This window comes from Ostrea edulis, chromosome 5, assembly GCF_947568905.1.
Source record: "Ostrea edulis chromosome 5, xbOstEdul1.1, whole genome shotgun sequence".
Lineage (NCBI taxonomy): Eukaryota > Metazoa > Mollusca > Bivalvia > Ostreida > Ostreidae > Ostrea > Ostrea edulis.
The window spans coordinates 89,585,373-89,700,372 of NC_079168.1; the positions used below are offsets into that span (position 1 = coordinate 89,585,373).

Below are 115,000 nucleotides of genomic sequence, written 5' to 3' on the forward strand. Positions count from 1 at the left end.
AGTGTAATTTAATTACAATCTTGATAGTTTTCTTATCAATGTAAGATACAATACTAATTTTTCTCAAAGCGCTGTATAATGTGCATTATATATAAACACTTCTAAACAAACTTCTCCGTGCATTCTACTCATTGATTCACATGAAACTCACCTAATATATTAATTACTGGAGCACACACTTCAACAGTTGCATTTAAGAATTCGTTGATCAAACAGTGATATCTAAACTTTTGTCTTTCGGTACAGGGTTGATTAATGTCTGCACATTTTTTCTGTTTTGACCGCTCATGCCACTCAGTCGATGTTTTAGGACATCCTTCTACATACTTTACTGTTCCGTGTGACGCTGGGCAGGGGTCAGATGCTTGTAGCACTTCCACCTAGAATAATGTTCGTCGGTGTTCTTCAACAAGTTAGAAATGTATAACAATATTACTCTTTTCTCTATTCTACTCCTCTCTATTTCATAATCATAACGTGTACCACATCAAATGAAAATTTCGTTGAGATATGTGTTGTTTATTTCTTATATCTACTTTCATTTCTGTGGAAATCTCTAATCATTCAAATAGACGTACTGTATTTCAACTGTAGTCCAGCTGGATGTGTCATTACTGGTGGTGTCGATATAGATCAAAATGATGACCTAAAGTCATTTATTCTAAAATGTCTGAAATTCAGGGCTAATTGTTTGTTATCTTCACTTTTTCATTAAACCATCGCGATTGTGTTGTATAACAAATCGTAAAATTTTAGCATCGTGGAATTAGAATAACTTGCAATATTCCATTATCACCAGCACGAAAAGGTGAAGATAACGAACAGTGATCGATCTGAAAACTCCTATATAGAATACAAAAGTAAGAATAGGCGACCACGGACCCCGGGGCATGCCAGAGGTGGGACGAGGTGTCTAAGAGGAGTAAGCATTCCCTGTCGACCGGCCACATCCGTCGTGAGCCCTATATATTCAACAGGTAAACAGAGTAATACGTTGTTAAAATCAGTGTGTACATACGGTCTAACAATTGGTATAAAACACGGCAGACAGCATTTGACTTAATGACAGGTTGTATTGATAAATTAGATCGTTATAAGGACCATAGAATTGGAAAACCTGGCTTTAAACAAGATGTTAAAACTCCTGTAACATTAACTCATTTGTCAGTAGCCTGCCTCGATTTAAAAACTGGTCATACGCAGAACAAGCTCTTGCATATAAGATACAAACACCATATGCAGGTGATAATGGAATATTGCTACATAAATATGGAAAGTTGACGATGGAGAACATGAAGTCATCCCGATTGTGATAAAGCTGAGTTGTTGATTTGCCGCTATATCTAGATCGGTCGTTGTAGCTCAATGGTAGCGTGTTCGTTTCGAAACCGGGAGATCGTGAGTTCGATCCCCACTCGTGCCATGGCCGCATCAAATCGAAGCTGTAAACATGAACAGTGATTGCTCCTTCGCCAAACGCTCCATATTTAGAAGTGAGATTTGAGGGTCTTTCTAATATGACCTTAAAGACCCAACTTTAAGTTAACACCCCCCAATTGTTAGCTGTCTGTCAATCAAACATTTAACAATAGATCTCAGGTGGAGTGACATCTGCAGAAACTGTGGTCTAGAGCTACCCAAGAGGTGTTTTGATAACAATTATAACACCCTGTATTCTAGAGTTTTGATAGCATTGACCTGTCCACAACTGCTATTTTCTCATAATTCAATAATTGTTTTTAAAAAGACGCCTGAACAACGCAATTGTAATATAATTGTAATTTCCCCCCTCTATATACATGTATTATAAATTACATAATCAAAAATCAAACAATAATTTGCCCATTAATTTCTAAAACTTGTAACTTATTGAAATAATTTATATTCTCAATTTATTAGATCTCTATATTTATAAAAGAAATTATTCATTGAGCCAATGACTGGGAGTAAAAGAGAGAAAGAGGGGGTGGTGTAGACTGTGTCATCTAGCCATAGGGATACCACCATTATACAAACACTATGACCACAGAAACACTGCAGACGGCCCTGAGAGTTGACCCTTCCTGTGTACATCAAAAGTATACACAGCACCCTGATCTCTTGGCCAGGTAAATAACAATGACCATTAATGAGCTCCGCCCACATCTAGTGATCCGTGAAGAAACTGTACGGTATTTTATGTGGGTCTTTAAAAACGGAGGTCACGTGTCGTGACAGGTGTTTGCAGTTAAATAACCCTCACTACCAATCGGAACTCCTCGAATGTCTCGCGCACTCGACATATCCGATTGCCCTCACTGCTACAACCGTAAGCGCTAAACGTACCGGTAGGTCTCAACCCACTTAACTGGTACTTCACCTACAACTATAGTGACGTTCCAATCGGAGTAAACAAAAATTCGACGGAAATTAAAACAAACAGTTAACAACAACCGTCAACATCTATGCTCAATAATTATCTTCGTGTAAAGCAGATGTGAAAGACTCTATGGTGTCTTTTATTTCGAGTTCACTGGGATATATCGAATCGTCAAATGAATGAAAATGATTATTGTTAATAGATAAAACGTCATCGATAAATGTAATTGTCGAGTTAAAATGGAGCGCCAAATTAATATAAATTCAAATAATTGATATATTTATTCATTTAAAGATATCATGAATTCAATTATCGCGCGCAATAAGTGAATTAATGCACGCCTCAAATCAAATATTACTCTCGTCATTGAATTTTAAATGCATGCATTGACTCATTTGGTAAGAGCAATAATTGATTTAATGTGCGTATTGATTCAATTGATGAGTGCAATAACAAATTTGATGCTTACATCACTTCAATTATTCATTTGATAAAGGCATCAATGTGGTGGACTTGTTGCTCGCAAAATTGTATTTGGAGCTCGATATAAATGGTTGAATTGAAGATATATTGAATTACTGTGTATAGTTGTTCTCTCTAAAATAATTATTGCGCGCCTGAATTTAATTGATACGCACTACAATTCATTTGAAGTGACCAATAATTCAATTATTGCGTGCTTCAATTGAATTTATAATATAATTAATTCAATTGAAGAAAGCAATAATTAAATCATTGCGCCTGCATTAATTGAATTGGTGCGCGTTATAATTCATTGGAAGAGAGAAAATTTAATTATAGCAAGCATCAATTCATCAACATAATTAATGAAATTATCGATCCAATTAATGCGCACAAAAATTTTCAGAATTGGAGATATCATTAATTCATTGAAGAGATCTTTAAGTGAATTATTGCGCGCATAAAATGAATAGATGATATATCGAAATAATCAATGAAAGATATCTTCAATCCTTTGAGTTTATGTTGATTTGGCGCTCCACAGTTAAAGGCCCCCATACATGTACGTTGGTTATTTAAACCTCAAACAAAGAAGATGGGTAAACTTGGCGAACAATAAGCCTATTCATGAATGGACACCAGTTGCGAATCGGGAGTTTAAAATCTGCATTGATGGTACCCGTATTCAAAATAGATACAGTACCGTACTAAAACGCTGTCCAAAATATTCAGAATTAAAAACAATTATCTAAGACTGCATTAAATCATAAGTTCAGCTTTCCCAAAACATAAGCTTATATTGGGAATTGTTTATACGATATACTTCCTCATGAATTCTTGAGATGAAACGCAATATATAAGCGTTTAACAATTTATTGTTTGGAAGATAATGGCCATAGTGGTCAGAAACAACATTTACAACCAACAACGGTGGGGCCGCCGAACAACAGGGCTCCCCACAACAACATGTGTGTGTCGTCCGAATGGCAAGTAGCCTGCCGGGTAATTACCATCAAGCTACCGACACAATCAACATACATTGTATTCAATACTGTATTTAACTTGTATTGAACCTTATTGAAATTGTCAACATCAAATAATTCATAAATGAACATCCACATATCAACATCCACATATCAACATCCACATATCAACTGTCAACATCACAATATAACATCCAATTTGAAGGTGACGATTTCGACATTTGGGCAACCTAATGAATTTTATGCACATGCAGAAAATCCAATGAGGTTGTCCACCGCCACATGGTCGGGTAGGAACCTTCAAATAATAATTGACCACTGTGCCACTGCCTATAATCCACCCCACCCCCTGTGATAAATCATATCCAAGGGAAATCTTGGCCTTTACTCTCACCTGCAAAATACTCAATTTCCCCTATTTGTTAAGAGAAAATAAATAAATAAGTCGGGTAAACAAGCCCCACCGAATAAAAACGTAGTATAGCTTACCTATGGATTGAGGATGAGTGATAATATTCCCCCGCCAACAAATACCTGTTTATCCGCCCCCCCCCTCCCCTATTCAGTCTATTCCTGCCTGCTCCATAGGGCTAACATTATGGGAGTGCCTCCAGAAAATACGGGGAAGTAGAGAGAACCAACCAGCGTAGTATCAAGGATGCTCAAAAGTAATTAATTCAAGAATTTCAAAAGTTAAATTTGGACCAAATCATTGACCCCACAAAGAATAAGCAAGCATTGAGGTTTATTTTTAAGGGTAGCTAGGTACCCAACTTTTCGAAATAAGTCGATGAATTCCCCCCCCCCCTAAACAATATTCAATCAATCAATCAAATGCACTTTGATATGAACTTTACCCTACTTTGTACCGAGACCCAGTGAGACTCTTCAACCGACTATGATCTGCGCCGGAACTGCTCATCGAAAGTTTTCACCCAGAGGAACTATCCCCAGTCCGTAACATCTCCACATGTATTTTAATCTTTCATTAGTACCATCCACAGGTCTAGATTTGTTTTTGATGGCCTAATTATCATCATGATCTATTCCAATGCAAATTGCATGGTATCATCTGGTATGGGTGTAACCCCCTCCCGTGCGCCCACAAATCTGCAGAACCTGTCTGTACATTTAAATGAACAGAGTTTGCTGTCGAAATATAGACTGTCGTCAACCGGTTCCTGTTCGGGAGCAGGCGGTTCTATCCGTCTATTAATTCATAAGGAAAAAAATAGCTAGGAAAAATTGGTATTCGAACCACAGATAGGTTTTTTTTTTCATAGAGTTGGTCAAGTGTCCATACTTTTATTTACAAAACATTTTACACCTCAACATGTACATGTACTAACATATTTTACTCAGTGCACAATGGAGACTTGGCCCACTCCATTTGAAAATCTGCTTGGAAAAGTCAAATTTACTATTATTTTGTGCGTATTTTGCGTATACGTGATTTTAAATAGGATTTTTTCAATGTTCCTTTGAAATGGGCACATCGAAAAAGCATTTTTGGAAACTATGGAGTGATCGTTGTAACTAGAATGCAAATTTTTCTTTTTCTCTTGAGTTTCAATTTTAACTGATAGTTGTCCTTCTTTGGGTACTCGGATCGATAAAGTCACCCATCTTCTTTTCCAGTACACTTTTACATTTAGAGATTGTTAATCTAAATCTGGTCTGGTTGTATATCGGTTTGGTTAACAATGTAGATGATTACTGTTTGTCGCTTTTTCGTAGTGCGTAATATGTGATATTCTTTTATAAATGCAATATATGACGCGGATTGCGTTGGAAATTTTAGGTTTGAATAACCAACAGTTTTGTGGCCTTTTCAGGGCTTCTACATATATATATATATATATATATATATATATATATATATATATATAAACGGATCGAAAAGCAATACGTCAAAGAATGACGTTAAATATCACTGTCTGTCTTCGATGCCTATCTATCAGACGCTAAAGTATAACTACGTTTCCAATCATTTTGCCTTTGATATTGATAGTCTTTTCTTCATGAATGTCACGCATTTGTGAACAATGCGCGTATGAATCTTGAGGAAAATAGTACGCCTTTTTCATGTACATGTATTTTCCAAAGAGAAATTCTTCTTGATTGTGAAACAATTCTGAACAAGAGGTACTGTGAGCAATGCTCACTAAGAATACCCCCGCTTACCCCAATTTTTCAAAGGGTGTTGTTAATAGGTATAAATTACCTCTTTCCTGAGTATAAAAATATGGTATGCCTTTGTAGAAGAAAATGGAAGATATAGTCCGAACACAAATCCATGATATAAACCTATAATTTTGACCTTGAGATCAAAGGTCAAGGTCATAAAAAGGTCATGAATGTACATGACACATAGTCTCATGGTGATACACCTATGTCTTATGGTATGACTATGTCAAAACTCTATAATCAATTTTGACATTGAGGTCAAAGTTCAAGGTCATATAGAGATCATGCAGGTACCCGACACATTGTCTCATGGTGATACACTAATGTGTCGAATATGGTATACCTATGTCAAAGAACAAAGAAGTTACGGCCCGGACACGAATCCATTGTAAAAAAAAAACAACAAAAAAAAAAACCTTTAATTTTGACCTTGAGGTCAAGGGTCAAGGTCATATAGAGGTCATAAAGGTACCCGACACATCGTCTCATGGCGATCCACCTATGTGCCAAATATGGTATGCCTATGTCAAAGAACAAAGAAGTTATGGCCCAGACACGAATCCATTGTTTAAAAAAACCTTTAATTTTGACCTTGAAGTCAAGGGTCAAGGTCATATAGAGGTCATGAAGGTACTCAACGCATCGTCTCATGGTGATCCACCTGTGTGTCAAATACGGTATGCCTATGTCAAAGAACAAAGAAGTTATGGCCCGGACACGAATCTGCACAAACAGACAGACGGACAGACGAACAGACAGAGTGATTCCTATTTCTCACATTATCACCAGTGTGAGATCGACTTTACCCATGTGAGACAGCCATGTGAGATTTTTCTGTCTCACACTGCTGCGACGTCATTTGATTGTGACGTCATATATTTTCTATGATTTACGTTACACGGTGAAGATTTACGTTACACAGTGAAGTAAAAATATTTTGCATTGTTATCTTTAAATTTTAATGTAGTATAGCTTTCTGGTGGACAACCTTGGGGTTTTTAGTTTACACTTATAGTGTAAACCATTTTCGGGTATGCTCTTTCTGCCTATCTAATTAGTTTTTGCATCGAAGTTCAAATGAGGATTTTGATAATCTAAAATTTTTTGAAAGCTCCTAATTTTATGCACTAAACTGTAGTTAAAATGTGAGAAAAATAATCCTTCATTATTTACTCGTGTGGGATAGGGAAATTCCACCTCTGGAACAAGATTCGCTGTCTAGGACTCGACAAAGCCTCGTCCAAGACTGCGAATCTTGTCCCCTCGGTGGAATTTCCCTATCTCACACTCGTACTAATGAAGGATTCTATTAATATCCCCCAGAACTTCGTTCGGAGGGTATAATAAATAAATCAATTGACTTACCAGTAACGAAAGTAGAAGAAGGAAAATCACACTCATATTAGTGAAAATAATTGAGTATCCTGAAAGACAAAAATCGGAATTTCTAAATTGTAATCGTGAATGTTTAGATATAAGAAAGCACATCCTAAAGAGTTGAACATTACAAGCTTTGAGACGACTTACCTTGAACATTAGCAATGTTGTTTCACAGTCCAATCTTCATTCTGTGAAGTCTTTTGCATTAATCGTCATGCAGAATTGTGAACTGTTATTTCAAAATAATGATTTGCTGTCTACCTGCTACCTGGTCCGTTGAATGCATTTTAAAGCACGTAGATAAAAATGCATTGACCTATTTATTTAACATTCTTTTTAAATTGTCATGCATACATACATGCATATATATAGTATGTGTTTTCCAAGCCTCGTGTATCCAATAAACGAGTACAATTAATGCATATCATAGAAATGAAAGAAGATAATGTCATGAAGTGGTTAATCTCGCATAAAGATTAATATATCTATGGACTGTTCAATTTTTTTACAAACTTGTCTGCTACCCGAGTTGAATGCATTTTAAATCACAAAGGTATACAGAGAAACTGTTCACTAGTATATACAATGTACCTGTATATATCTATCTCGGGTATCGTCATATTCTTGTTGATGTGGATCAGATTTCAATTGATTTAGTGAAGAGGTTTTGTAGAATGGGCAATGTGGAATTACGTGCAACTATCAATTTAGGAAACCGAAGTATCCAACTAGATTAGGTTGTTTTTATTTGGAATAATTTGGCATCTATGTGTTACGCATGTTCACATAAGATGCTGTTATCGAAGGCTGCAAACCATTTGAGTTGTCTTTCATTGCTCTACAATTACTTCCCTTGGGCATATATAAATTAAGTGCCCTGGATTAAATCAACCTTTTCCATTTATAACTGCTACACACAGGTTGGTGTTCCCCTATTTCATAAGAATTTGTATTTAATATCTGAATTTTCAAATACACTAAACCTCAAATTTGGTTTAGCACAATTGTTTATTGCGTTTAATTGATATATTTGTCATTTTTAGTACATAAGATGTAACGATGGCATAGGATTGTTTGTCTAATTTACTTGTGTCTCTGATCACCGGCCATGCTGGTTTCCTCATTACATTTTTTAATTTTTTTTTTAATTGATCAAACATTGATTGTTAAATTTTCTAGACATTTTGATACAGTGAAAAGTACGTACAATGGAAAACGAATCGAATTAATTATTTTTATGATTCATTACCAATTTTAATGGGGGGGGGGGGGGGGGGGGGGATTATCGTACAAATCAAAAGGAATTTATTAATTCCTTTTGTTCGCATGCAAACTATTACAGATATATTAATTATAAAATTATCCCTACAAGAAGCGAATTAGTAGCGACTGGCGTTAGTCAGACTGAAATTTCTGTACAATGTAATGGTTATATATCGTGGTCATTATATATTTACGCGCGAGCTACACTCGCAGGACTTGGCGACTGACGTCATAAATTCAAATCGGGATCGAGATGCGAAATTTTTAGCTACTGGGGTTTTCATGGATAACACGTTGAGTATTTTTTACCTTTGCATGCCTAGTCAATACCCTGGTGCAGTTACCTGGACTAGAAATTATCTTATATCTGTTAAGTTGATTTACAAAATAATACATAGCCTCTAGCAGTTACGGGATTTCGGTCAATTCTTTCCTATAAGCAATATGCATTACCCCGGACCGAAAAGCTAGAGATCTGTATTATTCGATCTTCATTTACCGATATATGTAGGTACATGTATATGATTTAAATGAGTTGAATTTTCATTGAGGGAATCATTGCACAAGGCGGTCAACTGTCATGCCACGCAAACGACAGACATCCGACCAACCACCCAAAAGGGCCAAAAGGGGGAGACGGCAAGACGGCCAAGCTATGCCACCGCCTGATCCACAACCTGACAAGGATAAAAGTCGTCAATCGATGGAGACCCCACAGTACCCTTCTCATTCCCAGTTAAGTTTACCGGCCCCGCTGCAGGGTACAGAGGACCAACACAATCTGCAGATTCCACAGCAGCATATACAGACAATCTCACTTCCCCCACAGCAGAGCCCACCAGGGGTACAGCAGCCAGCAGAAGGTAATGATGTTGTACCTATGCAATCAGTGCATAATTTAGGCATGCATGTTAGTGAGTCAGTTAGGCACAATATAGTGCAAGGGAAATTTATTGAACTTCAATCCCTCATCCCATCTGCTGGGGGTCATGGGGCTAATACAAGTCAAAGAAACTTGGTACTCACTAGTGCAGGGGAGATAATCACCAAAGAGGCGACAAAAAAGATTGACTCCATTGATAAATGGACCGATGCAATGCTAATATTTGCATCAATATATCTGGCCTCACACCTAAGGCTAGGGGCAGCAAGAGGGGCAGTAAGTTGGTTTGATTATGACACCCAATACCGACTTCGCAAGGCTATCAATCCAGTCAGCTCCTGGGGGGAAGTTGATACAGAATTATGGCTACTTTATATGTCACCTAAGCCCTACATTCCATCACAAACAACACAAAAGTGCTTCGACTACAACTTTAAGGGCATTTGCACAAAAATGCAATGCCATTATTCTCATTCGTGCACTCGTTGTAGTGGCCTGCACCCACAAGTTAATTGCAATCCAAATAAGCCCCAGTTCTACACACCTTATGGACAAAAATCGGGTCAATCATCTTTTCGTCGCCCAAGCCCCTCGTACACCTCGTCCAATCACCATGCAGGGTTTCAAAACCAACATCAATATTGGAGACAACAGTCACCACAACCACACAAATTCAGTAATGCTGGCAACCAAAAACATATGGGAACTAGGAAAAACCCCAATCAATAAATCGGTGCTAAAAAAGTACCTGGTAAACTATCCCAATAGATCTGTAGCAAACAAATTATTGTCAGGATTTTCTTTTGGATTCCATTTACATTATTCAGGCCCAAGAACCCATTTAGAAAATAGTAATTTAGTTTCAGCATGTCAACATCCCCACGAAATTATGGAAAAAATAAACAATGAGGTTAAATTAGGAAGGATTGGAGGACCATTTAAGAAACTGCCTATATCTAATCTGTGCATATCTCCTATTGGAATTGTTCCGAAAGGTGATAATTCAGGGTGGCGCCTTATTACTCATTTGTCATTTCCTCCAGATAATAGCGTGAACCTGTATATTGACCCTTTAGAATCCACAGTGCATTATACATCTTTTGATGCTGTTGTCCAAATGTTAGCTAAAGTAGGTAGGGGGGCTTATATTGGGAAGATGGATATTAAATCAGCATTTAGACTGCTACCTATTAATCCAGGTGACTTTGACCTACTGGGAATCAAGGTAGATGGAAATTATTACATAGACAAGTGCCTTCCAATGGGTTGTTCTTTATCATGCAAAGTTTTCGAGGAGTTTGCTACTTTTTTACAATGGGTTGTGGAACAAAAGAGTGGCTTGACTACCATTGATCATTACCTAGATGATTTTATTTTCGCTGGCAAGGATTTTTTAAATTGTTCAAAGTTAATGGTTACATTTAAACAAACAAGTCAGGAATTAGGGGTTCCATTGGCAGAGGACAAATCTTTAGGTCCCACACATAGTCTAGTGTTTTTAGGGCTAGAAATTGATACCGTTGACATGATGGTACGGGTTCCAACTGCAAAGTGCATAGAACTTAATCTATTGCTAAAGCAACTTGTAGGCAGAAAGCGGGTAACACTACGTCAATTACAGTCAATGTTAGGGAAGCTCAATTTCTTTACTAAAGCTATTGCACCAGGCAGGGCTTTTGTTAGGCGAATGCATGATGCAACCATTGGTGTGCGGCAGCCACACCACTCAGTGAAATTGAATCAAGAAATGAAGGAAGATATGCACTTATGGTTAACATTTTTACAAGACTTTAACGGGAAAGTGTACTTTTGTGAGTCGGAGTGGTCTTCCAACTTAGGGCTAGATTTGTTTACAGACAGCTCAGGTGCTAAGGATCTGGGCTGTGGGGCATACTTTCAAGGGGAATGGTGCTACTTTCCTTGGCCTTCGGGTTGGGATAGAACAGACATCCTTTCAGACATGACAACACTTGAGTTGATCCCAGTGCTATTAGCCATAAGTCTATGGGGGAGAAATCTTGAAAATAGGAAGGTACTGTTTCACATTGATAACCAGGCACTGGTCACTATCCTCAACAAGCAAACATCCAAATCAAAAAGAGTGATGAGTTTGCTCCGTCCTTTCATAATAAAATGTATGTTGAACAACTTGTTGTTCAGGGCAGTATACATAAATACAAAATGTAACGAAATTGCTGATTCAATATCTCGTAAACAGTGGCAACGCTTCCACCAGGTCGCACCTCATGCACAGACCTCACCGCTGAGCGTTCCAGCCAGCTTCCAGTCTCTCATCTCCAAGCTGAAGTAAACAAACTTCTTCATGCAGCCCTCTCTGAAAATACGCACAAGGCATACCAAACTGGTCTCCAGGCTTATAATAGTTTTTGTAGTGAACAGGGTCATAATTCCCCATGGCCACCCTCTCTCGATTCAGTAGTTCAGTTTGTAGCATACTTGTCACTCAAGGGTCTTACCTATGCAACAGTGCGTTCCTACCTAGCAGGTTTATCCCACTTTGTAAAATTGCAAGGCTACCAAGATCCGACCAACCAATTCTTGGTAACTAAGTTATTGCAAGGTCTGAAATGTATTGCCCATACGCAGGATTGCAGATTGCCAATTACAAAGCAACTTTTGCAAGATATAATAGCAATACTGCCCAGTGTATGCACAAACAACTATGAAACACTATTGTTTTCTGCTGCCTTCACTACTGCCTTTCATGGGTTCTTGAGAGTTAGTGAAGTAGTGGTATCACACAAAAACAATCAAAGGGTCTTACTGAGGGAAAATCTACAGATTGATCACATCAATTCATGCCTGCAGCTGGAAGTAAAATTTTCCAAAACTGACCAAGCTGGCAGGGGAACAACTTTACAAATCCAAAGCACGGGTGATATTGCTTGCCCTTACAAAATACTCACAAAGTTCTTGATGATGAGGCCAAAGCATAAAGGTCCACTTTTTTGTCATTTTTGTGGTTCCCCTGTTACTAGGTATCAATTTACATCCGTCTTGGAAAAGGCAATATCAGCTCTCAAATTGGATACAAAAGCCTATAAATCTCATTCCTTTAGAATAGGGGCCAGCACGGAATTGGCAGTAAGAGGGTTTCCACCCAGTGTTATACAATCCTCAGGAAGATGGGCATCAAATTGTTATAAAACTTATATACGCATACCAAAATTTTAAAGTCAGTATCGTGTAATTTCAGATGAACAGTTCATTTGGATGTTTGGGTCATCTATCATAAAACGTGCACATGTAGAGTCATTACATAGGCCTGTAGGGACCAATCTCAATTTAGAAAGGATAAAAGTTTCATTGTGGTGGCAGGGTTATGGAGGACTCGAATTGATCAAAGCCGTTAACAAGATAAAGACCCTACGGCAAGTAGGCCCTTCCCCTACCGCCTTGTTAATCCACTGTGGCGGTAACGACTTGGGTAAAACTTCTGTGAGAAAAATAAGATTGGCAATAAATCAATTGGTTCATTATTTAAGACAAGAATTTTGTAGTGCACACATCATATGGTCTCTTATTTTGCCCAGAATTGCCTGGCGATACACACAAAACACAAAAGCTATGGAGAAAGCTAGAAAACGAATTAATTCCTTTATTCAGAGTAGAGTGTGCGAGGTTGGGGGTTCCATCATTCACTACCCTGACATATCCGACCATCCTCAATTTTTTCAATCCGATGGGGTACATTTATCACAATTGGGCAATCAAATATTCTTGAATACCTTGCAAGGCGGGCTGGAATCTATCATGAAATTCAAGGCCCAAGTTTACCCTCCACTATAAGTTTTCCCACACGTAACCTGACAGGGCACGGCTGCCGCTCTTACCCCCACCCAATCGGTGGCGGAGACCCAACTGAAAGGGCTTTGATGCAAAGCTCTTGCAGTTGAGTCTTTTGGCCCAACGAGCGGCTTATTATGGACATGTGAAATATATGACATTTGATTTGAAAATTCGGCCTTGATTTCTGCTCCTCCCAGGCTTAAGGCCATGTTTGTTTGATGTGTTTTAATCTCGACCTTGACCTCTGCATATCCCAGGGTCAAGGTCATATGTTGAATTTGTTTTTGGATTTGACCTTGACCTCTGCATCTCCCAGGGTCAAGGTCATCCCTAATTGATGTTGACATTGATATGATGCTTTTGAGGCTTGCCATTTGTGTGAGGCAGCCCACAATTTGAACTTGATTTGTTTGCTTTTGATACTTTAATCAGCCGTGCCCTTTATCGCCAAATAAAATTATAAACACGTATTGCTTGTGTCTGTTTGCACTTTCTGAGATAATTTGGCATCTATGTGTTACGCATGTTCACATAAGATGCTGTTATCGAAGGCTGCAAACCATTTGAGTTGTCTTTCATTGCTCTACAATTACTTCCCTTGGGCATATATAAATTAAGTGCCCTGGATTAAATCAACCTTTTCCATTTATAACTGCTACACACAGGTTGGTGTTCCCCTATTTCATAAGAATTTGTATTTAATATCTGAATTTTCAAAAACCCAAACCCACCCACCCGGAACTGTTTTGTGTCTTTGCTTTTTCTTCTGAAACCAGGATACTGCTTGTGCTTGCTTTATCTTTCAGGTTACACTCCCAAATAAATGTCGGTGCGGCTGATACAGAAACAATGACTTTGGTGTGACTTATGAGCTCATTGCCCAACGAGCGGCTTATTATGGACATGTGAAATATGACATTTGATTTGAAAATTCGGCCTTGATTTCTGCTCCTCCCAGGCTTAAGGCCATGTGTGTTTGATGTGTTTGAATCTCGACCTTGACCTCTGTATATCCCAGGGTCAAGGTCATATGTTGAATTTGTTTTTGAATTTGACCTTGACCTCTGCATCTCCCAGGGTCAAGGTAATCCCTAATTGATGTTGACATTGATATGATGCTTTTGAGGCTTGCCATTTGTGTGAGGCAGCCCACAATTTGAACTTGATTTGTTTGCTTTTGATACTTTAATCAGCCGTGCCCTTTATCGCCAAATAAAATTATAAACACGTATTGCTTGTGTCTGTTTGCACTTTCTGAGATAACAACGGGATATCTACTTTAACCATGAATATAAATGGACCAATTATAATTTTGAAATAATTAAAGTAGGAAGGAAATAGCAATAAAAAGCCGTATATATTCAGTGCAACTCTCTCCATCAAATCAGTGGATAATGCAACGGACAGTGCTTTGAGTTGACGATATGACATCACTGCAGTTCCTCGTTCTCTATTCTCTTTTTGCGTTTTCCGCAGCAACATGTGGAGGGTAAGGCTGGTTGGGTTTTTTTTAATTTTTCCATAAAATGTTCAAACTCATACGAGTATATATTTGTTCAATGAAGTGGAATATGAAAAATTGATGATAACGAACAGTGATCAATCTCATAAGTCCTAGAAAGAATACAAAATTAAAAGAATCTTCTAACCACAGATCCATCTTTAAAGTTTGATTTTGACGTTTGTAAGGCGTCCTGGACCGATGAGAGGTAAGGATTCTTTATACTATGAACGCCTACCCTGACACGGACCCTTAAGTTTCAAGGAACCGCTATATGTACGTTTGTCTTTTTAATTGCATCGCATTTTTACCGTTTTACGTCTGTCACAGACGGGGCTTAACCTCACAATCATTGGGCGCTCTACTGACCGAACTATCATTTCCGAGGTAGGATTATTTGTTATAAGGTGGATATATATGTCGAGAATAAAGACACAAGCAATCCATTTTTTCTACACGTAGACATCTGATCTCACCTGGTATGTGTTTTCGATTTTGTATTCTTTATGGTATTTATGAGATTGATCACTGTTCATTATTTTCACTTTTTCATTCTGTTTGAATTCAGTAGAAAGGGAGGACTGGTATGTTGCTCAGGATATAGCTGGAATCATCAGCTTCACATTTGTATAAGTGAGTATCATTTACCTCGTTATTAATAATGATGTGTCAATTGACGATTTTTCTCTTTACAGCTAATGTGTTTTTATGCATTGCGTTTTGTGAAATTTGAAAGAAACAGTAATATATGATATTAAACGATATATAATTGACTAAATTTTAAAATAAGTTTATTCCACGTCGGACTTTTTTTAAAATAAGTGCATTGCATGTAGTATTTAGTCTCAGTCATTATCACCCAAAGGGGCATCAGCTGCATTGTGTACACACAGGTCACGTGCTACCCACATCGCCCTCTAATTATAGAATGCATCAGCTGTGAAAGTAATGACAACCATTTTTTCTCTAAATCTCTCAATGGCATAGGAATATACATGTACGATTGTGACTAATGAAAACATTCATATAGTACAACTTTCACTTCCACGCCGGTATACTATACAACTTTCACGCCGGTATACTATACAACTTTCACGCCGGTATACTATACAACTTTCACTTCTACGCCGGTATGCTATACAACTTTCACTTCCACGCCGGTATGCTATACAACTTTCACTTCTACGCCGGTATGCTATACAACTTTCACTTCCACGCCGGTATGCTATACAACATTCACTTCCACGCCGGTATGCTATACAACATTCACTTCCACGTCGGTATGCTATACAACTTTCACTTCTACGCCGGTATGCTATTAAATATCAAACGCAAACCTTCAATTTACAGAATGTCCACCCGGTCACTTTGGGGTGAATTGTACCGGAATTTGTGTCTACCCGACTTACGGAGAACGCTGTCGGAATATTTGCTCTTGTAAAAGAGAGAGATGCGATAAAGCAAATGGATGTTTAGATACAAAAGGTATTAATATCAATATTTCATATCACTGCGTAAAAGTCATCAACAAAAGGTGGTCTATTTTATCTCTTGTAATAATTCGCAAGAGTTCCGCAATGTTGTTGATATCATCATAGAACCGTTCCATTAAATTGTATTTCTATGAAAAACTTTTTATTTGGTTTCTTTATCATATATTTTCTTTTAGATCAACACACCATCATTGACGCCAGGCCTGCAGTACTGCACCACAACGACATACGAAATGGAACTCAAACAACTGGAGCTCAACATCGTCAATACAACAAAACAGACTACTCTGAGCAACAGACATGTCTTGAGTGTAACGCCAGTTATACTAAAGAAATCCACCACCACCATGGCCACAACGCTGTACAGCTTGCAATGATTGGTACCACCGCATGTTTGTCGTTGGTTTTGGTTATAGGCTTGCTATCAAAAGTTCACAATTGTTGCAAGAGATCCACAGAATCCAAGAAAGGTTCAAGCATGACAACAGCTGATGAAAATTATGACGAATTAGATGAACGTGTTCAGGCCTCAGAATTAAAGGGAAACTTCCATTTTGACGAGGTAGTGGATGCGAAAATAGCATTTGATAAATCTCAAAAGAGGTATTATATAGAGTTCTCAGCACTGTCCCCCTGTTCTTCCGATGAAAGAGAAATTTTCCGCTGTCAAAGTTGTGCGGTCAAAGAAGAATGTGCCATGGCAGCACAACCAAGACAAGAGAAAAAGACGACAAACAGTTACATCCTGCCAATTCTTTGTAATGCTGAAGAACCTACCTGGAATTCTTCAGATGAAGACACTCAGTCATTGAACCCCGGATGTAGAGGTACACAAATCCAGTTTGCTGAAGAAGACACGTATCTCGTCGCCACTGGTGCGCAAAGATGACTCTATTTGCTGTGGGTATATTTATTAGAGATACCGTGAATATCCAGGTTCTGGGAATATTTATTAAAGGTACACTGTAGCGTGATATCTCTGTTTTGTGTACACTTCTCAAAGTTAGCGTGGTATCTGTTTTGTGTACACTTATCAAAGGTAGCGCGATATCTTTGTTCTGTGTACGTTTATTAACGACAGTGCGTTGATACCTTGCTCATGGTACATTTTTGAAGTATCGTCCATGCTTCTTCCATACTTATTGCGATTGTGTTTGAATTTCTTCTATCAGTGATATTGAACACAGTGCGACTGTTTCTCCAAATTGGCCGTGCACTTTACATAGAAATATAAAGAAGACATCAATCGAATGAGAAAGTATTAAACCTTGGTATCATATTATCAGTTCACCTCTTATGGGGTGAGCAGCACAATGATATAGATATATACCCTATGTCAATACCTATTTTCTAATAAAAGCTTGAAGCAAGTTTTTTTTTCGTTTGTTATGTAATAGGTTGCAAATTAATAATTTATTCTACCCAGAGTTGTCATTCATACTCCACATACAACTCTATCGGCGTGCAGAATCAAGGTCACGGCTCAGTTCCTTCGTAGATGTTACTTTCCAGGCTACTGTAAAATTTCAGTGTTTGCAAATGTATTTTGCCATTGTCTTTGACCATTGTAAATGAGACAATACATTAGATTTGTAAGCTAACAAGCCTTCTGGGAGTGTTGCATGAACAATACATGTCCCCTACTTGCGCACAGCAAATAAGGACATCAGCAAATTAGGTTTCCGTCAAACAAAATCTGTCAAGAATTGATACTACCAGCAGAAACAAACAACAGTTTTAAAATATTTGTTGAAGCAAATTAGAGTAGATCTTTACATCTACTGAAAAGGGTGATTTTCAAGTTAATATAATAAAAAATAATGAGAGAAACAGCCTTCCTTTGAATTTTTCGTCAAAAAGTGTGACATTAGCAAAAAGGTTTGACATTAAAATCAATCATTTAATTAAAAGCTCTATAAATTTAAGTTTTACATACTGATTCGATATCATACTCAAGAGCTTGTTCTGCGTATGATCAGATTTTAAATCGAGGCAGGCTACTGACAAACAAGTTAATGTTACAAGGGTTTCAACAGTCTTGTTTAAAGTCAGCATTTCGCAAATTCTATGGTCGATATAACGATTTAGTTCGTCAATACAACCTATCATTGGGTCAAATGCTGTCAGACGAGTTCCATATCGATTGTTAGGCCATTCTTGGCACACTGATTTTGACTACGGATTACTACGTTTACCTGATCAAAATATAGGGCCCATGGAATGCTTACTCCTCCTAGGCACCTGATCCCACCTCTGGTGTGTCCAGGAGTCCGTGCCGTGTTTGCCCAACTTATAAGGTTTATGAGGTTGGTGACTGTTCGTTATCTTCACTTTTCATACTTTATACTGGGTTATTTTTGTCTTTCTATCCCCCTCCCCGTTTTAAGTTCGCCCAGACACAGTTGTGTAAAAAGAGAGATAAGAGAAAAAAAAAACAGTTTGACCCAGTCTGAAATTCGCCGACTGAAAACCAGGGTGAAAGTAAAACGGGGACGAATATTTCTCTGTGTACAGTAAATTTTCTCCTTCGATGTTGAAATGATCACTTTCAAAGCAAAAATCAACCAAATACACAATTTAAAAAAACCACTTTGTGGGAGCCATTCTGTGCCTTTTATGTCATAGGACCTCTCTTACAGCTGGAGACGTCTCTATACAAGTGAAGCAATCTCGAATAGCAGGTAAAGCGACATACAACAGAAAACGAAAACGAAGAAGCAATCGCAGCGAAAAATTACATGTGTAGCTATAATTTTTATCTGTATGTCAAACATTTCCCACCTTGTATTAATGATAGATGAGATAAGTTTATTTTGATCGGATTATTCTGGGTTTGTACCGTTTATATCACAGAACGGAAATATAGATGTAATATTATATCTGGATTCAATAGAATATAAGGAAGATAGGGGACATATTTTATAATCAGTATCTAATTACAGTGAATTAATGTCAGTTTATCATGAAAAGCTATTTTAAAAAAATTGATTCGATCACCGTTTTGACATTTGTGTTTATCGGTTACATACGAAAACCTATTAATATGTAAAGAAAAATAAAATTCATATTTCACCATTTCGTAATTATTAGAAAAATATGTAAATCAAAACTGTTAAGAATAAGGGTGGGTGTCCAAATATTCCTTGACCCACCATTACGGAAAGAAGAGATTTTATTGAGAGAAATGTCACGTGACCAATATATATACATGTATATATATATATATATATATATATATATATATATATATATATATATATATATCACAGAAATAGCAATGAACTCTTAAATGAACATAACTGCCCTAAGTGAAGAAATATTTAATATAAAGCACAGAAGATTTCACTTTATTTGGATACCTTCAATTATTTGAAGATATCATCAATATTCAATTATTGCTCTCTCTTTAATTGAATTAATGCGCGCAATAAATCAATTATTGCTCTCATCAAATGAATTCATGCGCGCATCAATTGAATTAATGAGGACAATAATTGATTTAATACGCGCATTAATTCAATTATTGTTCTCTTCAATTCATTTGATGTGCGCATCAATTGAATTCATGAGAGCAATAATTGATTTAATGCGGGCATTAATTCAATTATTGTTCTCTTCAATTCATTTGATGAGAGCATCAATTTAGTACAAATATTGCTCGCAATAATTGATTTAAAGCTCGGTATAAATAATTTGATGATCTCTTTAATTCAGTTGAAGATATCTTTAAATCATTTACAATGCTTTTGTATAAGGAATTAATGCGCGCATCAATGCTTTTAAAGAGAGCAACAATTCAATTAAAGCTATCATTAATTCAATTGTGGATATGTTGAATTGAATATATCTTTTTAAATCATATAGTTGCTCTCTCTAAAAGAATTATTGCTCTCTTCAAATGAATTAAAGATATCATTAATTCAATTAAAGAGAGCAATAATTGAATTAATGCGCGCATTAAATCAATTATTGCTCTCATCAAATGAATTAATGCGCGCGCCAATTCAATTATTGCTCTCATCAATTGATTTAATGCGAGCATTATACCAATTATTGCTCTCATCAATTTAATTGTAGCGCGCATCAATTCAAATGTTGATATCATTAATTCATTTGAAGAGATCATTAATTCAATTAAAGCGCGCATCAATTCAACTAAAGAATTAATGCTATCATCAATTGAACTAATGCGCGCAATAATTCAGAATTGAAGATATCATTAATTATTTGAAGATATCTTTAATTCAATTGCTGAGCGCATCAAATGAATTGATGATATCTTCAAATAATTGAAGATATCTTCAATTATTTGAGATTATGTTAATTTGGCGCTCCATACATATTCTAACCCGGATACCTTTGGGACCACAACATAATTGAAAATGAATTCATATAACACAGAAATACCACAACACCAATGATCTTGCTGTTCTGGATAAAACTAAGGTTACAATGGCGTAGATCATGGTATGATACGAAAGACCTTGCCATAAGAAATGTAAATACAAAATCTGAAATATCTATATTAAATAGTTGAAAAGATATTGAATAGGTCAGAACTATTCCTGTTTTCGAGTTCCTGACATTCTGGTGAAGCCAATGCGTCGATGCTAACCGAGGACCGAGAACTGTTACGTTACCCGCCTTTGTGATGAACTTTTCATGATATTGACTTTTCTTTGAAATGAACTTTTGCATATTACGCATACTGGACATTCATATATTTTGTACAATGTACGCCATTGTTTTTCATGGGGGTGGGGTGTATTTTCCCTTTATTTATACTAGCTTTTAGTAAAATGTAAAACATTTGTCTTTAAAGGGGAGGAATGTGGTAGTTTCGGTTTAACTTCAACTTTTATTTCTGAATTTTGATTCCGATGTAAATAATTCACCCGTTGTATTTGACCACGCCTATTTTATCTTTCATCCAATAACTTTAATGGCATTTTCTATTGTCCCAGCCCGTGTGGATCCGGGTTAGAATAGGTCCTTAGTACCCCTTGCTTATGGTAAGAGGCGATTAAATGGGGCGGTCCTTCGGATGAGACTGCAAAAACCGCGGTCCCGTGTCACAGTAGGTGTGGCACGATAAAGATCCCTCCCTGCTGAGGAAAAAGTCACGTGACTCGGGCTAGGCTCAATGCGTTTATGTCTGCTCCGTGTCTTTGACAAATTTCAAGGAATTTAGGAAACTTTTCAAAAATTCCTTTGGACATATCAGTGTATATATGTTTACGTTTGATTGTGTGAATTTTTTGTGTGTTTTCATACACTTTTGGATTTTTCGCCTTTTTCTTTCTTTGTATTGTGAGCGAAATTCACGTCGGTAACTCATCCGATCGAATTTATAACCACTACTCCAAGACAATGGAATTGCTTAAACCAGTCTATCTAAAGGACGGAGAAATTCAGTTTGGATCTACACGCTTTTCAGACTTTGACCTGTCGATCTCCGTTGGAAACAAAATAAATGACTTAAAATGCGTTCAAAAAGACAGAGATCTTTGGAGAATATATGTCGGCTCCATGGAAAGTAGATCAAAACTTCTTACAGAGGGAATAGACCTTAGAAGTAAAAATGTGAGAGTATACGACACGAATCCTTATTCAGCGGGGATATCCAATCCTACTGAAAATGTTCTGAAAATAACAATCAAAGGCGTGCCTCTATCGGTTGATGACAACGAAGTAATCAAAATGCTTCAAGAATTCAATCTTACTCTCACCAGTGATCTGAAGTACGAAAAAATTCGTCATCCGGTTACTAGAAAAATGACCGGCATCCTTAACGGTAATAGATTCATTTATACCAAAGCGCTAGACGAAGGTATATTCCTTCCACGTACAGCTATTTGTGCCGGTTTAAGATGTACTATTTACCACTAAGGTCAACCGTCCACCAAACACACTCCACGGTGTATGAATTGCTGGGAGGAAAACCACTACACTAAGGAATGCCCAAACAATAAGCGTTGCAAAATTTGCAAATCCGAAGGTCACGAACCTGGAAACCATGAATGTGAATACTATACTGAATCAGCACCCAACGTCATTCCTTTTGCTGGCCAAGACAACTGTTTGTCTAACTTTTTCCCATGTGATTTGCAGTTTTTTGGTGTAAACCATAAGTCTGCAGAACACGCCTTTCAATACGTGAAAGCGATGCGTAGCGGTGATCTACAGAGAGCTTCAGCAATACAAATAGCTAAATCTGCCCTAGATGCGAAAAAAATTGGGAAACACGTCTTGCCGTCACCCAGTTTTTCGTTAAACCAAATCCAGATTATGACAGAAATTATAGAGGCCAAAGCTGAACAAGTTCCGGTTTTCGCCGATTCTCTCAAAACCCAAAAAAGGAATCATGTGTTTGTTGAGTCCACATATGATGATTTCTGGGCTTCTGGGCTGGACAAGGATGCTACCATTCACACGTGTGCTGAAGCTTGGCCAGGCACCAACAAACTTGGCTGCATTCTCTCAGAAATTGCCTCGCGTCTCCGCCAACCTCCAAATCGTCCTCAGTCTCTCCAAACTACCCCAATAGAGAAAACCAGATCTCAACAAATAAATCTCGAACAGAATACCCCTAAAGATAGAACCAGATCTAAACAAGCGACTCTCACACAGACACAGACTACCCCAAGAGAGAGAACCAGATCTCAACAAGCGACTCTCACACAGATGAAGAGTGTCGTCTCGGGAACCAAAACGGCATCTCCTAAAGGAAATGCATTTGACTCTAAAAATCGCGGCGGAAAGGGCTAATTTCACCTTACATTTTGTGCTCGCATAATATCCAAACCCTTAACTCGGACTTCAAAAGGACAATGTCTTTGTTTCTGTTTAAGGTAAATAGAAATGTTTTTCTTTAGTATGAATTTTTTGTTTGAAGCATGGACAACCTTAAATTTGTGTCTGTTAATGCAAGAGGTTTAAATACCAAAGAAAAGCGTTTAAAATATTATAATTGGTTAAAACATTCAAAAATAGATATTGCCTTTTTACAGGAAACGCATTTCATTGAAGAAAACGAATCGTTGTATAATTTTTCATGGTATGGAAAAGCTATACACTGCTTTTCTGATTCAACATTTACCAGAGGTGTTTCAATACTGACTAAAAATGGATTAGACATTAATATTCTTAATACTCACAGATCAAAAGACGGACGAAAATTATTAATCAACGTGAAATTACATGACATAGAATTGACTTTAGTTAATATATATGCACCAAATAATGAATCATGTAGAATCCAATTTTTCAAAAGATTAAGAACTTTCATTAATAATTACTCGAACATTTCATCCAATATTATTATATGTGGGGACTTCAACTGTAAAATAGATAATTGTTCAGATAAAAGCTCTAAAGTGTTAAATGACATAATAATTCAGTTAAATCTTGTCGATTTATGGACAAGTAAACATGATAAAACAGATGGTTTCACGTGGTGTGATGCTTCTGACATACCCAAAAGTAGAATCGATTTTGTATTCATTAGTAAAACTTTTCTAAATAAATGCAAATCTCCCATGCTACAGAAAATTCCAGGAACTCATTCTAATAGAACCAGAATGTCTGACCACAAAGCAATTAGATTTAATCTTAATATACACGATAACAAGAGAGGAACAGGTTACTGGAAATTAAATACTTCCTACTTAAAAAGTAGCGAATATAAAAACCAAATTGTAAATATTATACAAAATATAAAAAACTCACAAGGAACAAACACGCAAAAATGGGAAATTTTAAAACATAAAATTAAGTTACTTTCTATACATTTTTCAATCAAATCGCAGAAAAATCTTAAGAATACAATTTCAAACATTGAAAAAGAAATAAATGAAATAGAATCTCTCCCACATCTCCAAATTGATATGAATAAAAAGAGAGACTTGGAGTCGCAATTAAATGACTTGTATGATAAAAAAGCAAAAGGAGCTCAAATTAGGTCACGCGCTAAGTGGATCGACAAAGGAGAAAAAAACACCAAGTATTTATTAAGTCTAGAAAAAAAGCATCAATCACAGAATGTTATTAATGAACTACAGAACGAACGAAAAGAAACTTTAACTACTGATGAAGATATTTTGAGTGAAATGTGTAATTTTTATGAAAATCTGTATGATACTAAAAATATGAATTCTTCTGACATTCAGAATTATTTAAATAATAGCAATATTAAATGTTTATCTGAGAGTGCGAGAAATAATTGTGACCAATTTCCAACTTTAGATGAATGTCGAGAAGCTGTTATGAGTATGAAACACAATAAATCGCCAGGTCTAGACGGTTTACCAACTGAATTTTATCAATGCTTTTGGGATCAGTTATCGGAACTTTTTTTTGGAATGCTTAAAGAAATTTTTTTATCAAATGAAATGTCTTTTTCCCAACGACTTGCTGTCATATCATTAATTCACAAAAAAGGAGAGAAATCCCTATTAAAAAATTACAGACCTATTAGCCTTACAAATACAGACTACAAAATAATTGCATTCATATTTGCTCGTCGTTTACAAAAAGTTGTCGATGATTACATAAGTAACGAACAGACAGCATATATAAAAGGAAGATTTATAGGAAGCAACGCACGATTAATATTAGATATTTTTGATTACTGGGAAAACAATAATCAAGAGGGCTTATTATTATTTCTCGACTTTGAGAAAGCATTCGATTCAGTTGAGTGGAATTTTCTGTTCAAAACTCTAGAAACATTTAATTTTGGAATTAATTTTATTAAATGGATTAAAATACTTTATAAAAATCCATCTTCCGTTTAAAAAATAATGGCTGGATCTCTAGAACATGCCAGATGCACAGGGGAATTAGGCAAGGCTGTCCAATTTCTGCGATTTTATACCTATTTGTTGCAGAAATTCTATCAGATAAAATCAAATCAAATAATTCGATTCACGGTTTTAAAAATAAAAACTTAGAAAATGAAATTAAAAATATTCAACATGCAGACGACATGACACTGGCTTTAAGTGATACCGATTCTCTAAAACATGCAATAAACACCATTAAAAGTTTCTGTGAATTAGCAGGGTCAAAAATAAATTTCACAAAAACAGAATGTATTTTACTCGGAAACCTGAGAAACCAGCTTGAAACAGTAGAGGGAATAAAGGTAACTAAGAAAGCCGTAAAATGTTTAGGTATTCATATAGGTCAAGATAAGATTGAATGTTACAATAAAAACTGGATGAAAATATATCACGAAATTGAAATGTTATTTGAATCATGGAAGAGAAGAAAACTATCATTATTTGGAAAATGTACAATCATTAACTCATTGGCTTTATCAAAATTGACTTATGTTGCAAGCATTTTAGAATTACCCGATCCTAAGTTTATAAAAGATATCAATAGGTTGATATTTAATTTTTTATGGAATAAAAAAAATAGAATCAAAAGGAACACATTGATAGGGGATATTAAAGATGGAGGGATAGGTGTAGTCGATATAGAGTCTAAACTTAAAGTCCTAAAGGCCATGTGGATTCCACGCCTTATTACAAGTAATCATATCATTAAAAAATATGCAGAAAGTTTCAGCAAAACTTTAAATCTTGACATTGATTATTTAGTTAAGACTTCTGAAACATCAACTAACAATTATGGCATTCTTAAAAATTTTCCAGTGTTTTATAAACAAGTGTTTTCTTGCTTCAACCTTTGTCAAGACAACACAAACCAAACTCTTAACTCCACTGAAAAATTCCTTCTTCAGCCAATATGGTCAAATGCAAATTTTCTCTTCAAAGGTAAATCAATATGTTTTGATGATTGGATAAAAAGTGGAATTTTATATGTTAAAGACATTTTTAATGAGGATGGGCTATTAAAATCAGGTAAACAAATTTATGATTGTCTTACTAAGAAAACGAACTGGCTATGCGAGTATAAGATGATAAGACATATTTTCAAAAAATTTGAACTCGGATATGATTTTTCTAAAATTCCCTACATTAAAACCAAAAATATTGATAAAAATTTATGTTTACAACATAAAACTAAAATTTTCTATTCTACTTTGATAAAGCATAAATTCCAAAAACCCTCGCTTACAAGGTTAAGTAGAGAGTTCCAAATAACAGATAAAAAGGAATGGGAATCAATATTTTTATTGAAAGTTAAATACATTGAAGACAAATCTTTAGCAGAGTTTAATTATAAACTAATACACAACTTATTGAGTAATAATCTCCTTATTAGCAAATGGAACAACACTGTAACAAATAAGTGTAAACTGTGTAGAAATGAAATCGAAAACACAAAACACCTTATTTTTGATTGTATTAATGTACGACATATATGGAAGGTCGCAAGTACCTGTATTAATTTCACAATTACTTGGAAACATATTGCTGTTGGGTTTTATTTGGATAATACTGAGTTGATAAAGATATATAACTATTTTCTTTCTTTTATTGCATTTAGAATTTATAAATGTAAGATGTATTGTAGAGTTGTGCAGGTTGATGAGACGAGTGATTTTGTTATTCGTTCCATCAAGGAATACTTGAGATCGCACTGTCAAGTTCTCAGGTTTTTATATAAAACAAAAGAACAGAAGTTTTTTCAAAATTTTGTATCCAATCTATAGATATTCTTTATATCAAAATTTTTAACATAAAATTTAAACATTTTTACTACTGCTATTATATCTATGCACGCACATGTATGTATACATGTGTATATCTGTGTATTATATATACTTGTGTTCTATCTGAAGCCACTATTCAGAGGGTCAGTCCTCTAATAGAGCTGCCCAATGAGTCGGATATGAACTGTCGTGATATGTGTGGACTCATTGTGGCAGCGGGGCGTTTTTGAAAAACAACAACCAAAAACTTATCTTTATTATATACACACTGCCAAATATGTTTCTTACGCAGTATTATTCCGTCACTTGAAATTATGTTGATGTAAATTAATAACTACAATTGTTTGACATATACTGTATCTATTTTGATTCCATGGTAAAATAATAACCATATCTTATACACATTGTATCTTATACATGTATTTCATTTGTTTTGTATATTTGTATATGTTTTTGTCTTGTTTCATAAATAAAAATCTTGAAACTTGGAAAAAAAAAAAAAAAAAAAGATCCCTCCCTGCTCAATGGCCATAAGCGCTGTGCATAGGCCTAAATTTTTCAGCCCTTCACCGGCAGTGGTGACGTCTCCATATGAGTGAAATATTCTCGAGAGGGACGTCAAACAATATCCAATCCAATCCAATCTATTGTCCCAATTACTATATAAATTAAGCCATGCAGCAAACAATTCGTCGAAGTGAGACAGCTGGCCTTGCTACATGTAGCTACACTTCTCCTTCCACTCTTCCTATACTGGGATCACATCTTGTTTGTCTACTTTGCCCATTTTAACTTACGAAATCATGTCATTATCTTAGTGTTGGGTGCTTTTCTTTATCGTTTATTGGCCAAGTTCTAGGCTTTAAGAATGTGTATTTGTCATATTCATACTGGTAATAAATTCATAAAGTGTTGTTAATCTTATTTTCATTTCTATCAAGTTTATTTTCTAGTTTCCAATCTTCCCGTAGGGATCCGGGTTAGAATAGGTCCTCAGTACCCCTTGCTTATCGTAAGAGGCGACTAAATGGGGCGGTCCTTCGGATGAGATCACAAAAACCGAGGTCCCGTGTCACAGCAGGTGTGGCACGATAAAGATCCCTCCCTGCTCAATGGCCATAAGCGCCGAACATAGGCCTAAATTTTGCAGCCCTTCACCGGCAGTGGTGACATTTCCATATGAGTGAAATATTCTCGAGAGGGACGATAAACAATATTCAATCAATCAATCAAGTTTCCAATCATAGTGTAGTTGGGTTGTTCGAATTCGCTACTATCAAATTAAATAAAACAAACACAACGCGAAGTATAGACTATACGAACGCCAGACCTATCATAGTGGAGCGCCAAATTAACATAAACTCAAATAATTGAAGATATCTTCAATTATTTGAAGATATCATCAATTCTATTATTGCTCTCTTTAATTGAATTGATGCACGCATTAAATCAATTATTGCTCTCATCAAATGAATTAATGCGCGCTTCAATTCAATTATTGCTCTCATCAATTGAATTAATGCGCGCATCAATTGAATTAATGAGGGCAATAATTGATTTAATGCGCGCATTGATTCAATTATTGCTCTCTTCAAATCAATTGATGCGCGCATTAATTCAATTAATGAGAGCAATAATAGATTTGATGCGCGCATTAATTCAATTATTGCTCTCTTCAATTCATTTGATGAGAGCATCAATTTAGGAGAAATATTGCTCGCAATAATTAATTTAGAGCTCGGTATAAATAATTTGATGATCTCTTTAATTCAATTGAAGATATCTTTAATTTATTTACAGTGCTTTTGTATAAGGAGTTAATGCGCGCATCACTTCTTTTAAAGAGAGCAACAATTTAATTAAAGATATCATTAATTCAATTGTGGATATGTTGAATTGAAGATATCTTTAATTATATAGTTGCTCTCTCTAAAAGAATTATTGCTCTCTTCAAATGAATTAAAGATATCATTAATTCAATTGAATTAATGCGCGCATCAATTCAATTATTGCTCTCATCAATTGATTTATTGCGTGCATTATATCAATTATTGCTCTCTTCAATTGAATTGTAGCGCGCATTAATTCAATTGTTGATATCATTAATTCATTTGAAGAGATCATTAATTCAATTAAAGCGCGCATCAATTCAGCTGAAGAATTAATGCTATCATCAATTCAATTTAAAATGCGCGCAATAATTCAGAATTGAAGATATCATTAATTATTTGAAGAGATCTTTAATTCAATTGTTGCGCGCATCAAATGAATTGATGATATCTTCAAATAATTGAAGATATCTTCAATTATTTGAGTTTATGTTAATTTGGCACTCCATACAGACCTGCTACATATTAATGTACTACAAGAATCCTCCGACATTCGACACCATGCAATGAACAGCGCTTACTGATATTGCCACTGGACTATCCATGGGATTGAACATTAAATTAGTGAGCATAATTATAATGCTGGAATCAAGTAATAAAGATAAGTAAGTTTCGCAGTATATCATTCATAAAAGAGTAACATGTTTCATTGCATAGAAACAGAATTTAGAATGGAACACGGGTTGACCGTTCCTGTGTACACATTCACGAAATCCACCGATGGTTGTATACAAAGTTTATAAACATTCGTTCTTCGGCACACATAAATTCAGTAATATGAATTCGAAGAAAGAATATTTCTAGCTTCAGAAATGCATGAATGAGTTTCATATTCTTTCAAGTTATTACAAGACACATTTCATCGAACATTTGACCGTTTCTTGTGTAAAATGCAGTTTTATATCATGATTACTGCAACCAAGCGGTAGGGCTGGAAAATATGACTGTGTCCCATTATTTCTCCGACTACTGCATACATAATAATCTTAAATTTGAATAAAAGTAATGTCAGCCTTCATATTCATTTAAGGTCATACGTGATGCTTCTTCAATTTTTTCATCTCCTCAATATGAAGAGTTCTTGTACGATTTCCAACATAGATATAAATTTCATATTGCAGTAATATTAATACTTCACATCACCTGACCAGTGCTGCAAGGGTCTCCAGTTCGATCTCCGATTGACCCAAACATTTTTCTCTTCTTTGCTGTGCACAATAACCTCATTAGTAAACTAGAGAAACAAATGTCTCCCCCAGCTCCCAAAATTGGAAGTGCTCCAAATGAAACCTCCTCTTAAGGATGTATGCTACACCAGAGAAATATTATGGATGAAAAGTGGAAGATATGTACACCAATATTTTGAAATTGAAAACTTTCAAATTTACTTTATATTGTCAAAAAATGCAGTTTTAGTAAAAACCAATATGAAAAAATTTAAAACCCCTGCTGGACTTGAACCTTCGATCCACAGATCAGCAGTCAACATGCTAACCTACTCAGCTAGCCAATAATTTTTCAAATGAATAAACAAATATTGCTGATATTAAAATTTTAATCCATGTTTTAAAAGGAAGTCAGCCATTATGACGATGTAGAGTACCTCCTTAATGTACTGCATGGTATGGAGGAGAAAGCATGAGCAGGAACATAGACATTATGAACTCCGACAAGCCACATAGGAGAAGTGTTCACAATCTATTTTACATCCTCCACCCCTCAGATCCACAATACATGCAACTTTAAGGACAATAATTGGATCCTCCTGTCCCTTCAATATGCACACCTGCAAATGGCATTGAAGTATTGTACAAAAATTCACAATGTTTTGTAATCTGAATGTGCATGAGAAAAACACATTTGAGAGATCAGGTTTGATTTGTACTGCTCAATGCTTTGATTTGAGTAAGACATGATTGCATTATACATGCACTTCGCTGGTTCCTATGATTTAATAACAGAATGTAGTCATGTTGATTGATTTAAAATTATCCAAGATATGTCACGTGTGTACAGGATATGTTTATGTATCACGCTTGCAAGTCTAATCTAAAAAAAATTCTAAATCGTTTTCAAATAAACTCATCCTGGCAATTAAAATGGCCAAATAATGAATTTACAACAAAAGCCATCAAAAGGATTGACATTTTTTAATTGTTCAGAGTGAACACATGAAAATATGGTCCCAGAAATGAGATTCATCCTGTTGAATATTAGATAAAAATAAAAACGTCAGTAACATGTCAACATTAGCAAGAATCAGGGCACAGCACCAGATTTTTAAACTTTATAAAACATCAACATGGAATAACAACATAATGCTTTTTCAAGGGAGATAACCAACATAATCCTATTAATATCACACAACAAACAGAATCACAACTAGAACAATATCAAACAGTACCCAGCATACCGATACCACGTGTACACATCACAGTTTTTACAATCTTTAAAATATTTGATTTTTAACATATCACATAGAAAATACTTCAACAAAATATATTATATATAAAATTCTAATTTTCAATTTTCAAAAGTTTCTCTAAAATGAATTAGATCTAATGCACTACAAACAACGTACTGGGTCAGTGTTTAGAAACACAATATAAAATGCATACTTTTCAATTGCAACTTAATTCATACAAAACACCAGAAAATAGGGGCGAAAGTTCTCATACAAAACACCAGTAATATAGGAGCAAAAGTTCTCATACAAAATAATGTTATTTTGCTTCCTATTAAATGGGCACTTGTAAAATAAACGAACAAGATAGAAACACAAGGTATATTAAAGGCATAGGGTCTAAGATATTGGTGAAATTTTGCATGTTCCAAAACAGTGCCATGGCAAAATTTAAGATCATAACTAAAAAATCACAAAAAGTTTACAAACACATTGGATACAATAGTAATTACAAAATAATTCCCTGTTCTCCTTTGCCTAAACTGGTACCCTGTTGACTTCGCATCTCTTATGTTTGTGTGTAGCCACCAATCAGCGGGGTACCAGTTTAATATATTGTCCTCCAGACAAAAATTTTATAAAGGGCTAAAACGTCAAAATGACTTCAATTTCAAAGCGCTGCAGCTATAGATAACTCATAATTAATGCTACAAATTTGTTTTTTGGAGTTCTTCTTGCAAAATATTGTGATGTCATTTTTTAGATAAAAGATAGACCCTATGCCTTTAATGCATACTAAGTATGTTATTTTGAGATTCAAGATTTGCTTCTAATGAAGAAATGCATTTTGGTTACAGTTTGTTTCTCTGTGTAAATTTCACTGTAATCTGTCTTAACCTGTTTCAGGATAGTCTGGCTAAACATGAAAAACAAAAATTACCCTGTGTTGATTTACAATTTCATCAAAATAAAAAAACAGTAATGCTTTGATGAAATTTGTCTATGGTAATAATCATTAAACATTCATTAAGTATAAAAATTCATGAAAAATTGTCATGTGCATCTCTTAGAATATACAGGTACACACAGGTATACCGATAAATATATATTAAAAATAATTAACCTTTGGTTTCAACTAATCATTTCAAGGATTACCGGTACATGTATAATTGTATAATCATTGTGACAGCTCAAGGTTTATAATTCCAGGGTTCTTCTACTTCATGTTTTAAAAAAATTGTCAAATGATGGGGAAAAAAACCCATTATAAATGCCCAATCATCACAAAAATGGTCTGCTGACAAAAAAGACCATACAAGGAATACACATGTGAAATATGAAAACCCTAATACTAACCATTCAAAAGTTAGGACCCAGAATACAGTTTTTTTTAAAAATTAGGTCAAACCCCCAGGTCAAGTTTTGTTATCTAAAGAAGGAATAGAGATGTAAAATACAAAAGTCCTATCACCTTAAACAGAATCCATAAAAATTCATTAGTTAATTACTTAACAAATTTCAGCTTCCTAAATCAAATCATGATGAAAAAATAAACGAAGTTGCAATAGGTGGACAGAATGAAGAATTGCAAACTATTAGTCCCCTTCAGCTTTGTTGGTAGGGAACCAATAAAAAATAGCCAAAATGATAGCTACAAGTCTACATCATTCAAAAATGTCCTATAAATCTATAGTCACATATCAAAAAATGTATGCCTCATATTAACTTCAACGATTAATGATGATTTTTAACATGATAATGTCCTTAAAAATACATAAAGGATTGATTTTCACCCTAAAAATGAAATCTTTGGTAAGACTGTTTCTCATGTAAGCACTGAAAAATATACATTTTAGGCTAACCATAAAAAATGATTTGTTTGATGTACTTCGACCGTCCCATCAAAATCACCAAGACCTGATCATTTTATTCAATACTTTGAAGTTTCTATTTTTGGTTTCCAGGAAAATACAGATAATCCATACAAGTTTTAAACTTTAAATTCCTAAACTTTATTTCCCAGAGATGCTTTAGAGATCAAAAATGTCCATGCAATTTACAAACACCTATATTACATCACTGACGTTCACCAGTATGTGGCGGGAATTACGTCATTAGATTACCATGTCTATGGCAGACGGGCGTTAATAAACAATCCTCTGAAACATGTATACAAGTGAAGAATACACTATGATGCATTAACAGTTTTGATGTCTTCATCTGTGACAAATACAAAATGTCCTGTAAAATTTTCAGAAAACAGTGCAAGATTTACGCACGTTACAATTAAAATGAATGCTTTAAACTCTTTATTAATATAAAAATATGTCTTGCTATTAGGTGTTTAATGAAAACAGAAAATTAGTAAATCTGGTTTTCATAACTTGAATCAATGTGATACATCATTCAAAAAATAAATACTGACCTACCTACCCACCTTTATAAATGTGGGTTGGAGTACATCAAACAAAAATTTTTAATGATGGCCTTATAAAGATATCCATTAATTGCATTTTTGATATAAAAAGTATATGTTTGCATCATCCCCCTCTATACACAAAAAAAACCTCACACCAACAACTGAAATCACTCTCATCCATCTGATCATACACATGTACTTCGACACATCATCCTGTTTTCCCCCCAAATTAGTCACCTCAACCCTAAAACCTGATAGCTTGTACAAGGTATCATGAAACATTACAGCACGTGAATTTCTTCTCCCTGTCTGTCGTAATCAGCTGTGTCGTATCTTTCGTGGTCCCCTCCTCACTCTGAACTGTTACAATGCCATTATTGTTTTTTGTTTCAGACAATGATTTTTCTTTTTCCTTAATGATAACATCTTCACACAGACTGTAAAATGCCTGGAATAAATACAGATAAAGAAATTATATCAAAAGCCCAGATGTATGGAGCATCTGGATTGACTCTTAAAATATAATTTGTTTTTGTTAAAAACAAATGTCTCTCCAACTCCTCAAACTGAAAGTGCTCCAAATTACACTCTCACCCCCTTAATGTTCTAAACCCAGGTAACTTAACTTCATCTAACAGATAACTTGTCATCAACTCCTACATGTACATTTATATAATAATAATTAGACGTTAACTGTCAGTTAAACTTAACTAACTTTGGTGCAACTATGTCCTGCATGGTATGGGGGAGAAAGCATAAGCAAGAACATAGACATGAATTGCACAGTATATTAGATCCCTGGGGTAGAACAATGTGAACATAATTCAATGATATTGGAAAACTGGACAAAATTTCAAGGCTATCTGATAAGCCATATAAGAGAAGTGTTTACAAGCTATTTTACATCCTCCACCCCTCTTAGATCAGGGTTGGAAATTATAGCCCGCCCGACCGCCCGAGACGGTCTGTTTCTCAGGCGGACGGGAACAAAACTTTAGATGACAGTTCGGTGGTCGGGCTAATTTAAATAGCCAGTTCCTATTTTTAAACCGATAATTTCTATTTTAAAGTGTTTTTTTACCTCATTCACAAAAATGTACAGACGCTATCCATTGTTAGATTAGGTATCGTTGTGAATAAGGTACATGTAAGACGTAGGAATTGTAATCTATTCGTTCATTGGTCTGTCTGAATGTTATAGCCAATCAGCGTTCGCAGTACAAATTACGTTCGGCATTATTACAAACGTGCGAGTACGAGATGATGACATTGTTGGCAGGCTTATAAAAGAGGATTTATACAGATGAATAGTTTAATTTTTAAGCATGCAAAACTTAAAAATTGCATCCTTTGCAGTTTGGGTAATGGCATTATGCTTAGATATTGTTTCAAATACTTTGTCAAAGGTGAAAATTTCCAGGGGCCTGTGTTAGAAATATTAATATTAAGCTTTATTCATAGTACATTCATAATAATGAATATTTTTTATCAGGACTGGCAGATTTTGAGCAGGGCTGGTAACTTTTAAAAGTAGCCAGCCCTGTGACTGACTGCTTTTTTCAGTGAATTTCCAACCCTGCTTAGATCCAATATAACTTTTAGGAAAATAACTGGATCCTCACGTCCCAACAATATGCACATCTACAAATGGCAATGAAGTAATCTAAACAGTTTTAAGTCCATCGGATAAGTCATATAGGAGAAGTAATTGCAAGCTATTTTACATCCTCCTCCCTTCTTAGATCCACTATAACTTTTAGGAAAATAATTGGATCCTCACATCTTGACAATATGCACATCTACGAAGCAATGTCGATCTGATAAGCCATATAGGAGAAGCATTCACAAGATTTTGTGACAGACAGACGACGGCCAACAGGTGATCAGAAAAGCTCACTGGAGATTTCAGCTCAGGTAAGCTAACAATAAAAATGTTACGTGTGTGTTCTGTAATTAAAGCTCACTGGAGATTTCAGCTCAGGTAAGCTAACAATAAAAATGTTACATGTAGCACCAGCACAACACATGTGTGACTACTGGTGTTACCACAATAATTTACCTTTTCCAAATTGACACTGTCTTTTGCACTGGTTTCATAAAATAGTAGATTATTTTCTGTGGCAAACTGAAAATGGATACAAAGAAGGTACATATTAATACTCATCAACACTGCCTGATGACTTTATCATGGGGACATTTATGTCATTATTCATCATGCTGCAGACTGCGTATCTAACCTCATGGCCCTCCCGGTAATAATGAGGTCAACATACCTTTTATTGCATTTTCCCACACAAAATCTATTTTTCTTCATTAAGAAAGATATTTTCTCCATTAATCTATGCTATAGTCTGGAGGCCAATGTTTTATTCACTCAATACGATCTCCCCGTCTCCGCATAAATGTACTATAAACACCCTGTATTTTGTTCACCAGAACAGATATATTACATATATATTTGATCATGCATTTTAATATACTGTATTATAAATTTCAGCAATACACATTATATTCTAGGGATATAAAACTGTGACTGATTATACATGTAACTGAAAATGAATCAACTTCTGATTTGATGACAGTTTTTCAAAATTGATTACCAATATCCAACAGAATATACTTTAATCATCTAAATGTACAATATATCAATGTTGATGTCTTCAAATGCAGAAAATATTACAGATAATAAATCCATCTGAATTAGAGACCTTTCTTTGTAACTTCACTTACAGTTTAAGCAAACATTAACTATTGTAAAATCTGAATAACTGGGAACTATCTATTTCAATCAATCATTAATCAGTCCTTACACTGTAGCTTCCAATTATAACCAATCATCAATCAGGCAATTATAACCAATCATCAATCATGATTTTGTTTTCTCGGCTGTTCATCACTTGTCGCACTCAATCCTTCCTATCATACTTTTTTTCGCTCTCTGATTTCTGACTATAGAAGAGCAATTGCTTACTGTGTAGTTGTGTACATCAAATTCATACACTGAAAGAAGATTTTCTTTTGCCTCTGCAAAAATCCATGACCTTCCACAAATGATCCAAGGTTATACACTACAGTCATGACACATTCACAAATCTCTTATGGAAGTAAAATACATGTACAAAGTTATTGATCATACAAGGTCTTTCTCCCTATCCAAATGACCTTGACCATATCATAATCATTTGGAAAAGGTCAAAGGTCACTGGTGCACAGATGGTCATAGTTTATGATGATGACATACCCTCTGGTCATAAGCAACAACTTATTGAAGTTAACTGTGCCAGGTATATATGACATGAACAAGATTCTGATAATTAGACAAAAAGATGGACAGATGAACATAAGGTAATCCATACTTACTGCGGAAGCATTAGAATTCGTGGTGGCTCAATTTTCGTGGAATTTGTGGGTACCCCTCACCCACGAATTTACATCCTCAACGAATAACTCGTTTCAAACAAAAGCAAACATTCCAGAGTTATCTTTCTTAGTAATATATAAATCCACGAAATTATGTCCCCAGGAACTCGTAAAAATTCAGTAATCCACAAAAATTGGCCCCCACGAATTTAAATGATTCTACAGTAACTACCACAGTAATAACATGTGTAGACTGGCAAATAAAGATGGACATATGATAAAAGATGCACCACCACAAGTTTAGTAATAAAAAAAAATTTTGTGACAATTTAAGAAATGTTTGTGTACCACCATCTGTTTGATGTTCAATGGTCTTCTTTTATTAACTTCAATTAAATTTGGTAGTTTCACATGAACAACAAGAGGTACTGTGAGCAATGCTCACTAAGAATAACCCCCGCTTACCCCAATCTCCCAAAGGTGTTGGTAATAGGTAAAACTTCAGTATTATGATCCAAAAGGCAGGGCTCGAAATTAACATATGTCCGTCAGTCTGTGACTGGTTAAAAGTATGGCGGACTGACTGACATTTGTTTTAGTCAGTCCAATGGGACTGGTTAATTTTCTCAAGGATCATTTTGGAAAATATACTTATGAAATTGTATACACACATTTGAAATACTTCGATCTGTAGATATCAGACGAATCTGATTCGTAAATATAAATCCCACATTTAAGTGTTACAATATTGTCTGAGGCATATTGAGTTCAATTTCATTTTAATAACATTAACAACATATGTTTAAATTTATTTCTGGAAAACTCTGTTGGACTGGTAAAATTTTCTGCGGACAGGTTGAAATTATACCCCATCAGTCCGACTGGACTGGTGACATAAAAAGTTAGCTTCAAGCCCTGAAAGGTATCTAGGAACACAGCATCTCCATGCGATGAAAAAAGCCATTAAAGAATTTAAATGGAAACCATATTGCTACTTCGATGTCCAGTGCGCATGACCTTTGACCTTTTGACCCCAAAATCGATAGGGAACATCTTCATCCCATGGGTAGTCCATATGTATGATATGGTGACTGTAGGTGGAAAGGATAACGCTTTAGAGCCCGGAAACCATATTGCTACTTCAATGTCCAGTGCACTTGACCTTTGACCTTTTGACCCCAAAATCGATAGGGAACATCTTCATCCCATGGGTAGTCCATATGTATGATATGGTGACTGTAGGTGGAAAGGATAACGCTTTAGAGCCCGGAAACCATATTGCTACTTCAATGTCCAGTGCACTTGACCTTTGACCCCAAAATCGATAGGGAACATCTTCATCTCATGGGTAGTCCATATGTATGATATGGTGACTGTATGTGGAAAGGATAATGCTTTAGAGCCCGGAAACCATATTGCTACTTCGATGTCCAGTGCGCTTGACCTTTGGACCCCAAAATCGATAGGGAACATCTTCATCCCATGGGCAGTCCATATGTATGATATGGTGACGGTAGGTGGAAAGGATAATGCTTTAGAGCCTGGAAACCATTGCGTCTACAGACGGACGGACGGACGGACAGACAGACAGACGGACAACCCGATTCCAGTATACTCCCCCCCACAACTTGTTGCGGGGAGTATAATAAGATATCATTTAAAGTAAATTAACCATGTCTTTTGCTCTCCTTCCTGGCCTTCAACTTTCAATATGCATGCTGACTCCCTTCCTCATTAACCTTGACCCTTTTTGTACTGACCTTCTTGCCCTCACTCTCAAGCACCTGTCGTTTTTCATCTTTATCTTTCTTGTTTCCCATCAACAGTATGGAAACATCCTCCCGTCCAAACTTCATTCATAGATAAAATTGAAACAACACTGGTCAGTTTAATTATTTTAAATTCAATCAAATGAAGTACTTGTCTATCTAAAATTTGAATGCATGAAGTATCAACTATAGACATGCTAATATGGTGTAATTACCCCTAAACACAATTTTTCAAAGTTTGACAGCCTATAATGGAGATAAAAGAGTGATGAGATTTGTAGGTTTTGAATGTTCTGAGAATTAAATACATTGACTGATTACCTGTCTTACAAAATCTAACCATTTTGGTACAGCTTCAAACGACGTCCTGCTGGTGATATCATACACCAAAATCACACCCTGTAAATACAATGTCATTAATCTACCTACAGCACAATCAAATACATTCCACCCGCAACAAAATACCCACCTTATCTCAGAAAGAATTTCTGCTTAAAGCAAACTGTTTTCTTACATTTGTGATAAGACCCCTGCAAGGTCAATGCCTACCGATGTCAATGTTGACATGGAATTTTAGACACTTGCACTGTACAATATTTGTCTCTTTCAAGACTTTAATGTTTTGCCTATAATCTTGAATCAAGTTACATCTCCCCTTTCAAAAAATATATCTAACACAGATAAAGTACTTAATATACATATATGACAAAACTTGTTATTGGAGAATTAATGGTGTCTGTAAATACTGTTTCACTTTTATTCAATTTATAAGATATGACAATTTTTACAGTTCATTTCATTTATATTCCATGGCTCACAACAACTGTATTTGTGTACGGTCAAACTGCATGCATCAAATTCTGCCATTTGTTTCCAATCAGTGACGGAGATCGATTCCACTATAAACCTATTTCATAAGTCTAATCAAGAAGAAAAAAACACTAGCACAACTAAATCAAAGTCCGACTGTCGATTGTGTATCACTTTAAAGATCACTACAGAATAAAAATCGGTTTACTTCTGTCAAGTACAACAGTTCATATGTCAAGAAGGTGTCAGAAAAAAAGTGTACAGGAAATGTTTAACCACAGCATAGCTCACCGAGGCATGCCCACTTACACACTCCTAAAGTATCTCCAGTCAAGCCCCAGCAAAATTCTATACTGGTCCATTAAAATTTATAATCCTCTATATCATGTCAGTGTGTCAGAAACATGCAGTAGGTGCTTGGTAGCCGTAATGATTGTCATATATAGCAGGTGTATAGTGATTGTAATGGTGGTGGTGGGTAATCAATTCATTCTGACATCAGATTACAAAATCTAAAACATTACAAATAAATCATTGCTGAATACAGTCTCTCAGTATGAGTTTATTAATGAATCCATCTATCTCTTGCTTGGGGACTTGCCTATATAATATTTAAGTGTAAATCAAACTAGTACTATCCTCTGAAATAGAGCTTGAACAATATATAGGAAGAAATGGATCTGAAGTATTTTTGATAGTTCTATCACTTCTTAATTGAACTACCTGCTATCCAAAAACATTAACTGTAAACAAGAGGCCCATGGGCTATAATGCTTACCTGGGTCAAATTAATTCAATAGATGATAAAAATTCTTAACTTTAATCTCAGAAAGGTAACATGACATAAAATCTACATCAAAACCAGTGGATCAATATAAATATGTTTATCGTAGAACAATAATTTAAACAGGCTTTCACAGATATTAAAAATTGCAGATAAGTTAAAAGTTTATATATCACAATAATGACTCCCTGGGGACATCATTGAATACAATCAAGAAGTTGGGTTAAAATTCAAATATTTTGAAAGTGGCCCAACAGTTTCTGAGAATAAGTTAATTACCGTAAAGTATCGAGTATTGTGCGCAGTTTTTTCCAGAATTTCTTACCCAGAAAGTGGGGGGTGCGCACAATCCATGGGACTAAATATAAAATCCTTTTTTTACAGGTTTTAGTTCATGTCACCAGTGACGATTTTCGCTGTCATAGCTCTTGTCAGTTTGCTCTATGCAAAATACTGCCGGGTTTTAATCGCGTTATTTGTATGCTAATGCACGTATAGCAATTACAAGCACCTAGACTGAACATTTACATACTAAATTATTTTGAAAACAAGTGTTTGAAAACAAACTTCGTATTTTCTTGGTTGCCGCCGCCATATTTGTTTACCGGGTAAACTTGTGGTCGGCCCGGCTAATATAAACTAGTACCTATATGACAGTACGGCAGTGAATGGCCGCTAAGTAGGACTGAAAGAAAAGAAATAAATTCATTTTTCTTCGTAATTTGTTGTTTATTTAATATACGCTCCTGTTGAAGCTGTATTATTTTGGATTAATTTATGAAGAAAGGCAACTTGGAAAAATCGGTAGGTACAGTGTATATGCGTATACTCAGAAGTATCGGTAGTTACGGACACAAATAATGCGTGAATACAAATTTTTGAATTCATCCTGCGGAATTTAACCTTAATTTCTGAAATTTGCACACTCATTCTATCAATTTTTTTAATGCGCACAATACATAGGACTAAGGTTTTTCCAGACATTTTTTTTTCAAAGTGGGGGGTGCGCATTGTACACAAGTGCGCACAATACTCGATACTTTACGGTATGAAAAAGTTAACAAAAATTATGACAATTTACGGAAAAATTTTGATCAGAAAATCTCAATTGAGCCATTGGTTCATATTTGTGGCTGTTGTCTACTACAAGTATTGATGTGATTTTAACGCTTATTTTCACAGCACTACATTGTACTCTGAAACCCACATCTTCTCAGTCCTACTCTGAAACCCACATCTTCTTAGTCCTACTTTGAAACCCACATCTTCTCAGTCCTACTCTGAAACCCACATCTTCTCAGTCCTACTCTGAAACCCACATCTTCTCAGTCCTACTCTGAAACTCACATCTTCTCAGTCCTACTCTGAAACCCACATCTTCTCAGTCCTACACTGAAACCCACATCTTCTCAGTCCTACTCTGAAACCCACATCTTCTCAGTCCTACACTGAAACCCACATCTTCTCAGTCCTACTCTGAAACCCACATCTTCTCAGTCCTACATTGAAACCCACATCTTCTCAGTCCTACACTGAAACCCACATCTTCTCAGTCCTACTCTGAAACCCACACCTTCTCAGTCCTACTCTGAAACCCACATCTTCTCAGTCCTACACTGAAACTCACATCTTCTCAGTCCTACTCTGAAACTTACTACTGTTTGAATTCACTTTGAGTTTATGCTTTATATGTAGTAGCCATTGTGGCTATACCATTTTATCATACTATCCAATGGCAGGCAGAGCAATTAACTTCATTCAGTCAGCAAATGGCCTGAATTTATTTTACTATCAGAGAATGAACCTTACTAACCTGAGCACGTCTATAAAACTGCTTTGTGATCGATTCAAATCTCTCTTGTCCTGCAGTGTCCCTTCAACAAAATACAAGGACTTCTATAATTTTACAAAGTTTAGGGTATATATATATATTGGTAGCATCAAATACATTATCTAAATACCACACGCCCCCCAAGTGCTTGCTTCATGCAGTTTTGGAAACTATTCTTTCAAAGCACTAGCTCAGAAGAAATATTCATCCAACAAATATATAACCCAATGGAACAACCTGCAACAGATTGAGAGTTCAAATTTGATGCCTGTCACTATAAACACAATAGTGCCCTTCACAGCCTCTGATGTACATGTTTATACCAATACTTTGATAATATACTACTATACTATACCAGAGGCTCGTGGGCCTTCTTAACGGTCACCTGAATGATTTGCAACAGCTCTTCTATGGACAGCTTAATAAAACATTGCTGTTTATTATATTTTAAGAAATGAACAGAAACTGTCCTTAGAATAGCTTTTCAAATTCAGCTTATCCAATGTCCAAGAGTAAAACGACATTTTAATAAATTCATATGCTGCATTGCTGCTCCCTGAAGCCCCAGAAACAAGTCCAGGGGTCATGAATTCTTTACCGGTACATTCATTTAAAACCACAGGGGTAGTGAATTTCACAATATTGGTAGAGGGCTACATGCTCTTCATTTAAACAATAAAATGTTTTTCGTTGTTTTATTGGGTGATGAAGGTAGCAAACATTGCAGAAAAAATTCATAAACCACGTTAGCAGGTTATGCAAATTTTTTCTGCAATGCCTGCTACCTTCATCACCCACTTAAACAACAAAGAATGACATTTCATTGTTTATATATGTGTATTTTACTGATTTCAGTACTAAAATATCATATTGTTGACCCACAGGGTTTGACATTAACTTTTTTGAGCACTAGACCAATCGGGCTACTTCAAATGGTTTTTGCTAGACCTGACCTTACATCCACTAGCCCTGACCAACTTCCAGAAAAAATCTGATAGATTCTCCATATCTAAATACTTTTAAAATTCAAATGACAAAAGTTAAGTTTGAACTAAAATGCATTTAATTGTCTCAATTTTTTTTTTAGTCTTGTCATTCAATTTGATGCTTTTATTTTCAAACATATTTTCAGTTTCTTTAAATTCTTACTGGCACGGAAATTCTTAAATCCATTTAGAATAAAATGACCTCAATATTTTTGAAAAATTTCTATTTCATAAGCCCTGCTTTGTTTCTTTCCAACGTTTTCCTTTTTTCTCTTTCTTGGGACATCTTTTGCTTTCCTTGAGGACGAGAATTCATATTTGAATATAGACATTCCCGCTCAAATGTGAACACCGAAAAATTGCTGTTTACGACGTAATTCATTTTTGATAAACATTTTCTTATATTCAATTCAAATGAACTGGGTTTTTTTTTTTAATGAAAATGAATTCAATAATTCTATATTTATCCAAAACATAACTTTACACACATTAACATTGTGTAGATGTTGTAGAACATCACTTCCGACCACGACTTATTAGAACTAAAAATAGAGATTATGTCATCATGCGATTCAAAATTGCTCGCAAACTCTTTACAGTTATTCTTTTTTATAAGAATAAAATATCATATCATTTAACGAAAGTTTCTTAAATTTGTTTATTTTTAAAACACGACCAGTCGGACTAGTAAATCGACAGTTTACCCGACTGGACCTATCATTTAGTAGACTTAGTCGGTCGGACGTGCCTTAGTGTCAAACCCTAACCCATTCGTTACTTTAAATGGAACAGCCATTTACACCGTTCTTGGCACACTCATTTCGACTACGGATAACTCCGTTTACCTGATCAGGATATAGGGCTCACAGCAGGTGTGACCGGTCGACAGGGGATGCTTACTCCTCCTAGGCACCTGATCCCACATCTGGTATATCCAGGGGTCCGTGTTTGCCCAACTATCTATTTTGTATTGCTTATAGGAGTTATGAGATTGATCACTGTTCGTTATCTTCACCTTTCATGAATGCACAGAAGTAAAAGTCATGATTTGTAAAAATTAAGTGCAAATGCACTAGGTGCCCATTTTAAAACTTGATGTTTTGGATAGAATTTCAAATTCTGGTTAATCATGAATACTAGTTTACTACAATACATATTTCCTCACTGTAAGAGAACAAAGTTGATATGGTCAAATGTTATTGCACAACAGATGACAACAACTACCAGTCGCAACATCAACGAAGTAGCTAGATTATATAAGATAGATAGATAAACCGAAAACATTACCAGCTAAACTAAAATATCCATTACCATATCTGAACTTTGGCTGTCTTTCCACTCACTGAAATTGTCTTCATCTTGAAATCAATTCCTGGCAAGAAAATTTTTCAATTTGAAAGCTTCGAAAATTACATACATGTCTAAATATATATATACATATACAGTTGATATGTAATCTGATTGAAAGACTATACAATTTTTTCCCTCATAATGGATTTAAAAACCATTGCATGGATACTGTTTTGTATATATATAAAAATTCAATATGAGTGACTACCACATTTTCTACCGACTCAGTGTGCTTATTATGCTTTATTCTATTTCATAGACAAGAAGTGAAAAAATAAATGTCTATCATCAATTGAGTTTATTTGAATTATATTGAATTTACATTAAATGTAATTATAAATTTTATATCAATTGGAAGCCCATGTGGGATGACGGCATATTGCACATTCAATGTCTCAATCTGACCCATAATTCAATTGTTTCTCATATAAAAATTCTATAAATTCATATTTTGTAATGTTCTAGTAAATTATATTCTACATGAATACTGGTCGTGTTAGCCTAGCAGTTTAATAGAGCATTTCAAACCTAGGGCACTCGTTTCACAACCAGGAGGCTCAAGTTCAATTCGTGATCCTGACGTCACTTCAAACCTAAGACGTTTTTTAGAACATAGTTAGCGAGCGTTTCTTTTCCAATCACCTGGTATATAGCATTAGCGTAAGAAGTGAAAGTCACAAGTCTTACAGAAATGACCTTAAAACAGAAGGTCCCATGTCTATATGTAGGGTAGGCGTCGGTACGATAAAGAACACTCACTGAGCACTACGACCGTTAGCGTCATGCATAGGTAAAGATTTGCAGCACTTCACTTAAAACTGAGATGTTCCTATACACAAGGATATTGAAACCAACACTTATCCACTGTGTTTTGGTGTGACAAAGGTAAACAACTCTTTGTTATGGGAGTTTAGAATGAACAATTCATTTCAACATCCTAAAAATGTAAGAAATGAATTGGTTTACCAGAAGCAATATTTAAGTATTCATGTGCACTTTAAAGAAAGTACTTAATGGAAGAACTCCACTGTGTAATCTAGAAAATTCTAATACCAAGTTACATTTAAGATAACTCTAAGCTTAAAATTTTTTTCATCTTTTATACTATCACGATATGAATTCCTTTTAGATGTAAAACGGGCCTTAAATAGATACTTGGCTTGATATTGTTTATCACCATATATACCATGTACTATCAATCAATAATACCGAAGTAGTGACAGAAATAGATTAGATCCACTGATCTGATATAGCGACACATGCCTGTAGGGGATGGACGACATATTCTAGTATAGTGTTATTGTCTTGTCATTTAAATGAACACTTTTGTCACCTATATTTTTCAAATATATATACAAATCCTCTTTTAACTGTTTAATACAGAGAGTTTGATACACCTCTGAATGAATAATTCGTAACTAGTTGTTTTCAAAGAAATGTACTATTCTGGAATAAAATAATACCCATGTACTAACAGTATCAGAGTATTAAAGTTGTACAAATCCCAATATAAAGCTATTGTTGGTCAATAAAGGAGGTTTGATAATCTGATATTACGATTAACATGTGTGCTGTAATAATTCAGCTCAGGATTCTTTACGAGTTCATTATCATTTATCTACATAAATAATACACCAGATATAATCATCTGGAGTGTTCTCTGCACCAGTAGACAGGTAAATTATAGTTGTTACGAGATTAAAGGGACACCATACAATATCAGCTTTGTTGAGGTAAAGCTCATTTATAAAATTTATGAAATTCATTTATAATTGAATCAATCCACTCCCATTTCACATCCAAGCAAATTATTCAAAAGATCTAAATAGATAGTTAAAAAATATACATAAAACAATTCTTTTTATTTATAACTGATGTATGCATGTATATGTAAAAATTTAGCTGTATATGTAAAAATTTAGCTGTACAGTAAATATTAGCAGTTAAATAGAGAAAAAATATGAAGGTTTATAAAATGGTATGTTTTCTGAAATATTCAATGTTAATCATTTGAAACAATTGTCATCCGCCTCCTACATATGCTTACATATAATTTATATGCCAAGATGGCAAATGATTCATGATCACCATATATTTTGTCGATGGGTGGAACACAGGGGCTCATCACGAATTGACCCTCCTATTCTATATAGAATAGACGATGTCAAATATTTCAATAAGACAACAATATCGTGACGACCCCCTATGGGTAGAATGATAAGTTTGCAAGTATCTCTCAAGACAATATCATGAATAATATGAAAAGCCTATAGAATCTGTGATAGACATCTGATGATGCCATGGGACAAAATGTTGAAAAAAATCTTACCGATTGTAGTGATGTGGGAGTCAATAAATTCCTCGCTGGCATACCGACATAAAACACAAGTTTTCCCCACGCCAGTCTCCCCAATCAACAACAAACGCATCAAAACGTCATAACGTTTGGACATCGTCCGTTGAAGCGGTGACGTTTTCTCCATTTCCAAGACAACCTCTTCCAATATAGTCAATATATCTTAAATAAGTTAAAATCACCTCTACACTAGATGTAGAATATCAAATTACACCATGATTACTCCATACCCATTTTTTTTTTTTTAAATGGGTTTTAATCAGTCACAAAACACAATAATCTCCTGTAAACCGTTTCAACAACACTGTGCTAAATATCTATAAACCGTATGACGTCTAAGTTTCTCGATGTCACTGCAACTCCTTGTCTTCTCTTCACAGAGAGATGAATAATAATGAGGAATTTTTTACACGTCACATGTCAACATCGTCTGAACATTTTTGCGGGAAACGGGACACAACTCTAACGAAAATGAAAGTAGAGAATAATGTCAAAACTCCTATGTAATTCGAAAAATTCCGGAAATGGCTTTTACTAAATACACAGGAAAGAAAATCACAATGCTTACGAATAAAAATGCCTCTTTATTGTCATTTCAGAAAAAATAACACTAACAAGAAATTTTATAAAATAGACAATCAAAGCGTGGAAGACGTTCGATCTAAATGATCAACAATGTGCTCATCCATATTCCAGTAAATTAAACTAAAATTACTCACCACAACAATACTGCTCGAACTTGCATCAATATTGTATACCCCATACTAACATATACTGCCCTTATATATGACATGAATTAATCAATATCAATGATAAATTTAGCTGTTTGCACACTATATGTACTGTACATAATTTAAAAGCCCCTTCAATAAAAAAAACCCACCCTTATTGCAAACTTGAAGATACTACATAAGCAACAACAACAACAACCCGCTGCAATATAACATTTTTGAAAAGGCTTCTTAAATTTTTGCTAACATCAATACACATGTATTAATCTTCTGATAATTTCAAGTTAAAGTATCATTAATTCTTTCTAAACATTGTTTTTATTACATATTTGGTAAAGGAACATAATAATTAAATGTTTCATTATTTCACATAATGAAATACAAATGAAGCTGGTTAAATTGGATCCAAGAACGAAGAATCGGGATGCTATGACTAAATTGTAAAGTCTTGTATATTAATTAGTCAATATTGCTTCAATTAAACAGAAGCCATGTTGTTGGGATTTAAAATCTCAATCCAGTATCCATCAGGGTCCTTGATAAAAGCTAGCCCTTTCATCTTACCTACAATTAAAAAGAAAACAACCATCAATTTATTACATTGTCACCAACCACGGTTTTGAGTCACACACGCTCCCTCAAACTACGGAGAGAATCGATTAGAAGCTAGCACTCGTGGGTAACCGACGATGATTTATTACTGTTCTAAAACAAGCAATTGGTTTTACTAATATGAGACAACCATGTTATCATCGTTATGAGACAACACTGTAAGTACATTTATCCCGCTTCAGACAAAGAAGATGGGTGAACTTGGCGAACAATAAGCCTATTCATGATTGGGCACCGGTTGCGGATCGGGAGTTTAAAATCCACATTGATGGTTACAATAGATACAGTAATGTACTAAAACGCTGTCCAAAATATTTAAAATTCAAAACAAATATATAGATCATACTTCAAAGAATGATATCTAATCAAAATCATCATCAGAATTTGCTTCAAAGGCAGCATCATGAATATCAGACAGTAAGCGGTTTTTAACACACACATAATTACACTGATGCCTGGAGTACCTAAGGTACCAAATGACATTACATATATGCTCACAACATCCAACAGAATGTTCTCCGCATTTCCATTAAATTGGCATATTAACTGATGTGAATGAGAAACCTCACGTTTTGTGTGGTAAATCAAATGTGAATAGCATTTTCTGTATGGTGCAGTATCAATGCTTTGATTTGGATTCAGTTTTCCCCAACAAATGTTTTTGAACAGCATTTACAACCTACTGGTACTAATATACCGAATATGATAAAGGCATCAGTTCTCGCCTCTTCTGGTACAAGTCCGAGGCCGGTTTTACAGTTACAGAAAGCACATTTGCTGTTAGATTTCCCAGCAAGTAAAAATGGGACAGAAACAGACACTTGATTTGCTTTTGTTTTTGTATTGAACTATAGTTCACTGTGCCTTTTAGACAGTCTGCACCAGTTGGTTGCATATTCGGCTTTTGTCATGATCTCTTCAAGTAACTTCTTAGGCATCGTTTAAATTGTTCTCTTTAACTTTCCTTTAAAGTGTTGTTTACATAAATAACATCCATACTTCACAGGAGGTCCCATACTTGTTTACATTTATTCACTAGCTGCATGCTGGAATCTATTACTTTTGATCGTCATTAAGACTGCATAAACTTAGCATAAAATGCCAGAGACAAATAATTATGGGAAGTCTATAAGAAGAAAAAAAATAGGTAGGAAAAACTGGTATTTGAACCACAGATATGCAATCTGGGCTTGCCCATGTCAGTGAGACTGCAGCTATACCACCTCGGCTATCCATCCCATAATGAATTTCCGAATTTCAAGCTATCTTAAGTCACTCATCATGGACATAGAAATTTTCTTGATAATACGACAAAAGTTATACACAGGTAAGTTTTTTTCATAAAGTGGGTCAAGTTTCCATACTTTTATTTACTAAACATATTACACCTTATCATATTTTACTTAGTTCACAATGGAGACTTGGCCCACTCCATGTGAAAATCTGCTTGGAAAAGTCAAATTTACTGTTATTTAAATTGAGTGCTTTTTGCGTATAGGTGATTTTAAGGATTTTTTCAATGTTCCCTTGAAATGGGCACATTGAAAAAGCATTTTTGGAAACTATGGATTAATTGTTTTAACTACAATGCAAATTTTTCTTTTTCTGGAGAGTTTCAATTTTAACTTTGATATTTGTCCCTCTGTGGGTTCTCAGCTTGATAAAGTCACCCATCTTCTTTGTGGGCAATTGATTGGATAAAAGCTAATCATATGACGCTCTGAAATTTTTTATATTAGCTAGGCCTCGATCCGTCCGGAGGATATATTAGTTGGACGACTGTGATGTTAGTTAACAAATCGCATGACACCCCGAATTTTTCAATATACCGTCTCCGTTCAGAGAGTTTGGCAACCGTGATATCACTTACGAATCATATGATGACTCAAAATTTCAATACACTGTCTCCGTGCAAGGGTGATCCGACAGCTACCGTAGCTTTCAATGTATGTCTTCATTCAGTTTCAACCTACATGATTTGTTTATCTAAAGCTGGTTTTCATATTTTTAATTGTGATGTTTTAATTCTATGATTTTTGATGTGACACATGCACATATGGAATTCAATTTAATAACTGAATAATATTTTTCAAAGATGTTACTGAAATCTTAACAAATTTTCTAAAGGTCTTCATCGGGATAAATTCGTTACACAGTCAGTCAGTTTAGGACGTAATACGGAGTCATCCAGAGTGTGAAATGGAAATCCGTATTGAGACTTAGCAAATTTTGGACATAATATGGAGTCATCCTGGGTGTGAAATGGAAATCCGTATTGAGTTCGCCTCGCCCATTACGGATTTCCATTTCACACCCTGGATGACTCCATATTATGTCCCAAACTGACTGTGTAACTAATAGTATACCCATAGTAATTTCCCTATAGAGGGATAGGAAAGACTGAATATAAATAACCCCCTAATTTCCACAGAAATTATACCCATAGTTGCCAAAGTTGTGTTATTTTCGTCCATGCACACTGGAAAAGAATTTTGCTCACATACAAGTTAAATTCACCCAAAGTTGTTTCTTGCTATTTTAAAGAAATTCGGGAATTTATATTTTCAAATTCAGATTTAAAGTAATCAAAGCATTTATATTTTCTCAGTTTTAATAAAGTAATAAAAGAAAATTTATTTTCTAAGTTTTAATTTCAGATTTAAACTAAGTTTCAAGTAATGAAAGAATTTATATTTCTCAGTTTTAAATTCAAATTTAAACTAATGAAGGAGTTCATATTTTCTTAGTTTTAAATTCAGATTTAAAGTAATGAAAGAATTTATATTTTCTCAGTTTCAAATTCAGATTTAAAGTAATGAAAAAATTTGTATTTTCTTACTTTTCAATTAATATTTAAAGTATTGAATGAAGAAATTCATCTTTTCTTAGTTTTAAATTCAGTTTTAAAGTAATGGAAGAATTCATATTTTCTTACTTTTAAATTCAGATTTAAAGTAATGATGGAACATATATTTGCTCAGTTTTTAAATTCACTATTTTAGGAAAAGGCTGAAATTGATTATCATTAATTATTATATTTAGGAAAATAATACTAGGGTGGAATTTACTGTGCATATAGTATTTAAACTTAATATTGATCAAATATCAAAAGCGAATCCAATCCATTCACTCTTCAGGAAAATGACAATCCAGATAACAACTCAGGATCAAGGGTTACATTACTTGAAGTAGCATATTCTAACATAGTAATGCAATTGTGTTCATCAATAATGATATTCATCAAAAACTGTCATAATATAACACATGTACAGTTCCTCTATCTGCAGAAGTTAAGCTGTATGTGGGTATCTATGCTACATGTTGGGTAAGTAGCTTCCCATCAAAAGGGGAAATAATGATGGTAGCAATTGCAAAAAATATTCAGATATGATAAAATTTTTCCTTCCCAATATCAGATTCATCATCTTTAAAAATCCTGATATAGTTAACCTTTTAAACTTTTATATAAAAATATAACATCATAAAAATAACCAATATTCACACTATAGCCATACTTTGAAAATCAAGTAATTTGATGCCTTTTTTAGCAAATAGATAACTTGTCTATTTGCAGTATATGCATTGAAGTAATTTGTAATATGATGACAGAAAGAATCGGGGAAATTGTCAAACACCTGCTTAGTCAATGTCTAGTTAAATATATGTATTTCAATGTTCAACTACGAATAAATCAATTTAGAATTTTAGGTTAAAATTGGGCGTAGATGAGCTACAGTTTTGCTGATATTTTTATCCATACCATCATTTGGCTTCTTCACAAATTCCACTCCATGTGTCTCAAAGCGTTCACAGGCTTTATCTACATCAGGTACCACAATGCCAATGTGACCTAGGATAATATGAAATTTAATGAATCAATCAACATCTTCCGAAAAAGCCATAAATTTATCTACAGACACTTGACCACTGTACTCCTTTTCTATGATTTCATACACAAAATCATAAATGGCCAACAAAAATGGGGAAACAGGGAGGGTTCAGAGTTCAATGGTTTAATGCCTATGGATTTAACTATCAATCATTTTTAATGTCGAATTTTGACAATTTCAAATGTAAAATCATTATCATAAATGTTTTTTTAACCAATTTTAAAAAAAATCATAATAAATATTTCTGTTTTAACTGATTCAACAACACAAAAAGCCACAACATTCATTTAAGAGTTGATCAACCATTTTTCTTTCAAAATCTCAATCTCACTTAAGTATGTTGTTACTTGATGGTTTTCTTAAGGATATTTAGATCACAAGATTAGCAAAGAAAAACTGCCTGCTGTGATTTACCCAAGTCTCTAGAATCACAAAGAAAAACTGTCCATGTTGACTTACCAAAACCTGCCCACATTGACTTACCAATGAAAAACTGCCCACAAAAGAAAAACTGCCCACATTGACTTGCCAAAGAAAAATTGCCCACATTGACTTACCAAAGAAAGCTGCCCATATTGACTTACCAAAGCAAAACTGCCTACTGTGACTTACCAAAGAAAACTGTCCATATTGATTTACCAAAGAAAAACTGCCCATGTTGACTTACCAAAGAAAAACTGCCTACTGTGACTTACCAGTCTCTAGAATCACAAAGAAAAACTGTCCACCTTAACTTACCCAAGAAAAACTGCCCACATTGACTTACCAAAGAAAACTGCCCACATTGACTTACCAAAGCAAAACTGCCCACTTCAACTTACCAAAGAAAACTGCCCATATTGATTTACCAAAGAAAAACTGCCCATGTTGACTTGAAAAAAAAAAACAAGAGGCCCATGGGCCACATCGCTCACCTGAGTCACCTTGGCCCATATCTGAAGACTTTCCATATATATTTGCATGTAAAACCTTAGTCCCTATTATGGCCCAAACTACCCTTTGCAAACTTGAATCTACACTATGTCAGAAAGCTTTCATGTAAATGTCAACTTCTTTGGCCCAATGGTTCTTGAGAAGAAGATTTTTAAAGCTTTTTCCTATATTTGTATGTAAAACTTTGACCCCCCCCCCCCCCTTGTAAATATCAGCTTTTCTGACTCAGTGGTTATTGAGAAAAAGATTTTAACTATATATTTGTATGTAAAACTTTGATCCCCCTTGTGGCCCCATCCTAGACCCGGGGGGCCATGATTTGAACAAACTTGAATCTGCACTACATGTATGTCAGAAAGTTTTCATGTAAAAATCAGCTTTTCTGGCTCAGTGGTTCTTGAGAAGAAGATTTTAACTATATATTTGTATGTAAAACTTTGATCCCCTATTGTGGCCCCATCCAACCCCCGGAGCCCATGATTTGAACAAAGAAAAACTGCCCACATTGACTTACCAAAGAAAAACTGCCCACTTCAACTTACCAAAGAAAACTGCCCATATTGATTTACCAAAGAAAAACTGCCCATGTTGACTTGAAAAAGAAAAAAACTGCCCACATTGACTTACCAAATAAAACTGCCCACATTGACTTACCAAAGCCTCTAGGATCACTGTTACCATTGTGATAGGATTGTTCAGGATCATTCTCTGTTCCCCAGTTACTAAGAAACAAAATTATAAAATATGGGACCTCAATCATGTCAATAAAGGCTAAAGACTGATATTTAATTAATAACTAATTGCTTATTTCTTAAAAACCTTAATCTTACTTTTCTAATTAATGTTATATTTGATTACAAATTTAGTCTGGTATCAATAAAAAAATTCTACTAAACTAATATCAAGTACACTGTTTCAAAGTACATCCCTCACCAATGTTTGATAAATTTCATTTGGAAATTCTATTTTTTCATGTAACTTCTGGCATTTATACTCACAGAACTTTTTTCCAAGTTTTAATGTATATGCTCTATCAGTAATTTTCATCAGAAGACATAAGTGCAGTGGTAATTAAATAACAGCCTGTATCTGTGTATAGGACCTCTACATTCTTTATTATGAAGATGATGATTCAAATCTCAGCAGAGGCAATAGTTTTTCTTTTGAATGCAACAATTACTTTGTGAATAACTGATGCTGTAAGTTCATGGGTATCATAGAAAATTGACTAAAAAAAGGTCCATCTCTTTGAAAAGTTTGTTGTAAACCGAGAAAAAATTAAATTGCATTTTACGATTTTCAGAACCTGTCAGAGGGATATACAGCTTCACAAACGGACTTGAAGACCAGTCCATTCATTTACTACACCTTAAATATGCTGCATTGTGAGTCGATCTTACTGGGTAAGTTCCAAGGTGGCCTTTTGCTGGAAACAGTAGCGACTTCTTTCCGTCTCATTCTGGGGAATATTCTCAGCCTTATCATAACCCATAAAGTACAATGAAAAGGACATGGCAGGAAAATCAAATTTCTTCAATAACCTGTAAATGAAAAGGCATTACAATATTAAGTACACTGTATCTTAATGTAAAATATAGTTTTCCATTTTGTTAATTGAGGGCATATACAGTAAAACCTGTCAAATCCAACACCTGTGAACTCTGTTTCACTGTGAATTTTGACTATTTTTTATTCCCAATTATCACAGACACCAATCGATCTACTGCACAACCAAGGCATATGATAGCAAATGGCAGTGTTAAGTAAATTCTATTTGCAGTTTTATAAATAATATGATTGAGACTGGGGTTTTTTTTCATTCAAAAGTTCAACTTATTGGTAAAAATTCACTACTGGCTCTCATGTCAAAATAAATTCCAGCATCGAACGAGCTATCAGAGTGTATTGCTTTATACTACAAAATCATAAAATAATAAATTGCTTAGAGCATCATATTCTTCTTTTTTTTAAGATTTAAGGCCCAATCTAATTTGTATGGGTAAACTTACTCCCAACACAACTGAATCTAGGGGGTTCTACTGCACAACCAGATGCCGATCACGCTATTTTTCTTTCACGAATTTTGATTGTGCAGTAGATCGATTGGTGCCCATGATTATCTTTCTTCTATGTTCTTTACACTGAGCAATCTGATATCCTGTCTAATTTTATACAAAATTTGAAATTGATCACCCAGTGCATGTCGAATAAAACATATTCCACTGTCCAGTGCTCTGGTGACTTGAAATTTGGTATTTTAATAAATGTACAATTCAGTTTTTTCTTCACCAATTAGTACTGTATAGAATAATTCCTTGTTTCACAAATGGTCTCAGAATTCATTCTCATGTCAGCATTACCTCATTCCCATAACTTTTGTGTAGAATTCAAGGGACTTTTTGGGATCTTTCACTCGAATCATGGTTTGTTGGAAAAAGAAGTCCTAAAGAAAATATCAATGCATGAATCAGTAAATCTAAGGATGTATAACACATTAATAAACCCAACTGCTGGAGAATATACATGTACAATAATAGTTTGAAATAATTTGCATATTTGGTGTAAAAATGCAGTTTCAGTAGGAATTTACTTGGGGAAAAAATTAAATCCTCACGAGACTCAAACTCATGATCTACAGACTTGCTCATTAACCAAATGAACTACTCCGCAAAAAAAAAATTGTCTTGTTTCTGCTAAACATGATGACCCAAAATTATATACTCCTCACCCTATAAACTAATTCTAAACAAATTTTTCAAAAAAGATTATTGAATAAACATTGTTTGAAAGTTGACAGTAGCTGCAATAATGTAGCCCTCTCAGAATTTTTCTTCTTTTCTTCGGGGGAGGGGGGGGGGGGGACTACTACTCCTTAGGATCTCCGTAATGGTGCAGATACAGGAATGATTCACTCCAGCAACATTTTCAATTATTCTAAACATTTACTGGCTTTTTTATGCCGAAAATGTCAGAATAAAAAACAAGATGTGTTTGTGAAACACAAATGCCCCCGATAATGGTCAATTCCAAAGATGGCCAAGGTCACAAGGACAAATATCTTGGTACCCGTAGAAAGATATTGTCATAAGAAATGCTCATGTGCAATATGAAAGCTGTAATTTTTACCATTTAGAAGTTATGACCAATTTTTTTAAAAGTAGGTCAATGTCAAGGTCAAAAAGGTTTAGTACCCATGGAAGGGTCTTGTTACAAGGAATACTCACGTGAAATATCACAGCTCTAGCACTTACTGTTCAAAAGTTATTAGCAAGGTTAAAGTTTTCAAAAAGTAGGTAAAACTCCGTCAAGGTCACAGGGTAAAAAATTGTTGGTACCCATAGAAAGGTCTTGTCACAAGGAATACCCGTGTGAAAATATCAAAGCTCTAGCACTTACTGCTCGAAAATTATTAGCAAGGTTAAAGTTTCAGACAGGATGACAGAACTACAGAATGACAGACAGGACAAAAACAATATGACTCCCAATCTTCGATCTCAGGGGCATAAAAATCGGAGAGGGCTCCATTAATGCAGCTAAAATGAAACTTGTATTTACTTCAGAAGTAATTGATATCAAAGCATATCAAATAGAATTATTAATGAAAACAGATTCTGCAGATGGTGCACTTAAGGAACCCTGGTGTTAATTAATACTATTTAAAGAAAAACAGTGATGAGCTTTTCGCAATGGCTGCCTACAGGGCAAAATTCAAAATGTGGGTGACAACGGGGCCTGGTGTACAAATAATCTGAATACCATGTCATACCAAGAAAATTTTCAACAACTGATGTTATTTGCACATCTTATAGGAATTTAAAAAAAAATCACATAATTTAGCACTTGCATACATTTACATGCAATTTATTGAAGTAGAATTTCCGGTGCCTCTGTAGATCCGGATTAAACCGAAGTCCCGTGTCACAGCAGGTGTGGCACGATAAAGATCCCTCCCTGCTCAATGGCCATAAATAAGAGCCGATCAAATGTCTAAATTTTTCAGCCCTTCACCAGCAGTGGTGACGTCTCCATATGAGTTAAATATTCTCAAGTCGAGGGACATCAAACAATATTAATCTATGATCAATCAATCAGTGCCTCTCAGTCAACAAGATGTATCAGCCATGACTGCTTTAATTCTTTAATGTAAAATTTGACTTTACTATATAATTGCATAATTCCAAGCTTTCAGATTAGTTGAGATTCAACAAACTAAAAAAAAAATGAAATGTAATATTCACCCCAACATGCCCTCAATGTGAACGATTCACTAAAATATCGCTACTGTTCAATATAAATTTTCAATTCAATGTTCTATTCATTGCCTCGATCTTTGGTTCGATACTTTTTTTTTAAAAATCGGGTTTGGTAAAATACATCTAGCTTGACCCATACTTATTATTTTTACATGCACGGCGGACAAAATGGCCTATGATAACAGTTAAGACTGTTGTTAGCCTTGAGGCTGACAAAAAGTTAAAACAAAAATTAACTTAATCAGTTTAAACTACAGAGCCAACAGGCATCTTACTGTTCAATGGTTTAGAAATAATTTGCTTTTCAAATTGTGACTGAATCTTCGTAATCAAATTTTACTTCAAAGTTATTATTAGTTTCTTCTGTAAAATGTATCATATTGAAAGTATTGAACTGTGGCATAATTATTGCAATAAGTATTGTATCCTGAAGGGGGTGTATCGTTTTAGCCCTAACCTAACCATAATAACATTTCATTTTTCAAACAGCACTCTGAATTCTCAAATTGGTTATCATGTTTTGTTCATCCAATGAAAACTCACATCTCTAATCACTTTCGTTTAGGTCCTGCATTCTAACTGTGAACATCAAGTATAGTTGGAAAACTTTAATAGCCAATTTCAATGTTCTAAATCATTTAGTCAGATGATAAATCAATACTCGCATTTCTAATCACTTTCAACTAGGTCTTTCAATCTACAACCGTTTATAAAGATGATTGACCACACATTGTTATGCAGGCTCAGCTACTGGCCAGTTTAGAGTTTTAAAATCACTAGATCATATAATACAATTATCATTGACATATTCTCGGTCAATATAATGATTTTAATACCCTTAAAGTATAATATTTACCTTAATTGCCCTCTGGGTTTGGTGAATATTGTACTTCTTGGGTAACTAAATCATTGTATCGACCTCAAAAATGCAGGGCAAGAGATCAATTTTTTTTTATTCACTGGTCACTCACACTAACAACTTAATTCAATTTTTATTGGTCAACTGATAACTTATACTGTTCCTTCGAACCAGGCCCATTTCATATTCAATAATTATAATGAAACATTTTCATGATTAGCCTAACATCTTGTTTATTCAAAATATGCATCAACAGTGGGTTTAAAAAATGTCTTTTACTAGGGTTTCTAATCCATGTTTTTCACTGAATTTAATTTAGAAAATAGTCTGCATCTTCTTCATTTTTGTCATTTGGAAGTGTAGTGTCACAGGATTGCGAAGTGTCACAAATTTAGAGAGCTCATTCAAGAAACTTGTAGCTGAAGATACGCGCTCTTAGATATACTGCACTCGGAACTCCTCCTGTACCTAAATGTAGAGGAATCATCCGAGGATTAAATAGCCATGTGTGTGTGTGTAGTATGACATGTATATAGTGTGTGTGTGAAATGTGGAATGAAACTGGTGTTTAAATATATGTTTGCTTTGGTTAATTTGGGAGATGTATACATTGTAAATACCCTTTAAATTTTGTCCAAATACGGCAATTAACCAAGTGCCTTGGTAACAATGAAATCAAAACATACATAGCAATAGTAATCATGACACATGTCTTTAGCAACGCTAGTCACAGAGCAGGAGGGGGTGGGTTACCTTTGTTGCTTCATCTGGTTGTTGACAAGCCTTTGCTACTTCTTCATCCGACAATCCTTTCTGAGCCATTATTCTGTCAAAACCAACTTTTAAAATGCATTAACTTTGTATCAATTAATGTATTTTGTCACACGTGCTTGTGAGCTTAAATATGAATAGTAGACACATGTAAATAACCATACATGTATAAATATGTGTCCACTATTTATAACCCAAGAGCCAAGAACCTGTTTAAATAATTTAGTTTTTAAGACACCCCCCCCCCCCACCCGAAATTAAAGGTTCACAAACTAATTACTTTAAAATATTATGTCAGGGTTTCAAAAGTAACCCTGTAAAATATATCAGCATAATTATAACTGGAGACATTACAGTGTTACTTTGTGATAATTAAATAAAACCGTGAAGTTTAAAAAAAAAAATCACCTGGTAGTGGTATCGCTGTGCGGTGTAAAAGCAGTCGGCACCTCTCGGACGAATCACGCGGTACATGTAGGTCTAGGAAATCAACCGAGGTATGCCGAGCAGAATGAGGCTATCGCGGTACGTCAAATTACCCAAATGGACCCAAACGGAAAACAAATTAACCAAAGTTCATGGAATTCAAATATGCATACTTGAGATGTTACTTATGTAAAAGAAAATAACAATAAGCCTAATAATGGAAATTTATGATCATTCATTTATTCATGAAACATAAATCAAATATTTCCAAGTTGAAAATAAACATTGCCATGCATACTTGTATTTCATATAAGTATTATAGATAAAGATTTACAAATAATTTTAAGGAAATGACAATTTAGATAATTGATTATTTCAACTCTATTGAAATAGTATAATAACCCAATTTCAATATTCAACAGGACTGAAAATGACAAAATTTCTTGCTGATTTTTTTTTTCAAGGAGGGCAATGAATTCTTTGAGCGGTAAGTGTGTTGTATACAATGTACTTTCATAATAAATAAATAAATAGATACAAAAATAAAGTTTTCTTTTCAACTGCATGGTGGTGATTTGCTGACATATTATATACGAATATGTAGTCTATTTATTCAGTATTAATTTCGTCTAAACTATATTTTTAAAGTCAAGATGGGACCGTGCATTAACCATATACACAACCGTTTCTTGTGTCAATGTATGAAAACGGACATCAAAGATCTATCAAAATTACATTTCGTTGGGAGAAACATAATATCACTGTTTATAGACTATATAAAGTACATTTCGACTATTAAAGTAGACACCAGATGCATTAGTTGGTGCATATAAATAATTTAAATCAAAAGAAAACTGATATAAAACCATAATGAAACATGTACAAAAACAAAACATCAAATTCAATAAGTATATTTTGGTTTGACTGAAATGTGATGACCACAAAGAATACTGAACATGCTTTTCCACTCCAAAGCTGTACAAGATTTTTTGAATTGATTAAAATTTGCTTCCTTTCTGATGTTTCTGGAAGTTCATTCTAAAGTGTTGTTCATCTCTTGTCATACATGTGTAATGTCCATGTACGGACTTCAAGAATTTCAAAATTATATGAATATCTAAAATCTTATCTACTTTTCTGAAATTCAACCATATCTCCTAAAATGTCCGGCTATAATCCATGTACAATTTTGAAAGTTTCTATATGGTCATACTTTGCATCCTGCATATACGCAAATATGGTATGTTAGCAATGGATAGATCCAATAATTCTCTCATAAATAAATCTTAGTGTTCGCTCTTGGATTTTCAGTATCGCCATGGGACAATAGTAACTTTGTTTACTTTAGACAAAAATCCCGATAACCTTTACAAAACATTTATTGCGAGGCTTTCCTGCAGAATGCTTGTCGAAATTAAACTTGAAATCAATATCTAATAGTTTAACAGTTTCTTCACATATCATCCCAGCCTCTCCAAATTTGTAAACTGGTTTCTTATCGAATGTTTCCTTTCCCACAGATATTGTTTGAAACTTACTTGGGTTTGCCTGCATTCAGCTTTCCGTGAAACAATTTATAAGAATGAAACTTGCTTCAGAATTTTAATGAGAATTTCAACGTTTTTATGAGAATGAGATAAATTATTGTCATCAGCATAGTTGTATGACTGATATTTTTTTTTATAAAATGAAAAATGTCATTCAAAAATATATTAAAAAGTGATGGTGCTAAAATGGAGCCTTGGGGTACACCCTTTTTGATATTGGCCCAAGTACTTAATACACTTTGTACCTTGGCACACTTTTTATCTGTTTGTGAGGTAATCTTTCATCAGCTGAACTGCATTTTCTGATAAACCGTATACTGCAACTTTACACAGTAATATATCATTAGTAGACAATCACATGTCTAAGATGAAAGGGTGAAGTTAACGAACAGTGATCAATCTCATAACTCCTAGAAGGAATGTAAAAAATTAAAGTTGGGCAATTAACACGGACCCCTGGACACACTAGAGGTGGGCTCAGGTGCCTAGGAGAAGGAAGCATCCCCTGTCGACCGATCATGCCCGCCATGAGCCCTATATCTTGATCAGATAAACGTAGTAATCCGTAAATAATTGAAGATATCTTCAATTATTTGAAGATATCATCAATTCAATTATTGCTCTCTTTAATCGAATTAATGCGCGCATTAAATCAATTATTGCTCTCATCAAATGAATTAATGCGCGCTTCAATTCAATTACTGCTCTCATCAATTGAATTAATGCGCGCATCAATTGAATTAATGAGAGTAATAATTGATTTAATGCGTGCATTAATTCAATTATTGCTCTCTTCAATTCAATTGATGCGCGCATTAATTCAATTAATGAGAGCAATAATAGATTTGATGCGAGCATTAATTTAATTATTGCTCTCTTCAATTCATTTGATGAGAGCATCAATTTAGTAGAAATATTGCTCGCAATAATTAATTTAGAGCTCGGTTTAAATAATTTGATGATCTCTTTAATTCAATTGAATATATCTTTAAATCATTTACAATGCTTTTGTATAAGGAATTAATGCGCGCATCAATTCTTTTAAGGAGAGCAACAATTCAATTAAAGAGATCATTAATTCAATTGTGGATATGTTGAATTGAAGATATCTTTAATTATATAGTTGCTCTCTCTAAAAGAATTATTGCTCTCTTCAAATGAATTAAAGATACCATTAATTCAATTGAAGAGAACAATAATTGAATTACTGCGCGCATTAAATCAATTATTGCTCTCATCAAATGAATTAATGCGCGCATCAATTCAATTATTGCTCTCATCAATTGATTTAATGCGCGCATTATATCAATTATTGCTCTCTTCAATTGAATTGTAGCGCGCATCAATTCCATTGTTGATATCATTAATTCATTTGAAGAGTTCATTAATTCAATTAAAGCGAGCATCAATTCAGCTGAAGAATTAATGCTCTCATCAATTCAATTAATGCGCGCAATAATTCAGAATTGAAGATATCATTAATTATTTGAAGATATCTTTAATTCAATTGTTGCGCGCATCAAATGAATTAATGATATCTTGAAATAATTGAAGATATCTTCAATTATTTGAGTTTATGTTAATTTGGCGCTCCATAAAAATCAGTGTGTAAAGAATGAAACATGTCAGGTTGTATTGACAAACTAGATCGTTACAACGACCATAGAATTTGTGAAATATTGATTTTAAAGGAGACTGTGGAAATGCTTACATAGGTTGTTTTTCTTAATTTGTAGAACTTTGCTTCAGGTACATGTAGTATCAACCATCACCAGGCTGTGACACACTTACTTTGCATTGTATGAATAAAGGGTCTTAGCTTAAAACTGTGACAAGAGGTAGATAGACAAACCAAGAGTCCTGTGTTAAAATATTTCCCCTAAATTCAACCAAGTTCAACAATCTGTAAATACGTGTATTCAAAATGTCAAAGAAAATTTAAAAAATGTTTAGAATCAAAATACTTGCATAATATGCACATCTTCAAGTTATTTACAAATACCCTAGCTTCTAAATTGTGAGAGGAGTTATAAGAACAGATATGTGATATGTGACAGAAAATTTGGTTTTATCTTTAGTAATTTCTCATTTGGTCTATTGTAATGTGATTTTATACGGCATAGCACAGACTGAAATATGTAAAATGCAAAGAATCCAAAACATGGGTGCGAAACTGGTATTAAATCGTAAGAAATTTGACAGCTCTAGGGATGCTCTCATTGACCTACATTGGTTACCTCTCGATTCTAGGATATCATTTAAATCACTGACCTTCATGTATAATTGTCATGTGGGCGAAGCGCCATTGTATTTAACAGAACTTTTAACGAAACAGGTACCAAATAAAAAGTTGCGCTCCGCTCAATCTTCTAACCATTGGTCCGAGACTGTGGAACAGTTTACCGGCTGATATAAGACAGTCCAAATCTTTGCATACTTTCAAAACCAAACTGAAGACACATTTGTTTAGACAGTTTTAATGTACATGTTTTTAGTTTAGTAGATGTAGAGTGTGTTTGCATGTATATGATGTATTGTTTATTCTTTTAAAGCTTTTTATAGTATACATGTACAACGCCATTGAATACTCTGTGTAAAATTAGGCGTTAAATCAAATAAAAACAGTTTCAGTTATAAGGACAAATTATGTTTTTATTTAATATAATATTTCCTAAAAATTGACTAAGTTCAACAACCTGTATTTTTTATAAATTGAAAAAAAAAATCAAAATCCTTGCCACATGCACATCTTCCATACCTATACAAACACTCTGTAAAATAAGAAGATCCTCATTTGAGAACTGTGGGAGGACGTCACCGAACAAATCATGTACTCTCTTTGTAATATTTCCTCAAAATGGACATTCAACAACCTGTAATTTTTTATTTTAAAAAACTTGAAGAAAATTAAAATCCTTGCCACATGCACATCTTCAATATCCATACAAACACTCTGTAAAACAAGATGGTCCTCCTTGAAAATTGTGTAGAGGAGTTCGCCGGACATATTATCTACCCTCTTTAAAACAATTATTTTCAAATAAAGGGGCATATCTTCTTCAAGAGAAGTCGAAATGGATAAAAATTGCAACATAATGTTGAATGCAACTTTCAGCTTGATATATTACAGAGAAAAGAAAACCCCGAACAGACGTGCATATATCGCTGTATCATAATACGTCCCGTCTAAAGACGGGCGTATAAAAACTTATCATAAACAGAACAACCTTTGCGCATTAAATCAGTTGAGATACATAAACAACATATGTTGGAGATAATGGAATATTACTACATAAATATGACAAGTTGACGATAGAGAAACTGAAGTCATCCCGTTTGTCACAAAGTTGAGTTGTTAGTTTGTCGTTAAGGTCTACTTTCAATAACATATCCAAGTACGAAGCAGATGTGGAAGACTCTGTGGTGTCTTTTAATTCGAGTTCACTGGGATTTATCGAATTGACGTATGAATGAAAATGATTATTTTTAATAAATAAAACGTAGTCGATATATCTAAATGTCGAGTTGAAGGCCACAGCAAGAATTTTTTTCCTCATGTAGAAAGATTAATTAAACTTGCTGCAACTGCAACATACTTATTTTCATCTAGTGGTTTCAGAAGATTTACCAGCAATATCCCTTTCTAAGGGAAAGGTAATTATTTTTTTTTTTTCGAAATAAACCAAAAGCTGGTTGGACATGGTCTTTTCATACAATTTTAAAATTTGAGGCAATACACTACAGTGTAACAAAATGCAGAGTTCCTCAGCTGGAGAAAGTCCCGTGGTATATAGAAACCTGTACTGCGAAAGTTCTGCTTTTTATACGATTAGGCTCCTCTAGTTTTGCTTTGGGAGATTCCTGGGGCTCTGGTGTAAGTTTGAAGGTCTCTTCGCTTGACAGAAATAACTTTCGGGGTATGAACTTGTACAAGGTAGCAGGTTCTAACACAGGCATTCCTCTAGCTTTGCCCAGTATTATTCCAATTTGATAAGTTTTCTGCTTTAATTCGTTCAATTCAGAGTTCATAAGACGGTATGTTTCTGCAGATCGTCACTTCTCTCTTCGGATTGATGACCCATGTCTGAAATGTTTCTACCAGAGTGGTATTGTTCACCAGATGTAGACTGTGGACTGACATGCTTTGTCGATAATAAGTTGAATGTATGCAGGGAATTTTAAGGTTCTATAAGGGACTGAAATAAGGCCCCATTCCCAATGCTAAACAGTAGGTATTTTCCTTAAATTTTGCTTTGAAATTCCCAAATAATGAAAACAAATCAAGCAGGGTAGCCTAATCGTTAATAAATCTTCTTCACAGGCCCACAGATTACAATCTTTGCTTTAAAATTGTTAAGTAAACCTAATTTTTTGGCCTTTGCTTATTTGAATGGGTTAAGATTTGACCAAATTGAAAGTCAGAAGGAGCCCAATTATACCTTAAAACACCCTGGATTGGTTGTATCCTTATTTCTTTGTGTGAAATATTTTTCCCAATTTCAAGCAAATGTCTCTATTTTTCCCAATTGGAAAGGCCCAGGCCCTTGTAATCAAGACCTTAAACAAAAACCCTGGTATGCAACATCCTCTGTTTTAATGTACAGCTGGTACATGTACGACTGGTATGCCGAGACCACAAGTTGTTACAATAATTATAAAATTCATTTTGAACAAATTGCGCGTTTAAATTACAAATTGTAAGTCAGAGTCTTGTCTTTTTTGGCAATCAACTTTAAAGTTGGAGCAACTAATTAATCGATTACTCGGAACTCCTTGTGTGGCTTCGGACAAATTAAAGAATTAAAACAGAGACAGTCGAGGATAACGATAGTTGAACAAAAAGGCGGTGCCCATACGGCTCGCCCAATTTTCAATGAACGTATAGAGATTATCTATTTTCTTTTGCCGATTTTTCTCTCACATACGTCATGCTATAGAGTTTTGCTTCGCTCGGTGCAACTATTAATAAACGTAAATCTAAGCAAAACCAGGAGCCATTTAAATTAAACTGGTGTTCACAGGTTGAGGCAACCAGAATCGCGACATTCTATCAAAAGTACCTTCTCCTTTAAAACCCATTCATTTCTGATACAAGATCAGTAATAAAAACAACATAACACACTAAATGGACTAACAACGACACGCAGCAGCATTTAATGTTGTAACAATACACCGTACTATAATTACATAAATGTAAATACAAATCAGTATTATTATAAAATTTAAACGTATTCTCTGCTCTTCGTGTCGTCCTAAACTGATTTTACATCGTTACTCGATTAAAACCAGTTCTATTGAACCGCATAACTGAACATAACTATACAGGTATTCGAATTGAAAACTTGAAATATCCATTCATTATAATTACCAAGTAGAAATTGATTTCTGTCTAATTCGTTCCTCAGACGAAAGAAATCACATTTCTGTAAGGTGAAAGGCGAAGATAACGATCTCAGAATTCTCAAAAGGAATAAAAATAAAGAGCTGGACAAACACGGATCCCTCGACATACCAGAGGTGGGATCAGATGCCTAGGTGGAGTAAGCATCCCCTATCGACCGGTCACACCCGCCGTGAGCCCAACGTCTTGATCAGGTAAACGGGAGTAATTTGTAGTCAAAATCAGTGTGCCAAGAATGGCCCAACAATCGGTATGAAACACGTCAAACAGCATTTGACACATTGATAGTTTATATGGGCAAAAGATAAAAGAAATTTTAGTCTTAAAGGGTGTCGTTACATCTTAATCAAAGTTCCACCCTAAAAAGTTTCTTATCTTTAAGATAGCCAAGTCCTTCAACTATCCATGAAGAGTCTTTTGGTCTACATTTAGATAACGAGAATTGTACTATACATCCGAAGATATGATCTGGTGATGACTATGAGACAGTATCGTGGGGATCCGGGTTCGAATAGGTCATCAGTAACCCCTTGCTTGTCGTTAGAGGCGACTAAATGGGGCGGTCTTTCGAATGAGACCACAAAAACCAAGGTCCCGTATCACAGCAGATGTGGCACGATAAAAATCCTTCTCTGCTCAATAGCCGCAAGCGCCGAACATAGGCCTAAATTGTGCAGCCCTCTACCGGCAATGGTGACGTCTCCATATGAGTGAAATATTCTCGAGGGGGACGTTGAACAATATACAACCAATCTATGAGACAACCTCTACAAAATATTTCAGAGCATGCCCACTAGCTCTGATAATCAATGAACCATTTACTATTGATAGCCATCCACTCTTGTAGATCTTTATTTTCCCCTCACTAACAGTAGTAATAATCAACCACCACATACAGCTGATTTCACAAAATGAAATACAAAGCTTCAATATCACCAATATCAATGTGTCCCATATTTCAATATACATGTATTTGTATCAAAGTTCATATTCATTTTTCCATTTATAGAGAGCATCTAGTGTCACTCCACTACCACCACATACAACAATGAGGGCGGATCTAACTTGACCCAATTTTCCCTGAGTTTGTAGGTCATTTAGTATACCGCTATATACAGCCGCTAAGCTGGCTCCACATGCAGGTTCCACCAACTGTCGGTGATCATCTGCAAGATTTACAATGAAACAGTATATTGAATTGTCTCGTATATCATTACAAATGCAACAGATTTAGGTGAACATGCACCTGTTCACACGAAACTAACATTTACAGTACCTTACTACTAATATCAGCAAGATTCGTCGAGGCTAGATACTTGGACCGAGGAAGAAGTGTCAATCCAAATATCCAGCCTCGACGAATCTCGCTGAGATTACCTTTCTACCAATACAAGATCGATATGTTTTTCAATAATACAATAAAGTGCACCGCCACGGCACATGATACGCCCGTCACATATTGTTAACAGTATAGATTGTACCCATCAAAACATTTTTTTTATATCAACTTAATTAAATGTCACAGTGACCTTAAAGGTGGATGCAACACACCTTCTACCTAAGATGCATTAGTTGACCAATTTTGGTGATTCTAGGTCTAATAGTTTTCAAGTTATGAGCCGGACAAGTTTTTGCCATATATGGCCATATCTTCTTAATGAAAAGTCACAGTGACCTGGTTTTAATGTGCGACACACCTTCTACCCAAGATGTATCTACAGACAAAGTTTGATGATTCTAGGCCTTGAAGTATTTAAGTTACGGGTCGGACACGAAAAAGCTAACAGACGGACGGACAGACGGACGGACATGAACGCCATACCATAATACTTAAGACGGGCGTATAAAAAAATCGTTGGTTAACAGGAAGACAATTTTTTTTTATTATACTGCATGTAGATAATTAAAGTGTCGAGAGCCTGTGGTTTATGATATTTACAACGCTTTTTTAGCGATTTCTTACCGGCATACTTCAGACAAGCCTCCACAGCTTGTTTATCCGTACACAGCTGAGATATTACTTTATACTTCTTGCACAAACTGAACACCTGTGTGCATGGCGTGAGGGCACCCAGACATTTGGCTATACTATAAATAAAAAAGTATAAACACTACTTTGTAATGTATGCAATTGTGCTAAATCAATAACAATTGATTATTTCTGTTAAATGGAATGTTTTTAAACCTTGTAATGGCTGGTATAGTGGTAATTTTGTCCTCTCTCAATGACACATTGAGGCAGTCTGCCCCTACAGTTTCCATGGCAACGACTGGAATATGACCCCATCCCACTTTCTGCATGCCCTGTATAACTCCACACAGTAGTCCTCCCCCTCCGACTGAGGCCACAACCACATCTGGGGGGGAAGGCAGCTGCTCTTGGGCCTCCACAATCATCGTCTCGTGTCCTTCCCTACAGGTTATACAGGGTTCAGTTTTGTTACACAGTAAAATACGGATAAAGCTAACGTACCTTAGAATGTACAAAGACAAGCTGACAAAAGGCATAATACAGACAGATTGATTGCTATATGGAATACTAAAGAAATGGGCTCTATTTTATGACTGCCTATTGCATGGGATGATACAGTGATAGGTTATAGGCTAAATTTTACTGTTTACAGTGGATAGTAAAGAGATGGGCTAAGACTGGCAGTTACATGGGATGATAGAGAGATAGGCTATAGGCTAAGACTGACAGTTACATGGGATGATAGAGAGATAGGCTATAGGTTAAGACTGACAGTTACATGGGATGATAGAGAGATAGGCTATAGGTTAAGACTGACAGTTACATGGGATGATAGAGAGATAGGCTATAGGTTAAGACTGACAGTTACATGGGATGATAGAGAGATAGGCTATAGGTTAAGACTGACAGTTACATGGGATGATAGAGAGATAGGCTATAGGCTAAGACTGACAGTTACATGGGATGATAGAGAGATGGGATATAGAGTATAGACTAAGACTGACTATAACATGGTTAATAAACAAATGGGCTATAGGTAGTCTGATTTTTGCATGGATTAATAAAGAGATGGACTACATGTATATGCTAAGACCTATTGATGCATAGAATAATAAAGAGATACACTAAAGTTGACAGTTAAATAATAGTAAAACATGGTTAAATATCACAATTTACAATTATATAATCTTACCAGACATCTGGATGATCGAATGGATGAACATACACACAATCTAAAGCAAAATATACATGGATTGTTATGATATGGTTTGGTATTAATAAATCATGACATAGCATGATGGTTTCTGAAAATATAAGCTTTCTGCAATTCACATTTGAATTATATTGTATAACAGTACCCGGGTCGTTAGTAAGTTTCAGAGCATGCTGGTTTGCCTCATCCCAAACACTGCCGTGTACCACAACTGTAGCCTCCTAAGTGACAAGGGAGAGAGATAAGTCGGGCTGTTATGTCAATGTTCGAAATATATTCATTTCATGGTAAATTTAAAGAAAAAAGTGAAGTCCTGACCTGATCCCTGAGTTTTTCAGCCACAAATTCTGGTGTGGTTGTAGGCAGAACAATGGTAGATGGAATGTGTAGACACCTGGCAGCATATGCTGCTGCTAGGCCCCCATTTCCCCCTGAAGCACATACAATTTTCTTACAACCCTTCTCTGCAGCCTGTCATTGAAAAAAACAACACAATATATTCTCAAGAAAGCGAGTACTGCATGAAAAGGCTCCATAAACAATTGGGTCATTTAAGAAAACAACCTTGTGACATAAACTTTGGTACTTTAAATGAATAAATACTTATATTATTGTCACAATGGTGTAAGCACAAATTCCAATGACCTTTTGACAGAGGTTACCGATTCCCCGGATCTTGAAGCTGCCTGGCACCTGAAGGTTTTCTAGTTTTAGAAAAACCTGGAACCCAGCGAGTTTTGACAGTGGTGTGCTGTGAATGGTGGGAGTCACGATGTGAAGATGCTTCACTGTAGTGACATCCATCAAACTGGTATTTCATGAAGAAAAACATTTATTGTGAAGTACAACATGCAAGCAATCATTTTGTCTATAAACATCGATTAAACAACATGCCACGTGTGAGAAAACAAAACAAAAAAATCCCATATCATTGCATATCTTTTAAACAAATAACATCAGTAATTAGAATAATATAAAAAAAAAACATTAGAAAGGTAATAAGTACGGTGTACGCCTACCCTGTGCGTGTGTACTTTCAATTTCAATAGTAGTCTGGTTCCCGCCCCGCCAATCCCCCTTTATCACTACGTTATATCGAAATGAAGGAGGTGGGAACCAGAAAATTTAAATACGGCACTCCGACCGGATATTATTTATCTGCATGAATGGAAGCCACAAATAAAAGTTTGTAAAAGGAAAAAGTAAAGATAACTAACAGCGATAAATCTTATAACCCTTATAAAGAATACAAAGTTTATATCTTGATCGCGTAAATGGGGTAATCCGCCTTAATGTAAAGAACGGTCTAACAATTGTTATGAAACACATCAAACAGCGCAAGTTTGACGTAATGCCAGGTTGTATTTGTAAATTAGACCATTATAACGACCAAAGATTTGGAGAAATACTTACTTTTAACGAGCGGGTTAAATCCCTTACAACATAAACTTATTTTTCTGTAGCCTGCCTCGGTTTAGAAAAAAACAACAACCAAAACATGATCAAACGCAGACCATGAACGCTCTTGCGTATCAAATCAGTGGAGAGATATAAACACCATATGCAGGTGATAATGGAATATTGCTACATAAATATGGGAAGTTGACAATGGAGAAGCTAAAATCATCCCGTTTGTCATAAAGGTGAGTTGTTAATTTGCCGTTAATATCTACTTTCAATCAAATATCTAAGTATGAAGCAGAAGTGGACGACAATATATGGTGTCTTTTATGTCGAGTTCACAGGGATATGTCGGATCGACATATGAATGAAAATAATTATTGTTAATAGATAAAACGTCGTCGATATATCTAAATGTCGATTTCAAGGCCACGGCAAGAGATTTTTTCTTTTCAAGAGCTGTTTTCTTTTCACGTAGAAGTGTGGATAAATTCTGCTTCCCGTATTTATGTTGCAGTATTCCATTATCACCTGCATGTGGTGTTTATATCTCTCAACTTATTCGATATGCAAGAGCTTTTTCTGCGTATGGTCAGTTTAAATCGAGGCATGCTAGCTACTGACAAATAAGTTGATGGTGCAGGGGTTTCAACGAATTTGCCATTACAACCGTTCATTGGGTCAAATGCTGTCTAACTTCTATGCTATTTCATACCAATTGTTAGGCCGTTCTTGGCACATTGATTTTGACTACGGATAACTCTGTTCACCTGATCAAGATATAAGGCTTACAGGGGGTGTGACCGGTCGACAGAAGATGCTTACTCCTCCTAGACACCTGATTCCACCTCTGGTCTGTCCAGTGGTCCGTGTTTGCCCAACTCTCTATTTTGTATTGTTTATAGGAGTTATGAGATTGATCACTGTTTGTTATCTTCACCTTTCATGCAGATGATAGGAACTGGTCATATACAACTGTTACTGACTTTTATCTCTCTTTAGCATATATTATTTCAACATGCGTTCATAGCACAAAAATACGTATATTTCAATGGTTATTACCCCAATTCATGTAAAACAGCAATATTTGATTGACGCTTTTCTGAGTATACCAAATTTTTAACTTTTCAAATGGAAAACTGCATATAAGAATGCATCAAAACACATTTGTATTAATTTATTCATATTTCATAACCAGTGTAAACTATGAAAGTTAACATGAATGATTTTCATGATTTTAATATCACTTCTGCTGAAAAAATTATGCTACATGTAGTTGTGAAATGTATAGGACTTAAGTTTACACCTTGTTTGACCCCCCTCTATTACTTTAAAAGAAAAGGTTTGTTACAATACCGGGTATTATATTTTCTACAATAATAGGTATCTGAACATATGCTATGATAAGTTTTAAAATAATGAAAGGACGAACTCAGGTGTAACACTAATCAGTTAAAGGATGTACATTGTAATTTCACACTGGACTAAACTTATGCCCAAATTCTGTGTCTTCTCATGCGCCTGTGTGTAACTTTCGTCTCTAAATATACACACTTGAGTTTAGTGACAATTTGATGTTTCACACTGATACATTGTGATACCTGAAAATTTCAGTTTTATTTACATTCGATATATCCCGGTAAACTCGAAACAAAAGACACCACAGAGTCTTCCACATTTGCTTCATACTTGGATATTTTATTGACAAAAAGTCACCTATATGATAAACGAGATGACCTCAGCCACTCCATCGTCAACTTCTTATATTTATGAAGCAATATTTCATTATCACCTGCATATGGTGTTTTAAGTCTCTCGACTGATTCAATACACAAAACCGCCCATGTTCTGTGTATGGTCGTTTTTTAAATCGAGGCAGGCTACAGACAAATAAGTTGCTGTTACAGGGATTTCAACAGTCTCGTTTTAAAAAGTAAGTATTTCTCAAAAATTTTGGTCGTTATAACGTTTACCTGATCAAGATATGAATTTTGTATCCTTAAAGCTTTATAGGGATTATGATATTTATCGCTGTTCGTTATCTTAACTTTTTCTTTTTACTAACTTTTATTTGTGGATAACATTCAGTGCATTAGAGCGAATAAGTACATGTACATGATATAAAATAAGGATGAGGGGGATCTTGTTTTAAAATCAGTATATTTTTGTAAACTTTGTGCAGAAAAAATACTATGATATGCATATAGCAAAGAATTTAAATGATATTGATTATCTTCATAAACAACATTATGAAGATAAACTACATTTATACATAATTTATGTACATGTTATTGTACCATAACTGTAAAACACCAATAAAATATGTTCTTGCTACATATATCTATGCATGCAATTACGATCTCATGACTTATCGAAAAGACGACAAAATACATGCGAAAAGAGGATAAACGGAACCAGTTGTCGTCTTCTCGTTATTTCGTGGCGAAAAATAGCTAATTATCGTTTTGTCGTCTTTTCGAATTATTAAAAGGCAAATTGTAAAATGGCACAAATTAGGCTTCATGAAATGCCAAGCAGTCACTATACTTGGGTCGTACATAGCCAAGGTACAAACAGAGCTTGAAACTACGACCCTCCCCCTCCTTCCCCCAGTCACGAAGCAAAGGTTCTATTCAACAAACGTGCAGTAATTTGAAAATAAGTACGAAGCTACATGTAAATAAATATTTTTAGATATTTATGTGCCATTTTAATGAGGAAAAGTTTCAAAGTATAGGGATAAAAATGGCGAAGATCAGCGAAAGAAGGTGTTGAACGTCTCATGTTAATTTCCCTAAAGGATACACATTTGTATTGATAAAATAAAAATATTCAAATATATGATAATATCAATTGGAACTTATGTCTTGATTCAAACATTTTTCAAATAAGTTTAAAATACGTGTATTAACAAGAATTAGCCAAAATAATTTGAGTTTAAATCAAGCAATAAGCGATTTATATGATATTAGCGTTAAAATAGAGGGGTATCCCCGAATTTCAGAAAAACTGCCTCCGTGAAACAAAACGAATTTAGCATGAACATGTCTTCGAGTTTTCCACTAAAAACGGTCGCTTTGAAAATTTGTTTCACGAGGGTATTTTTGGTAAATTTCAAAAAATCGAAACGATTTTACTGATATCATTTTCAACTTTACCTGCACGTTAATTTTCCAATGCTACTTTTAAAAGATCTACTGCTTGGTTCAGTGGACAAGGTCGTAGAATTTAAAGGGTAAAAAAGAAGTCATCTTTTTTTAACGACCTGGTACGAATCCCTCACGGACACAGGACTTTTTTTTCTTCAATATTTCGTTTTCTATCTAGGTTTTTTTCTTAATTGAAACACACGTGCAATGTGCTGAGTTTGAAATAAAATTCCAAACTAGACACTGTTTAGTTTGTGAATGGGAGTCGCAACGAACAGGACGAACACAGTATATGTGATACTAGTGTTTTGATAGTCAAGGCTGTTAACGAGAAATTTTAGGTTTTTTTAAAAAAGCTTTGAAAGAAAAATGTCAAACAAGGTAAATAACTGTTAAACAGTTTGAATGGATAAGACAATATGTATTCCAGTAGAAAATTGGTATGGTAATCAATGTTTTCAGGTGCATGTACTTGAAATTTTGTTGAACTTTATCAATGCGTATTAAACTTCCCATATTTTGTTTTGTGGTCAGAGTTATATACAGATGGTTGTAGAAAATAATACATACGCATATAAGAGCCTTTAGATTGTAGCATTATAGAATATTAAATATTTGATTCATTCGTAACCCTATACACACAGGCCCTAGACGTTTTAAATATCTATAATTAAAAAAAATGTATTCGTGTAAACTTATTATGTTTACAGGAAGACAATTTTTTAAATTATAGATATTTAAAACGTCGAGTGTCTGTGCCCTATAAATTGTGTCTAATACTCAGAAAAATTAAAACAATTTAATTTTCACGATTTCAATTTTTTTTAATACAATATACGGACACATAAAATATTTTAGGCTTGCCATTAATACTGGGGAATCCCACAGGTATGTAAATGGCAAATACGTAATAAGAGTTTAAATAGGAATGAAGGCAAGTTCTACGGCACTGGTGTTTAAATACCAGGCACAAAGCTCCGATTAGGGAATATTACTGCTTCTGTGCAACACCCTCTTTCTGTAGAAACATCCTTCTTATCAGTATGAGGACTTGGGAGAAGTAAAGCTCTGGTCTCTAATCCTTCATACCATCTGTCAAGTTAATAACTAATTCATTTCCAGCTATGCAGCTCTGGGTGATTAAATTAATACTTTCTTCGTCGAAAATTAATTAGTTTTGTAATTCATCATAATATTAAGATCTAATGCTCTACCATTAAAGGGGCATGGATACGATTTGAGATAAACATTTTGAAATTTTATTTTTCCATTTTTAATGTTCAGAATGCTTCAATAACAATAAGGTATTTCTAACGGTCGGCAAAAACTTGAATGTCATTTGTCGAGGTACATGGGAGATACAGAGCTCACAATTTTCTGTTATGTAAACAAAGCTCGTGAAAATTTGTTTACTTAGGTTAAATATCCTAGTAAAAGTTTCGTTTAAAGTAATTCCACCCTCCTGTGATGTCATCAGATTTTGCAAAATCAATGATTTATTTAGATTTATGCATGATAGCAACATAAATTTTGTTGGAGTACTTTCCTATAGTTATTATAAAAAATCTTGTTAAAAAAAAATATTTCAAAAGTCTAAGTTATAGATGAATAATCAATTATACGTTTCAAAATATTGAATCCAAGGGCAATAACTCTGTTTCTATTGATTTCTTTATCAAGTCTATTATGCAATGATTTCCTTTATTTCTTACATACATTTTGTATATTTTTGTGAAGATACAGTTTCATGAAATTGTTATGAATACTACTATATCGTCATAACCAGTTTTTATGAGATTCTGATAACGCTGTTTAATGAAAATTGCAATTTTCTGACGGTGATATATGATTCTGATTATGTACGTCTCACATCTTAAAAAGTGTGATGACCTATGTATTTTATTTGATAATTTGTTAGTTTTAACTCTAATGAATGGAAATAAATACACAATTTAAACTTGTATCAGATAAAACTGCGAGTATGGAGTTACCTTAAAGCAGATTTTTTTTTCAAATTACCAGTTAATTCTGAACACAATTACACGGTTTCTAGTGTTTGACACATCTCATTTTGTTTTAATCATGAGCAATCTATGCATAAACAAAAACATGGCACAAGCCTTTTGTTAACATAACAAAAAATTGTAGTGCTGTATCACGGCACGATGGTCTTTTGCTCATTGTTATTCAACCCCAGCTGCCCCTCAAGGTGAATAAGAAAACTCAAGGTGAATAAGAAAATTCAGAAAACTTACTGCACATCTTAAGTACACCACCAATCATCTTCCATGTGATTGATTGATTATTGTTTAACGTCCCTCTCGAGAATATTTCACTCATATGGAGACGTCACCACTGCCGGTGAAGGGCTGCAAAATTTAGGCCTATGCTCGGCGCCTATGGTCTTTGAGCAGGGAGGGATCTTTATCGTGCCACACTTGCTGTGACACGGGACCTCGGTTTTTGCGGTCTCATCCGAAGGACCGCCCCATTTAGTCGCCTTCTACGACAAGCAAGGGGTACTGAGGACCTATTCTAACCCGGATCCTCACGGGATTCTTCCATGTGATTTGGCTGCTGCATGAAATGTAAGAGGAATTCTGAATTCTGGGAACCAGATTTTTTTTATACCCAATTGGCTCCCAGGGTGAAAATAAAAATTCCGAAACCTTGTGGCACATCTATAGGATACCATCATTTACTTTCAAAAAGATTATTTGGCTACTGCGTAAAATGTAAGAGAAATTATGGGAACCAGGGGTCTTTTGTCGAAAAAAAACCATCGGTGTTTTGACCCCCATGATAAAAATGAATATGCCCTGCGTTTTCTTCCCCTGCACTTCCTTGTAATATGGTCTTGGAGAGCCGTTCGTTTGTACATGTATAAAACATCACTGAACTGCTCTTGTGTCTCAGCATTTTCATACATTTTGTAGAGAAATGTAATTTGAACCACTTTGATTCGACTAATTTGGTGTAGATAGAAATATAAATTCTATCATATTGTAATTTTGATGTTTCTTTCAGATAATTGTGAACTGTATACTAGTACTGCAATATATTCTGTTTTTCGTTTTTGTTTTGTTTTTTGGTAATTCTAAACGAGCACATCACAAGACCTCCAACCTCTCTAGAAGATAGCTGTCTGTAAGTGAAAAAAATAAACCGGTAGTTTGAATGTTTCTGCATATTTGGTCATCTATGAACGAATCCTACACAGTCTTAGTTTAAAAAGATGATTCACGGTATGCAACAGCTGATAGTGCGAACATTAAAGCAGGAAGTTGTGGTAGGCATGTACTTGCACACATTGGATCAATATTTAACTGAATAATTCACAGCTTTTGGAGTTACTGAGATGAAAAGTAAAGATAACGAACAGTGATAAATTCATAACTCCTATAAGCGATACAAAATAGACAGTTGGGCAAACACGGACCCCTGGATATACCAGAGGTGAGATCAGATCCATAGGGAGAGTAAGCACCCCATGTCGACCGGTCACACCCGCCGTGAGCCCTATGTCTAACTAACAACCGAGAATGTTAAACTCACCTCCACGTGCCTTCGAGGAGAATATTAATTCCCAGCTTGAAAAAATTAAAATGGTTATTACATTTTGGTCATCCAATGATAACACGTGTGTATAACCACTTTGACTGTAGATCTTGCACTCTAACTGTGAACAAAGATAGCTGACCAGGTATTGTTTCGTAGGCTGTATAGCCAATTCCAATGTTGAGAATTATTTGAATATATAGTAAAATGATTAATGATATTTTCCTGACATTGAAATGACGATGCTTTATCTACCCTCGGAGTACAGTAATCTCTTCGCCCTGGGGTCTCCGGGAATACTGTATACTTCTTGTGTAATTAAATTATTGGTCCCGTGGGGATCCGGGTTAGAATAGGTCTTCAGTACCCCTTGCTGTCGTTAGAGGCGACTAAATGGGGCGGTCCTTCGAATGAGACCGCAAAAACCGAGGTCCCGTGTCACAGCAGGTGTGGCACGATAAAAATCCCTCCCTGCTTAAAGGCCGTAAGCGCCGAGCATATAGGCCTAAATTTTGCAGCCCTTCACCGGCAGTGGTGACGTCTCCATATGAGTGAAAAATTCTCAAGAGGTACGTTAAACAATATTCAATCAATCAATTCGTTTTAATTATTATATACCCATCAATGTATCGTTCTTTGATACTGTGGATTTCACAGCGTGTGATCCGGTTTTCCGGATCACCACACTGTGGTTTTCTGATTCCGTATCAGTATCCTCTGAAACTGATGCCGTCACAATGACGTCACAATGCAACAACGCAACGTTATTTGTGGAAAATGTTGACCGCGTCACAAACGAACCTGCGTATACAAAACATGATTTCATGGTATGTCTGTGTTTTTGATCATTTGGATTACATTTATTATCTTATAAATGTGGATTTAAAATGCACAAGGGGGTATATAATAAATTTATCATTACTACAGTAACTTGATCCGAAGAGTTGGATCACGTCTCGTTGACAGGCGCAGATCATCAGATCAAACTCGACGCTTCGCGTCTCGTGTGATCTGATGATCCGCGCCTGTCAACTCGACGTGATCCGACTCTTCGGATCAAGTTACTGTAGTAATAATATATATGTATTTTATTAAAATCATCTATTCAGCAAAAAATCCTCTCCAACAAATCACATACATATTATCAAATAATACTTAAAGTTGCATCCTTTTACACCATATACACATTGGCTGGTCTATATATCAAAATTTAAATTAAAGCACATGCATTTAGGTACGCGACTACAAAGGCGATCTTGCTTGTCTGTAAACATGGGCTTACAGAGTCTGGTGGAACAATCTGCATTGCAACCATAAAAGGAGTGATCTGCCCTGCTATGAAGTTTGCGAACAAAACCTTTGCACCCATGACATCTGAAATAATTACCAGGAAAAACAAATCAAAATATACGTTTTTACTTGTAAAATATTAAAGGCTACTTGCTAATATAAAATTTAGTACAGACTTGTGTAAATTACGCATCACAAAGTCTATTGAATATTACACTATATAGATTATGTAATACATCGCTATAGACAGATAGATTCGGGTAGCCTATATTATCATAGTTGGAAAAACATATTTTACGTACCTTTAATATTGCATATTTTGGATGCTGTCAGTGAGAGGCAAAAATCGGGAATGTCTGATTGTTTAGTGGTGACACTATTATCATTGCCATTCACGTTTGTGTAAAGGATATGTCAATTTGAAATCCGTCTTCCCGATTAAATACTATCAAAACATGCTTATCACTGTCCAATAAGCACCCCGACACGGGCAGACCAAGGAAATTACATCACTCCGATACCATGCGACACAGGTAAACAGCAATGGCTGACTATTGTCCCGATTTCTGATTGGCCAGTTCAGAAATGACGCGGGATTTCAAATTCCGGTTGGAAATGGGGGTTTGTTGTCGTAAAATGGGAGATATTTTTAGAAAATCGGGATTTCGGGGTACTTTTGCAATCCCGATCGGGATATCGGGATTTGCCTTTTCAACTGCTTCAAATCGGGAAAATCCCGCACAAATCGGGAAAGTTGGCATGTATGCGTTTAGGCAATTCACGCATAACAGAAGATAGATCAATTGATTGGTTGTATCTTGCTCAACGTCTTTTTCAGAATTTTTCAAGCATATTGCGACGTCACTAGTACCGGTGAAGGGCTTCAACTTTAGGCCTATGCTTGGCGCTTGTGGCCAATTGAGCAGCAAGGGTCCTTTAGCGTGACACACCCACTGTGACATCCGTTACACCTGATGCCGCGCGTTGGCGATGGAATTGTCACTACCTGTTTTAACGACTTAGGTCTGTCGCGACCGGGATTCGAACCCTGACCTTCCGCATGCGGGGCAAACGCTCTAGATACCTCTAGACCACCACGGTGGTCATTACAGAAGAAAGTTAATTAAGTTATGGTTAATATTGAAATACTGTGTATACCTGTACATGAATGCAGTGCATATAAAAAGAGAATAAAAAGAGGAAGTGGAATTTCAAGAGAGGAAAAACTAGCTAGGGGGAAATTACACTCTCTTACTGACTCTCTGTGGAATTTCCTTCGCAGAGAGGAATCCAACATTAGAACCAGTTTTCCGGGAAAATCCTCCCTCTAAAGCCAGTTTTCCGATGGTATTATTTCTTGTAAAAACATCTTAATCAAATCAATAGGTCCAATATTAGCTGATTTAGGGGACTAGTCCAAAGATGAGTTACTCGCCTGAAGCTTTAAGAAATTACTAATGACTCTATTACATGTACATCAAAATCCTTGGACATGTTCACAGGGATACACTCTAAAAATGGTGTTTAGATCCTAAACACAAAGTTAAACACATTTCTTGTGTACAGTTTTGAACGCGTTCTAAATTTAAACATGTTGAACACTTTTTTTTGTTTAGGTTTTGAACATGTTCAACCCAATGTGTTTAGGTTTTGAACATGTTTAAATCTCTTTGTGTTTAGGTTAGGAACATGTCTAACTAATTGTGTTTAGGTTTTGAACATGTTTAATTCTTTTTATGTTTAGGTGTAGAACATGTTTAACCCTTATTATGTTTAGGTTTTGAACATGTTTACCCTTATTGTGTTTAGGTTTTGAACACGTTTACCTCTTTTGTGTTTAGGTTTTGAACATGTTTAGTTCTCCTTGTATTTAGGTTTTGACTTTGTCTCAATTACAAAATGATTTGCTAACCTTCTATTTAAAACTCAATCCACAGCATTAAAGAGTCTTAAATAGTAGCTTTCTCTTCAATTATTGGAGAATAACATTGCAAAACCTAGCAAGAATATCCCTTGTATTACAAACTGTGTCTATGGGATCCATGATGTTTCAAATTGAACAATGCGGGTAAAGTGATTTCCTACACACAAAGAACACCGGAAAACACTTATAAACAGATATATTCACAAATACACAGAACAACTTACAAGGGGTTAACAAATACAATAACTACACTGCTGCACTTTCTAAGACACGTCCGATTGCCTAGAGTTCGCGGGTAAGAGAGAGAGAAAATCACGTGCAGGCTCAGAGGACTCCGAGCCCGACCAGAAATACTAAAAATCCACCCCCCCCAAAATCACTACACGGGTTTGGGCGGTTTTTCTCAAATTACATTGCAAGTCCGATAACTCTACTTCTATATTCTAATTGCCGAAACAACACAGTTGACATTTCCGCGATACATGTTAAAGACAAAACCATTAAAAATCACTTATGCACATATAAGAAGTAAACTATACATGGTTAAATATCATCCGGCAAGTACAACTTCAACAATTTTTTTGTCTTTGATATGCTAGTTTTCGCATAACAGGCACTGTCACATGTTGAATTAAAAAAAAAGGGGGGGGGGGCATCAATTGCAACTGATGTTCTCTTTCACAAGATTTAAATGAATTTTGTTCCAATGCAAAGTAAGAGTGATGCATTGGTTTAAATTAACACTAAAGGCACGTCTAATACCAGAGACAATGAATTACACTATTTTTTTAAATTCAATATGTATGTGTCCAGACCTGTTCAAGTTGAAATGGAATTCCAGATCAAAATTTTCTGGATACTCCTAAACTCTGCTCATTTCCAACAGGAAAGGGTTGAAGCCCATAGACGGCTCTTCTAATGGTTCCATCAATTTTGGATATCGACCTCGACAGTGTATACTTGCAATACGGCGTATGATGTACACTATGGTCACTATCGGGACCTGGTACACTATAGCAGTTTGAAGTATGGCAATTCTGACATGCAGTTTTTTCTGCAATTCGAATTTCATTTACAGAAGACAGGAATATTCTACATGAAGACTGTAAAACTAATGTCAACAATGTTACTAAACTTATCATGTTCAAAACCTAAACGCATAGACGTTTAGGATTGTGTTTAGACGTTTAGGAATGTGTTTAGCAAGTGTTTAGCATGTTATTTTGTGTTTAGATACTGTATTTTTGCATAGCTAAACATGTTCTCAGTCTGAACATGTTTAGGGTAGAACATGTTTATTACACTTCGCGTTTAGGATATAAGCACAATCCTAAACACGTTTAGACCTAAACACGTTTAAAAAGTGTTCCAAACCTAAACATTGTTTTTAGAGTGTAGACGCAGTCAACACAGTGGAAAAATAGGGAAAATCTAACCTGATCCAACTATAAAGGGAAGATGTGGATGCTATGCAAGTGTATATACAGAAGTACTTCAGTAGGCCTACATAAGTTGTTAGGGCAGGGTACGTTTTGTTGTGAATATCCCAAGTAGACCCAGCTGACGTTTTATCAATATGTGTAGATAGTTTATTCTGATCAGAAACTTTCCATGGAGGAAACAGATGGTGTGATGGAAGACGACGCTCGTTTTGTACAAGGTGAATAAGAAGATTTTAATAAGTCACGAAGCTTGAGCAGTAGTCTGTAATCAAAATAATGGAAGATTTAAAGTTGACTGCTCCATTCAATGATGCACCACTTGTATTTCCTTGTAAAGTAATCCAGATTTAAAATTTTAGTTTTCAACTGAAATTTCAACCCCTTGGATGATAACACTGACAATGATCTGTTCAGTTACATAGAGGAAAACAAGGACGGTAAGTCGTGGTAATTTTGGGGAAAGATGGATATTTCTTCCAATTACTTGGCCGTCAAAAGGTTTGGAGGTATAGTCAATTAGGCGTCAGTCGTCTCAGTAACTTTATTTACTGCATTGTCAAGATGTACTCTCTCTCTCTCTCTCTCTCTCTCTCTCTCTCTCTCTCTCTCTCTCTCTCTCTCTCTCTATATATATATATCTTGACATGCACATCTTGACAATGCAGTAAATAAAACAGACTGACTAAAAACATGTATATATCTATAAGACTTCATGAATCCTTGGAAATAATTTTGAACAGAGACAACAAGATATGTGGATCCCTGGTTTAGAACTGTTCATGAACAGGAATGATTTATTGTATGACAGCCATGCCATGCTTATGGTGTTATTTAACAACTCATCATGAAATACATGTTTCTGGTATTAAGGGTTTTAGAACTAAATTACATGGTCATGAACCAAACAGTATACTTGCAATTATCTATCATATACTTAATGGTAGATGCATCATTATGCAGGTTATGATGTCGTCAGAATCGTGGGGTCCCTATCAGGCTGACACGTAAAATATCACGGCGCCGTGCAGGGCGTGTATGATTTAGACGTACGCTTGTATTCCCAAGCGTCCACACCCGTTTACAAAATGAATTAATAAAATAGATCAAATGAAATAAAATGAAAATAAAATATAAAAGACCAAAATTTAATATACATATAAGATACACACGTATTACCAAGCTCTGGTCAGCTCAGTCTATTCCGTTACGCTACAACTCCATTATTATTCGTAGGGGAAAGTAGTCCCGGAGAATTGACACTGCACGGAGTTTGATGTATTACGAAGATGGATTTTCCATTGACTTGGATAAAGTAACTACAGATTTTATTTTAAGGAGAGAACAGTGCTTATATTTTCTCTTTTGATTATAGGAGGGCTGTTCGATATGTAATGTGCATTGTACCACAGCGCGATAACGCTTCGCACGATTTCGTGGATGATGATACTCTTGAATAGCTCTATTCAATACCTTTCCAACGGTATAAACACAAGCCTTCAGCTCCACATAGTTTTAAACTTATAGTCATTTCAATGAAGCCAGTCGTTGACCACTGTTGTAAAAATGGTTAGAATATTGAAGAAATTAGAGCTTATATAAAAATTCGCACAAAACTCGGTCATTCGGTAATGCAGATTTTTACTGAAATGGGGGAAGTTTATGGGTCTGATAAGGTATCTTGTGAGACAGTTCGTAGGCGCAGGCACCTGAAGTGTGGATAGCTTGTATAGATATTATGTACATACCCCTCCCCCCTCTCTAGAATGAAATTATTTTATACAGAACCAAAAATGTATCCATCTCTAAAGCTTACAGAAGGTACAAACTGACTATCCAGACTGACAAATGTGGGTGATCGATGGGGGAAATAACATATTTTGGATACATTTTTGGTTCTGTATAAAATAATTTCACTCTGGAAGGGGGGTATGTACACTGTACATAGGATCTATACAAGCTATCCACACTTCAGGTGCAGGCCTGTGTTCGTAGGCGGAGAAAGAAATTTCTGACTGGCACAGAGTCTGTCAAACATGCAGCAAAATCTGGCCGACCTGTGACTGTAATAGGCAAGGCAAATGTCTCAAGAGTCAGGGAAATAATTGAAAGTGATGGCAGATACACGATTCGTGATATTGCCAAAGCTGTTGGCATATCACTATCGCGGGTGCGTTTCATTTTGAAAGTACGATAAATTTCTGCCAGATGGTCGAATACCGCATATATTGACAGATGACCAAAAACGGGTACGAGTACAAACCGCTAAGCAATTGCTCAAAATGTTTCCCAAATTCAATCAAAGACAATTTGCAAACATTGTTACTGGTGACGAAACATGGGGTGGGGGTTGTTCGGACGTTTGAACTTGAACCCTTTGGGTGAACATTTTAAACAAAAATTGTAAATGTGGTCTGCAACCCCGTTTTTGAGCGGAAAGGTAAGATCTTGGATAGCAAACCCCCTGAAAATTATCTGGATTTCCTCTCAAAGCTACTCGTATTTTATCAACAACTCTGAATACTAGAGAGTCTACTAGCAATAAAACAATATCCGAATTCCAGATTGTGTAGCACACGATAGGTTGGTCAAATTATGAAATACAACATGGGCTTCTGTTTCTACTGTCAAATTTTGACGAACAAATGATAAAAATTAAATCGTGTTGTAATTGTTCACGCGGAAGAGAGGTCAGCGACTCATACCTGTAGGCCTACATAATCCGTAAGTAGCAGGCTTTTCTAAATATAGTTAGAGGCGTGTCTATTGTGAAATGACGTAGAAGAATTCACGTGAAGTTTACTGTATTGAGTGAATATAATACTTCAGGTGAGCTTCAGTGTTGACATACGAAAACAAACTACAGTTAAACATGGGTTGTGGATCCGCAATTGGAAAAGCATTTCTTGTGACAGTGAATACTATATTCACGGTAAGCTAACTAGTTTCTTAAATATTAAAAAGGCAAATTTATTTACGCCTCAGTAGAATTAAAAGTATTAAGTTTACAATCCCTAGGCGAGACGCCATTTTTAGAAGCAATATGTTAATTGATATTTCCATAATGACTTAGATTTGTAAACAAACATATACATTGAAAATCGTTAATTCATCATTATGTATTTCACGTACACATAAATTTTATGGAGGGAAAAGTGGAGTGTCACGGTTGAAAAGTAGTTTTAGATGAGGATTCAGCTAGACAAGGTATTTCCAATTTCAAGGCATATTTTTCTATGATTAAAAAAATCAGTCTCCCCTTAAACTGTTAAAATGTAGTGTCACAGCGGCTGAACCCGACTAATCTCGCGGCATCAGTATAAGTACTTGTAATCGTGGTAAATTCTTATAAAACTTTATTCAAATATACTACACGAGCTAAATTTCGTTTCACCCTTGAGCGGAGTAAAATCTATGCGTTTTGTCATAATCCAGTTGATGTTCCCTGAAGGCGAACATTTTGCAGTATTTCACAGTGGGTGCTCATCAACACAAATCAGGCCTGCATGACTGGTCATAGTTTATTGGCCTGACTTGTCAAGTGGAGGGACAAATACCTGAAATGACAGGTTTTATTTGCCCAACAAAAACCCTCTCTCACTCACCTCTCTCAAGAATTTGATTATAACGTTCTTATTGGTGCATGATTACGTGACTATTTGTGTCCGCTTCAGTATAGACTAGAATTTGGAGTGGGTTTTTTTTTATGAATGAAGGAACATATCCTTTTATTGCGTACATGCAGTATCTTGACGGTCATTGATTTCATAACTCCTAGTCTGTTTACAAAGCTGGTCAAGGTTTTTTTTTTTATCAATAGTCACAAAAAGTACGCAGATGTATTCTAACTATTAATAAACTGTGTACCTCATATAGAAAGACATTTAATATCAAATGTATCACGTGTTATATATTCTAGACATATATTGCATGATGTCATGTACCCGCCTTTTTTTTTCCTTACACGGTTTCTTTTCAAAGATGTACAAGTTTCAGAAACAGTATATTTCGCAAGGTTTTATCCTGAAATTCCGGGTGGCAACACCCTGATAAAACAAACTCCTATCTGTTTGTCCCTGATATCAGGTTTCATCAAACAGAGCTTAAAACTCCCACACCGCTGAATGCCAAACACTCGCGGTATTGAAGAGACTTTGATGAAGTAGGTCATGAGAAGATGACCATTTCTTGTCACTGTGCATGTACTATTTGTGTAAAATATGTATACAATTATGTTTACCATTCGAAAGGGAGTCGGAATTGCCATGACTGTAAAAAGTTTCTTTCTTCTTTTTTTTTTTTAAGTTAATTAGAGTCAGTGTTGTTAAAATGCATGATGTATATTATGCGGTGTTGTTTGGTTTTTAAAAATTCATATTGATTTTCAGAATGAATAATACGGATACCTAAATAAATGATAAAGGTGGTGTTTTTTAAACTCGTTAAACACGCCCGATTACGTGTAACACTCCCATTTATTTGTGCGTGTGCATTGACCTAACCGATTTCGAAATATGCAAGACCCATTGAATCATAATACGTGTGTGTTGATTTCAGGAAGTTTGTCAACAACCTACATGGATAACTAGGCGTTCTCTCTCTCTCTCTCTCTCTCTCTCTCTCTCTCTCTCATAGTGCCTGATGCCGAAAAGGGGATCCAGATTCTGTGGACACACACCGGATATGAATAAGTTACACAGCCTTTTCATTGATCTCTCTCTCTCTCTCTCTCTCTCTCTCTCTCTCTGCTAAGTAGATTATTTGAGTGGCACGGTTCCATCATTCCCATGTCCTTGATACCAAAATCTGGTCGAACACGCAGGTGTGCTCACCAGTCTGGTGGTCATTGTGGTTCCTTTTCCTTGTATAGAGAGGGTTGGTACAGTGTTGACACCATCACCGTACTGCACGCGAACATACAAGACCAGCTGTTACTGATGACCATTGAAAGTCAATGAAAATAGTCCGCTGAATACACAAATACCTAGAAAACTATTGATGATTATACATGTGTACATCATATAACTGTTCTAACGCTTTATCTGAATGAGGAAATTGATTAAATTATCTTGTTAGAATTATATGGAAGCGTAAACATACATGTATCATAGGAATAATTCACCGAATCGTATTCAGAAAATACCCAATGATTCCAATGGTTTTGCTTCCCCAATAATAAAAATTAGATATTTATCAAAACCTTATATCTACACCATAATCGTACATGTATACTGGTGACAAAACATTTTTGATATATAAGAAAAGGCTTTTATGTTGACAGATCACTTCCGCCTCACAGTGCCTTCAATGAGAAGTTAAAGCAATGGATTAACAAAGCTTTAGTACACAAAGCAATGGTGAATGTACATATCAGCTTCTAAAATAATCATAACATTTGAGGAATTTCTAGGTTTCACCCCACAGAGATACGGGTATTTAAGAAGAAAAACTACACCAGGAAACTTGATAAGGACCAGAGGAGACGTACATGTACTACAAATTTTGAAATTGGAAACTTTCAAATTTTCTTTCTTTTTTTAAATTAAAAATGCAGTTTTAGTAGGAAGTAATCCAGTCCTAGTAAAAATAAACAGGTGAAATCGAGAGAACGATGACGAACGGTATATCTGTTATTTATAGAACCTATGGCTTGAAATTTGGCATGCAAGTAGTTAAAACATTAGTCTATGCCAGGACACAAGCAAATTACACATACCTTTTAGGCATTTGAAGCGAATGGGTAGTTTTTATTATCTGGGTCAGAGTTAGACCCCTTTCTATATTTATGTTATCACAGAGTTCAGACCCAAACGGGGTTAGCCCCTGTGTGCTTACCGCTCAGGGCCGTAGCAGGGAGGGTTCTTTAACCTACCGCGACACGTGACCTCCGTTGTTAAGGTCATATATCCGAAAAACCCGTGATTGTCGCTTGGAGTTATGAGAGTGATCACTGTTCGTTATCTTCACTTTTTCTTTGAATTGCCGAACGTTTTGGAAAAGGAACAATCACTACCTATATTTACGTCTTAGGTTTGACCATGGTCACCATGGCACGAGCGGAACTTGAACTCACGATCTACCGGTCACGAAGAGAACGCTCTATACGGCGACCGGTTTGACCTTCGTTCTAACTTCAATGTTCGCTGCATACCATACTTTCCCCCCGTTTCCCATATGCTGCCCCTGACTTTTTTGTCCTGCACTTGATGTCTTGTTATATCTTCCTCCTGATATCGTCACAAACAAACTCTTTCACATCTTCCACCTCGTCTTCCTTTACCTTTACCTTTTTGCCTCTCTAGCCATTCATCTTCATTATATTACCCTTTTTGCTATTCAGCCTCAATCCTACTCTCTCTGCTTCCTCCTTCACTCTTATTGTTTTGTTTTAGTCGTTATGTGTTCGAAGCTGGATAATATAAGTGCCAGGTCTTCCGTAAAATCATAGTCTTCTGTTACTCTCTAGATTTTCCACCTGATTCCTGTTTTCGGCCGCTATTCTCATCACGTTATCTACTGCCAGTAGGAACAAGAACTGCGGTTTTGATATGGAACCACAATGATATTTCTCCCTCTTCCATCACAGCACACTCGAACTCATCGTATAGCTCTCTAATCATGTTGACTATCTTCTCTGCCACTCCATACAATTATAATAGTTTCCAAAGACTCTCTCGGTACACAGTTAAATGGCTTTCTCACAAATACAGTCCGGTGAACCATTCGTGTGACTTTTCGATGACATTCCTCAGAATGGATATCTGATCGCATGTTTTTCTTGCCTGTTTAAATCCTTCTTGTTCATTCCTTAATGACGTCTCCATATGAGTGAAAAATTCTCGCGCGGGACGTTAATCAATATACAATTAATCAATTCATCAACCTCCTTCTTCATTTTTTCTATCATAATCCTTCCAAATCTCTCATTCTATCTATGGCTGGTTTCTCTTTCTGGTCTTATTAAACACCTTATCTGCTACCTTTTCATAAACTTTTTCCACGGCTTCACCCACCTCTTCTATCCCCCTAGCTCCACCATTGCTTGGAACCTGTTCCTCTCCACCACTTTGTACTTCTCCCTGATCTCTGAATTATCCAGTTTCTGAAGATCATACATATAACGGTATGACAGCACTAAAATACATGTTTTTCTGTTATAATTTTGGTTTCTTTCTCCTTATTTTTTCAATGTGATAAAAAGAAATGTCCGAATTTTTATAAGTTAACATTTGATAAATAACTATCTCTTGATTAGTACAAATGTCAAAGTACAAGGTCCCTTCAATAATTTGAGCGAAGTATTCTAACAGGAAAAACAACTTTTCACATAACCCCAAAATTCGAAATAAGAATATACAAATTAAGGTATCGCTGTCCTCATGTTAACAATTGTTTTAAATCCGTCGTTTTGTCTGTTTGCTTGTGTGCATGTCCACAACTTGAACATAAGTCATGACTTTTAACCTGTACAAAAGAAACATACTTGGAGAGCGATTGCGGTAGCTCAGTGGTAGATCGTTCGCTTTGTGAGCTTGAGCCCGCCGCGGCAGGCGTTGGCATGTTAAGCAACCCTTACTGTTACGTCACTGAGCGCTGTGCAGTGGTCTAAGGTGTTATTTCACCTTCAGCTTGTGACGTCTCGATATGAGTGACAAATTCTCAAAGGGAAGTAAAACGAAGAGCAAACAACATACCTAGCGAACTGAAAGGTAACGGTGCCACGATTGAACTAAGGCACGGTCGGGGGCGTAACATTTCAAATACATACCTTGTTTTAAACCTTGATATATTACATATTTAAAAATAAAAATGTTTCCATTCAATTACAAACACTGTAAAATTGATGATTACAACTTTATGCTTCGGGTATTTCAGAACAGGTGTACTTCCTGTTCAGTTGTATCTACAAAGATCATTACTGTTTGAGTGTTTAACATTCCGTATTCAGCTCTTTGGTTACGACAAATGGCGTAGTATATCGACTGATATGCTTTGCAGATATTGTTCTTGCACACATATTTTGCATTATTGAAATGACATTCCAAATTGACACATTTTGCAGATTCTAGGCCTTGTGTTGCTGATCATAGGATGCATAGTCAAATTCAATAAAGAGCTTGTGACGAAATATGCCGACGAACTTTTCAAGGTCATAAAGCTTGAATCCGCGAACCTTAATCTTGACGAACTTCTGTCATCATCAGCCGTCGTCTTCATCATCGTAGGTGTCGTCATTCTCATCGTTGGAGTCCTTGGATGTCTTGGAGCCTGCTGCGGATGGAGAGCATTCCTTGTCATCGTAAGGTTTTCTATTTCAGTAATAATAACTACGTAGACAGATATATACAGACGGACAGGTAGACTAGAATGTAACTATGGTATATAGTATGATCCAGATTTATCACTTGAAAACTCCTAGCTAATAACGTAAACTATCTACACGTACATGTATAGCTGCGTTATCTGTGTTTTTAAACGTCTAATCTATAGTTTATACTGCAATCTCTGTTATCACCTGTTTGAGCTGTATGTAAATACCATGCTGTTTCACACTTAAGATACATGTATATTGCACGTTTCAAGGTCAGGGAATACCCAAAAGATCCAGAGAAAAGTCTTTAGGATGTATAACAAAGGGTTTTTCCCCCAAAACATTAATCAGTCATAAATTCATGAAATATGAAAGGTAGAGATAACAGTGATCAATCTCATAACTCCCATAAGCCATACGGCGGGTGTGACCGGTCGACAAGGGGATGCTTACTCCTCCTAGGCACCTGATCCGACCTCTGGTATATCCAGGGGTCCGTGTTTGCCCAACTCTTTATTTTGTATTGCTTATAGGAGTTATGAACTGTTTCACCCCTGCTCATTTTGTGTACTGTTCTCTGCTGATTAAATTTAAAGCTGGAAAACAGAAGAAAAATATGTAACATCGATTTATTTAGTAGATTGTTTTATGTCTGTGATAGTTGACAGCTGTTCGATATGGTGAGTTATAGATGACAGTTGTTTATACTTCATAGTTTACGAATCTGATATACTGTTAATTTCAGTTTTTATAATAAAAAAAAAAATGATGTCATTATTTATGTAGAGACACTTAGAGGAGAGTATTACGGAAATATATGGAGTCCTTAAAAAAATCATTTAGGGCGAGTTGTATCACCCTTCTAAACATCTACATAACGAATTTATCGCGTCGATTTTACGTAAACATTGATTAAAGACGTATTGACATTATTCATTTTTTATGCTTTATTAAATTTGCAGCAATGATTAATGTCTACAACATATGTATTCTTGAGATGCTTTATCAAACGTACAACAATGAAAAACAGGTTACAACATTTAAACTACAGTTGCGATATTAAAACAACTTTTGCAGCAAACTGTAAATTCAAAAATGAATTTCGTTATATATCAGCGCATAGAATTACCCTTTTTGGACAGGAAACTTCGACAGATGATAAAATGCGTCATTTCTTACCACAAATTACATGTACAATCTGATTTGTCAAAATATAAATTTTAAGTTTTAAAACTAGTCTTTTAGAAATTTTATCTGATTTCATTTGAAATGTTTACGTTTTGGAGGGGTTATTTGATCAGACCGTTATTATAGTTAGTTTTTAACTTTCCTTAAGATTATGATATCTTTTGATATATTTTGTAGTATGCTATCATCGTGTTCCTGGTTCTTATTGCTGAAATTGCCGGAGTAGTGCTGGCGGCTTTCATGAAAAAGGACGTAAGTAATGTCACAAACTGCAGATCTTGTTCATATACTATAGATGTTATTATAAACAATCCTACCAGGGTCAGTCGAACAAGGTCAAGGTTGCTAGTAGAATGAATTTTGTGAGGCAGCAATACTATGCCTACTCATGATCGATACAATGGTTGCTTCATTTATTTTCATCAAAGACCATAAACTCAAAGTTACTAGAACATCCTCTCTCTCTCTCTCAAGAAAGAAAGAAGTTGTTTCTATAGGCTTAGAAGCAATTAAAATGTCTGACAGCCTACAAAAACTGCGAAACTCAGATTCAAAATTCAGAGAGATCTAAGATACATATCTAAATATTATTGCACAAGAGTACACACAAATGTACAATTTCAAAACATTTTTATGGGAAACTTGTTAGAGCTGTCCTACTAAAACTGATAAAGCCAATGGCATTCTTCATGTGGAAAAAGGTTGATATTAGGGTTGAAGGTACCCAGGTATGATCACTCCTTTTTTGACAAACAGGATAGAAATATGCAGAAGTATCACCGCGTAGGAGTAAGGTGGCACAAAGTCTCCAGTTCTAAAATCTTGTGTTTAAATGGGGGGGGGGGGGGGGGGACTACAAGACTTCGTGTCCTGATCAATCATGTAGACATCAAACAATAAAAAGTATGGCATGAAATAAATTGTAAAATATCAAATACATGTATTATCTTTTTTTCTAGGTTGAAAAAGTAGTGAAGGACGGTTTAAAGAAATCAATTACTGAATTTTATAAAGGTGATGAGTTTCAGGAGCCTGTTACGCTAGCCTGGAATAGCATATTTATTGAGGTTTGTTGGGGATTTTATATATATATTTGCTTTTATAAATTTCTTTACTGGCCTTGTATCTTCTCAGATCCGACACTTTAGAAAGTAGGGTGTTGTTGGGTTTTTGTGCATTTATATATATATATAAACTTTTTTATTGAAAATCATTTATTTGGAAACACTTGAAAAAGTATGGTATTGTGATAAATGTACAATTTGACTGCAGTTTGATTGTTGTGGAGTGGATAATTACATGGACTTTGACAACGCCACCAACTGGAATAAAACATTCAAAGGACAACCTTTAAATCTTGTGACTCCCGTTAGCTGTTGTAACACAATTACAGGCGAATTTCCAGCCCTAAACTACCCCACCAGTACAAACTGTGCTACAAACCCACAAGATGCTGATAGCAACTGGAAAAAGGTAACCCCCATAACCCCCTCCCCTTTCCCCAGGTTGATCAATAGTACTATATGATAACAATTAACTACATATTCAACTGTTTGAAAAAACATTTCAATCTATTTCCAATATGATACTTCTTAAAAAAAAATCTGGCATAGTTATATCACAATGTGCACTACAACAGTTTTCTATCAGGTGTAGTATTTATATGTCTCTCAATAGTTTTCCTTTTTACCTTATTTAGGGATGTTATTCAGCCATTGAAGACTTCATTAACAAGTACAGCAACATATTCATAGGCATTGGAGCCGTGGTAGCTGTATTTGAGGTAAAGTAATATGCCAAGAAAGCCTTTTATATTCAAAAAATAAAAATTGATGTATTTTCATATAGCTTAACTTTTAAAATGTTTCATTGTGTATATTTTTTAAGTTTTGTTTGTTTGTTTGTTGTTTTTTCTTTTCTGTTTTTGTTTGTTTACAAAGTGGTAGATCTAGAGGGGATGATATTGCAGAGGTTACAACCCAACCCCCCAAACCCCCCCTGTTTTGGTTTTAATAATTAATGAAAAAGTCATTTTCTGCCATTTTGGGTTTACAATCACACTTTTGAATCACACACCCCTTTTTGAAAATTCTCTGGATCCGCCACTGAAGTATATCTCGTTGATGATTCCAAGTACATGAAATGGATTCCTTTTTGTTACAGATTCTGTGTATTGTTTTCGCCATCTGCGTGTGTAGGAGTGTGGAGGAAGGAGAGAAAATGGTGTAGCTGTCGATAACCTAGGGGACCCTGGTTAGGGGAGATCACTGCTGATGGAACTGTAACTCTACAATGCATAACCAAAGTGTTTTAACTGAGTTCTCCCATGATACCACCTGCTACGTACATTCTGTGTAAAGGACAATCTTATCAATTGTATTGTAGATTTCATAGACAGTAGTAGCTTACATATGCATAGAAAATTTGCATAGTATTAATAAGTCCATGCTTTAAAATAGTGATTGTTCAACGTTTCCCTATATATTTTAAGATTAGATCTGCGGGGAAAATTGAAATAACCGGTGCTTCTATGAGCCTGTGGCTTATTCATAATCTCATATTTGGGGTGAGGGGTGGAGGGGCGGATTTAAGAACTTTCAAAATGTGTTTACACTTCATATCGCCATTTTCAGGCTGTACATATCAGTCTTTGTATATATATATATATATTTCCATTTATCATTAGAAATCTGCGTATGACGTCTAAATTTCCGTTTGCCAGATACGGAAATTTGCCGATCGTAGACAATGTTTCATGTAATCACAAGATTGAATTACCATAAATCCAGATAGATTAAGATTTACGTTGGGAAAGTTGTTCAGAAAATATTTTTTGTATTAAGGTAGCTCTCTCTCATGTGACTGCTTTATTGTGGGTTCAAACTAGAAAAAATGAAATAATTTCCACTAAATATAGATTAATTTAATTAATAACCAAAGAAAATGTATATGTTTCTTTTTAAAGATTTCAGACATACTTATCAATATCAGAAAAACGCAATATTTCATTAAACAGCATAATAAAAACTGGTTAAAATGCCAAAAATTTTGACAGTTTCAAAAAGACTACTACTTTATAATGTATATACATTAATTGTGGATATCTAGGAAATCTTTTTATAATAGACATACAATGGAGAAAATACCAGCATGGGAGTTATTGCCCTTGATAATGTTTTAAAATATCTATATTAATTCCTACAAAAGATATATTTATAACATGGACAAAGTTTAATGAATTAAATATTTTTGCAAAACGCCTATAACGTCATATGAGGATAGTTACCTTAAGACATTTGTGAAATATATAAAATTCATTCATAAGGCACAATCACGTTCACTTAGTCTGTTTTCTGTTGCTTTTAGTGAAATCCAAATGTTTTACACATGCAATTAATTTCGATGTATTTTTTCTGTTCATATATTTTAATAAGCTAGTAAAATATAGTTTGTGTTTTATGCTTTCTTTTTTGTACATGTATTTTACTTTCAAGAGAATAGTATTCAACATAGATTTATATTAATACTTTGTCAACACATGAGACAAAAAATAATAATGATCAAACTTATTGTGAAAATCACAGTACTTTTAAATTATTTTATTAAAGCAATTTTATTAGGCCTAATCATTATTTTTTGTTATCAACACGTTGTTACTTAGGAAGTGGGAGCGCGGCGTGCTGTTGTTGTAAACACATACGCGTTCCTTAAAAAAAATGTAAGCATTATAATTCAATTCAAAGTCGGGAAATATTATATTTTATTATTTATAATTGAAAGTTCAATTATCTTTTATCTTTAAAGTTCTTTTTTTAAAACTACCAGTTGGTAGACACTGCTAGCAAAGTTCTGCCTATATGTTGTTACAAGGTGAAGGTCAGTTGGTGCGAGTGTGTATTGAATTCGAGAGCAGAACGGAAAGCATATGCCGTAGGCCTATATGTAACAGTGCGTAGCTTCGATAGAACCATTTTCTCGCAGTTTATCTACGTATTTGTCCAAGTGCTTGTTTGAAAAAGTACAGGGACAAATTCTACTGGGGGTTTTTATGGCAAAGTCGTTGTGCCGACAAAAAATATTCACGTCTTGTCCCTCATGCCTTCCTTCGAAAATTGAAAAAAACACAGTCCAAATCTTCTCTACTGACAGCAAGTACACCCTTAAACGGCACAAAACACCCTAATGCAGTGTTATTTACAAACTGTTAATGTGATAATTGTTTGTTTGTCAATTAAATCTAATCTGTTTATGAAATGACTATCAACTGTTTTCAAATCTTCTCGCTCGAGGTCGCATATGACGTCACAGATAATGGCGCGTAAAATATCGAAGAAAATATGCATATCGCAAGATTTGAATTTCATCGCTTTCAAACTCGAAAACTACGCAAACTGTTTCATTTAAAACACATGTAAAGTAGTTTTAGGCATGAAATGAATTAATTTTGCTGAAAAAATTTAAAAGTTTAAAAACATGCGATGTGTCCTTTAAGCTGTATTCAGATAAGAGTTGAGTCTCTCACGTTAGCAATATATATATATATATATATATACACGTTTTGAATCTAAAAGCATACTTGTATAGCTCAGTAGGTTAACGTGTCAACTACTTTATTACTATCATGTTCGTACGTCGAGTTTAGCGGGTACGAAAACGGCATTTTGTCACTTTTTCATTTCAACATATGGTTCTACATAGCCTCCACTTACCATTCATGAGAGATATCTCTGGTGTGCTGTTCCTTCTTAAATCAGGATTACAGGTACCTGGTTTCCAGATCATCTGTTGGTTCAACCTTACCTGAGCTACAGGTATGCTAATGAATTAAATGATAATTAAAATCATATCTAAACCATCTATATGGCAAAGTAGGATTCTCGCAATCTGTAGTAGAGAAGGGTACTAGTGTGCTATATATAATTATCATATTCTTTTTATCTCTAAAAATATTAAATACTATAATTATTCAAATTTTACTCGAGGCGAACAAGGTAAAATTTAAAAAAAAAAAATCCCTTTAAAAAAACCTTTGATAGATGATGTTATTTGCAAACTAACCTATCTTTATCATTTTATTGCTATTAACCATACCTGATATCAAAATCAATAATGCCAAGTACAGATCAAACAAAACATGCCAAAATATAAGAACTTAAATGCAAAGCGATCGATCAAAATGCAAATACATGTAATTACATTTGATGGCCAAAAATTTAAACAAACGAACGGGTGACGCTTATAATACTGAGATCAGACTGACAGTCGCATGAAACTGTGTACAGGTTTACATGTACGTATTTGTACGAAATGGCACCAATGAATCAACATACAGGGGAATATTTTTAAAACAAATATTGTGAAGTACATGAATGACAGTGAACCATTCTACATGTAGATATGATGGATTGTGGCCGGTGAATTCTACATTGATCAGCATATGGTATAGTCACGTGGTGTCTTTCTTACTATCATCATCATCATCGTTATCATTATTGATTTGAAAAATATTTTATTTATATCTACCGGTAAATTTAAAAAAAACGTCACACTTACCATATACCGAGTAAAACAAAATCCATACATTATATGCAGCTACTTTAGAAACGCCATAACCTGCACTTACTTAATTGATACATTAATTATATTTTGCTTTAGAGTATCCTTTGTCTTTTCCGTCGCCCTTAAAATTGTAAGTCTTGCAAGTAAAGCCCATACGCATACATATAGTTAAACTTTTCTCTCCACATTAAATATCAACTGGAATACGAGACGGTTGTGCAAATCGAGCACTCCTGTGGATATATGGACTATGATTTGAAAAGGATATCGGTGAAGTGACCCTCGTGCCCCTGGGGATCATGGGAGTTGCGATCCAATATAGAGAACATAGTAAGTGATGAAAAGGTGAAGATGACGTACAGTGATCAATCTCATAAATCTTATACAGAATACAAAATTAAAAGTAGGGCAAGCACGGAGCCCTGGATATACCAGAGCTGGGATCTATGGGCCTTTTCACAAAGATTTTTTTTTTACGATTAAGATGAAGAAATTTTTGAAACACTATTTCATTGATAATCCTTCACTCGCATACTTCTGACTGAACAAAACTAAGTATATGCATTAGTGATGAAATTTTTATTCGGGGTACACTTGCACGCCGACAGTTCTAAGTAGTAAGATTTTTTGTGAAAATGGTCACATGTGCTTAGGAGGAGGAAGCATCTCCTGTCGACCGATCACACCCGCCGTGCCCTATACCTTAACCAGATAAACAGAGTATCCCGTAGTCAAAATCAGCGTGTAAAGAACGGCCTAACAATTGGTATGAAACACATCCTTAGATTAATTTGACTCCAGTCTTTGGCACTCCGTTTTTCTTTTTAGTTCTTACAAGTTTATTGTTATTTCGGATTTCCTATATTTCGGCTTGAGCATCACTGAAGAGACATTATTTGTCGAAATGCTCATCTGGTGCATCAAAATTGGTACTGGTACCGGTATAAGTTTTACATCAGAGAGTATTTGACTCAATGACAGATTGGTTTGTTATAACGACCATAGAATTTGCGAAATGCTGGCTTTAAATGGGGCGAGAAGTACAAGAAGCTGTATACCTTGATTAAGGACCGGAAGTGGGAAAACAGCAGCATCTCACAATCTAAGAAGGATGGAATTTCTAGCGATGATCCAAAGAAAAGACAGAAATCCCGAATAACCAATTCTCCTCTATCTTCTATGGTTCTGAACTTCCTGACCTTGGTCAAGTACAATAACCAGTGGCGGATTTAAGGGGGTGCCGGCTGCTCCCTCCCCCCTAAAATTTTCAAATTTAAGGTAAGTCGTGGTATCTTGTTTAGAAAAATGTATTAAACGATAAAAGAAGCAATTTCTTCCACTCCCGGAGAAATAAATGACAAAATCTTTTGATTTCTTGAATTACTTTATTGGGAGAACTTAATTTTTTCCCAAAACCCTTAAAATTTGCGTCATTTTATTAATTTCACCTTATAAATAATGATAGAAAATAGTACAAATTACTACATAGGAGACATATTTCAAGCTCTATAAAATCTGTAAAATCCAGTAGCTTCCGGGGGCTTCAAGACGGCCCCCAGACCCCCTGCCTCATAAAGTGGCGCCCTCCTCCCCCCCCCCCCCCCCCGTAACCGCAATTCCTGGATCCGCCCCTAATAACAGATATACCAACCATATCTGTCAGACATGAGAATGTCAGGAAACTTCTATACAGGCTGCAGCCAGGCGAGCGGTCCAGACGAATCCCCTTCTCGCTTACTGAAGGAAATGGTCAGCAAAATTACACCCACACTCACACTGTACCACCATGCAGTTTTTCAACTTACACATAATCGTGTCCCACACGCAGCATGAATTCAGCAATTTACGATTCTGCGAATCCCAATTTTTCCTCACCATTCAAGACCTGGATAAAGGGATACTGTTGATGATGAAAATACTCAGATTGATTTCGTGCCTCCTGACATCTCCAAGACATTCGACAAAGTCTCAAACCAGCGTCTTGCTGTAAAGCTACACAACTATGGAACTGATGCTCTACAATGCACCTGGATAGCCTGAAAAATGGGAAGACGATTGATGGCTTTAGACAAATGTGAGGTCATCCGCATCACACGAAAAAGAAATTGTCCAAGGGAGTTATTCTATTCATAACGAAGTATTGAACCTGACCAATAGGGCCAAGTATTACGTGCAACCATCACCAACCCCATTTGGAACCACCACATGGACCAGGTGTGTAAGAAGGCCAATACCGCTACAGCCTTTCTCCCTTGGAATATCCCACTCTCCCCCCCCCCCCCCCCAACAAATTAAGGAGATCTGCTATACCTCAACGGTGGGGTATGCCTGTAGTGCGTGCGACCTCTATACCCAGAGCAACATCTGATGGAGGGTCTGCTGCAAGATATGTGACAATCGATTACCAGTAGTGCCACATCCATGACCCAAAAGTTGAGATGGGAGACACTCCAACAGTACATACAGGAAGCAAAAGCAGTGATAGTGTTTTAAGATCTTAAACTCCCTAGTAACCATTCCATCTTTACCATCCCTTCATCCTGTTGGTACTCCTACTAAAGGCCACCATCAACGACTGCAGATCCCAACACCAAGATAGAAACCTATAAAGGATCTCTTTTTTTTACATTGGCAGTATCATAACTTTGTCATTTAATTAAAAAAATCAAAAGATATGTATTATTACAAGTGTTTAGTGAGATGAGCAAAATTTGTCATTTGTGAGCAGCCTGCCTCGATTTAAAAACTGATCATACGCAGCACAAGTTCTTTCGTATCGAATTAGTTGAGATATGTACACACCATATTCAGGTGATAATGGAACATTGCTACATAAATATGGGAAGTTGACGATGGAGAAGCTCAAATCATCCCGTTTGTCATAAAGCTGAGTTGTTAGTTTGCCGTTAATATCTATTTTCAATTATATATATATATATATATATATATATATATATATATATATATATATATATAAGTATGAAGCAAAAATGGATGACTCTGTGATGTCTTTTATTTCGAGTTCACAGAGATATATCGAATCAATACATGAATGAAAATTATTATTGTTAATAGATAAAATGTCGTCGATGCAAGGTGAAAATAACGAACAGTGATCAATCTCATAACTGCTATAAGCAATACAAATAGATACTTGGGCAAACACAGACCCCTGAACACACCAGAGGTGGGGTCAGGTGCCTAGGAGGAGTAAGCATCCCCTGTTGACCGGTCACACCCACCCACCGTGAACCCTATATCCTGATCAGGTAAACGGAGTTATCCGCAGTCAAAATCGGTGTGCCAAGAACGGTTTAACAATCGGTATGAAACACGTCAGACAGCATTTGACCCAATGATAGGTTGTATTGACGAACTAGATCGTTATAACGACCATAGAATTTGCGAAATGCTGACTTCAATCGAGACTGTTGAAACCCCTGTACCATCAACTTGTTTGTCAGTAGCTTACCTCGATATAAAAATTGACTATACGCAGAACAAGCTCTTGCATATCGAATCAGTTGAGATATATAAACACCATATGCAGGTGATAATGGAATATTGCTACATAAATATAGGAAGTTGACGATGGAGAAGCTGAAATCACCCCGTTTGTCATACAGTTGAGTTGTCAGTTTGCCGTTAATGTCTACTTTCAATAAAATATCTAAGTATGAAACAGAAGTGGATGACTCTGTGGTGTCCTTTATTTCGAGCTCACAGGGATATATCAAATCGACATATGAATGAAAGTTATTATTGTTAATAGACAAAACGTCATCGATATATCGAAATGTCGAATTGAAGGCCACAACGAGAGACTTTTTCTTCTCACGTAGAAGTTTTTGAATAAATTCTGCTTCATATGAATATAGAAACAGGTCAGCTAACAAAGGAACACAATTCGTGCCCATGGGAATTCCAACAGATTGTTGGAATACTTGATCACCAAAGACCACGAAGATATTGTCAATGAGGAACTCTAGCATATTTTTTATTTCAACTTCAGAGTACATGTACTTGTGCATGGAATCAGAGTGGTGTTTAACAAACTAAGTTTTTGAATGACTGATCACTAGGTATGAATATTTCCGTTTTCATGATATATCTAAATGTCGGGTTGAAGGCCACGACAAGATTTTTTTTTCTCACGTAGAAGTTTTTTTTTAATAAATTCTGCTTTATAAGAATATAAAAACAGGTCAGCTAACAAAGGAACACAATTCGTGCCCATGGGAATTCCAACAGATTGTTGGAATACCTGATCACCAAAGACAACGAAGATATTGTCGATGAGGAACTCCAGCATATTTTTTATCTACACTTCAAAGTACTTGTGCGTGGAATCAGAGTGGTGTTTAACAAAGTATTTTTTTGGATGACTGATCACTAGATTTGAAGAATTCCATTTTATACATTTTGTTGAAGAAGCAATTGTCTATGATGTCAAAAAGTGTAGTCTTTAATTTATCGTGAGGAAAGGTCCTGTAAAGTGTTGAAAAGTCTAATATGTTTCGATGTTGTTGATTTGAGAAAAGTTTTGCGATTTCAAATTCACTAAAAGTTCTTTAGAATTTTTAGAATCCACATTTGATTTACACTACTTCTGGTATATGCAGTCGCACAGAACGTTTGAAATTTCTCCTTCACAGCTGTTAATATTTTCGTGAGGATCAAAGATAGGGGCTTTTCAGTAAAATAAAATGCCAAACCTCTAAGTTTACGTATTCATGAACATCTTAGGGCATTGTAAATTTTTGATATCATCGGAGGTCGTATATCACAGCAAACGTGGGGAGGTCCTTTAGACCTTTGGAACATTCATTGAATAGTCATTCTGATCATAAACTACATAATGAAAGTTTAATAGTTGTAGCATTAATTTGAATTTAAAGTCTCCTTACAAAAAAATCGAAGTTATTTTGCATAGATCTATGAATATTTGAACAAAAATGTTTCCATCGTTGAACTTTTCAGTTACAATTTGAGGTTTGTCTAATGTAGTAAGGACTTTTTTCCACTTTGAATTTGTATGAATTTCAGACCAAATATTTTCTATTCGGGTGAAAGTAAGTTATTACATACCAAATAAGTAATTTTCTTGAATATGTTCAACACAACACTAACACTTTGTCGTGCACAATATGTAGTAATTTTTACTGCATTCGAATGGATTTAAATTCATTGGTTCTTATCAATAAGTAGGTCTTTAAATAGACTGTATGCTACGTCATTGGGAATTATGATTTAAAAGCTCTACCATAATGATAATAATATCCTTTATTTATACAGGATTGCACATTTAGTTGTATAAACTAGTTTACATTGTGGTCCTGTCTTACATTGTGGTCCTGTAAGCCCATTGAACATTTCCGAGTAGCAAGTTATCATTTGTAAATTGAAAACTACTTTCTATCCTTATGAATGTGACGTGTATTTTATCAAATATTTATCTCCAAACCATGCCAACAGGATTGTCTTTTTATTATTATTTTTAGAATGAATCAACCACACGAGTTTCTGTTCTTTGTTCAGTTGTAAGAAACTGAAGGGAAAAAAATCAATGAAAGAGTGAAATAAATAAACGAATTGGTAACTTTATAGCATTTTTTCGGATTGATCTGGTAAATATCCTGCGTAGTCCACTTACTGGCCTTGGTGTTCAAAACAGAATTCAGCACTAATTCTTCCACTTAGTACCTTTATCAATCTCCGCAAATTGTTTTACACTCTCGTCAAGGGGGTCCTGAAATGTACATACTATATAGTATAGCAATGTCACGTTAACTTTAAAAATAAACCTTCTTGATCGATCTCCCAACCAGGAATTCCTGGGTGACAGAGCTGGTATATTTAGAATCTTTAAATGGCCTACTTATTACTCTAATAGAATGGAAACCCCCTGCATGACTGCATGGATACGACAATGACATATCTTTGGTTGCTGGAGTCCTAAATCCTAATTTAGGTAATTATACTGGATTTTCTTATTCATACACTTCTAAAAGAAATGTATATTGACGTATTTGATCACTAGCCACACATATGCATATATTACCATTATGAATTATTGGCAATTTTGCAATATGATTTAAAGATTTATTTAGACTTGATGTGGTCAGTGTTTGTGTTTAAATATAGACATAAGTTTGCTTAATTTGTTAGAAAATGTTAGAATATGTTACTACATCTGCATTAGCTTTTTCATATAAAAAATATGAATATACGTTGGAATTCGCTTTCAAAATCATGGTGACATTTAAATACAGTATTTGAAAATATGCTGTAAAATAGATGTAGCATAATATCTATATCGAACTGAAACGCCGCGAGTGACTTGTATAAATGATTTCCAATTGTCTCCATTCTATATAGAGTAAACTACAAGATCAGTACGATTATTATAGTCGGGTTTAAAAACACAAATGGTCATTGGCTTTGCACATACATTCATGTGCGAAAGACTTAGAGGTATTCGAAAACACGGAAAGGGGAGAGGTGTTTTCCATTGGCAAATTCGCTGTCTAGTTATCATCAAATACAGATGCTTATTATAGTCAAATATGTACACATTTGAAGAAAAAATAGACACGTTGATGCGTTTGCGTTTTTATGTAAATATTTTTATATAAGTTACAAAGTAAAGACACCATAACGCTATAAAATAGAAATTATATAATGAATACTGCATTTATAAGAAAAAATATGTTAAATTAGAATTCATAAAAAATATTCGAAATTATATATTTGAAAAAAATCAAACAAAAAGTCAACACGTCACTGTCTTTGAATCTAAGATATTCATTGTGGTGAGAAACTCGCAGTCGTATTTCATTGATAGACCTTACAACATCTAAAACTCTATTCCACAAAGTGCGCGCATTTAAAGGGGAAAAAAAGTCTTCGCACTTCATTCCGAATCCTAATGCACTTTCAGTATCTTTCATGTGAATTGCTCAATTGATATAGTAAAAACCAAAGAAAAAACAGCCACTTTCTTTTCAGTTTGATGACCGCAAGTGTAGCATTATCTCTTAAGAAATGACCACGTATAGGTCAGTATTTAAATCAGTAACGATGCATGGTAGACCATGCGTTAATGTCATTTAGCGGGTATTGAAGTTTAAACGAGGAATGGATCTGATCACCGTTATATGATTCGATGGAATGGAGTTGCACTTTTTCAGCATTCTATTCAATTAGCACAGACAGGCCGTCGTAGTTTTTGGTATTATTTCGTAAGTTTACTGAAATATGATCTTATCTTTTTTTCTTTTCGACCCTTGGCTCGTCATTCCTGATTCATGGATCACCGGGATTTCCGTTCATGGTGAAATAAATAGACCCAGTATTGATTATCGCTGTCTCAACAACTGACCAGCGACTACTGAGCACTGCGGTAGTTCAAATCGGACAATCAAAAATGGACTTCGTGGGACGTATCGAGAGATTCTGTTCCGTCGGAGAAAAACTATGGGTAGGTATAACAATTAAGCACGTCCTCGTTTTTGCATACTGGAATCACGGTCAAAGGATTTAAATAGCCTGAAAGTAATAGTCGAGAAAAACACTGAATACCATATTATCAAGATTAAATTCTCTGTTCTAACTATTAACAGTCCTCTTCGATCAAAATCTAACGTTTTGATAACGGTATTTTAAAATGGTCTGGTGTAGTCTAAAAGTTCGTGTTTTAGTTTGTAAAAAGTTAATGCTTCGTATGTTTTAGAAAAATCTATCAGCATTGACATGTAAAAATCAATATGTGAGGATTTTCCACTATTTTATTCATTCACTGGTATCCAAAGTGCACCATAAGTTATTTAGAATGCAAGATAATTGATCAAAATATAGTGGCGGATCCAAAAATTTCTGAACGGGGCGCAGTAAAAGGTCAGGGGTGTAGGGTGGGAGGGCTGTCTTGAAGCCCCCAGTGGATCCAGGGCGACCCCTTAAAGCTACTGAGTTCTGATAAAATAAGAATATGAAATGTATATTTTAGTTCGAAATATTTCTATAAAAAGTAGATCATATTTGGGGAGTGGCCCGGCGCTGGATCCGCCACTGAAATATGCGAATCGTATGTGTGTTTGTACCACTACGTGTTTAAACATGGGAGTTAAATATAAGTATTAAGGACCATCGCCTCTTCCCTCTACCGAGATTCCCTCTCCCTCTCGGTAACTTCTTCTCTTCTCCCTCCCCTCTTGGTACCTCCTTCTCTCTCCCTGCCCCTCTCGGTACCTCCTTCTTTCTCCCTCCCTCTCTCGGTAACTCCTTCTCCCCCCCCCACCCTCTCGGTACGTCCATCTCTCCCCCTCTTGGTACCTCCTTCTCTCTCCCTGCCCCTCTCGGTACCTCCTTCTTTCTCCCTCCCTCTCTCGGTAACTCCTTCTCCCCCCCCACCCTCTCGGTACGTCCATCTCTCCCCCTCTTGGTACCTCCTTCTCTCTCCCTGCCCCTCTCGGTACCTCCTTCTTTCTCCCTCCCCCTCTCGGTACCTCCTTGAAGTTTTGTCTACTCCCCCTTTCCTGGAATCAAATGTATGCCAACCTCTCTACAATTAACCAACCCTTTATAATGTTTTCCCCTTAAATATGAACTAAATATTTGAAATGATACAAAAACCCACTTCTTTTGTAAAAATAATTTACTAGGCTTTAGTAGTAATAGATATAAGTAATTTTAGTAATAGATATAAGTAATTTTCCTAATATGCCACGCGTTAAGAAGACAAGGCATGGATAAGACAATGAAAGGTACGAGAGATATAGGGGTTACCAATCACTCTGACATTACTGTACTCACCATTGAGTTTCATATACCTCTTTGAATCAGTTACACTTTATTTGCACAGGACATTAATGTGACTTGGAACACCGCGACACCTGACTTCACGCCATGTTTCCAGAGGACGGTGTTGTCTTGGACACCCATTGCATTCTTGGTGCTGTTTTCTCCCCTTCGCTATTGGTACTTGGCAGACAGGGAACCAGCAAAAGACCAGATTCGGACAAAACTTAGTGTATCCAAATACGTGAGTCTCTTTATTCTTGAGCTCGTAACACGGATAGTATGCATGTCTATACAGGAATGACAATATAACCTCATAGTAAAATGTTTTCTATTTGAGTAAAGTCAGACTAGAACTGACCAGGGTTTGCTCAACACAAGAGATATGTTGATGGGAAAATGCAATAGAGTTACACATGGGGGCAGTGAAATGTCTTTTTCGTTAAACGCAAACGTACTAAAATATTTTAGGTCCAAAAGACAAAATTATATAGATCTTCAACGTTCAATTTGGCCAAAGCTACTTGATGGATAAATAGCGAGTCAAAAGTTAAGGAACATTAATGTGAAGGCTTACATCCGATAATTTAATGTACCTTGGTACTTAAGTTATTTTTAAGATTGTCTACTCGAGCTGCAAATTCAAAATATTGGAAGATTTCTTTAAAAGTAATACATGTGCAAATAGTGCATATCTGTTGGTTATTTATATATCGTGATATTTCATAACTTATTTTCTTGCGCTATTTTCAGTCTCTGTATCTAGTGCTGACTCTGCTGAGTATGTATGAGGCGTTAGAAACCGTGTATATTCATACGTTGGAGGACGTGGTATGGAGGGCCGAGTTTGTCACCCCACTACTCGTAACAACGTCATTGGTAAGTTTCCTCAATAACTAGAACTTCCTATCTTGTATGTGCAGTGCTATACACAACAAAACAGTATACAAAACAGTGTTACAAGTATTGTATTTATAAAGAAAATTATATCAAAGAGACTGTTGAACGACCCTTACAACTACCCTTAATGAAAATAAGATATCTGGTGAACTACTGCTGTTGATCTGCCGTAGACTTAGCGGCGGCCTTATCACAAGTTATTACAATACAAATGAAGTCCGCCGCAGACTTACCGCAAACTACCACTATAGCCAACTAAGCTGAATATTCTTATTGGCTGCTAATTACTACGGGCTTATTGGCTGCTAGTTTCTATTGGGCTTATTGGCTGCTAATTACTACGGGCTTATTGGCTGCTGGTTACTACGGGCTTATTGGCTGCTGGTTTCTATGGGCTTATTGGCTGCTGGTGTCTATGGGCTTATTGGCTGCTAGTTTCTACGGACTTATTGGCTGTTAGTTACTACGGGCTTATTGGCTGCTAGTTTCTATGAGCTTATTGGCTGCTGGTTTCTATTGGGCATATTGGCTGCTAGTTTCTACGGACTTATTGGCTGTTAGTTACTACGGGCTTATTGGCTGCTAGTTTCTACGGGCTTATTGGCTGCTGGTTTCTATGGGCTTATTGGCTGCTGGTGTCTATGGGCTTATTGGCTGCTAGTTTCTACGGACTTATTGGCTGTTAGTTACTACGGGCTTATTGGCTGCTAGTTTCTATGGGCTTATTGGCTGCTGGTTTCTATTGGGCATATTGGCTGCTAGTTTCTACGGACTTATTGGCTGTTAGTTACTACGGGCTTATTGGCTGCTAGTTTCTACGGGCTTATTGGCTGCTGGTTTCTATGGGCTTATTGGCTGCTGGTTTCTATTGGGCTTATTGGCTGCTAATTACTACGGGCTTATTGGCTGCTAGTTTCTACGGGCTTATTGGCTGCTGGTTTCTATGGGCTTATTGGCTGCTAATTACATGTACTACGGGCTTATTGGCTGCTGGTTTCTATGGGCTTATTGTCTGCTAGTTTCTTTGGACTTATTGGCTGCTAGTTACTACGGGCTTATTGGCTGCTAATTTCTACGGGCTTATTGACTGCTATTTTGTATGGGCTTATTGTCTGCTGGTTTATACGGGTTTATTGTCTGCTGGTTTCTACGATGTTCTTGTCTGCTGGTTTCTACGATCTTATTGCCTGCTGGTTTCTACGATCTTATTGTCTGCTGGTTTATACGGGTTTATTGTCTGCTGGTTTCTACGATCTTCTTGTCTGCTGGTTTATACGGGTTTATTGTCTGCTGGTTTCTACGATCTTATTGGTTGCTGGTTTATTGTCTGCTGGTTTCTACGATCTTATTGCTTACTGGTTAGTGGTTACTAGCCTCATCCTTCTCTATAGCCAGAGGGGTTTGTAGCGATTCCCTGTATGGTGATGTTTGCTGTAACCTTACGAGGACTTTTTAATCTTACAAATGGAGTTTGTCGTAAGCTACTCATTCTGACATCAACTGATTTTAATGGTGTAGTATGCAGTGAACCTGTAGTGAATTTTCAAAACAATCTCTGTAGACATTAGTCTCACTTTAAGAATTTCCCACATTAATTTATCTTTGTCTGCCAGCCACAAATAACACCATCTCCGTTTAAAAGATAAAATAGGTCATTTATTAAGTATAAATGACAATAAATAAACCTGAATAAAAAAACAGTTGCCTGGTATATGAAAATACACAATATGCAATGATTAAAATATCCAACCAGGCAAACACTCCATATAATAAAAAGGAGTTGACTAATGCCATGTATTACGCACTAAATTGGTAACATGGGTACAAAAATTCGTCATTTGTATTTGACCAAACATACATGTACTTGTACATATGACTAGAAAATTGAGATCATTCAATAAAAAATCCTGGTATCTTTGTATACATTGGTCTCACTGTAAGAATTTCCCACATCTATTTAACCTATAAATATAAAACTCGAATTCATTTTCGCATCACAATTCCATGTTATCATCAACTGAAAGTAACCTCCCTTGTATAGAGTTCACATGAATTCAATGGACATTCGTAATTTGGCCGATTGATACCTTAGTTAAGCACTCTAAATATTAACAATGTGAAAAATAAAATTTAAGTTCGGATCGTGTCCATGCCCTGTTAAATGAATGACCTATAAAACGAGTGGGGCTCGAACCGGGCACGATCTCCCAAAATCCTCAATTTGTCAATGAAGATGTGCACATGAAAGGTGAAGATAACTAATAGTGATCAATCTCATAACTCCAACAAGCAATACAAAATAGATAGTTGGGCAAACACGGGCCCCTGGACACACCAGAGGTGGGATCAGGTGTCTAGGAGGAGTAAGCATCCCCTGTTGACCGGTCATACCCGCTGTGAGCCCTATATCCTGATCAGGTAAACGGAGTTATCCGCAGTCAAAATCAGTGTGCCAAGAACGGCTTAACAATCGGTATGAAACACGTCAGACAGCATTTTACCCAATGATAGGTTGTATTGATGAACTAGATCGTTATAACGACCATAAAATTTGCGAGATGCTGACTTCAATCGAGACTGTTGAAACCCCTGTACCATCAACTTGTTTGTCAGTAGCTTACCTCGATATAAAAACTGACTATACGCAGAACAAGCTCTTGTAAAATATTTCATACACTTGTGCATGCTAATAACACAACACAAAGTCTGTGTTACATTATAATACATGTTTGACAAAAAGCTGCAATGTATTGTTTCAAAATTCATAAAGGAAATCTGTGAAATTTTGCACATATATGTATTTAACAATGGTATAAAGCCTGTACAAACTGTTTTCTGGATTTCTACATCATACTTATTGAGTATCCTATGTCGATGATTGAGTTGAAGAAGCTATTTTTGGAGTAAGGCGTGCATCATTGTCTTGTTGCACCATTACTTATACACACACGCACGCTATCGGCATCTAATTTAGGGCTCCGAACCGCCATAGTATATGCATATTTTCCGAGAAGAAGAAAAGGGAACCGGTATCTGCGTATGTATTTCAAATATTATTGTTTTTGCTGTGCTATCAAAGATGCATTTATTTTTTGAAACTATGCAAAAAGCAAAGGAAAATTCAATTGTTCAAAAATGTTTCGAATTTACCAATATTTTCAGCCAGTAAACCCGAAGAGTCAATGTTTAGAGACTTCTCCAACTCAGGAAGTTATGTTTGAGCATGCGCAAATTAAATTCATTAGAATATTTTTGGTAAACTTGTGGGAAACCTAAGATTGCCAGAAGTTCAATGCTAAGATTGCCAGAAGTCCAATGCTAAGATCATTGCTACTTGCCAACAATGTTGAACTATACATCTCAAGCTTTTGGTGAATTGAATTGTTCGCCATAAAGGGGTATAGCGCACTTGGTATGCAATTTCGCCTACATAAATACCTTTTTCTTGAATATCGTTTTTAGCCGAGTTGCAACGAAGTTGAACTCGGCTATTAGTTTGGTGATGCGGGCGGGCGGGTGGTTGGGCGTCAACAATTGGTTTTCGTATGATAACTCGAAAAATTTACAATATAATCAAATGAAACTTTGATATATTGTTGGGTACCAGGTAAGGAAGACCCCTATTGATTTTGGAGAAAAAAATTCAAAGGTCAAGGTCACAGTGACCGAAAATAGAATGAAAATTTCAGAAAAATTTGGTTTCCGGATGATAACTCAGAAAGTTTAAATCTGAATCAAATGAAACTTTGATATATTGTTGAGTACTAGGTAAGGAAGACCCCTATTGATTTTGGAGAAAATAGGTCAAAGATCAAGGTCACAGTGACCGTATATAGAATGAAAATTTCAGAAATATTTGGTTTCTGGATGATAACTCAGAAAGTTTAAATCCGAATCAAATGATACTTAAAGATATTGGTATGTATTAGGTAAAGAAGATCCCTATTGATTTTGGAGAAAATGGGTCAAAGGTCAAGGTCACAGTGACTGAAAATAGATTTAAAATTCCAAAATATATTAGTTTCTGAAGAATAACTTGAAAATTTTTAATTTGAATCAAATGAAACTTGGTTATATTGTTGGATACCAACAAAGCAAGGCCCCTATTGATTTTGGAGAAAAAAGGTCAAGGTCACAGTGACCAAAAATAGATTGAAAACTTCAGACAAATATGGTTTCTGGACAGTAACTTGAAAAGTTTAAAACTGAAATTAGTTCTTCACAATTATAAATATGCCACATCATTCCTGACTTTACAATGTATCCCATGCAACTCGGCTTATGCACCCCTGGGTGCATATATTGATTTTTTACAAATATTCTGCCATACAATGTCAGTTTATACTTGTGTTTACCCAAGTACTTAATAAAGATATCGATATGTTGATAGTATCTTTATTTGATAAGCATAAACATCACCGTGATTATATAGAGTACATAGTAGATGTAACGTAATGGGCATAAAAAATTGCAAACTGTTGCAAAAGGCCACCTTAAACCAGAAATAAAACACTGAAATTATTTTGCTTGATTATCACTGTATATAAGACCGTTTGAGGAAATTTGGTTTAAGGTGGCCCTCTTGTTGAAAATGGGTAAAATATGAAAAATTCGTTCTCAAAATTTACATTGAGATTTAGCAGCCTGTTAAACGTTAAACCTTTAAACTCACATGCCTGTGTGGCCTAGTGGTTTAGGTGCTCGGTTATCTTACACTTAAACCATACATTTCGAGTTCAAGTCCAATATTTTTCCAATCTTTTCATTTTGTGGGGGGTCGTTTTCTTGAGGGTGTGTTTTAAATGTGATACATACATTATAACAATTATTAGTCATTTTCATCATAACTTCTAATATTTACAAGTTACGACTTAAAGAAAGGGAATTTATTCCGAGATCATTGTAGTTCCGTTTGTTTACACTAACATGTTCCTGTGTGCACAGGATTTTCAAACCGTAATGTGGCTGACGAAAAGTTAAACAAATACTACACGAAAAAGGACACAAATGCATAGCATGTAATAAGTAAAAATAGGCCAAGGGAGGAAAAGAACTGTTATACAGTTTGACTTCTCAAAAGAAAATATAAACTCATGTAGCAACTGTCATACGATATTTAGGCAAAGCTAAACACTCGAATTATCAACCAAAGACAAATGAACTGATGAAATCTATTAAAGGTGCTGCAGCCATGTCAGAACAGTGAGTTAAGTAATGCCATATGTAAAAGGGTTGTTGTGTAATATGAATGCACAGGTCTATGAAAATATTGTACTGTTCATCATTCCAAATAGGAAAATGGTTTATTGATTAAAGAATGACTCATATAAATGTCAGTAATGCTAAACTGCGGCAGTTATTTATCTTGGTTAACGAAACATTAAAAACGTTGGCCTTATATTTAAATATAACACGCCAGTCTATTATTGGAAGCCGGTGTTTTCCATTTAGATTTCTGAATCGGCCGTATCGTCAGCAAATGCGCTATACCTCTTTGCCGTAAGGTATTCGCAATCTCGCCTTTTTGAATAGGGTATATACAATGTTCAGTTAGATAAAACTGTTTTTGGTATATATGTGTACTATGCTTAAAGAACTCCAAAGCTAGACTACAGATAATTTGAATCATATCAGCATCAATATAATTGCAAAGAGCCAGGGCAGTATATTCTGACTAAGAGATTGCCTGTGGCCTCAACTTCAAATGGTTTAACCTGAACAACAGCGATGACGCTAGGTAACGCACTTTTCGTTTCTAGTTTTACAGTTCAATCAAGCAGTTGATAGAGCAAAATGCACATTTTTTCAGATATTTGCCATCCAGATTTATGAATTTGAACGGAAACGACAAGTCAGGTCTTCTGGTTTTCTGGTGATATTCTGGTTTCTCGTTACAATTAACCAAGCTCTGATCATCCAGTCCAATATCAGGAAAAGAATGTCTAAGGTAGTGGTCTACATATCTGTCTAAATATATGTATAAAGCATTAATTTATTTATAAATTTCCTTCGATATCTTTACAAATAGTGATTAATGATAGGCATTTTCTAATGAACACGCTGTAGTCATAAACAATGCGCGTATGAATACAGAACCGCTTGATGAATATAGTACATTTACTCTAACCGCTAGGAACTCCGTCAGCTATGAAAATAGGATGCAAATATAAGAAAAAAAATCATTTTTGAAAATACGTAAGCATTAACGCTTCGTGGAAAGTATGCGGACGTGAATTAAGCATTGCAGTTCATACATCATGTATTTTCAAAAATGAAATCAAGGACTGTATTTCATGTACTTCTATTTGTCTTAGGGAATACTGCAACTGGATAACACCATTGTCTTCCTGGGAACCAAGTTTGTCCTATCCGCAATCCAATTTCTGCTGGTAGCTTGTTTTGTAGAACAATTGTCTCTAGAAGATAAACCTAGTCGGGTGAGTGCAGATTGGTGTCGACAGTGCATGGGTAACAATTTCACTAGAATATTTACTCTGTGAAAATATTGAGTTTTTTTCTTCATACTGATGGGCCCGTGGGGATCCGGGTTAGAATATGTTAGAATAGGTCCTCAGTAACCCTTGCTTGTCGTAAGAGGCGACTAAATGGGACGCGTCCTTCGGGTGAGACCGCAAAATCTGAGGCCCGTGTCACAGCCGGTGTAGCACGATAAAGATCCCTCCTTGCACAAAGGTCATAAGCGCCGAAGCATATAGACCTAAATTTTGCAGCCCTTCACCGGCAATTATGACATCTCCATATGAGTGAAACATTCTGGAGAGGGACGTTACATAATATACAATCAATCTTCATAGTGATGAATATCTTACAAACATTTTGTTGTCTTTAACTGTTCTAAATAATTAACATGCGTAGTGGAAAACAGAGTTGTACGATTCCGTAAATTTGAAATTTCATGGCCGATATTCCAGGTAAACTAAAACTAGTGGAAATACACAGGCACTCGATGTTTTATATATCTGTAATAAAAAAAAACTGTCTTCCTGTAAACATAATATTCACAAGGTATATCACACCGCCATCTTGGTTTTCTTTTTTACCAGCTGCATCGCTTGAAAATTTCGGCAAAAAGTTCGATATACAATGTAATATGATAAATAGACCCCTACCGTTTAGAAGCAACTCTGTCAAGGTCTTACCTCTCGCATCGTCATGGTGAACTGAAAATATTTATCGGCTATAATCAACCGTTAAACGTCTACTGCTTCTCAAATGCGAGAAATAGCTGAAAGGTGGGCAGAAGCTGACATAATTTCGGGATAGCCCTTTTTCATTGGTCGATAAAATTAAAAATAGTAAATATTATAGTAGATATGTTCTAGAGAGCGAGGTAATGGATCTTGAACACTATTCTATTAGTATATACTTCATTTATTATTTTTACGACGTTAAACATGATAACTTCATTTATTCATGCATTCGTTGTATTAAAATTAACCTAGTTGAAAGTAAATGTCATACGTAATAAGAAAAGTTCACAATTGAATTCACACACGTGCGCGCGCGCGTACACGTGGGTATACTCTCAAACGTTCACAGTGACATTTATACATCCAAATGTCCTGTCCTGCTTATCTGTAAATTTTCAGTGTTATCACAATGTGTGACAAAACGTGGGTTGGAGTCGAAGCGGGGGAGGGGGCGGGGGGGGGGGTCATGTGCGATAGATTTATAAAATTTCCCTTCCCAGCCTGTCCCGAAACCACACAATTGTGCCCGAATTTTATTGTTTGCAGGGTTGCAACAACCCTGCATCCAATACCACCCCCTTTTCCCCCCACACAAGAGTCAAAGAGTAGATTAACAAGGGAATTCTCATTTGCATAATTATGTCAACTTCCGTCCACCTATCAGCGATTTTTCGCATTTGAGAAGCAGTAGACGATGTTTGACGGTTGATTATAGCCGATAAATGGACTTTATTTTCAGTTCACCATGACGATGCGAGAGGTA

General features: G+C 35.5%; 6 protein-coding genes across 7 annotated transcripts in view; 2 read left to right on the plus strand and 4 right to left on the minus strand.

The window, feature by feature from the left end:
* LOC125652361 (uncharacterized) overlaps positions 1 to 7,775 on the minus strand; it is a 22,101-nt gene extending 14,326 nt beyond the window's left edge. The window contains exons 1-3 of the mRNA XM_056139233.1: positions 7,519 to 7,775; positions 7,357 to 7,415; positions 152 to 380 (exon numbers count right to left, since the gene is read on the minus strand). Of these exons, the coding sequence (XP_055995208.1) occupies positions 152 to 380; positions 7,357 to 7,392 (265 nt within the window). The 5' untranslated portion in view covers positions 7,393 to 7,415; positions 7,519 to 7,775. The remainder of the gene's footprint in view (positions 1 to 151; positions 381 to 7,356; positions 7,416 to 7,518) is intronic.
* A 23,192-nt stretch (positions 7,776 to 30,967) lies between these two features.
* LOC125649383 (ras-related protein Rab-13-like) lies at positions 30,968 to 47,356 on the minus strand. The gene is made up of 7 exons (XM_048876894.2): positions 46,877 to 47,356; positions 44,509 to 44,569; positions 42,194 to 42,254; positions 39,108 to 39,185; positions 38,778 to 38,867; positions 35,717 to 35,782; positions 30,968 to 34,105 (listed from the first exon to the last, which is right to left on the minus strand). The coding sequence occupies exons 1-7, from the start codon at positions 47,028 to 47,030 to the stop codon at positions 33,929 to 33,931; spliced, it is 687 nt and encodes a 228-aa protein (XP_048732851.1). The 5' UTR covers positions 47,031 to 47,356; the 3' UTR covers positions 30,968 to 33,928.
* A 111-nt stretch (positions 47,357 to 47,467) lies between these two features.
* On the minus strand, positions 47,468 to 59,484 carry LOC125649384 (lactoylglutathione lyase-like). 2 transcript variants are annotated; one of them, XM_048876896.2, is made up of 7 exons: positions 59,361 to 59,484; positions 58,935 to 59,007; positions 55,430 to 55,512; positions 54,470 to 54,610; positions 53,724 to 53,791; positions 52,007 to 52,096; positions 47,468 to 48,198 (listed from the first exon to the last, which is right to left on the minus strand). In XM_048876896.2, the coding sequence occupies exons 2-7, from the start codon at positions 59,001 to 59,003 to the stop codon at positions 48,113 to 48,115; spliced, it is 537 nt and encodes a 178-aa protein (XP_048732853.2). In that variant the 5' UTR covers positions 59,004 to 59,007; positions 59,361 to 59,484; the 3' UTR covers positions 47,468 to 48,112. The 2 variants fall into 2 exon arrangements, with proteins under 2 accessions (XP_048732853.2, XP_055995210.1); XM_056139235.1 differs by having other exon boundaries at positions 58,935 to 59,020; positions 59,361 to 59,419.
* Positions 59,485 to 67,148: 7,664 nt separating this feature from the next.
* On the minus strand, positions 67,149 to 70,668 carry LOC125649382 (L-serine dehydratase/L-threonine deaminase-like). The gene is made up of 8 exons (XM_048876893.2): positions 70,531 to 70,668; positions 70,157 to 70,319; positions 69,830 to 69,982; positions 69,657 to 69,732; positions 69,491 to 69,530; positions 68,512 to 68,739; positions 68,290 to 68,414; positions 67,149 to 67,492 (listed from the first exon to the last, which is right to left on the minus strand). The coding sequence occupies exons 2-8, from the start codon at positions 70,313 to 70,315 to the stop codon at positions 67,305 to 67,307; spliced, it is 969 nt and encodes a 322-aa protein (XP_048732850.2). The 5' UTR covers positions 70,316 to 70,319; positions 70,531 to 70,668; the 3' UTR covers positions 67,149 to 67,304.
* A 14,356-nt stretch (positions 70,669 to 85,024) lies between these two features.
* LOC125650509 (CD151 antigen-like) lies at positions 85,025 to 95,225 on the plus strand. Its single transcript, XM_056139236.1, has 7 exons — positions 85,025 to 85,204; positions 90,335 to 90,571; positions 91,949 to 92,023; positions 92,731 to 92,838; positions 93,044 to 93,244; positions 93,471 to 93,554; positions 93,935 to 95,225. Exons 1-7 carry the CDS (start codon positions 85,145 to 85,147, stop codon positions 93,998 to 94,000), a joined length of 831 nt encoding a protein of 276 aa, XP_055995211.1. The 5' UTR covers positions 85,025 to 85,144; the 3' UTR covers positions 94,001 to 95,225.
* A 7,979-nt stretch (positions 95,226 to 103,204) lies between these two features.
* LOC125649600 (multidrug resistance-associated protein 1-like) overlaps positions 103,205 to 115,000 on the plus strand; it is a 48,709-nt gene continuing 36,913 nt past the window's right edge. The window contains exons 1-6 of the mRNA XM_048877243.2: positions 103,205 to 103,301; positions 104,677 to 104,810; positions 106,191 to 106,370; positions 106,880 to 107,005; positions 112,836 to 112,973; positions 113,341 to 113,463. Coding sequence (XP_048733200.2) covers positions 104,757 to 104,810; positions 106,191 to 106,370; positions 106,880 to 107,005; positions 112,836 to 112,973; positions 113,341 to 113,463 — 621 coding nt within the window. The 5' untranslated portion in view covers positions 103,205 to 103,301; positions 104,677 to 104,756. The remainder of the gene's footprint in view (positions 103,302 to 104,676; positions 104,811 to 106,190; positions 106,371 to 106,879; positions 107,006 to 112,835; positions 112,974 to 113,340; positions 113,464 to 115,000) is intronic.

What these genes read in the sequence shown, in the direction of transcription:
- LOC125649383 (XM_048876894.2), bottom strand. Translation starts at nt 47,030, where the DNA reads ATGGAGAAAACGTCACCGCTTCAACGGACGATGTCCAAACGTTATGAC. An exon ending in AGTTTTATAGACGTGCTCAG is followed by an intron (nt 39,186 to 42,193) that starts GTTAGTAAGGTT and finishes TTGTATTTACAG; the next exon opens with GGTGTGATTTTGGTGTATGA. An exon ending in GGTTAGATTTTGTAAGACAG is followed by an intron (nt 38,868 to 39,107) that starts GTAATCAGTCAA and finishes CTATGAATGAAG; the next exon opens with TTTGGACGGGAGGATGTTTC.
- LOC125649384 (XM_048876896.2), bottom strand. Translation starts at nt 59,003, where the DNA reads ATGGCTCAGAAAGGATTGTCGGATGAAGAAGTAGCAAAGGCTTGTCAA. An exon ending in AACCAGATGAAGCAACAAAG is followed by an intron (nt 55,513 to 58,934) that starts GTAACCCACCCC and finishes TATTTTCTTTAG; the next exon opens with GACTTCTTTTTCCAACAAAC. An exon ending in ACAAAAGTTATGGGAATGAG is followed by an intron (nt 54,611 to 55,429) that starts GTAATGCTGACA and finishes TTTCATTTACAG; the next exon opens with GTTATTGAAGAAATTTGATT.
- LOC125649382 (XM_048876893.2), bottom strand. Translation starts at nt 70,315, where the DNA reads ATGGATGTCACTACAGTGAAGCATCTTCACATCGTGACTCCCACCATT. An exon ending in CTGAAAAACTCAGGGATCAG is followed by an intron (nt 69,733 to 69,829) that starts GTCAGGACTTCA and finishes CTTGTCACTTAG; the next exon opens with GAGGCTACAGTTGTGGTACA. An exon ending in GAAACTTACTAACGACCCGG is followed by an intron (nt 69,531 to 69,656) that starts GTACTGTTATAC and finishes ATTTTGCTTTAG; the next exon opens with ATTGTGTGTATGTTCATCCA.
- LOC125650509 (XM_056139236.1), top strand. Translation starts at nt 85,145, where the DNA reads ATGGGTTGTGGATCCGCAATTGGAAAAGCATTTCTTGTGACAGTGAAT. An exon ending in GGAATAGCATATTTATTGAG is followed by an intron (nt 92,839 to 93,043) that starts GTTTGTTGGGGA and finishes ATTTGACTGCAG; the next exon opens with TTTGATTGTTGTGGAGTGGA. An exon ending in CCGTGGTAGCTGTATTTGAG is followed by an intron (nt 93,555 to 93,934) that starts GTAAAGTAATAT and finishes TTTTTGTTACAG; the next exon opens with ATTCTGTGTATTGTTTTCGC.